This window comes from Patiria miniata, unplaced genomic scaffold, assembly GCF_015706575.1.
Source record: "Patiria miniata isolate m_02_andy unplaced genomic scaffold, ASM1570657v1 HiC_scaffold_9, whole genome shotgun sequence".
Classification (NCBI taxonomy): domain Eukaryota; kingdom Metazoa; phylum Echinodermata; class Asteroidea; order Valvatida; family Asterinidae; genus Patiria; species Patiria miniata.
In genome coordinates this window covers 3,646,285-3,750,524 of record NW_024037076.1, presented here as the reverse complement: position 1 = coordinate 3,750,524, position 104,240 = coordinate 3,646,285, and the positions used below count along the sequence as shown (strand labels likewise).

Sequence of the window (104,240 nt, the reverse complement as noted above, 5' to 3'; positions counted from 1 at the left end):
GTATACCGCTGGAGGCGACCAACAATAGTCGCCCGTAGCGGTATATACCGCTGGGGGCGACCAACAACAGTCGCCCGTAGCGGTATATACCGCTGGGGGCGACCAACACAATCGCCCCTAGAGGTATTCGTAGCGCTGGAGGCGATTAACAGTCGCCCCTAGAGGTACGTACCGCTGGGGGCGCTCAACAATATTCGCCCGTAGCGGTATACCGCTGGAGGCGACCAACAATAGTCGCCCGTAGCGGTATACCGCTGGAGGCGACCAACACAGTCGCCCCTAGAGGTATTCGTACCGCTGGAGGCGACCAACAGTCGCCCCTAGAGGTACGTACCGCTGGGGGCGCTCAACAATAGTCGCCCGTAGCGGTATACCGCTGGAGGCGACCAACAATAGTCGCCCGTAGCGGTATACCGCTGGAGGCGACCAACACAGTCGCCCCTAGAGGTATTCGTACCGCTGGAGGCGACCAACAGTCGCCCCTAGAGGTACGTACCGCTGGGGGCGACCAACAATAGTCGCCCATAGCGGTATATACCGCTGGGGGCGACCAACACAGTCGCCCCTAGAGGTATTCGTACCGCTGGAGGCGACCAACAGTCGCCCCTAGAGGTACGTACCGCTGGGGGCGCTCAACAATATTCGCCCGTAGCGGTATACCGCTGGAGGCGACCAACAATAGTCGCCCGTAGCGGTATACCGCTGGAGGCGACCAACACAGTCGCCCCTAGAGGTATTCGTACCGCTGGAGGCGACCAACAGTCGCCCCTAGAGGTACGTACCGCTGGGGGCGCTCAACAATAGTCGCCCGTAGCGGTATACCGCTGGAGGCGACTAACAATAGTCGCCCGTAGCGGTATATACCGCTGGGGGCGACCAACACAGTCGCCCCTAGAGGTATTCGTACCGCTGGAGGCGACCAACAGTCGCCCCTAGAGGTACGTACCGCTGGGGGCGCTCAACAATAGTCGCCCGTAGCGGTATACCGCTGGAGGCGACCAACAATAGTCGCCCGTAGCGGTATACCGCTGGAGGCGACCAACACAGTCGCCCCTAGAGGTATTCGTACCGCTGGAGGCGACCAACAGTCGCCCCTAGAGGTACGTACCGCTGGGGGCGCTCAACAATAGTCGCCCGTAGCGGTATACCGCTGGAGGCGACCAACAATAGTCGCCCGTAGAGGTATTCGTACCGCTGGAGGCGACCAACAGTCGCCCCTAGAGGTACGTACCGCTGGGGGCGCTCAACAACAGTTGCCCCTAGAGGTACGTACCGCTGGGGGCGACCAACAATAGTCGCCCGTAGCGGTATATACCGCTGGGGGCGACCAACACAGTCGCCCCTAGAGGTATTCGTACCGCTGGAGGCGACCAACAGTCGCCCCTAGAGGTACGTACCGCTGGGGGCGCTCAACAATAGTCGCCCGTAGCGGTATACCGCTGGAGGCGACCAACAATAGTCGCCCGTACTCCGTAGCGGTATACCGCTGGAGGCGACCATCAATAGTCGCCCGTAGCGGTATACCGCTGGAAGCGACCAACAATAGTCGCCCGTAGAGGTATTCGTACCGCTGGAAGCGACCAACAGTCGCCCCTAGAGGTACGTACCGCTGGAGGCGACCAACAATAGTCGCCCGTAGCGGTATATACCGCTGGGGGCGACCAACACAGTCGCCCCTACAGGTATTCGTACCGCTGGAGGCGACCAACAGTCGCCCCTAGAGGTACGTACCGCTGGGGGCGACCAACAATAGTCGCCCGTAGCGGTATATACCGCTGGGGGCGACCAAAACAGTCGCCCCTAAAGGTATTCGTACCGCTGGAGGCGACCAACAGTCGCCCCTAGAGGTACGTACCGCTGGGGGCGCTCAACAATAGTCGCCCGTAGCGGTATACCGCTGGAGGCGACCAACAATAGTCGCCCGTAGCGGTATACCGCTGGAGGCGACCAACACAGTCGCCCCTAGAGGTATTCGTACCGCTGGAGGCGACCAACAGTCGCCCCTACAGGTACGTACCGCTGGGGGCGACCAACAATAGTCGCCCTTAGCGGTATATACCGCTGGGGGCGACCAACACAGTCGCCCCTAGAGGTATTCATACCGCTGGAGGCGACCAACAGTCGCCCCTAGAGGTACGTACCGCTGGGGGCGCTTAACAATAGTCGCCCGTAGCGGTATACCGCTGGAGGCGACCAACAATAGTCGCCCGTAGCGGTATACCGCTGGAGGCGACCAACACAGTCGCCCCTAGAGGCATTTGTACCGCTGGAGGCGACCAACAGTCGCCCCTAGAGGTACGTACCGCTGGAGGCGACCAACACAGTCGCCCCTAGAGGCATTCGTACCGCTGGAGGCGACCAACAGTCGCCCCTAGAGGTACGTACCGCTGGGGGCGACCAACAATAGTCGCCCGTAGCGGTATACCGCTGGAGGCGACCAAAAATGGTCGCCCCCAGCGGTACGTACCTCTGGGGGCGACGTTGTTTGTCGCCCCTAGAGGTACAAATGACCACAGATACCTCTGGAGGCGACCCTTATTGATTATCCCCAGAGGTACGTACCGCTGGGGGCGACAAACAGCGGTCGCCCCCAGAGGTACGCGTAATTTTTTAATTCCAAGGAGGGTAGGGGCAATGTCATGAATAATTCATGTTTATCCATGAGAACGGACAATGACATCAACAGCATTGTCGTTAGTTACTCAACTAGTTACAATACATTAAAGCATTTTAAAGAACGATTGTCGTCGAGCTACCACACAGTAGCCTAGTGGATAGCGAGATGAGCTATGGATACAAAGATCCCTGGTTCGAATCCACGTCGTCGCTGCTCATTTTCATCAGCTATTTTTCTTCTCCAAATTTATCACTGAGATAATTTTAAATTAAGGGGAAAATATAACGAGAACCTAAGTCTTGCAATGATTCAAAGGAAAAACTGAATTATTCATGACATTGCCCCTAACCCTCCTAGGAAAAACAATTACGCCTCTTTTTAAAAAATAAATTACGACGAAAATTAGGGATAAATTCAGGCAAAAATGTTAATTGTTTTCTCCCCAAATCAACATTTTTCTACCCCAAATCTTCAAAAAATTAGGAGTGCGAATTTTAATTGATGCTCCACCAACCTCCAAAGAACTTTCTGCATTGTTTTGAGAAAAGTCCATTTTTTGCCAAATTTGATAAAAAATGAAAGGCTAACCTCTAGGGTTTTTTTGGTCAATTTTGACCAAAAAATGAAATTGCTTCAAACACCTTCCAATGTTATTTGTGGATAGGTTCAAAATACACTGTATTGGGTGTTTGAAAATTGATTGATGCTTACCTCAAAAGGAATGTCTGCACTGTTTTAAGAAAAGTCAAATTTTTGTCCAAATTGGTAACAAAAGTAAGGCTAACCCCTTGCTTCGTTCTCCTACCGATAACTTGAAAAAATGTCGATGTATGGAGTTGAAATTTAGTCTGGGTGTTTTGTGTTTGTGATATATAACACAAGTCTGTGGATTACATGTATTGAGAAAACTGTTCCTCAATATAAACTTATAGCTCGTTTACTGATAAACAATACACTCGTTTTCTGAACGATAACTTAAGTGAATGTTGATGTATTGAGTTAAAATTTGGTCCTGGTGTTTGTTTGTGATATATCGCAAGTCTGTTGATTGTTCAGAGAAATGTTTTAACCGCGAAAACTACAATCCCAGCGAAGGTCACTTTTTATGGGCAAAACAAAACCAACTTAGTCGTTTCGGTCATATTATGTTTGTCGTTCAGTGCTTTTGATTTTTGTTGTATATAATTAAGGGTCGATATACAAGGTGGCCCCTTAACAAAATGCAACCCTGAAACGCTTGCCTTTAAAAAATGTGATCAGTGAATTGCATGTTTTGAATATCAGATTCAAACTGACAGTTTTTCTTTTGAATACTGAAAAATCATGAAAGTAGCACGTTGGGTTTGCTGAGAAAATGCTAATGATGTATTAAAACAACTCCTTTTTGGTCCATTCCAATGGCACTACCGGAGTTAAGAGATTTACACTGTACCTATTCGTGCATAGCGCACTGTCTGCAAACAACACGGCACATAATAATAGAGTACAAATGAATTTGATGGAAATGCCTTCTATTTTGCACCTGAACAAGTACCTTATGGAACATTCCGTCTGTCACTGAATGATTCATTCTTTCCATTGCACGAATGTGAAACATGCACTATTTGTTTTATACAACACTTGAATAAATCCTGATCATCTGATTGGTCAGAGCCACCAATTATCGTGTGACCGTCTATATTTTTGCGGTAGGGCCGGGCCGTGGGTACGGTGGGTACTTGGGACGAATTATTCAATGACAAGTGATCAACGACCCTCCAATCAGATGACGGGGATTTATTCAGCCCTTGTATAATACTAAATATAGCTACACCGTGAGCCAATCATAAGGAGGTATTAAAAACAGGCTTGAAACTTAACGACAGCAATTTATATGTAAAACTAACAGTAACAGGAGGAAAAGAAACAAAACATTTCTGTTATTTTCCCTCGAAAAGGACTATTTGTAGTGAAGATGCTTTTAAAATTAAAACATTGTTTCAATTAACTGTTATTTCGGTTGTGTAAAAATCAGAAGGTTGTGTACTATATGAACCTAGCAACGTTGTGTAAACTGTTGTTCATACAACTTGTGTAAAAATAAATATTACACAACTTATTCAATTATTTTTACACAACTGCATGGTTCATATAGTACACAACCGAAATAACAGTGATGCATAGGCTTACTATCAGGCAATCTTGTAATGAGGTTTCATTATACACAACTGTCACACTCAAATGAATACAGTTGACGAAATCATCGGAGTTAGGGCCACTGGAATAGATATGTAATGAGATCCTACCGCAATTTCTCAAATAGTAGGCTATTAATGTTGTTAAAATCCACAACTTTAATTTAGCCAGGCTATATAGCCAGCTATATCGGTGTCACAAACGGTATTTCGCAACTGCAATTCCGTCTCCTTCCGTTTCCCCAGGCAATGGAATTAGTAAGCTAATCCCGTGTTCAAAACACATTTAAACGGGGATAATATGCCTCAGACTCGCCGTTAACGACGGACGAAAATAGAAAATAATGAGGAATTAGTCCAGTAACTGTTGTCGTCCCCGGTCCATGTCGATGTGTGGGTGGAAAGTGATTCCATAGCCTGGCAATTGGAACCACTGTAGACCCTACGTTATTTTTTTTATTTTTGTGTGTGTGGGGGTAGATGATGACATCATCTACAACAATTCAGATAGTGTTTGTTGGTCAAACGAAATTAAAAATTAAATTGGATGAAGAAAAAGGACTTTAAAAAAACCTGCACAGAAAAGATACAATTGGTGTTATTCACACCAGTTTGAGAGGTTTCTTTTTTAATCTTAGGCATTATAAGTATTTTTGCATGCATGCTACAGCCTTGTTTATTGCATCAACTATAAACTTCTGGCGACAGACCTGCGGTCAATATAACTTTTATTCCCTGCGATATATAATAACAGGTCCAGTCGGCTAAACACGACGTACGTACGCGTGCGGGCAGCTGGCAATATATCTGATCTGACGAATGCTGCTCTGACAAACATCGGTAAATATTTGCAGAGCAGGTTTCGCCTGCAAAACAACCCAAATCTGGTGACTAAAGGGCTAATTTCGACCGCAGTCTCTTTATATTAGTTCTAAATCCACGTACAGAAAGGTGTTTTCATTTTGTAAGCCCTCGAGCATTTGTATTCATTGGATTACACAATCAACGAAAATCAAAACAACTACAGTTCATAATAAAGACGATATTGAAAATAAACCTCTTGTATTTGTGATCACAGCCTACAGTGCCCCTGAATCATGAACTTCAGCAGGCGACTGAAACCCTATCACCATGGCAACAGTGATGTCATTAGATCTAGCTCTAAAAAGGAACAAGGAAAGGGGGCTATGCATGAGGGAGGGAGGGGGGGAGGGGGTGGCGTGGATTGTGATAAGAACCCTTCGTGTGCACAACAGCCCCCTCTGCATGCCTCAGTTCACACGAGAGGGGCAAATTGGGCCCAGGGGCTGAAATTAAACAATATGTGGCGTCTCTCAGTATAGAAGATCCCAGACTAGAACTGTAACAAATAACCTCAGCCAGGACTCAACTGAGATATGTTCCAGTGATCAAAATGATGTGCAGCAATCCTCAACTCTAATTTAGTTTTAAACCCCAACTGATGACATCACTGTTGCCATGGGGATTGTTTACCGATGAGCAAGGTTATGGGTTGTAGGATGGGACCAAAACAAAATGAACATCATCAATAGCCGTGGGGGACCAAGCTATTATGCACATGTAAATCAATGCATATGACGCAGAATTGAAGGCATTTGGCTGTTTTTTTTCCTCCAAACTTTGCTCTAGTTCAAATCAGAGTTGAGATCCCTATGTGCATGTACTTGTATAAGCTATTATTCAGAGTGCTCTATTTGAATAATTTCCTAAAGGGTTACAGTTAATACAGCCTGTTTGGCAAGCTACTTCCAGAGAACTTGTGAAGTGTGCAGTTTATTGGGATTTTTTCCCCAAGTATAATACACGTCTTCTCATCACACGTCAGCATAAGCTTCTCACGACGAAAGATATTAGGAACATGTGATGCCAAATTGAAAGGATAATAGTAAATCAAAAACGTTGAACAACTCAGAAGTGACAAGAAAAGCCTTTATTAATTCTTGAACAAAGAGGGCGCTGTAACGGAATTTTGAGTATAATCAATACTGAGTGATTCAAGGATATTTAAAGTAACAGATTCTTGTTACAGCTCATTTTTTTTATTTAGTTGTTGGCGCTGCCCTTAATTACAGCGCCCTCTTTCGCTAAAAAAAAAATGGCATTTGGTTGGATGCAATTTTTTCAGTTTCTTGAGGGCGCTAGAGACGATCAATGGTCTGCAGCGGAAACTGCCCAATTAACTGTACACAGGAAGCTAATACACAGCACGTTGCGACAGGGGCACCCCCCCCCCCCTAAAAAAAAACCCACCCCATATATTTCCCAATAGGCTATACACACCAAGACTATTACTACCTTGTCCCTTTAGATATTTCAAAGAATTCCTGAGATTCTGGCAACAAAATTACCAACACAAAAGTGGGTTCTATGTCAGCTACGTATGGAATAGCGCCCTTGTGCCAGTGCAAGCAGCGCCCCAATTCGACGTCAACACATTTCCATTCTTGCTTCAGACCGATTTCGTTAATACCCAAGCATCCAGAAAAATAGGGAAGGTACTTGTAGTTAGTTTTCTATTAGGCAGATTGGTTCCAAATAATGGAATGATTCAGTTTGATGATAAAAAGCATGAAATTAAGCATGGAAAAGATATTTGGACATGTAGAGCCATGACCGATTTGTCCTTTGGAGAAAAAAAAAACCAAATCATATGCAATGGCTGCCATTTTAAAAGTTTTGAAAATTGCTTATTCTGTTTTTTCCCCAAAGAAAAATATATGCGACGGTCCTATAGTCAAATATCTTTCCCATAATATTCTGTGTGCCAAATTTCATGCTTTTCTGTACTCGAGACAATTTCGACTTGTAGCCAAACACAAAACTGGTAGTATATGTAGTTAATTTCAACAATCGTCATGCCACACAATCTGTAGTCCACCTAAAAACTCGGGAACTAAAGAGAGGGAAAATTCATAATCTGACAAAAACAACAAGTCAGAAACTAACGAACAAGATTGAACTTCTATTACACTAATCTTTATTATATTGATTAAAAATACACAGTAAAATTAGTAATCAGGGAAAATAACTTTTATACAATAACTTGTGCTAAAATCCGAGGAATAAGCCCACACTCTTTCCTTGGATTAGTCTTAACACAATTCCTTTGAAAAATGAAGAAAATTGAAAAAAGTTTTTAACTAAAATAAATCACAGACTATAAACATACATATCATTGTGACCGTCCGATTTCACATAGTGGCCATTATTTAAATTTCAGCATAAAATACCCTGCAGTGTTTCATACATTCCTGCCCTATATTATATTTACATGTACTGAACAGTCAACGTGATTAGTGCCGCAACAGGATTGACAATTTTAAACATGTTGATAAGAGTGTTTATAAGACATCCTTTTGATTCAATTGGATCGCTGTTAATAAATTTTTGCATCACCGCTACATGACAATTTTAGTGTTTATGATTTGAACGACATAAGGGCCACAGACTGCAAAATCCAATAACTGGCAAAGGAGATATGCCCAAATGAATGTTTGGATAAAACTTTTAAATTAAACTGAACGTGTTCGACAAAAACACCAGTCAATGGACCGAACTTAGAACGTACATTGTCTTTTTTTCAATCGTTAAAACGTTCGAGTTGATTTAGCAACACGCCGGGGCTCTCAGATCCCACAGGGACCAGAATCAAGTGTTAATAGATACAACTTTTGACCAATTGGAACTGACACATGTACATGGTCAATAGAGTTTCGGAAGATATTCTGCGAGGGGCATTTTTTGAGTTAAAACGTCGCTTCCCAGTCATCGAGCACGGTTGTCCTGACCATGGCTTCGGTGACTCGGTATGGGTCGCAGTTGGACGACGGCCTGCGATCCTCCAGGTAACCCATCCCACGTTCTCCACACTTGAAAGTAAAAAAAAAAAAGCAAGAATATTTAGTCTTCGAATTGGAAATCAATTGCAACAATTATACTATGACATTTGTAACAAAATGTAATAGAGCTAAAATATCGGCTCAATGCATTCAAAGTAGAGAACCATGCCCGTCAAATGGAGACTACACTGTACAATGCTTTACAAGGTACGATTTTTACCCCAAACTTTGCAGTCCTTCAAATTTTGACGACCTTTATTAATTTTTTTATTTTTTTGTCTGTTACACCAAGATTTGTGACAATGCGCTAAGGTTGTGCACTTGACCTACGGGTTTATTAATTTTTTCTGATGCAAAGAGACAGATCAAAGTAGGTAGTTTGCCATTCATAATCATTTGTGGAGAACAATTGCATTTTCCCTCCTGCTATTTTAAACAGCTACAATCACACTTCACTTCCCTTCTATACTTTTTAACAAAGGCTAGTCACCAGCAGTCAGATCAAATGTCAAGCAAGCACTGTGACTAGTCAAACAAGGTCAACAGACAGCAGGTAAGTTGTGGTCACAGTGGTTTTATCACTCAACCGGAGTCAAAGCATTGCTGTGTCAAGTTACTCAAACAGTCCCAACCAGTCAATCCTGCTTTATGTAGGCTGGGAAATCACTTGATTGATTTTGACTGAAAGGGGTACTTGTATGTTTGCATAGGAGGATTGAGGAATGGCTTCAGAATTATAAAATCATTTCGATACCAGATGTGATGGAGATGGGGGAAAAAAAAAGTGGACCCAAATTTATCGAATGTCCCATAGTTATATGATTCGACTGTTGGTGACTAGCCTGGGTGAAAAACAATCAGAACTGTTTTAGATTTTTTTTTAACAAGTTACGTTTCAAGGAGTTTCAACCTACCTGACGGGGTATTCTGATGCTGCAGCCACGGTTGGCCACGCCAGAGGAGAAGTCATGAATGCTGGAGGTCTCGTGTTTGCCGGTTAACCGGCGCGCGTTGTCTTCGCCGTCCTTGGGGTCGTAGGCGCGGATGTGTTCCTTGTGGCGCTGGCCGAGCTTCACGATGGCCTTCTGGATATGGCTGAATGAGATTTAGATTCCCATTAACATGACGGGAACTCGTCCACGTACAATGAACAACTAAGCCCAGTGTTAATTACTCCTAACTCCCAGCCTAATTTACTAGGAACTGTACCCATTCTGGCAAATTCCAACACCCACATGGGAAATTGTACACACACACTGTTGGACTTCGTTTCTGGAGATATGCCAACCCCAGTGTAAAAGACCATCAGTTTAGGGGTACTGTACCTATCCAACAGATTTTAACAAAACCTGCTGTTAAACTGGTTAGGGTTAATGTGTCAAAACTTGAAAACTATTCAAGATCGTCAACTGATCAATTTTTTTTTTTTTAAAGTCTTCTGTGCTTAACCCTTCCAAGTTTTGCAAATCTCATTTTTGCCCATTTTTTCTGTGGAGTCCAGGGAATCTTTTATGCGCGTTGCGAACAAGCAATTTTGGTCACGCCTCACTGGTCTCCAACAGTGTTTTTGTTTAGCGTCTGTGTGACACAGTTGCTATACAAACTTTATAGCCGTTCAATTGAAACTTACTTTTAAGGCTTTAAAGGGTTTCACATATTGCTCTGAATACGAACTTCTCACCACGAGCGTTTAAACAGCTCTTACATATTTACCAAAATCTACTAAGCCTAGTGTTTATTTTTGAAAACATGAATTCTCTTCCAACAAATTCAGAACTTCTCAATTAAGTTAAATTATTATGGGGAAATAAAGACACAGATACCCCTACGTAACCTCCTAATGTTGGGATATCTTTTGCTCACAGATATGGATCGCACGACGATGTAACCGCACTTAAAAGGGGAGCAGAAACCAGACTGCACTGCACAAAGTGAAATCTAATCTGAACATAATTCTTAGTTTGTCGACACGTTCAATAATTTGGGAACTTTTTGTAGTTCCATGTGTCTCACTGTAAGGTGAATAACTTTTTAATTCTCTCAAATTTAAACTTCCTGCATTTAAAATGGTCTAGATCAATGTCAACTCACTCGATGCCACCAACTTCTCTCATGGCCTTGGTGCTGTAGTTACAGTGTGCGCCGGCCCCGTTCCAGTCACCTTCCATGGGTTTAGGATCCAGAGAGCAAATGACGCCAAAGTCTTCGCAGACACGGTGCATGATGAAGCGAGAAATCCACAGATGGTCACCCATGGAGATGCCCTCACACGGTCCGACTTGGTACTCCCACTGAGCGGGCATGACCTCGGCGTTGGTGCCGGCGATCTTCACGCCGGCGTACAGGCAAGCTTTGTAGTGGGCCTCCACGATGGCGCGGCCGAAGACCTTGTTGGCGCCTACACCGCAGTAGTACGGGCCTACAAGAAACAAGGGACCACGTGTAAATGAAACCGTTCAGAAGTATTTCCACTTTCATTTGGCTGGGATGTCGAATTGTTTTTGTCTGGAGAGCTGTGTAATATTCAATGAGCATAAACACTAAAACAAGTACCAAGTGGTACAACCCACTGTGGTTCCACGAACCGTACAACCGCAAATTTGGGGCGTGATCTAATGTGCAAATTAGACGCATGCGCATCAGTGCCATAAAACTGCAGGTATTCCATAGAAACTCGCTAGCAAAGTTGTGATACACAAGTGGCATGGAACAATGTAAATTGGAACGAGTAAATGTTCATCAACCAACCTACCCACCACCAACCAACATAAGCAGCTCAAGCCCACGGCGTGTTTCACACCGCCGTGGGGAAAAAAAGCCACCATAGCCAGCAAGTCAATGGACACAACTTGGACATATGGCACAAGACGTACATGCCAAACTGGTGAAATCCTTTCCCTTCTGGGTCACTGTCATAATATTCCCCCAGTTTCCCCCAATGTTTGGCATTTTTCCCAAATTGCTGGAGTTTTCCCCTCACTGGAAGATTGAGAGCTCATTTTGAGGACTGCCGCCATTATTTTCAGAGTGGCTAGGAACCCTGGCATGTTACATGTTCTGGACAAAACAACACCCTCTGTGGTTGGCGTTGCGTACTCTACTCACCCTGGGGTCCTGGGTAGCCCAGTTTGGGCCAGCCAAACGGATGTCCTGCCTGGGACAGCAGTGTGTACTCCTGCTCAATGCCAAACCACGGGGCTGCGTCCTTGGCCGCCTCCATCACTTTGTTGCAGGAATGTCTGAAGTTGGTTTCTGTAAAGAGAAAAATCAACAAGCCCATCAGGCCAAGCATGTATTGTTGCCTATTACCCCATCTATGGTAAAAGAAAATCTAACACAACTTAAATCTTTTTATTAAATGGTAGGGCCAACCCTTCAACGCTGGCCATCATGTTCCTCTTGTGACCTCCCTTAGCCATGGCCATAGCCAGTCAAAAACCCTTTTTGGACTGGCTCTTATTTTGAACAGTCATTTATTTAGTTTATTTTACCGTCAGTTGCAAAAAAGTAACAAAAGTTGGGCTGGATTTATGGCCTGTAAAGTCACAATGCACTCAACAAATAATTATGTTTTAGATTTCCAAGTCCACTTGAGCTTAACTGCTGTCCGGCTGCCCTACTTGTCCGTTTGTTAGAATGAAGAATGCATGCGTGCGACGTATTTCCACCAGTGGCGACACCACGAGCAGGGTCTGTGAGGTGGCTGACCCGTGTGAGCCCAGAGAATGGCGTCAGAGCTATCGAACGCACCCAGTATGTCTGAATTTCAGGTCAACTTCTTACCTGCTGGTGAATGGTCGTACTTGTTGACTTCGCACATGACAAGCTTGTTGTTACCCCGGCGAAAGGGATCTTTGAAGAGTGCTCTTGGGACAATGTACATGTCACTGTTGGAGCCTTCGGACTGCCATGTGCTGGATCCATCATAGTCCCAGATAGGGAGGTCTATCAAGGTAATAATGGGCAAAAGTTGAGTCAGAAAACTTCAATTGGTCCGAAGTCAAAAACAAAAGATCACAACGCCTTTTCTTCAACTGGAAAAAGCTGCCTATGTGCTGCGCATTCTCAAATAATTTAGTATTAAACTTGAATACTGATATTTTCAAATATGGATATCTTTGTAAAGCGACGTTAAAATGGACTAGCACAACATCTTGGCACAAATTTGAATCATCAATATTGCAGTATTCAGACGCCACTTCAGCGGTTGTGTACAAAGTCTATGATGAGTCCAGAACAGTTTCTAAGTATTTTGTAACAAAATTGGAAACATTTCTCAGCCCCAGATTCATGTTTTTTCCATTAGTTTTGCAATGACTAACCTTCATTGAGATGAAATATGATGAAAAAATTGGCGTCAGGATGCAACGCTCTTTTTAAAAAATTTTTAAAACAAATTACACACTAATTCAATTCATTTGGACTCGACAAGTTAAGGACATAAAACGGAGGGCGACACTTAGTTCGGTTTTGGCTTATACAAGAGTTTACCCGAGTCAAATAGTGCACCCTAATGTGTCCGTAAATAGATGTTGAAATCAAACACTTTCCCAAAATGTAAAGCTTTTCAAAATGTTCAACAAATTATAACTGTTAATAACGGAACATCTGTTTAGACAACGGGATTAACCCTAACCCCCTAGGCCCTTGTTGCTTACAACCATCCTCAATCCTCCAAAATTTTCCAAAATTTTGCAACTCCGCCTAAATTTTTCAAAATTTTCAGACAGTCCTGCCTCAAAATGCATTCATCCTCAATCCTCCAAAATCCTCTTGTGCTTCAATCACCATTCATCCTCAATCCTCCAGAATCCTCATTTGATTCAATCACCATTCATCCTCAATCCTCCAAAATCCTCATTTGATTCAATCACCATTCATCCTCAATCCTCTAGAATCCTCCAAAACCGCCAGGAGGATTTTGGAGGAGTGAGGTGGGTTAGGGTTAAATGACAAGGATGGATTTTTAAATTCCATTTGATGAGTTCTGAAAATATCTGTCCTACCTGATGGGTTTTGAGGTTCCTCCTCTACGGTTTTCGTCTTGCATCGTACGTTTTCACCAGTACCATCAATCCAGACGTATGTGCACTGCACTCGTCCATCGGAGGGCAGATCCAGGTAGTTCTGCAGGACCGTCCTGTCAAGTGCTGCTGAATACTCAGCCATTCTGTGAACGAAAAAATAAACAGTTATAAATCAACATTTTTAGACTTGTTGCTAGTAGGGCCTACATGTATGAACTTTTGTTCCCACAAAAGTGTGGACACAGGAGACACTTAAAAACAATTTGCTGTCGAAATGTTTTGAACTTAAAAGTACAGAGACGACGATCTTTAATTTTGCTGGTAGTGGTAGTCCTACCCGCTATGCTTTTGCATGCATCCTACGATGAAATGACAATATCCGGTGAAAGAAAAATTGGAAAGATTTCCATATACGAAGTTCACTCAACACCCTGTGTACAAACCCTATGAGATTGGACTGAAAAATTCTAAGTGTTTTCTAAGAAAATGCTTGTATTTTCTCACTGCTCAAATTGACTTTGATGACATGAAATTGCTATCTGGGGGCTTGTCAGTCAATACAGAGGAAAATTAGTGAACTTCGCATATGGTAATCTTGCCGGGCCTACATGTATGAACTTTTGTTCCCACAAAAGTGTGGACACAGGAGACACTTAAAAACAATTTGCTGTCGAAATGTTTTGAACTTAAAGTACAGAGACGACGATCTGTAATTTTGCTGGGGAAAGATTTCCATATACGAAGTTCACTCAACACCCTGTGTACAAACCCTATGAGATTGGACAGAAAATTTTAAGTGTTTTCTAAGAAAATGCTTGTATTTTCTCACTGCTCAAATTGACTTTGATGACATGAAATTACTATCTGGGGGCTTGTTAGTCAATACAGAGGAAAATTAGTGAGCTTCGTATATGGAAATCTTTCCGAAAAATTTTCAAATTGTGCTGTACACATGTCCTTATGCGTAGTTGAAATACCATACTGGCTTATTCTTACAAGTTATACAGTTCTTGAATGATTTGGTGGAAAAAATGTTGCAACCTGACTCCACCTTTTTCTTCATTATCATCTCAATTAAGGTCATTCATTGCAAAAATGATAATACATGGATCTGGCACTGAGAAATATTTCCTATTTTGTTAGGAAATACTTAGAAAATGTTCTTGACGGGAAGATTCCCATATCTGGCCATCAGTAATGTTTCCCTTAAATGATGTATCAGTCATCAGAAAGTGATATAGGCCCTATGTCCTAAAAAATCAAAATTAGCACGGACAAATTTTGACTTTTTACTGAGAAAACACTTAGAAATTTTCAGACCAGTCCCACAGGGTTCGTGATGGCCAGATATGAGAATCTTTCCTCTACATAGACTTTGTAAACAATAGTGGAAGTGGCGTCTGGTTGCAATATTTTTTTCCAATTTGGTTAGGCCTACATCTCCAAAATTTTAATCTACTTCTTGGAAAAAAAATAAAATATAGGGCCTAGCCCTAGGCCACTACACTCCGAGTGGGAATTAAAATTAAGTATTTCCTTTAACAAGTACTGAAGTACTAAGTAGACATGCAACTCAGAATTCAGAAACACGAGGAAATTCCAAACCACACAACCATGCCAATCTTTGTAAATTGTAGTTTTTTTCCTTCTATAATTACTATTTATGAGAACTAAAAACAAAAAATCGGCGGATGCCAGGAAAAGTTGCAACTGCATGTTTGTGTCATGACTCAGTTGACTACCATTCCATTGCACCGACATGACCGACAACGTTCATATCACTATTCATTTAATTAAAAACTAAAATGTACACAAAATGGCTCTAAAAAACTAGGGCCTAGGTCATCATCATACTCCCACAAACGCCCACTGTCACTGTTTATTTTCGTATCTACTGAATAAAATATATATTCCCTTGCATAACCGAAAAAAAAACACATTGTGCGACGAATAAATAGAAACGACCATGAACCATTGAAAAGGGTGGGCCTTGTTGTTCAGGCCCCCACATAAGTCACTAGACTTATGCATGACGTCACGTCACTGCCACGAGGGAAAACGTGCAATGCCATTCAGTGAATTCATCAACAAAACGAAATGACCGGCCTTTTGAAAACATGGTTTTATAAACGGAAGTATCGTATTTATAAACTAGGGATTAGCACGAGAAAGAACAATCTAAATGTCGAAATACTCGCGTCAAACAATAGAAAACTGGTCGAGAAAAACATGAATTTTTGTCCAGGAATACGCACCCACAATTTCGGCACAAAACTTCGGAGTTCAACATGTAGCCTACATGATGTACATGTACATGTATGTTGAACTTGATAAACTGACTGACCGAAATTCAAGGCAATTTCACGTCTAATAAAACGATGAAATATGTAATTCATGAGACTAAACTTTCAACATCAAGCACAAAAGTATGTATCCTCACCTGTTTTATGTTTTTGTAGTCGAAAAGCGACGAATTTACGGCAAGAAAAACTGATTCCACGATGTAAGCCCAGAGAGGTCGAACACGTTCTATAACACGGCGCGAAATATGGCCGGGATATATTGCACAGGAACGGTTCAGTGATCTCGTCGCTGATTGGCGAATCGCCCGATAACACGCGAGGCGCGCTCGCTGATTGGCTGCTTCTCGTGATTGAGGGATGACTAGATTCCGAGCAAGGACATAACGTCACGAAACACGTGCGTGTAAAGCATTGCGTATTATCATTTTCTACTTCAGAACAAAACATTGGCGCGTGTAAAAATGAGAAGCAGAAGAAATACCCGGTGACATTGTTACTAAATACATTCCCCAAGGTTCTTTTAATATAATAGGCATGTTAATATGCAATGACGCGTCTGTGCGCTGGGTAGTATTTTTCCACAGAGCAGAATAGTCTTTCAGCCGAGGAAGAAAAACACATCCTTCGCAGATATCTCAAAACAAAAACTGCATTCTTACTCCAAATTGCAATTAAGAAATTCATAGGAAAGCCTTTTTATTGGTGGAGGGGGCGATCAGATCTCATTTTAAGAGCGCAGCTGAGAAGTTTATAAGTGCTCCAGGCGCTCGAATTATACATATATAGTACATTTTTATTCAACTCAAAAGTTCTTAAAATTCCCAGCAGCCTGCTCTCGCTGTGCTCTGAGCCAGCCTATAAAAACGTGCAACGTACCCGGGCCATGACAGGTGCTATGTATTCAGAACGCACGCACGTGGGGCATGCACGGGGACATTGGATGGCACGAGTTTCATTCGTGATTCCTTTTACACTGAGCCCCACGATTATAATAACTGAAACAAAATAACTGAAACCCAATAAACTCACAAAAATTAATTACGACATACCCGAGTACTATTCTATAAGACAGTGTTTGTTTGAAGTATCTTGAATTCTTGAGTGCAATAAATTAATAATAGCCGTATATAAGAAAAAGATTATGCTCAAAAGGCTGGAGTTAGGTTTTTGCTGTTCATATTATACGGCAATTATGCGACGGGTGGAATTTCAGATAAAAATGGATTATGCCCAATTAATTTGTTAAATGTTAAGAACATCCCCCCTCACTTTTACTGTCAACCGCCCCCCCCCCCCTTCTAGAAAAACGACTTGGAAACATTTTGAGGTAAGCTTGGTTGGAAACAACAGAAACTTGTTTCTTTTGGGTAATCCTGCGGGAGCTTTTTGGGTGTTGTTTTCTGTTATGTTTTCTGTTATGTTTACTAGTCAGTGTTACTTGTACATGTAATTGTTTTGTCTATGATTCACTGTTTGTAATATCCCGGAAAATGAAATTAATAAATAAATAAATAGTACAATTGCCCAACCATCGTTGGAAAAACTGACTTTTTTTTCAAAGTCTTCGCCAAATTACACGTCCGCGCCTCGAAGGGGTGCAAGAACTAGTTTGCGGGAACCGACTTAATAATTCCCTGACGTCTATGCACTGCTGAATTTCGTTTGAAGCAAGGTCGGGGAATTAACCAGACTACAAGAACAACATTTTTTCTAGTTTTTCCAGCATCATACTGAAGAAAAAACTGTAAACAGGTCAGTGTAACAAAATTGACTATAAAATACTAATTCCCTTAATCTGTCCATTTCCGAAGATTACAGCAAAAGCAAATGTTGTGTATTGCCTTTCAAATTGCAAGAATTGCCCTCAGTGAGGTCGCACTGTGAAATGAGTCTATGGGCCAACTATAGATTAATGTCATCTAAATTAATTAAACTGTAGATAAGAAAAGAAACTGATGCACACATTATTACGTACTGTGTATGCCTATTCATGGTAATTGATTCAAAGTTTACAAATTGGACAATATTTATCAACCCAAGACGTAGGCCTACCTACATCAAGTTTAACATCATCCCCGAATGACGTCAGTGCTGCTAAATCCTGCCGAATTTAATTGAGATCAGTGAGCAAAAACAATATGGATTTAAAGGCGGTGGTGACGTAGATGCAGTGCGTGTGCATAGCGCCTTATCGAGTCAATGCAATTTACTGCATCTGCCCTAGGGAAACTGTTATACGGTAATTGAAGTCTCAAGTACGCTCAGTCAATTGGAGAAAAATAATGGGGTATAATGCACATTTAATTTGAATGTAGAAGAGATAACATCGTGCTGCAGGGAAGGGTTGGTGGTGGATACCCGGTGAAAGGAGGCTGTAAAAACATGGATGGGTAAATATCGAAGATGGGATGGACTCAGCTCCGACCGTGTTTCCAGAACAGACGTGGGCATGCATACAGAGGGAACTTGCATCTTGAGCTATTGAGGCGCCCACGCCAGTCCTCCGAAAATATACGCGACATTAGATGGATTATTGAAAATAACGCACCAATGCGCATTAACAACATTCGCAATGAGCTCCCGCCTTATTTGCTTTGAAAAAGTTATACATATCTTGGTCAGAACTTAGTAGGCCGACTGAATTTTTTATTTTATTTTATTATTATTATTTTTTTTTTTTTACATTAACTCGGCTTAAAGTCCAATTGTTTGTGCTCCAATAATTATGTTTCTGGAAACATAATTATTGGATTACTGAATTTTTTATTTTATTTTATTATTATTATTTTATTTTTTACATTAACTCGGCTTAAAGTCCAATTGTTTGTGCTCCAATAATTATGTTTCCAAAAATGTTTTTACGATGTACAATAATGCTGAGAAATGTTTAATGTTCCGGGAATGTTGACATTAAAAGTCAGTGTAATTAAAATTAACATTAACACTACAATGTATACAACACTATGCCGGAATGTTACACTCGAATAACAGTGCGAAGTGCTTGAATTAGTGAGGCCTTACCGAATCGCAAGTTCTGTTGCCCGAAATTATGCATTAACCCGCAATTTCAATAGAGTTGAACTCTTCAACTTTACATTTTGATTTGATTGTGATGATTTCATTTCAGCTGTGAATAGAACGCGTTTTGTGCCGCAGCATGGGACACGTATTTCATAGCAAACCTTGACCACTAAGTGACCAAGGATTCAATTTATTTTCAGAGCACTGATGTCGACCGGGCGGGATCAACAGCCATGAGACATTTAAGGACAGACAGACGATAAAATTGTCGACCTGGCGGGGTCAACAGCCAGTGAGACATTTAAGGACAGACAGACGATGAAATTGTCGACCATGCCTATTATTATGACTTCGTCCGGAAATCGATGTGCATGGCGGCATAAAAGCCTTTCACACAGTCTCTGAAACGAGGCGCTTTGTCGCTCTCTCACCTGATGAATGAACGATCAATTTTGGCAGATTTGGCGGGAAATGAAACTTCCGCGCGTGCTGCAATAGTGTGCAGCATGCATCACCTATAGGCCTATAACAAAGGAAACCGCATATATAACACGTGGAACCCACGAAGAAAAGCGTTATTTTACGACCGTGAAAGGTTATTGAACTCGACGACATCGGAACAAATTGCATTGAAATTTACTGACAATATTCGACGGTGCTATTATAGCTGCGTGATTACCAACGCATGTTTTGGGAGATGGAAATTTCTGAGATGACGAAATTGCTGCTTCATTGTCTGAACTGAAAAAAAACCCTCCTGCAGAGGGTCTGAACCAAAGATTGTGGAGTCAATTTCGCAACTTTCAAAAGTGGGGATTCCCCAGAAGTTGCTATCACGAGAAAACAAACCAGTATGAATGGCCGAGCACAAACATTTCAAATGGGTGTAACAATAAACCGTAAAATCGCCTGTGTTGTCAACGCACGTTTGGGGAACTGCAAATCGTACTGATATCGTGAAATTTCACCTATTGTCTGAAAAACCACCTCCCAGCGAGTATCTTCAGACCCAACGATAGACTCAATTGCGCAACCAAATTACAGCGGGAATTCCCCACAAATTTCTGGATTGCCAACAGCTATTAATTATTGTGTATGATAATTGAATATAACCTTTTGTAATGCCAGCAGGATCGATTCGATATTTTCAATGTTGTGGATATGCCTTTTTGGCACAATAAGCAGCTCACTTCCATTAGCTTTTACGCACGTTATTATAGTGTCGGGTTCAGGGTTTTTTCAATACTTGCGTTGATGCGATGTTGGCCTTAACAGAGAAATTTTTTTTTCTTCAGAATCAGCTGAAATAGGCTTATGGGACACGTTTACTGGTGATATTTACTCAACGGAATAGAACGAGTTTCAACTGTTTTTCAAACCAAGTTGTTGACAGTAATTGTTCACGTCTCGTCTCTATTTTCAGTGGGTGATTGAGTGCAATTTACGAATTGAAAATGAGCTCATAAAAAACATAATACTAAACGAAACCATGCAATATTGTTTGACGTTTAATATACCAGTGAGGAAATTGAGGATTTTGTTTTACCCCGGGTAATATCCACATTTTGGACTGCCGGGATCGTCTTACGAAACCAACATAATTATTTTGGGACTTGAGAAAGTGGTGACGTAAATATGGAGCGGCCTGACGTGAGAAGGTTAAAATCAGGACATGATGGAAGCTAAAAATAGCTCTTTGTCAGACCGCGTGGCCTGATTTCCGGTCACGTGATTTTGTTTGGTTCTCGCTTCCCTTTCAGCAGACGCAATGCTGTGAGAGCACGCTAGTAATAGTAGTATAGAGAGTCGTATCATTCAAAGCCTCTAAATAAAAAAAAATCAAATAAACGGCATATAGGATCATTTACATTTATCACAAAAGAAACCTAGCCAATTGTTATCAAAACTCGGCTTACTTTGATTAAAGATCATACACTGCAAATGTGTTTATCAATTAAACACTTTTTTGTTATCAGTTTGTAATCACGTTTAAATACTAAACATGTTTAGAGTAAGGATGGATAGTGTCAAGCAATTGAACACTGATGTTTAGCAATTGAACACATAATGTTTAGCTTCTAAACATGTTTACAAAATTATTGCTAAACACAGTTTACAGAGTGTACTGATGCTGCACTGAAGGCTGAACACGACCCTGTGTGAAATTATTCCGTCTCAGGGTTAGGTTTGCTGTCATTTTAGAAGAAATCCGGAAATATAGGTGATTTTCAACGATCAATTTATTGAATGAATTTTGAAACAAAAGTCGAAAATAGACGAAACTCTGTTTCGTGATCAAAAGGTTTTGTACGTTTTTTTCAAAATTTTCTCGATATGTGTAGGCCTAATTATCCACTGAGCTGAAACCTCAACAGATTTGATTTTGAACATTCTCATTTGGAACTTGATCGGGTGTTATTATTAGAAAAAAAGGCACGAAGAGCAAAATTCCTACATGCTTAAAATAGTTATAACTCACGCATCAAAATATTAAGACAGAACTTGGAGAAAAACAGGCAGGTGTTTCTACTGAAGTACACCAAAAAAAATGACACTTAGGTAGATCTTAATTTGCCACTGAAAGAGAAAACTCCTGAATTTCTTTAAGCAATATCAGAAGTGACATTGTTCACAATTCTTTACAACTTTTTTAGCAAAACAAAATATTCTCAGAGTTCTTACAAATCTGAGAAAATGTTGTACTGAATTACATCATCACAGCTGTTGCATTTCTGACAGGTTCAAAACAATATTGTGCAAACTGCACAATCGTGGCAAAACACATCCAAGCTGAATATTGATTATATTTCCACACCATATGTTCACATTTGTATTCTGCATTTGGAATAAAATCCATACAACAAACACGCAAGGAACACCAAGTCCTGAGCTAGGATTTCAGGCCAACTCTTCCAGTATTTGTGGTTATGATCGGAGGGATGATTTTTTATAATGTGACCTGTCATTTCATGTGGCCCGTCAACACAAATCAGCATTAAGTCTGATTTGTTAAGAATTGAGGTTTTATTTCTAGATTCTGCAAAACAAGAGCTTTCTAATCACATATAACATTCGGGGCGCTTAGTTCAGTACCAGAAATATAGAAATAGATGTTGTGAAAGTTATTTTTGAGAAAATGGCATTTAAAAAAACCAAAAAAAGAGAGTGGAATATCAATCAAATTGTAAGAAAAAGATTTCTAACATAATTTGACCGTCCAAAATGGAAGCTTTCGTACCCCCCAAAAATAGAAGCTTGTGCACCCCCCCCCAAAAAAAATAAGAATTAATGAAAGCTGGCATACCCCCCAAATGTTAACAACTGTCCTTCGGACTACAGCCCTAAAACTAAACCACCCCCCACCCCCACCCCCCCAAAAAATACTGGTTCAGAACCACATCTAATATGTAAATGATTAATATGCAAATGATTCCTTCTGCTGGGTCAGGTGTCATAACGTGGAGGTTGGCATGGCAACGGCTGTCGGATACTGGTGATCGAGGTGTCGGAACTGCAGTGCGCACTTGTTTCGCTCTGATGTGTAGCCTAGCTTGTCGTACAGATGGGCCTGTTTAAAAATAAAATAAAAAAATAATAAAAACATCTCAAAACGAAATGAAAAAATTATCACAAAATGCCTTACTGGATTGTTAGGGAATGACAGTCTAAAGCATTCTGTAAAATCGTGGCTCCTGGTGTGCTGACATTTTCAAGAAAAATGGTATTTATCCTATGATGGTCGCCCGACCAGCGTTGCAGAAAACTGGTTTTTTTTCAAAAACTGCTTGCAAACTCCTTGCTGCAAAAACTATTTGCAATTGATTACACACCTGTGAAGGGGTACAAGCCTGCTAGACTGATTCTCTGACCTTACAATTCCCCAAAGTCTATAAATTCTCTGTTTCATCTTAAGTGGGGTCAGGGAACCAGACTACATGAACATGAATGGTCTTCTTCATTTTTCCAGCACCTACAAGCCCAAAACGTGAAACAAGTCATTTTAACAATATTTGCTCTAACATACTAATCCTCCAAATCCATTTATTTCTGAAAATTGAAGCAAAAGCAAATGTTGTACATTCCCTTTACAAGATGTTCTTGAGTATATTAGAAACAAGTTCCAAGTGGTACAACCCATGGCGGCCGGGTAGCAGTGAGGCCGGGTAACGTGTGAAGACGGCTAATGGCTAAAGACGTGCACCCGGGCCATACCGGTACCTCGAGAGTACAGAAAACGAAAAGGAATGGGGCGTACAAAAAACGAAAAGGAATGGGGCGTGATCTAATATGCAAAAAGTATGCAAATTAGACGCATGCTCAACAACAGTGTCTGCAAAACCAGTCTTGGAATGTAAAGCTGTGATACTTGAGTTGTATGAATGCGATATATGGTCGAGTAAAGTGTCCACCTACCAACCAACCAACCCACCCACCCAACCACCAACCAACAACAGGCCCCCCCAAAAAGTCTCCGGTTTCTGGTTTGCGCGCGCGTCGCCGTAGCCATACGCGTCGGCAAAATGAAACAGTTTTTTTTTTCAATGAAAGATGATGTCTCAAAACCGCCAAACTCACTGGTTTGACTGGAATCCTGCTGCTGCACAATTTTAACGTGTTTTTAGATGGGGTTATGATTGAGAATAAGCTTGATGTGGCCTCTCTGGTCTCCCATAATAATTGCACTAAGTTTAGTCGGGCACCATTTGCAGCCATCAGCCGACATTTGAAGCAAAAAAAAACAGGTAAAAAAAAAAAGCCGCGTTGCCGCACCACTTCTTGGGCAAGCTCCATACCAGAAACCGGAGACTTTTTGGGGGGGGCCTAAGCAGCTCAAGCCCACGGTTTGTTTCACATCACCGTGGGGAAAACAACTGGTGCAGTGTTGATGAATCCAGTCACGTGAATTATTGAAAAAGTAACAATGCTGGGAATTTAAACAATCATTAATTATCATCAATTTCATTATCAGTGACAAGTAAAATGCCAACCCATTTCCTGGATTAAGATCATAAAACCATGATGCCTTAAATCACAAATTACATGTTGATATTTCAGTTTAATTCCACTGCATTAACTTGGCATTGCGACCATCTGCTTGTTTCTGGAATTATGCATAAATTCTCATCGGTGAAAAAAGTAAGAGAAAATTCCTGCTGCAATCATCAGAATTCTACCTGTCAAAAAGACACAGGAAAACAATGCAACGAACAAATTGTTCCTTTACATTAAGGACAAAAAGTACTACTGATTACTTCCGTAGAAAATCATAAAACAGTCCGCAGAATATTGAAAACTCAAAATCAACCAAAGTTTGATTTTGCATGGCTTGTTAACAGTAACAAAACTAGGTGACCCGAGTCAAGCTATTCCCTGAGAACACGAATTCATTTCATGCAGCTGGTCTACACGATGGGCCAGATTTAGCCGGTTCCTTGGCGTTACTGGGTAATCCTATACAACAGCACTGCCCAGCTGAACTATTGCGATATTTCTACTGTATGTTACCAGAATGCAGAGCCATTTCAGGGCCCTTGTTCGCTCACAAATATGGTCAATTCTAATTTTAAAAAAAAATCGCCTAACCTGGAGGTAGATGACGTCTTTAACACGATACTCTGCCTCCATTTTGTGGAAGCCGTCCGCCGTTTCTTGCAGGAGTTGGACTACTGACAGCAGAACTGCAGTGGGAAAAAATGTTTGAAACATCTTCATCTTGAAAAACAATGGAAACTTACTCTGTTATTTTCCAAAATACAAATACAGGGTTAGTAAAAAAACAACGAAACCCAAATGTCAGGACTATTGTTTTATTGAAGTTCTGCATGTAGCACTTTCAAAATCTAGGATTTGAAAGCCCAATTCATAAGCTTTCTTTTAGTACAAGAATCATTCAAATCACTCATGTACTTTTCAAATTACGGAATTTTAAACACAATCACCATTTTAAGGTTCTGTCCACGGATCCCACAAAAGGTGTGTGTTCTTTCAGCAAAACGAAAACAATTCACACACATCCCTATGTGACTTCTTTTTGTTTTGCTGAAAGAACACTGAACTTTTTTGTGATTCGTGGACAGAACCTTAAAACGGTGGTTGAGTTTAAAATTCCGTAACTTGAAAAGTACATGAGTGATTTGAATGATTCTTGTACTAATAAAAAGCTTATGAATCGGGCTTTCATATCCTAGAATTTGAAAGTGCTACATGCAGAACTTCACTAAAACAATGGTCCCAACATTTGGGTTTCATTTTTTTTAACTCACCCTGTACAAGGGTATTTTTGGAAGTTGCTTTTTTCTTGAGTAATAATAATATGGGTTTTTAAAGGGCCCGTGCACTTTTATTTATGAAGTCCTTGAAAATGCACCTTTTTGTCCAATTAAACCATATTTGCCATTTTGAAGGATATTTCGGTGCCTTTTGGATGTTTATGCTAATGTCAATATTCATGAGTAAATATGTGATGCCATTTCAGACAGAAACCTCAATGTTACAACTAATTTCAGCACCAGAAGTTGCCAAAATTTTGGATATTCTGCTGTCGTAAACTTTCTTTTCTTTAGTGATTCGTTGTTGTGTCAGTACATGGCAGTAAGCCAATGAGCAAACTTTTCTCACAAATGTTTTCAATGAACACATTTTTGGGTTCACAATTTAAACAGAAAACACCTAAAAAATAACCGAATCTTCCTGAACTGACATCTTAGCAACAGTGCACTCAATTGTCCGAAAAGCATGGACAATTTGTTTGTATGTTTAAAGCTATAGTCCATCATTTGCAGCCGACCAAAAAAGTAACTGGTGTATTATTGTTGAAAAACATACTTGGTTGAAAGATAGTAAGTGGGCTAAACTCCCTGTGAAATTAATCTTTCTGGCAAGCTATCATGTTGAGGTAATCAACGAAAGAAGGCCTTTCCAACGGTGCATCTTAATACGCACCGTAGGAAAATTTAAATTAGTAGTTCGTTTTGTTATTCGGCGCAGCGCGCGCAAGCATTGGCACGACGCACGCGGTTGCTATAATTCGTCGGATCAGTGCGCGACATCGCGTATAGCTGCAATTCACAACAATTCAAAACATGATTCAGCAACTTTTGATTTGAAATTGAGATCCTAGAATGCTGTTTTTCTCGGAATATACAGCTGAAGCTGAGCTGAAACTTCATCAGGTTAGTTGTTCAGTATCCTTCATTAGATTTTGAGCACTTTTGTTGCTTCAAACAAACAAAATGCACAAATTACAAATGATGGACTATATCTTTAAAGAAGTATGCTTTTCAATCAAACTAACCAAAAAAGGGATGTCAAATAGTTTTCATACATTGGAGAGGTTTAGAAAGTTGCACAAAATATGTTCCTAAGTGTTCACTTCATGGGCCCTTTAAGGTGCACATTTCCACCAAATACATGAATGTGCTCATGACACAGTACATGTACATTATATTATAATGCCTTAGCACGATCAGGCCATGCAAAACACCTCACAGAAAAATATTTCACAGACCATGGAGCTATAAAACAGATGCACAGACCATCTCACATGATCTCAGCTCCCTGGGGAGTAAACAGCTGGATGCTGCCTTATAAACAGCAGGGGATGCCAGTAGGTTTTTGGCTCCAGGGTCTATAAAATGTGAAAGACGGCACGCAATACCACTCATGTATGTGTACATAATACATGTGTGTCTACTTTGACCTTAGAATTCATACATGTTGAGTTAGCATGGCGATTGGGCGTTGCATGCAATTTTTTTTTTCTCTGTGTGTGTTGCATGAGGATTTATTTTTTAGGCCTGCGAAGAGGTGGAGTGCCTGAATTTGTTTGTTCCAAAATATCAAAAGACTGAATTCTGGCTATAGCCTGAAAACTTGCGTCCCTGCTTATAAGTTACAAGCTGATTTACCCGATCATAGATCGGGTAGGGCGTATTTGTGTTGGGGTTGAAAGTGTGGGGAGTTAAATGTAAATGGGGGATTTAGTTGAGAAGACATGTAGCTATAGAAAAGCAATTTACGGTGACGCGATCTGAGGCAATTTCTGACCACGTACGATAGTAAAACAAAAGATCATCTTTTAAACATCATTTTCGAGTTTGGAGTCATTGAATCAGCTGTTCTGAGCAAAAGAATATTATAGTAGGCAACAATTTTTATTCGGGGAAGAAAAAGTGGGGGTAGGGAACCAAACGATATTGCCCGCTTTAAAATGTTGGGGTGGGGGTCCCCCATCCCCCACCGATTGACGCTGCGCCCATGATAATTATGTACCATGGCATGTATAACTGTCTGTAAATTTTCCTGTTGGTCTGTTAAATTGCATTTTGTGAGGCAGTCGCGTTTGTTAATGTGGGAAAACTGAGTTGAAAGACTTACCCTATAGTACACAGGCGAAGGCTGATTGTACTGTTTTGACAATAAATCATAATGGAATAAAACGTGAAGGTGGCATTTGCAATAAAAATGTTGAGTGTGTTACCATAAAATTACATAGTCTGAATCATGGAGGAAGGTCATTATGAAGGTACAGTATTGGACTCTCCAACAAACGTAAACTTGAACTTCTTACAATTTGCGAGACCTGCGAGGAAAAAGTCGATTTAACTATTTTATTCAGGTTGGCATGGTTCAACCATAATATAAGCAAGGCCAAACAGCCAACAACCGCCAATATTATTATTTATGCACTCTTCGTTATTCCAACCCAACATAGTTCAAAGATCACAATATTTGAAGCAATGCATCGATCCCTCGTTGATTTACCCGATCATACTATCGGGTAGGGCGTAGAGTTGGGGATGAAAATTTGGGGAGATGAATGTAATTGGGGGATTTAGTTGAGAAGACGTGCAGTTATAGAAAAGCAATTTCTGTGGTGCGATCTGAGGCAATTTCTGACCACTAAAACAATTTTTTTTAGCAAAAGATCATCTTTTAAACATCATTTTTGAGTTTGGTGTCCTTAAAATGAGCTATTCTGAGTAATAGAACCATTATACATGTAGTAGCTACAATTTTTATTCGGGGAAGAAAAGTGGGGGGGGGGGGGGGGGAGGGGACCCAAAAAGTCTCCACCGCTTTAAAATGGGGGGGGGGGGGGGGGTGACACGATCATTCAATCACACACAACCACACAGGTACCCATTAACTCCTTTGTGGGGAAAAGTAAATAGTGATAAGTGCCTTGCCCAAGGGCACACGCACCCCAGGCTGGACTCGAATCCGCAATCTGTAAAATTATCCATGAGATTCTGACTTCTGACCCTCTCAAAAACAGAATCAATTAATAAAAGTTAAAGAGGACATTAGTTTTTCACTTTCTTGGATTTCAAATACTACAAATGCATTGATTGAAGAAAACATATTGAAAAATCCTGCAGCAAAATGGAAAAAGTTTAGGTAAGAATATAAATCGTTGGGTGCTCTACGAAGTGACGTATCATCTATAGACTTCGTGCAGACGATACGTGACTTCGTGGTGCGACCGACGAAATGAAGCATATCAATACCGCAGCATAAGGATGTGACGTTTACACGTTTCAACTATTTAAATGAAAAAAAAAATATATATATTTTTACACATTCTCCAAAACGTTTCAACGAATCCCGTTTTTACTCTGCCCTCAAAGTAAAACATGCATTTCACCAAAAACAAAAACCAAAAAAAAAAAGGATGCCTTAAAATTCATTTTGTTTCTAAAGCAAAAGGAAATCTATTATAAATGATCTTTATTTTTTTGTAAATCGGGGTCGATGATGCCCTTCATTGGTTGTACATTGTACACTGACATGCTCGAGTGCTGGGGCAGGCAGCAGTCTTTGTGAAGCGGCAAAATTAAACGCAAGGCCCCATCCTTACGGCAGCACTTTTTGACAAAACGTTGGCCTGACTGTTGTTGCATGGAATTTCAAGCAACATGGCCACGCCAAACCAAACACAAATCTTCAGAACCCATGTGATAGTGTTTTGATAGTTCACAGGAATTTGACAATGGAGTCAGAACTTATGGGTGAGGTTTACTTTACGTCACAACAACAGAATGATTGTTGGGCTAACCTTGGTGTCTGCATGACAGACCCTTTACAAAAAAAACAACAATGAAAAGCCTTGGAAATATACAGACACAAAAATATTGTCAAACTGGCCCCAATAGAGTTTGACATTGGCAGGCAACAATTCCAGTGAACCAGCCTATTTTTCTATAGCTCATGCCATAAGAAAAAATAAATAAATAAATTTTAAAAAACCCACCAAAATACACATAAGATTCACTAGTGATATCCCCAACCCAAAACCTTGATACACTCTTCAATGTTTTTGTAAAACGCAGCAGAAAACTTTGCTTAACTCTTTCAGTGCCAAAGTAGTACATGTACGAGGTAAAATTTTTAGTTCGAAATTGCCAACATGTACGAGGTAATGTTCGTACTTAAAATCGCCAAACCTTGTACATGTACGAGGTAGAGTAAGCATGTTATCACAAGGGGGTGCTCTCGCTCTTTCTAATAATATCATTTGTATATCGACCTGTATTTATTGATTCATTCGAGTTCTTGCGAGATGGCGCAGCACTAAAACTTGTATCTTCTGCAAAAAGTGTGGAATTCCCCTGTGTGCAGGACAGTGTTTCAGGGTGTATCACTATGTATGTGACTACTATCGACTTTCCAATGTATCAAAGATATACCAGAGAGCAACAACAACAAATTTAGTGAGTAAAACTTATTTACATTTTTTTTTTACAGAATTTTGAACAATTACAAAAAACGCTTACAATTACAAAAAAGCTCGACTCGATTTTTGGGTTAAACTTTTCAACTTTCGTGGGCACTGAAAGAGTTAATGGTACAGTCTATCATTTGTAGTTTGTAACCTGATGAACTTTCAGCTCAGCTTCAGCTGTGTATTTTGAGAAAAACAACATTCTAGGATCTCGATTTCAAATCTAAAGTTGCTGAATCATGTTTTGAATTCGGCCCGAATTTAGCTTCCGAGACAAATTCTCACTGAACTGATTGCAGCTACACGAAGTCGTGTACTGATCCGACAAAAAATAGCAACCGCGGGCGCGTGTGCGTCGTGTCAACACTTGCGTGTGCTTTGCCGTATAAAAACACGAACTACTAACGGAAATTAACAACGATCTGGAAAGGCCTTCTTTCGTTGATTTCTTCAAAATGACAGCATGCCAGAAAGAATCATTTCACAGGGAGGTTAGTCCCCTTACTATCTTTCAACCAAGTATGTTTTTCAACAATAATTACGTCAGTTACTTTTTGGATAGCTGCAAATCATGGACTGTAGCTTTAATGATATATGTATCCACATTTACCTGCTTTTCTGCCGTCGCTGTCTAACTGTCCTGAACAGGCGACTTTACATTTGGCATACAGGAACTTCACACAGCACTGCTCATACAGGGAGCCTGGAAAGAATGAGGTAAACAAAATTAAAACATTTACCATAATTGAGCATAAAATCCTTTGAGAAGGAACAAAACAAATTATGAATATACTCAGTTTTCAATTAAGAACAAGTGCTGAAAATGTAGGTACAATTAGACAATTTTGGTACAATGACAAAATAAGGGTTGGGGATAGGGTGGGGACAGGGGCGGGAAAAAGCAGGCATGCAACTGGGAATTTAGGGGGAAAAAACGAGGAAGTTCCAAACCACACAAGACTCTGTACAGTATTTTTCAATTTGTAATGACATTCATGAGAAGTAAAAAACGAGGAAATCAGTGGATCCGAGGAAAAGTTGCATGCCTGGAAAAGGGGTGGGACTGGGGTGTTGTAGGGGTAGGGGCATTGTAGGGGTAGGGGCGAGGCAGGGGTGTGGGTAGGGGTATGGCCAGGGGTGTGGGTAGGGGTAAGGGTGTGGGTGGGGATAGGAGTTGGCAAAGGGGTGGTATATGGTAGGGTAGAGGTGGGGTGTGTAGCGTATACATTAGGCTGGAGGTAGGGTGGGTGGAAGGGTTGGGCTGGGTAAAGTAAGGCTGGAGGTAGGGGTGGGGTACCATACAAGTGAGGTTGGGGTGGGGGAAGGGTAGGGTAGGGGTGCATGAGGGTGGATAGGGATGGGTTGAAAGTTGTTAAATTTGATTTAACGAGCATTTAACAATTTATTTGCATGTTACATTGAACATTTGGAAAGTGTTAAGTTGAAAAAAAAACCTTCAGAGAAAAAAAAACCAGAACATGCTTCCATCAAAGGTTAAGTCTAATACCATTAGGATATGCCATTAGAATATTAAATTGTATTCTTGAGTAATTTCTGGTTATTTTCTTAATATCTTTTTGCTCCTTGGACCTTCAAAATGGTCCACATGAATGAACAGCCTTCATCTAGGCTACATATTACAATAACCTGAACAAGTTTTTATCAACATTTCATATGACACAACAGCATTGTTTATTGTAAGAGTACATTCAACCCTCTTGCTATCTGAACTGTCACTGACAGTCAAAATATCAATCTTCTTCCCATGCCATGCCTTTTACACAGGCTAGTCACTAACAGTCAGATCAGATAAGCAAGCACTGTGACTAGTCAAATTCAGTCAACAGACAAACGCAGGTGAAGTGCTAGGCACAGCTGGCTTATTAATCACCTGCTGTACAGTCAATTGCATAGCTGTATCATAACAGTCACAGCCAGTCAATCCAGCTTTATGTAGCTCTTAACTGTTGAAAACAGTCACTTGATTGATTTGGACTGAAAGGACAACTTGGCACAGAATGTATGTTAGCATAGGAGGGTCTTCATATTAAAAAAAACCACACACATTACTTTTTTTCTTGATAAAATTGATGCAATCACACACCACATATGACTTTCGTTCTGCAGTACATAAAACTGTTCCCAATACTCAGGCATGCAACTGGGAAATCACAAAAAAAAGAGGAAATTCAAATTTTCCCCAGACTTTGTACAGTGTTTTTCTATTTTCAATGGCATACATGGGAAGTAAAAAAAAGAGGAAATCAGCTGATCCGAGGAAAAGTTGCATGCCTGAATACTGGTATTTGACAGAAGCATATGTATTCTAGAACACTTGAGAGTTTTAGGGCTTAATTCTGCCCAATCCTCAAATATAATCTGACATAGTTTGCCCGTATAGGGGGAAAACTTGTGACATCCCGTTCCCAGATTGGGAAAACTTGTGACACTACCGATAGACCTTCATCCCAGTCCCACTCAACATACAATGGGTAGTAAACCACAGAGCAACGAACACCCATTGTTTTACGATTCCATTGTGTCTGGGTCCAAAGTACCTATCGGCTGATATGGGAAAATAATGACAGTTGATTTGATGGCAAACTCCAGGGCAGCAGAACAAACACTGTAAGATACAGACCCGATCACAATTGAAGTAAACAATCCCACATATGGATTTATGGTTATTGGCAGTATCGGATGATTGAGGTCCCTTGGGGTATTACAATAGGCAATGTAGGGAGCCTGGGTGTAAAGTCGGCCGAGTTCGATTACATCGGGGCGATGAAATCTAGTTCAGTGACTGGGTTCAAATTGTGTTGCAACATGTTGACCTGTTTGTCAAGTTGAAGGTGATCTGTTTTTTTTTTTGGTCAATCTGTATCACCTATGATTTTTTCTCCCCAACTTGCGGCCATTGTTTTTTCAAGTTTTGTGACTGATTTGTAGAACAAAGAAAAATTGATTGATGTGGTGTTCCATTTTGAGATATCCGTAACAAAAATACTGGCTACGTACTGTATCAATTAACTGAGCCATTCAGGTGTACAGTACACTTGCAGTCTAAAAAAATGTCAACTATTATTGTGAAGCATACATACACGTGGTGCTGGGGGAGGGGGGGGGGCAATTTTTATGTATCTACTACCTGTATTAAGCACAGAAATATGCTAAACACACAAAATACTTGCTTATCAAAACAGGTTACTGGCAAAACACATCCTGAAATTGCGGGAGCCTGTTTGCTGTACATGTTTTGAGCGGCAACTGAGCTCTAGTGCCTCATTAGTATTATTGTGGCATGGCCCCTACAAATTTACACACCACTTGCTTTTGCTGTAATTTTCAGAAATGGATGGATTTGGGGGCTTGCATTTTATAGCAAATATTGTTACACTGGCCTATGAAAAATTTCGTTATCCTAGGTGCTGGAAAAAAACAAATAAAAAAATGCTTGTAGTCTGGTTCCCAGATCCTAGTTTTGAAACGGAACGGAATTGTCAGGTCAGGGAACCAGACTAGCTGGCTTGCGGTCCATTAACGGGTGTGTAAACCGATTGCAAACAAAATGTGGACTACAAAATGTTGGCAGTAAATTTACAAGTTAGTTTTTTCGGCCGGCCATCGTTGGAAATTGATCTAAGTTCCACCTTTCTTGAAAATGACAGCACACCCTGTGCCATGATTGCACAGGATGTTTGAGACTATTCACTTACAGTCAAGTAAGGTATTTCATAATAATTTGGTAGCTTAAGTTTTCATGTTTGTAAATGTTGTATAAATAATACATGCATAAAGGATTATCTTGTTTGCTTGCAAACATGGCCTTATCATGAATGGGATGGCATAATCATATTTAAGTGATTAAAAGAAAATAAGAAAAACATAAACAAAAATATGATTACCGTAATTCATTGCATAATTTTTGCAGACGTATTATAGGTTGCAGACCAGTAAAAAATAAACAGTAAGTAAACTGCCACAGACCCCAGTGACAAATACGCACTCACTTCCGAAACCCAGGAGAAAAATACTTTCAACTCTCCTTGAAGTTCATGGCCCACAAAATGCTCTATTAGCAAAAATATTGAGGGCATGCAAATTGTGATTCTGCTGGCATAGGCAATTTGGGCCTACCGGGTGAGTAAAAAAAAAAGCTGAACCCAAATGTCTGGACTATTGTTTTAGTGAAGTTCTGCATGTAGCCCTTTCAAAATCTAGGATACGAAAGCCCAATTCATCAGCTTTCTTTTAGTACAAGAATCATTCAAATCACTTGTTTACTTTTTAAGTTATGGAATTTTAAACACAACCACCGTTTTAAAGTTCTAAATGTTTTAAACGTTGACATAATGACACAGGCAAACAATTAAGGGGATAGTTTGAAGTCAAGTAGTACAATACATGTAGCGTTTGTTTATTGTGTAAATCGAGGACACACACGTGCAACACCATCAATAAATCGAGGATAGGAACCAAATTGAGGACAACATCGCTTTTACAACGTGTATAAAACCAATGATAGCTGTTGCAAAAAAGATAGATCATAAACGAAGGAAAAGGGAAGAGGAACAATAGAATCCTTGATTTACACAATAACAAACATGCTAGTACATTATATGACGTACTTTTATACATTTATCATCATCAATTGGATTTTTATATAGGACCCCACCAGAGTTTATGCAAATAAGATAAGACCAACTGATAGTTGGTTACCACATCTGGCTAAAGGTCACATGTCGGTCAATGTGACCTGTTGGGAAATAGTGGTTGCATCTGGGAAAATGTATGTATCTTAATGACACGTAGGATCATTTGCAATTATGGTCCCTGGAAATACCAACCGTTTTAAAGACAGAAAACTCAAAGTGAAGAACATAAGGGCTGACAAATACCCTGTGAAATTATTCCGCATGAAGTGATATCGATCGTTTGGGAGAAAACTAACATTGAAGGTGGTTTTACAACAGGGTGCCAACAGGCGTATTCTTTAAAAAATTGTGTAGGTATTGGTTCAGCTATAGGATTAGGCCAAAAAAAACAAAAAAACAAATAGTCGGTTTCTGGTCAGACCAAAGTTCCAGAATTGGTGCGGCGATGAATTTAAAAAAAATTGGCTTTTTTTTCAAGCTTGGATTGTACTGACAAGGTGGGTACTATTTTGCTTTTTTTGTGTCCTCATATACCTTGGTGTCCTCCCATAATTTGCCTTGGTGCCCTCCATCATTTGAGGAGGTGCGGCAATAGAGGGCGCTGTTAGCTACCATGGAAAATTTGAAAGGAAAAAAAAAGATTGACGCATATGATCAAAATCGACCCACGCGGTGACCAGAGATCGATAACTATTTTTCATTACATCTTATTTGCATTTTGTGCTTTTTTATTTGTTTGAAGCAATAACCTTGCTCAAAATCTTAAGTAGGGGGCAAACAACTGAACCTAATGTACGGTAGATGTAGATACTCTACAGTACAGTTTGAAAAAACAGACAAAATAGATGCAAATTTTGTTTTGGTCCTTTAAAGGGAATATACAACATTTGCTTTTGCTGTTATTTTCAGAAATCGATGGATTTTTTTGGGGGGGGTTAGTATTTTTTAGCAAATATTGTTACATTGGCTTGTTTGAAGTTTTGGGTTTGAAAATGCTTGAAAAATCAAGAAAAACAATCATGTTCTTGTAGTCTGGTTCCCTGACCCCACTTCAGATTAAACGGAGCAATTAATAGACGTTGAGGAATTGTAAGGTCAGGGAATCTGTCTAGCTGCCTTGTACCCGTTCATAGGTGTGTAATCGATTGCAAACAAAATACTGACTAACTATCGCTAAATATGACAACTTGGGAGCAGTATTAAAAAAAGCAAGTTTTTTACAATAATGGTCGGCCGACCAGCATTGGAAATTGATACGAAAATACCACATTTTTTTGAAAATGACAGCCCACCAGGTGCCATGATTTTACAGGATGCTTTAGACTGTCATTCGCTAGCAGTACAGTAAGGTATTTTGGGATAACTTGGAGTTTTGGTTTTGATGTTTGCAAATATTCCCTTGAAATGGATTCTATTGCTAGCACTTCAACATTTGCTGTGTCCAATTCTGAAAAGCAACTGCTCGTGTACAATCCCTGAATCCGCACTCGGAACATGATCTCATTTAACCTTTTAGTGTACGTGACGTCTAGGTCACAGTCAAAGGGTAATTTTCACAGTATTTAATGAATCTTCAGAATTTTATTAAAATTAGTAACATAAAAGTTATCAATAATCCACAAACAGTACTTCTATACAAAGCAACTACACCAAACTACAAACATTAAGAGAGGCTTTGAATCACCCCACTGAAATTAAGAAGAGCTCAGCAAACGTCTAAAAGTGTTCCCGCATTTCCCGCCATATTCAGGCCACCTGTGTGGTGCACTAAGGCCACGCGGTGTGCTAAACTTTCCTTACAATACAGGGTGCATAAACAAAAACAATACTCAAAATGGCAGGGCCAATTTTCGAATGAAGGTTTGTCTGCAGATAGCACTTTTAAAATCTAGGATATACAAGCCCAATCAATAAGCTTTCTTTTTAGTACAAGAATCATTCAAATCACTCATGTACTTTTCAAGTTACGGAATTTTGAACACAAACACCATTTTAAAGTTCTGTCCATGGATCACACAAAAAATAAGCGTTCTTTCAGCAAAACGAAATAGAAATTTATATTGACTTTAAATGGCGGTTATGACCACCCACATGACAGGCTCTCGACCAATAGGAATGGGTAAACTGTCTCAGGTACGGTATTTTTGGTTATTTAAAAGCGGGTTTGCCCAAAAAAATGATGAAAAGGAATTTTGTGATAGCTTAGCCCCCAAAAAAGGGCTCCGGTTTCTGGTATGCGTGCGGGTCGCCATAGCCATGCGCGTCGGCAAAATTAAACAGTTTTTTTTTTTATGTAAGAATATGTCTCTAAACAGCCAAACTCACTGGTTTGACTGGAATCCTGCTGCTGCACAATTTTAACGTGTTTTTAGATGGGGTTACGATCAAGTATCAGCTTTATGTGGCCTCTCTGGGCTCCCATTTATTTTGCACTAAATTTAGTCGGGCACCATTTGCAGTCATCAGCCGACATTTGAAGATAAAAAAAAGGAAAAAAAAAGGAAAAAAAAGAAGCTGCGTCGCCGCACCACTTTGGGGGCAAGCTCCATGCCAGAAACCGAAGACTTTTTTTTGGCCTTAGGAAAACAAAAAACTGATAACTATGACTTACCGTTAGCAAGAACTTGCGGCATAATTCTGTCCACTAGGCTCAAAGCATGGTGGGGCATCTTAAGCATTAACTGTGGGAAAGACAAATAAGTAAAAGGACAAAATGAGAAAAAAAGAAAGAAAAACAAAGCCCCCCCCCCCAGGTTTTCAATTTCTATTTATTTATTGTTCGTGTTTGTCAGTTTTTATTTGTGATATGTATATGTGGCCTATGGCGCCACCAACGTCAAAATAGTCCATCACCCCCCCCCACCTAAATATTGTCTGCAGCCAAAATTTGAAGAAAAAAAATCACAGTTCTAAAACCAATTTGAAAAAAAAGGGGAACCCCACCCCAACAAGCCAAATCTTGGTTGCGCCACTGAGGGCCAAAGATATGCTTTTATGCATACATGTTAGACATCTTTGTATTATAATTAACATCTGTTAACATCTGTTCCTTTCAACAGAAAATAAAGGAATACAAATCTCCCCTAAACCCTAAAACTCTCTGAAAATGTGATTCGATGAGATCACCTGGGTTTGGGCTAATCGTGCCGTCGCCTCCGTGTACAGTGAAGACAGGTGGTGGGTTTGGCACAGTGCCAAGGCTTCCAACAGGTGGGGGATAGCTGACGTGTGATTGGACGATACCGAGTGTAGCTCCGATAACTCCAAAAGGGCCCTGGAGAGAGATTGGTAATACAGAAGTAACGTAAATAGGTGCCAGGTTGGCATGGCAACAGCAATGCAAACAAAAGGTTAAACAAAAATTAAATTGGAAAAATCAATGTTGAGAGTGAGAATTACTGATGCAATTCATACTTGTGCTGTGCAGGGTGAGTAAAAAAAAAAAGCGAAACCCAAATGTCGGGACTATTGTTTTAGTGAAGTTCTGCATGTAGCACTTTGAAAATCTAGGATATGAAAGCCCAATTCATAATTTTTCTTTTAGTACAAGAATCATTCAAATCACTCATGTACTTTCAAGTTACGGAATTTTTAACACAACCTCCATTTTAAAGTTCTGTCCACGGATCACAAAAAAGGTGTTCCTCCTTTCAGCAAAACGAAAACAATCCACACACATCCCTATGTGATTTGTTTTCGTTTTACTGAAAGAACACTCACTTTCTTGTGATCAGCACAATCTAGTCTCTACCCTCACAGGTACCCATTTATACACCTGGGTGGAAAGAGGCAGTTGTAGTAAAGTGTCTTGCCCAAGAACACAGCAGCATGTTCCCTGTCAGGGTTCGAAACCCACGCATCGCCGACATGAGTCGAATACTGTTACCACGGTGCTCCACATTAAAGTTCCCATCTCCACGACGACAACTTTTATCAAAGTTACAAAATAAATGATGCTTTTGCTGTGCTGCGTACCTGACGAGGAGCTCGGTGGTGAAACCCTGGAGATTCTCTTTGCAGCTGCTGACGATTTTATTGACAGCACCGAAAGCGGCCGTCGTTTCACCGCGCTTCTTTAAGAGGATTACTTTCCTGAAACATACGAAAGTCAGAGCATGTTACTTCACTGGCCAAGCAAATGAAAAATCTGTTAGCAATTAGTGTCCCTTCACTCAGTGTCCTTACAAGTCAGCCAGTTGAATAAAGTCAAGTTATAAGCCATTCAAGTGAACTGTGAATGTTAACCCTAACAGGACTCAACCCATCAAACCCCAACGGCATGTTTTGTTGGAATCTGTCAGGATGGGTACAGTACCCCTAAACTGACAGTCTTTTACAATCGGTTGGCACACCTCCAGAATCAAAGTCCAGATGTGTGTGCCGTTTCCCATATGGTGTTGGAATTTGCCAGGATGGGTATGGTTCCTAGTAAATCATGCTAGGGAGTTAGGGTTTTAAAGAGCCCACTTTGTCATTGTTCATGCTGCTATACTTGTGATCTTATTTGTGACTTGATGAACTTGTGACTTACAACGTGACTTAAATGTTATGGGTTTGGGATTTGACTTGTGATGGGCTTGTGATGGATTTGTGATGGACTTGTGATGGACTTGTGATGGACTTGTGATGGACTTAGGATGGACTTGTGATGGACTTAGGATTGACTTGTGATAGATTTAGGATGGACTTGTGATGGACTTAGGATGGATTTGTGATTGACTTGTGATGCACTTGTGGTGCACTTCGGATTTGACTTGTATGTACCCATGATTTGACTTGTGATGGACGTGTGATGGACTTGTGATTGACTTGTAATTGCCTTGCGATTGCCTCGCAACTGACTTGCTATGGAATTGTGATTGAAATGTGAAACAGATGTAATCGACTTGGTTGTGACGTATATGCGATTTGACTTGTGATTTGACTTGTGACTGAATTGTGATTGGGTTGTGATTGACTTGCATAGCTGCCAACTTTTCAAAATCCCAATTAGTAATCAACCCGTGCGGTCATTTTCAACTGCTCATATTATCAAAAGTGTATGTACCAGCCTTACCAACATCGAGTACAGGTACATGGTTTACATATACACGTTCATGTGCATACCCTTCTTGTTGTAAATAATAATGTACTGTAGGCCAAAAGATAATTAAAAAAAAAAAAAAATAATAATTAATTTGTTTTTTTAATAATTCTGTTTTAAAATTAATTTTGTTTTACTGTCTGTATTTGTTTGTTGAAGTCAAATAAATAATAACAATAATAACATGTGCGCATATTTTTTATGAGATGCATGCTGTCGATGTTGAGTTTCGAGTTTGTATCATGTTTTTACACACAATGATTTAGGGCCACCGTATGCCGCCAACATACCTTGCAAATGCATGCTGATTTATCTTTTCTGGACGTTGTGATAAACTCAAACTCTTATTACCAATCCTTCCAACCATACTCTAATCAAATTCCATGATTAAAATCTCGCACTGATGGGTCTCATCCCGGCAATAAGCGACCAAATGTGCTCACGATCGTCACGACCGTCACATACAGTCAGTACACACAACCAAACATCCACGAGATGCACACAAATGACACACCATTGAAAAATATTTTTAGTCTGGTCCTCAAGTACTCCACTGCGCACACTGCATTGATGTCTATCAGGTGCTTGACCGCATTGCTTATTAGACTTGTCACCAGTCCATCCATTATCGCAACATTTCGCCAAAAGTTTTCGGTCATAAACGCTACTTTACAATTTTTTATTTTTCGTTAGGTAGAAAATGGGAAATTCGTAATGTTTTAGTGGCAAATCGTATTTTCGTAATTTAACAAACAATTCGTAATAATTACGAAAAATTCGTAATAGTTGGCAGCTATGGACTTGTGATGGACGTGTGGTAAGACTTACGACTGAGTTAACCCCTTGCTCAACCGTTTGAAAAAAAAAAGTTTCAGAATCACCAGGGGTGTTTGTTTGGGTTTTTTTTTGGGGGGGGGAGGGGGAAGTGTTGTAATTGACATTTGCTCACCTGTAGAGGGCACCAGACTCATTGATGGATGCCAGGTTTAGGACAGCCTGTTCTGCCTGTTGCCATTTGCCTTGCAAGATGGCCCTGGAAAAGGACAGCTCCTGCTCGCATTCCATCCATATCTACCACATCAAGAAAAAAAGCAACAAGGTCACTAATTTTTTTCTTGAAAACTGTTTGGGCTGAGATTTTCCAGCAGTACCGTAGTAGTCAGGGTACGTGCGTTGGATCACAAGTAATTCACACGTCTAGTCACAAGTAAATCACAAGTTCAATTCACGAGTCAAGGGGGTGGAATGAAAAACAAAGGAAAACCTGTGTCACGTTTTATTTGTATAGCTTGTGAGTTTACATGGGACTGGAGGACTTGTGATTAGCTCGTAAGGCCAACAAAAAAAAGTCTCCGGTTTCTGGTATGCGCGCGCGTCGCCGTAGCCATGCGCGTCGGCAAAATGGAAAAGTTTTTTTTTCAATGAAAGATGATGTCTCAAAACCGCCAAACTCACTGGTTTGACTTGAATCCTGCTGCTGCCCAATTTTAACGTGTTTTTAGATTGGGTTATGGTCGAGAATAAGCTTTATGTGGCCTCTCTGGACTCCCATATATTTGCACCAAGTTTAGTCGGGCACCATTTGCAGTCATCAGCCGACATTTGAAGCAAAAAAATCAGGTAAAAAAAAAAAAAAAGCCGCGTCGCTGCACCACTTTTTGGGCAAGCTCCATACCAGAAACTGGAGACTTTTTTTTGTTGGCCTAATGGCTTGGGATGCATCGGATGAAGACAATGAAGAAATATTCAGTTTTAGAGGTGGGGGAAAACCTCAGGATATTCCAATGAAACACTCAAAATCAGGTCGGGACTGTCGGTCTGGGTGGCATTCGAACTTGGGTGGCAGAGGTGGGCGGCAAGTTAAGTACGACTGCGCAAACCTCGCTACCACTTTCTGAAAAAATGAATGCAGGGTTCAACCTTAACTTTTTTTTCAATAGCCAGCCGGGCTACTGAAACAGAAACTATAGCTCACAGGCATTTTCTCTGGCCCGCATGTTTTTCTTTTATACAGTGTCTCATAAACAACAATGTGCATAATAAATGCGTATCCTGAGGCAATCTTGTCAGTGTTTTTAATATTAAAACAGATCTTATAATTTAACCATCAACAGTTAAAAAAGAATTAAACACAAATTGATACAGGTTTGCTTTATGAATTTAATTATTTATTTCTTCCTGTCCTTTCATCTTTGCCGCCCATTAATTTTTGACTCGCCAGCCGGGCTACTTTAGGAATAGTTTGACTAGCCCGCCACTGATTTGATAAGCATTTGGCTAGCAGGCTACCTCTAAAGTCGAACCTATGAATGCGAAGCAAATTTTACGTCAAGAATCATTCGCTGTGAAATTTGCCAGAGTTGGAAAGTTTAGATGTTGGAACTTTTGCGAATTTGCAACGCATATGCTTGTCGTGATGTCACATATTAACGTTTGATTTCGTTTTTCGTGCCGGGTGTACACAGGCGTTTACACTGCCCCCTTGCAGTGTTGTAGTACTCGTACTCGGTACTCGTACTCGACTACTACTCGAGTACTTTTTTGGAGTACTCGTACTCGAATGTCAAAGTATTTGTACTGGAAATGACGGTACTCGTACTCGGGCAGCAACGTACTCGTACTAGACATGTCAAAACTGTACTCGCTCATTAAAGTACTCGTACTCGAATAGCAGTACTCGGGGGAATTTTTTTTATAGCTTCACTTACCATGGCCTTATTTTATCGATACTTTCAGTTTGAAATGGTTGATTGGCTTGTTGAGAAATCGAGATTTCCTGATTTTCTTCTGTGCAAGTCCGGACAAACACATTTCACAGCTAGCCGTGAGTGGGTCTGTTTATCGGTCTGACTGGGCTTGGGCCAATTATACGCACAATGAACCATTTGCCGTATGGCCGTATTCGGAAATGCGAGTGCGAGTACTCGTACTCGGAAGTACTAGTACTCGTACTCGTTCTCGTACTCGGAAGTATAAGTACTCGTACTCGGAGACCCGTTCTTGTACTCGGAGGTATAAGTACTCGTACTCCTATTCGTACCCGGCAACCTAAGGACTCGGCAGTGCTCGGTACTCGGAAAAAAGTACTCGACTACAACATTGCCCCCTTGTTCACCTTTGCGTGTTTAGAGGGTGCTGGGAACCGGTCTCTGGCCAGTTGAATCAGGTCCTTGGCCGCGGCGTACATTCCCTGGTCCCCGTGCAGTCTGGCCTGGTTGCAGATGGCCAAACACAATACCTCGCTGTCCATGGTGATCAAGGAGGTGTTGGCTGACCCCCCAGGCAGGTCCAGAGATCCCGAGTGGAGTAGAACTTGGTCACAGAGCGAGGACATAGTCCTACATGGGGGGGGGGGGGAGGGGGGGGGAGGGGGGGCGAATCAGAAGGAAAGACATTAAAGGGAATATACAACATTTGCAAACATCGAAAAATAAAACTACCAAGTTTTTACGAAATACTTTACTAGGATGTTTGTAAATGACAGTATAAAGCATCCTGTACAATTATGGCACCTGGTGTGAAGTCATTTTCAAGAAAATAGTATTTTTTGTATACATTTCCAACGGTGGTCGGCCGACCACCATTGAAAAAACCTAACTATTTTTCAACCACTGATTCAAATTTACCATTTTTTTCAGTCCAAATTTAGTTTGCTATTGGTTACATGTTCATGAAAGGGTGCAGGCAGGCTAGACAGGTTCCCTTACCTTACAATTTTCTGGCATCTATAAATATTGATCTATTTCATCTTTAGTGGAGTCAGGGAACCAGAATGCTTGAACATTTTTGTTTTTCTTGGTTTTTCCGGCATTTTCGAACACAAAACCTCAAACATGTCAGTGTAACAATATTTGATCTATTATACTAACCCCTCAAATAGTTCATTTCTGAAAATTACAACAAAAGGGTTTGATAAACAATCCCTTTAAAGGCATATACATGTAGAATTGTTGCTTTTGATGCAGTTTGTTCGTTTTCAATAATAACACCACTGAAATTCCAATGAAGAACGTTCAAAACCTGACCTGTTGAAGTTTGAGCTCAGTGAACACGAGTATAACACTTTTTTTCAAAAACACAGTGAACGTGAAGCATTTACATGTAGGATTATTGCTTTTGATTCCTGTTTGTTTGTTTTCAATAATAACACTGGTCACTGAAATTCCAAAGAAGAACGTTCAAAACCTGACCTGTTGAAGTTTTGAGCTCAGTGTACACGAGTATAACACTTTTTTCAAAAACACAGTGAAAGTGATTTCGTCAATAGACAAATCAGGCAGCAGCCATTAGAAGCCTTTGAAAGCTGTTATGTCTAAAGCTTGGCCTACGTGACCCAGCCGACAGCCGGGTACCAGAATGTCAGTGTCGCCATTGTAGTAGGCAAAGATTGCATAGTGCCATGGGTAGAAGTTAGCAGGCAAGCTGTTGGATGGCAAAAACTGTGTTTAAAGGGAATATGCATCATTTGCTTTTGCTGTAATTTTCAGAAATGAATGGAATTGGGGGGTTGGAAATATATAGCAAATATAGTTACACTTACTTTTTTGAGGTTTTGGGTTCGAAAATGCTATAAAAACCAAGAAAAACAATCATTTTCCGGTAGTCTAGTTCCTTGACTCCATATAAGAAGAAACAGGGCAGTTTACATACATTGGGGATTTGTAAGGTCAGGCAACCAGTCTAGCTGGCTTGTACCCGTTCATAGGTGTGTAATCGAGTGCAAACAAGTGCGATGGTCAATTGGGGCCAGTATTTGGAAAAAAAGCCAGTTTGTTTCCAACGCTGGTCGGCCGATCAGCGTTGGAAATTGATACAAAAATACCACTTTTCTTGAAAATGACAGTATACCAGGTGCCATGATTTTACAGGATGCTTTACACTGTCATTCACTAACAGTCCAGCAAGGTATTTCAAAATGATTTGGTAGTTTTATTTTTTGATGTTTGCAAATGTTGTATTTTCCCTTTAAATTGCAGAGCCAACACCCAGTGCTGGGTCGTCATGATTATGACAAGCGTACACGGCACAGGTTGCTGCCATTATGCCATTTGATAAAGAAGCCCTACTAAAGAAGCCCTACTAAAGAAGCCCTACTGTCTAGTTTACAACGCACGCCATGGTTGCTAACCTAAGGCTTGTCTCCTGCAATGGTGACTGATCAAGGGGAAACCGGAGGCACAATTGCAGAATACCCCGCCACTCGATCTATCCACCTCGTAGCCGGCTACGAGGTCACGGTTGGTTGACCTCAATAAACATTCTCTGCGCTACTTGTATGTACTATGCGTCATGCTCCATTGCACTCCCACTTCATAACCGCGTAGCCGGCAACAGGGTAGTTGGTTTGGACTTAGAATGTTTTCAGCAACTCCCATTCCTTTTGTGTTGCTTCGTTCTCAAGCATATTCAAGGGGACTCCCACTCCGTATCCGCGTAGCCGCCAACAGGGTGGTTGGTTTGGACTTAGAATTTTTTTTCAGCAACTCCCATTCCTTTTGTGTTGCTTCTTTCTCAAATAATGGACCCCCACTCAGTATCCGCGTAGCTGGCATGGACTTGAATTGTTTCTTTTCCAGTGATTCCAACCTCGTAGCCAGAGAATTTAGGGGTGTATTTCCGAGTGGCGGGGTATTTTGCAATTACTCCAAACCGGATGGCCATGTGGTACTCTGACGTCACACAATTAGACCCTATTTTTAATACAGGATAACATATTGCTAATGCAGAAAGTGGACCAATATTGCGCTAGATTCTTGAAGTTGGGGACGCACAAATATGAGCCTGAGCCACAGCTGCAGACAGAACCCAAGTTTGGCAAGTGTGCCTCACCTGTGACCATACATCTGCCAGAGGGCGCTCTGCTGGGCCAAACTGGTTTGAACCAGTTGGGGCTGGTTGTGTTTGCAGTTGAGCATGTCACTCTTGGCCAGGTACTCGAACACACTGGAAAAAATAAAACACAAGGTTCAGATTATGAACTCCATCTCTACTCTCACAGGTGCCCATTTCTACACCTGAGTGGTAAGAGGCAAACGTAGTAAAGCACCTTGCCCAAGAACACAACAACCTTGTTCCCACAGAGCTATATTAAATTACTAGAGCGCTAACTCGCCATTCTGCGCGCGGAGACGCTTTGAAGCCGTCCTGGGCGCAGACATTTTGGATTCATGTGCGTGTTTGTAGAACATAATGAAATTAGATGGATTGAATTTTGAAAGGTTACTCTACATGCAACGTCCAAGTAGAACATATGCAAACAACCTAAGCGCGTCATTGACGGTTAAAAAAAAAGTGATGGCAAAAAGCATCTGCAGCGAATACGCGCAGGCCTTGCGCAGTTTGTGTAGAGCAAAATGACACGCTCATTTGCTGATCGTGCGTTTCGGTTTTGGGCGTATTGGCTTCGATAACGCACCGGTATGGAATACAAACGCAGATATGCAAATAGCCGTACAAAAGCCGTACACAATTTCTAGGTCTCCATAGGTTTGTGCACAAACATGGATGCGCCCAGCAGGCATTACTTTGTACACGAAGTTAGCGCTCTAGTAATTTAATATAGCTCTATGATTGTTCCCCATCAGGGTTTGAACCCACGTACCATGGCACAAGTCGAACACCATAACCACTGGATCACAGTTGTTCTGAAAGACAGCACGCAACAGTCGATCTTACAGTGTATCGCTTTTCGAATATTAAGTTTTCATGTAGTTATAAATCAAATTTGTGGAATCATTTTGTTTGGCAACTCAGCTCCCGATTTCATGAAACTCATCGTAACTTATAATGCATCGCAATGCTGCGACGCGTCCTATCCCTACGATGCGCCGCAGCTGCGACGTGTCCTGCGATCCATTTCACAAAACATGTCGCAAGAGCGACGCGTTGTAGGTGTATTTATAGCACAACTCGGTGACTGTTATATGTATTTATTCAGAGTACAGTAAATAGTCGTCTGATATTCAACAAATTGTCGTCGGATCTCATCTTGATAAGTTTTTAAAACGAAAAACAAAATGGCGGACATGTGATGCAGCTTTAAAGGAAAACAAGCTCTCGGTGGACTGTATAGCTACTTTGAAATTTCAACTGCAATATTCCAGGCAAGTTCATAATTCTTCAAGGCATTTTCTGTTTTTTGTCTCAGTATTATAGTCTCATTTATGTAATTTTTGTCGCATGAAACTGGCTAAAAAAAAGGACGCTTCTTATTTTGCGATGACCACTAGACACGGCCTAACTTGTGACATGTTGTAAGCCGTTGACAAGAAACTTACGACGTGTTCACCACATCGCAAGTTTTGTTAAATGGAGCATACGACGTGTTACGAGCTGCGACGTGTAACTCGCGACGTGTTGTAAGCCGTTGTCAAGGAACTTACGACGTATTCACCACATCGCAAGTTTTGTTAAATGGAACATACGACGCGTTACGAGCTGCGACGTGTAACTCGCGACGTGTTATAAGCCGTTGTCAAGGAACTTACGATGTAGTCACGACATCACAAGTTTTGTTAAATGGAGCATACGACGTGTTACGAGCTGCGACGTGTAACTCGTGACGTGTTATAAGCCGTTGTCAAGGAACTTACGACGTATTCACCACATAGCAAGTTTTGTTAAATGGAGCATACGACGCGTTACGAGCTGCGACGTGTAACTCGCGACGTGTTGTAAGCCGCTGTCAAGGAACTTACGACGTGTTCACCACATCGCTAGTTTTGTTAAATGGAGCATGTGACGTGTTACGAGCTGCGACGTGTAACTTGCGACGTGTTGTAAGCCGTTGTCAAGGAACTTACGACGTATTCACCACATCGCAAGTTTTGTTAAATGGAACATACGACGCGTTACGAGCTGCGACGTGTAACTCGCGACGTGTTATAAGCCGTTGTCAAGGAACTTACGATGTAGTCACGACATCACAAGTTTTGTTAAATGGAGCATACGACGTGTTACGAGCTGCGACGTGTAACTCGTGACGTGTTATAAGCCGTTGTCAAGAAACTTACGACGTATTCACCACATAGCAAGTTTTGTTAAATGGAGCATACGACGCGTTACGAGCTGCGACGTGTAACTCGCGACGTGTTGTAAGCCGCTGTCAAGGAACTTACGACGTGTTCACCACATCGCTAGTTTTGTTAAATGGAGCATGCGACGTGTTACGAGCTGCGACGTGTAACTTGCGACGTGTTGTAAGCCGTTGTCAAGGAACTTACGACATGTTCACCACATCGCAAGTTTTGTTAAATGGAGCATACGACGTGTTGCGAGCTGCGACGTGTAACTTGCAACATGTTGTAAGCCGTTGTCATTGAACTTAGGACGCGTTCACCACATCACAAGTATTGTGAAATGGAACATACGACGCGTTCCGAGCTGTGACGTGTAACTCGCGACGTGTTGTAAGCCGTTGTCAAGGAACTTATGACGTATTCACCACATCGCAAGTTTTGTTAAATGGAGCATACGACGCGTTACGAGCTGCGACGTGTAACTCGCGACGTGTTGTAAGCCGTTGACAAGGAACTTACGACGTATGCACCACATCGCAAGTTTTGTTAAATGGACCATACGACGCCTTACGAGCTGCGACATGTTACACGTCGTAACTCGGGCTGCGATGCTTCAAAGCGCTTGTTTAGGGGGCAGCACCCGATTACACGAAGCGCTACGAGGCGTTGCAACCCGAGTTACGACGTGTAACATGTATAAAAATGTTTGTTATTGTGTGCCATTTGAGTGAATATCCCAGATTTGCCTTGAGCATCGCCACAACAGCACCGCCACAACATAAACTAATTCTAGCATTTCAAAGAGTAAAATTATTGGGTTTTTTTAATTGATATTTTATCTTACCTTGCAGGATCAGTGGAACTGAGAGCCTTGTGCTGGGCAAAATTTTGAATTCCCAGAGAAGTCAGATACTGAAGTAAAAAAACAAAGTTGGAAAAGTGAAAATTTAAAAAAAATATATATCTGTCCAAATTTCAGTAGATATTTTTCTTATGATACAAAAGCGTTTCCAAGGCTTCGAAAATCTTAATCCTTAATTTTGCTTCTACAAAACCAAAAAGAACCACATATGTGATGCGATCAAGCTAAATGAGTCGTTGTTCGGAAATTTTTATGTGGAGAAACAGGCCAAAATAGGGCCAGTTCATCACATTTCTTGGTGTTCCGACTTCCATAATTTTTTAAACTAAAGATGGCATCAGCATGCAGTTTTCACAGCAGCAATGCTGAGATTGTGCTCTTTTGAAATCTGTAATAATTTTTTTTGACCAGGGTCGACAAACGACTGAATGTAGCTTGATGGCATCACATCTTTAACACTTGATTGAGCTTGTTTCATTTTGTCAGAACACATTTTATCTTAGTTTAGAGTTCAGGTTGGCGTAGCGGTACTTTCCTCGCCTTCCACTGCTGTGACCCGGGTTCGAATCTCGCCTGGGCCAATATGTGGATTGGGTTTTCAGTCCCTGCCTGGTTCCGTGGGTTTTTCCCAGAATATTTTTCTGGGCTTTTCCTCCCACCTCTAAAACTGTAATTTCTTCTCATTGTCTTCTCTCCACAGGTTTCTTCAGGCTTGCGAGCTACAGTGCCTAGGGCGCTTTTGATGAATCCTTGGTTTCATTACCAGAAATGATTAATAATAATAATAATAATAATAATAACTCCATCCTTCAACGATGTGTCTAGAATGTTACAAAATAAAATAATTTCCTCCGTTTCGTGTTGCGAGGAAGTCAAATCAGCTACCGGTACTTTCATCGTACTACCTCTCAAACCACATTGTATTTGTATATTACTCACTGGCAGGTTCAAGGCATCTGAGCGAGTAATGGAACGATCGAGAAGGTACGAGACATCCTCCCCGTTCATCTTTTCTAGACGATACAACCAACCCTGCAAAGAAGCAACCACACTGCAAACCGTAACTGTCCCAAAACCTATCCACATTTTATAACAATTATAAAGTTGAGCAAAGAAATTGACTGGGGCGGGGTTTGAACCTGCGACCTCCGGACTGCCGTTCCGGTGCTCTACCAACTGAGCTATCAAGCCCTATGTTGGTGGTTTCCAAATGTATCCTACCGGAGTGATCCCCGTTTGCTTTCTCCCAGCTTTGTAGCATTTCTAAATGTTGCTGGTATTGCGGGTTTGATAGGGTGTGATCCCTGGCTCATAGCATGTGGAAGGCTTCTGACTAGCACCCCTTGAACAAAGACATTGATAAATTGGGGTACAGCTACCGTGGGTCTCGATAGCTCAGTTAGTAGAGCACCGGAGCAACAAACCGGAGGTCGCAGGTTCAAACCTGGTATAGAAGGTAAGTGCACAACAGAAAATCAGCTGATCTAAGGAAATATTGCACGCCTGCAAATTATAAATGAGTAAATGACACCTACCAGGGCGTGTTGAAGGCAAACGTTATCGTTCCTCTCATGCGCTATCCGGATCGCTTCCTTCAATGCCAACAGTGCTTCGTCCCTGAAAAAAAACGTGAACTAGCGATTTCAAAATTTTACAAAATACTGCAAGTAAAACTTGCGCGATCCCCCTGGCGTCCTGCCAGTTTGTATACATGTAGGGGCAGTCAGTAAGGACAATTTTGAGTGACAGCATTGATTGTCCAACCAGCAGGTCCCAATTTCGGTAACACACCGGACTAACATATGTTAGAGTCATTAGTATCTCTCCAGAGACCTCGTAAATATCCATATTGGAAAGGATTTTTTCGGCATCGACTTTCTCTCCACAGACCACCTTTCAACTTACAGTGAACTGGAACACACACACGGACATACAGAAGAAATAGGCAATCGCAATATCCCCCTGTCTAGCTTAAAAGCCTGGAGGATAAAAACTACCTCCAATCAACTATTTCGGCGTTCCAGAGTCACAAGGAATAAAAAATGTATTTAGGGCAACAGCATTGTCCAGTATGAGTGAATGTCAGTGCCAGAGGATGGCGACATGTCAAAGTGTGCGTTCAACCTATGAGTGTTTGTCAACCTGTGAATCGTGTGCGTTGTTTGCATGACCAGTTCTCAATTGCCCCTTCTGAATAGGCACAATTTCAACGGCCACTGCACTAGTATAGGTAATAAAAACACAGGACTTGTGATTGCTTGTGATCCATCACAAGCGCCTCAACAACAGTCACAACATTTGTAAATTTCAAGGTGAAATTGGTTTAGTTGGTAACCAGCCTTTACCTGTGGCCAAATGTACAGTGCATGGCGGCCAGATTGAGCGCAGCGTAGCGGAAACTCTTGCTGGTCCCCTCATCCCGGTTGTTGTTACTCTCGTTTACCCTGGGCAAGAGGTGGTCAAAGTAGCTGTGAAGACTGTCGGTGGCGCCGCAGAAATCACTCAGTCGAAGGCCGTTCAGATAGGACAGAAAATGCTGTAATTCCAAAGCAATTTTTTGAGACACTTCTTAGCACAGACACTCTTGTTTTACTATACTCTCGAGGACAATGCATTGTGTTTCCCTTTGTCCCTGTAATATAACACTCTCCCATAGACTAAGCACACGAACCTACTACAGAGGACCGTTTTGAACAAAAGACCCAACGCCCGATGACTGAAAGGATCTGTTGTTCTCCCCTTTGTGTATCGGTCCTCGAAGGTTGTGTAGAACACAAGCAGCTTTTCATGCTAAGGCCGGAAAAAAATTGTGTGTTTAACGTTAACCTAGCCCACCTGGAGTTTTAGCCGCCAACTTGCCCACCAAATTTTTTTTATTACCACATTTAGCCAAAACTTTAAAGCTGGAGTCCATCATTTGCAGCTATCCAAAAAGTAACTGGCGTAATTCTTGTTGAAAAATGTACTTGGTTGAGAGATAATAAGGGGACTAAACTCCCTGTGAAATTCTTATTTCTGGAAAGCTGTCATTTTGAAGAAATCAACAAAAGAAGGCCTTTCCAACGGTGCTTCTTAAGATGCACCGTAGGAAACTTAAATTAGTAGCTCGTTTTGTTTTGCGGCGAAGCGCGCGCAAGCATTGGCATGACGTACATGCGCACAATTGCTATAATTCGTCGGATCAGTGTGCGACATCACTTAGCTGCAATCGGCTCATTGAGAACATGTCTCGGACGCTGAATTCAGGCCCAATTCAAAACATGATTCAGCAACTTTGGATTTGAAATCGAGATCCTAGAATGCTGTTTTTCTGGGAATATACAGCTGAAGCTGCTCTGAAACTTCATCAGGTTAGTTGTTCAATACCCTTCTTTAGATTTTGAGCAAGTTTGTTGCTTCAAACGAACAAAATGCACAAATTACAAACGATGGACTGTACCTTTAAAGTTACGTATATTTGCAAAAGGGTACCTCTTTTAACAAGTGACTTTCCTTTTCTCTCTTAGACTTTAGTATGTCCTTTTAGAGTATATGATTTGCAGCTATCCGAAAAGTAACCGACAAAATTATTGTTTAAATGTATACTTGGTTTAAAGATAGTATTGGCACTACACTCCCTGTGAAATTATTCTTTCTGGCATGCTGTCATTTTGAAGAAAACAATCAAAGAAGGTAATTTCCAAAAATGCGTAGTACACTACATGTAGTACATGGTACAGTAAGCCAATGAGCAAGTCTTTCTCACAAATGTCTTCAATTAGCAAATTTTGGGTTCACAACTTGAACACAAACCACCCTAACTGAACAGTGTCTTCCTGAAATGACATCACAGAAACTGCATCCTCAGTTGTCCAGAAAGGTTTAAAGAAGTGCACTTTTCAGTAAAAATAATGATGGCTGAAGCGAAGTTAGCTTTGTGAAGTGGACTTGATAAGAAGTAAAAATAACCAAAAATGGATGTCAAATAATGTTCATACATTTAAGAGGAACAAAAAGTTGCACAAAATGTGTTCCTGAGAAAAATTCACTTTACGGGCCCTTTAACCCTAAAAGGGCTGGGGAGGGGGGCGGAATCCGCCCCTCCCCCTCCACTTTTTCCGCGATAGCCTTAAAAAAAAAATAATTTCGTGACCTGAGCTATTATGACTTTTTAGCCTCAAGCCTTGCGCATCTTTTGACACCCAAAAAATAAAAATCAGACCACGGGTTGCCGCAAGGCGAAAAATTTTCCGGAAAACTGAATTTTCCCATATACGTCGTGTACAAAGAGCAGGATTACCATTTGCATATATGAATAATTAATTAGCCATAATTCCAAAACCCTATAGTCATGAAAATTCTTGGGTAAGTTTATGATGAGATGCTCTATGCATGTACCGAGTTTCAAAATTTTTCGTCACTCGATGGCCGAGATCTTGGGGGGGGGGGTGCCCCCCCCCCCCCCCCCCCCACCGGCTGAGAGATGGTCAAACTAACCCGGCCCTTTTAGGGTTAAGTTTAACAAGACTGTAGGAGTGGACAGCGCAAGAAACAAAGAAGATTTTCAAATTTACCGTTTCAGCCAGGTCAGGATTAGAGTCTCTGAGGGCCGCGATTTGCTCTTGTAGCGTGCTTGGGTCGAGGGCCCTAGCGTCGTCGTTCTGCAGCAGGCGGGCCTGTTGTGCAATGAATGACTCGGCCTGCTGACGATTGAAGACTCGCTGGGATGGAAGGTGCAAAGTGCCTGCCCTGGAATACATAATACGCCAATGATATACCTGAATAATAATTCGGGAGGCTACTCATCCTTACTTGCAGCTGAGAAGTTGAATTGCGAAGGACGCGGCTACAACGTGGTCGAGCCGCAGGCTTCTAAAGGTGCCTTGGGCTGCTGCCATTGGACCCATGTCTGGCACGGACACAGCCAGAGATCGAAAGTGTTGATTTTTACGGAGGGAGGAAAACCGGAGGGCCCTGAGAAAAACCCTTGTGGCACAGGAGAGAACCAACGCACAACTCTACTCACATATGGTCCGAGCCGGGAATCGAACCCGGGCCACAGTGGTGAGAGGCAAGCATTTTACGCACTAGCCACCCATGCCAAAGAATTACATGTAAGTCAGAGAACCATTAGGTTGATAGTCTGGTTCCGAGACCAAGAGATCCTGATATCAAATATTGTCAGGTCAGGGAGCCAGATGGTTGACTGCCGTAACTACAGCCGCGGCGTTTTTCGTTTTGATTTTGACCCTCACCTTTGTACTTGTCCATTTTCGGGTTTTGAGCCGTCCAGTTCGTCTTTGGTCATTGTCCCCCCGTCGTCAACTGTGCTGACGTCCATCATGGCCTGGCTGCGTTCCCCCTCGGTCAGATGACCGTCTAGTCCACTGAGGTAGACCTTGAGATTCTTGTACAACGATGAAACTTGGTCAAACGACAGCTTGTCGTATGACAGGACCATGCGCCGAATGAAAATACCTGTTAAATGATAAAAAAATAATGTACTGTGCTGAAAATATGGTACATATTTTCAGACTAGCTTATGGCAGGATTGTGCAACTAACAGACTTTTTTCTTCTGCAATTTTCTGTAACGAAAATACCCCTCCCCTAAAAAATGAACACTATCATTACATTTTTAGTACCTTCTGATTTGAAAAATAGGCGTGTGGGAAAAAGCACACCTGGATTTTTCTATAGGCGTGTGATTTTACTAGGCGTGTGATTTTTGTAGGCGTGGATTCTGTGGTCCAAACTGGGACTGAACAATCTGGTATTTTTTTAATGATATTCATCTTGGTTTACAGTAAATCCATTGCAAGAGCTCATAGAAATATAATTATGCCACAAATGTATGTCGAGGTGTGCAGTACAGAGGGATTCAGTCGGAAAGCTTTAGACATTTGATGAGGTTTGGGTGCGATCGGGGTCAGGTTTGCATTGTGACGTTCAACAAATGGGAAATCCTTTATCCTATGCCAGTGAAAGAGTGCCATCTACACTCAACCAAAAAAAGAAAGTCCCCCCCCCTTAATACTTTTTGTCTAACTCGAAAACTACTGGGCACATCTTGCTCAAATTACAACTGATCGGTACAGAAATTTCTTAGCAATCCAGCCATATTCTTTGTTTGGCCCAAAACAGTGATAATGTGTACAAAATTATGCAATTGATGACAAATCGTACCAAAAAAAAGTTGCATTTTCGGATACGTGCAAGGTGAGTGTGAACCGCAACTTGCACGTAAACAAAAGTGCAACTGTTTTTGGACCAAACAAAGAGTATGGCTGGATTGCTAAGGAATTTCTGTACTGATTGGTTGTTATTTGAGCGAGAGGTGCTCAGTAGGTTTTGAGTTAGACAAAACAATATTGGAAGGGGGGACTTTCTTTTTTGGTTGAGTGCTTCTCATACATACTAGGCAGAAGGTACACACGAACACAAAATCATTGGCCCGTAGCTTCCGAGATAATTTCAAACTTGTGTTTTTGTTTTTTTAGAATACTCACCGAGGATGCTATGTCTGTGGACGGGTGATTGGCCGTTGTTACTGTCCAATAGCTTGTGTAGTGACAGAACAAAGTCTGCAAGCGCTGAGAGTCCCGACGTATTGATGGAACTCAAGCTTCAGAACAATAGGAATGACAAAAAAATTAAATAACAAAATATTTAATCCAAGCTGCCATCTCTGCGGCCAGTCCTTTTCGCTGTTAAAGAAATAACCTACATAAGTAAAGACAAGTTTGCGGTAGCACCATGTGAATAAATCTCTTTTGTGAGTATGTGTGGTTCTGAAAAGAACCAGAGTCCCTCCGGTTCTTTTCAGAACCACACATACTCACAAAAGAGATCTATTCACATGGTGCTACCGCAAACTTGTCTTAGTATCTTTCCACCATGCAAACCTTAAAATCTCAACCTACATGTACATATGGTTTTGGCAATAATATTCACAAAAATATCTAGAAATAGTTTGTCAATGTAGGCCTGGGCGGGCAGTTGATTTTTCAACCCGAGAACTCAAAGAGAAATACCTGCGAGTAGTAAATGACATTTACACATTATTCATAAATACCTCAGACAGTTTAGCTATTCCTATTGGTCGAGAGCCCGTCACGTGGCCGGTATTAAACGGATGATAAAGACATGGCTAGCTGGTCTTAAACACTTTTCCAGTGTCACAATAAAATGTGGACTCCTAAAAATCCAGTGCCTCTTACCATTTCATTGGTTGAACGTTCACAATCCTCACGTAGGCATGCGCAACACTACAAGCGAGTCAGAATTTTATAGTTCTAAATTCAAAACGCAACGCCCCAGGTGCGTTCTGCGTGACATCGCGCAGAACATCTTACGCGCGCGTCAATCTCCATAAAAGGGTTGTTTACATCTTACTCGCCAGCTGAACACTCCATTATTTTGCTAGAGGGATGTTTCAAAAAGCATGAAGTGAACTTGTTGAAGAAAATCGGGATTTTTTGAACGAATTATTTGATATTTTTTTACCGATAAGGTATTTATGAATGGGAATAAATATGTGCTCGGTCGGTATTTATCACTCTGTTTAATACCGCTTAGAGTCTGGGTGCTGATAATTACCCTCGCCTCCGGCTCGGGTAATTATCAGCACCCAGACTCTAAGCGGTATTAAACGAGTGATAAAAACCTCCGGAGCACACATTTATTCCCTCATTAATAACAAGCAAAATGCATGCAAGCCACAGCACATTCTCCACCAAGCCATTTCTTGTTGACTATAGGCCAGTCATAGATTGCGCGAATGCGAATGGGTGACATCGTAAAAGTTGAAAACATTTCAACTTCAGCGTCAAATTCGCGTCAAATTCGTATCGAATTCGCATTCGCATGAAGTATGAACTGGCATTAAGTCAATGCTCCTAAAATAAATTTGTTATTCATGAGTACATTCAACTCCGGCTAAACCAACATCGTACAGGTACAACTCGTCAAATCGCTCAAGTCGGCCGTCTGACTGAAGTCCTGATTGTCGGTAATGCATTTCCACTGAATTTTTTATTTCTAAGTCGGCTTTTATAAGTCGCCATTTCACTCAAGTCATCGTGTTACTCTCAGGTGCTTACCATTAGATTTTGTTTACTGAGATTGTAAAGTGAAGGAAAATATAATAATTTTATGAAATAATAAGGAACTCACGTCTCAACTAAATCTTTGCTTAATTCCTCATCGATTTCCTTCACTTTTATCATCAGGTCTTGGAACTCCATATCAGAACTCTGTGGAGAAAAATTGGAATTAAAGGGAATATGCATCATTGGCTTTTGCTGAAATTTCCAGAAATGAACTATTTCAGGGGTTAATATAATAGATACATGTTTGAAGTTTTGTGTTCAAAAATGCTGGGAAAAAACCAAGAAACACTCAAATGGTGGAGTAGTCTGGTTCCCTGACTCCACTAAAGATAAAATGGATCAATTTATAGAAGCCGGAAAATATAGGTAAGGGAACCCGTCTAGCTGGCCTGCACTCGCAGGTGAACATGTAACCAATAGCAAACAAAATTTGGAGTGAAAAAAAAAGAAGGTGGATTTGGAGCAGTAGTTGAAAAAATAGTAAGGTTTTTCCAAAAGTGGTCGGCCGACCACCGTTGGAAATTTTTACAAAAATACCATTTTCTTGAAAATGACTTCACACCAGGTGCCATAATTTTACAGGGTGCTTTAGACTGTCATTTACCAACATCCTAGTGAGGTATTTTGTTAAAACTTGGTAGTTGTATTTTTCCATGTTTGCCAATGTTGTATGTTCCCTTTAAAACATTGCTTTTCTTGCTTTGAGAGTGCAATAAACCGTACTCAAGACAGTTTACCCATTCCTATTGGTCGAGAGCCCATCTTGTGACAAGGTCTTAAACGATTGACAAAAGACATGGCTGGCTGGTCACATGAAATTTGGATCCTATGCAATCCGGTGCCAGCACCGTTTTATTGGTTGAACATTCACGATCCTCACATACATGTATGTGCAACTGACCTATCTCCGTTTTGCAAGTTAGCCACGCCCCTTAGACAACCCTATGGAGTTTTTGTACACTAAGGTTTGTTTGTCCCGGATTTTGCGCGTTTCACTTCCATTTATATATTATTGGACAATATTTCACAAGCTGCGTTGACGTGATCCTAAGGCCATTCCACCGCGATAGGTCAATACTACTCCGTGAGTCCGTATTTCATGGTCCTAAATTCAAACTACACTGGTACATCTGCGTTGTGCGCCACATCACGCAATACACGCGACACGTACGTCAATCTCCATTATAAGGATTGTTTACCAGAGGGCCTTATTGTTGTATAACTAGAGCTATTTTGTTGATCGAAATCGTTGACCCAGTCGGCTGACTAAATGACACTCAAAAGTGACATTCTGATATTTTTTGACACATTTGAACAGTTGGCAATGACACCTTCTTGAATATCAGTGGTTTAATTTTGTGGAAAGAGGGCAGGGCTTTGATTTATGAGGGGTTAAAGATGACGATGACAAACAGAAAATATATTAAAAAGCAAGATAGCGAACTGCAAAAAAAGGTAGGAAAGTCATATTTTCTTTGAAAGTGCTTTCAAAATTACAACTAAGTTTATCTGAAGGAAAAAGACTGTTTTAGCCTGCAACTTTGGTACTTTACAGTCATCTGCAAAGTGCAAAAGTCAGTTTTGAACAGAACTCGTAAAAATAGAGGTGTCCTAAAGATAAGGATTACCATGTTTTCAGTCCCAGATTCATGTGTTTTCAACATTTGAGAAGAATTTTGCCACCTGACGCTGCTTCTTTTCTTCATAGATATTATCTCAAAGAAGCCTAGGTCAGTCATTGCAACACTGATAAAAAGAGTCTTCATCATGTCCATACTTTGGGCGATTGTGTAGTGTAGGGCCTGGTTCCTATAAGGGAACACAATCCACTTTAAAATTATTGTACAGGTAAACCAAACTAGTTGGCGACATTCTCAATACACAGGTAGGGGGCCTAGGCCTGTGTCATAGATAGAGGGCAGGGTTTTGATTTTTTGATGGAAATGTGGAGGTAAAATGACGATGACAGCGCGGCAACAACACATCACCCGAAAATAAAGATAGCGATCACATTTCCCAACATTTTTGCAATGACTGACCTTAGCTTCGTTGATCATGTTGATTGAGATATGACAACGTATCCTAATGAAGAAATAGAAAGTGGCGTCAGGATGCAAATTGCAATATTCTGTCAATAATAATTTGAATAAAACACTTTGAAATGTTTACTTCTTACTTGTATCCATTTCAGCATGGACCTAGCAAAGTTTCGTTTGACCGCAACACTCCAGCCGACCGTGACATCCAGCCCCCCTGTACCAGGATTTCTCCCTGGACCTGCCGGTCCCTCGCCTCCAATCGCCGGCCACGCTACGGTCGGTGTCACGCTGCCTTTCTCCTCGTCTCCGGTTATTCCCGTGACAAGAATCGGTGAAGCCGGCTGACATTTCTCCGGCAATTCTTTCTCGGCGTACACAGTCACAAGGACAGCGAGGGATACCTTGTGCGGCGTCACCCATTCCATCGGCCTGGGAAGATTTCCAGAACCAAAATTCATCCCTCCGATGATCAGATGATGATTTTATTGAGTTTTATTTTCAATCAGAATGTGATATTATTGAAATCCTCCCGCTTTGTACATGATGTACAGAAGACAGGTTCCCTGAACCATGCATAGCTCCATTGATAAAAAACGGAGCGATTTTACAGCACCAGTCTAGTAGTATTACGCCAGCTTGAAATCGCGCCCTCATTATAGGTGGGAAGGGGAGGGGGCCGGGGCGGGTCTTTCATTTTACAAGCTGAAGTCTGCGCCTAGATCGAGAGAACAGGGTCGTCAATCGCTTCTCAAAAGTGGGGGAAAAACCTTGATCAGAACTAATGCGAGCGCGAAGTACGAAGCCCTTACGGCGTCGGGTTCGGGGCCCGCTTAAGGGCCCTGAAAAAAAAAATAGATTCTAGATGCTCTGTAGTGTGGTGTATGTGATCTGAAGCAATTTCTTACCACTTTTCTCCAAGCTTTAACTAATATTTTCGTAGTAAAAAAAATGGATTCTAAATGCTCTGTGGTGCTATCTGAGGCAATTTCTGACCACTTTAACCAATATTTTTTTAAGCAAAAGATACATTGAAGTACATAGGGCCTGTAAATGGGACACCAGTTCAAAAATCTAGGGGGGGGGGGGACATTTGATATTGTGTCCCCCACCCTTCAAAAAGTCCCCCCCCCCCCCAGGATTGACGCCCATGTCCCAGGTGGCGCTATTGAACGTTGTGATGATATAAGTGGACCAGATCTTGGCTGAACGCGTTTTGACTAAAAATGCAGTGTTCAACATAATTTTGGCGAGGGAAAATCAGTGTTTTATTCAGTTTTTCTTTCATTTTCTGAAAGAATATTGAAGGGTCATACTGTAGGAACTAAGGTAAACTCTGTCGAATAATGTAGTGGCAGCGATAGATAAGAAAAAGGGCCTGTTTTCGCCGTGTTCTCTCAAAGAGGTTGCAAATGAAAACCTGCCCGTTGGGTTAGTTCCCCAAAGGAATCCATATGTAAACGAAAACACCTGAAGCCGAATTGTCGGTAATCTCAAGCAACAGCGATCATAATTTAGTTTTCAACGTTTGAACGATCATAATTTAGATCATTATAATGATCTAAACTATGATCTAAATTAATGCATTAATAGTTTTATTACCAGTACTAGCTAGTTGCTGGTCGGAGTAATCCCAAAGTACTAATACTCAATGTTTTCAAGGTCTTTGCGGGGTTGCAAAAATCTGCACGCTATTTTGAAAGTGTTTGTTCGGAGTTGGCTAATACTAGGTTAACAATTAATGTGGTCAATATCACTGAAACAATCATTTCAAGACGAACAAAATGTTCTATACCTTCAGCATGAAAACCTATGAAATTTCCCAAAATATCATATTTCATGATGTATTGCCAATAAACATTTCCGGAAAGACATGATAACCTATCGGGGGGAAAAATCAATTTCTCTTCAAATTACAGGAACAAATAGCGCTTTCAAGGACCAACAACTGCACATCGATCACTTGAATTTACAACTCACATCTAGCAACTTCGCACTTTGTTAAAACCTAGTCTTGCCGTGAAATATATTTTTCAAAAAACAGCAACGACCTGACACGACTTATTTTCGGGAGGTTGTCGGACAATTGTTCTCCATAATGAGCATGAATAGGACAGTCTGCGTGAAAATTTGCTTTCCGAAAATTACCAATGCATCTTCACTGTCAGATTTTCCGCCGTCACCGCAAAATCTACTTTAGTCAGAAAGAAATCGTCGTCTCAACTATCCATTTTGACGTATGTGGCGATACACATGCTAAACACGCCAAGAAACAATGTTGCAACCTGACGCCACTTCGGCACTTGTGTACAACGTTTATGGAGAGTCATTTCAAGTATTTCCTAACAATTTTGGAAACATTTATCAGTCCCAGATCCGTGTCTTATTATCAATTTTGCAACAAATGGCCTTCATAGAGATGATATATGAAGAAAAAAGTGGCGTCAGGTTGCAGCATTCCTTCTTATTCTTCTGTTGACGCAATGGTTAAGTCGAAGAATACACTCGCAAGTGTGGATTCTTAATTTACGAATTCACTCGGCGCTTCGCACCTCGTGAATTCTTAAATTACGAATGACACTTTCTCGTGTATTCTCCTTAACCGAATCCACACTTTGTGACCAGTGTAAGAGATTCGTAGATCCGAATCCACACATTTAACAATAGTGTGACGTCATAGCAATGGTTTAATAACTAAAAAGTCGGCGACGATCATCGTGTTCAAAGGCCACTTGTAAGTTGAATGGTCCAGGCGTTTGGTCACAGTGCTGTAGCTATGGACATTCCTGATGGATTGAAATGGGTCAAAATGTAAATCACCCAAGAGTTCTGATCCCTTCCGTTCATATCTGCATGATCAGACGTTTGACCAGAGATTAGGGCTCCGTGGACAACGGGTGATGCTAGCTAGGACTAGTCGGGGAGCGGAATCCGTGCAGATAACGCGTGTATCAAAAATTTGGTTTCTTTATGCTGAATATTCTGCTCGCGAGAAATAAAAAACAAAGCAAGGACGCTCATTGCATTACTAAACAGGTATATTTTAAAATCAAAATGGGGCGAGGTTCGTGAATTATGTAACATAGTTGAAAGGTAACTCAGATATGCAAATTAGGTGCGCGGGAATTTCTTTGTTCGGGTTCGCTTATGTTTTGCATCATAACGGCCTTCAATTTCGGTGTCCTTTTACAAAAATCAAAACGAGCTGTAACAGGTAAATGATGTGGCCATGAGTAGTTTTATTCCTTTGTGTAAATTATCTTTCGATTACAAAAATTTCGGTAAAGGGCCCATAAAATGTATTTTTTTAACGCAATTCTTCAAAATGCACCTTTGTGTCACATTTAACCTTATTTTCAATTTTCATTTTGCCGTTTGAATGGGTATTTGGTGCTTTTTGAATTTTATGCTAATGCAAATTTCCATATTCATGAGCAAAAGTGTGATGTCATATCAGGCAGAAACCTGAATGTTGCGTGCACAAAAAGTTGCCACAATGTTGGGTATTTCGCTGTCGTGTTAAAGTTTCTTTTCTTTGGTGATTCGTTGTTGTGTCAGTTCATGGCAGTAAGCCAATGAGCAAACTTTTCTCACAAATGTTTTCAATGAGCAATGTTTTGGGTTCACAATTTCAACAGAAAAAACACCTTATTATGAACACTGTCTTTAACACTGAAATGACATCACGGCAACAGCGCCTTCGGTTGTCTGTAAAAGCATGGGAAATTTGAAATGATTAAAAAAGTGCACTCTTCAGTAAAATTAACAAAAAACAGATGTCAATTAGTTTTTTTATAGAGGATTAGAAAGTAGCACAAAATTATTTCCTAAGAAATATTCACTTCATGGGCCCTTTATACACTCATGCAGAAGCAGTACATTTACACAAAATCAAGCCGCATTTTACCTATAGCGCAAAAAGTGCATTAAACTACATTCATAAATACCTCAGACAGTTTAGCCATTCCTATTGGTCGAGAGCCCGTCACGTGACCGGTCTTAAACGGATGATAAAGACATGGCTAGCTGGTCTTAAACACTTTTCCAGTGTCACAATAAAATGTGGACTCCTAAAAATCCAGTGCCTCTTACCGTTTCATTGGTTGAACGTTCACAATCCTCACGTAGGCATGCGCAACACTACAAGCGAGTCAGAATTTTATAGTTCTAAATTCAAAACGCAACGCCCCAGGTGCGTTCTGCACGACATCGCGCAGAACATGTTACGCGCGCGTCAATCTCCATAAAAGGGTTGTTTACATCTTACTCGCCAGCTGAACACTCCATTATTTTGCTAGAGGGATGTTTCAAAAAGCATGAAGTGAACTTGTTGAACAAAATCGGGATTTTTTGAACGAATTATTTGATATTTTTTTACGGATAAGGTATTTATGAATGGGAATAAATATGTGCTCGGTCGGTATTTATCACTCTGTTTAATACCGCTTAGAGTCTGGGTGCTGATAATTACCCTCGCCTCCGGCTCGGGTAATTATCAGCACCCAGACTCTAAGCGGTATTAAACAGAGTGATAAAAACCTCTCGAGCACACATTTATTCCCTTAATAATTGTATATACCTTAAGTGCACAGAGCCAGTATTAAGACAAAGTAACATAAGACAAATTAAGCATTTTACCCATTATGGAGTTGCTAATATCCATGTAGGCCCCTATAATTAACAAAACAAAATGTATTTCAATGTTTCATTTAACATCCATTCTTCCATTGTTAAACTGGTATAAAGAAAATCGTCTTGCAAGGGTCTGGTAGTGTAATATTTATCATATATAAGATGATATTGATAGAGTGTTTCTTTACCACTGACAGGGTTTTTGTTCAGTGTAATTTGGGCCTTTCGTTTAAAAGTAACGGTAAAGCCTGTAAAGACAGTCCAAAATTGTTTGGGCCACATTTTAGATTATCTGGTAGCTCAATAAAACTACAAGGCATTCACATACCTTCTTGGTATAAGTGAATGCCTTTCATTAGATAACAGACAATCTGAAAAGTGGCCCAACTTGGAATTCAAGTCCTTTCAATTGATAAGTTGTATCTCTCGACTCGGGTGTCCAAACGAGATGGGATTAACACCACTGTGTAGAGTTTTTACTATACCTTTAGACTCTACAGGGAAAGTCAATAAAGACGAAACCCATATGTCGGGACTATTGTTTTATTGAAGTTCTGCATGTAGCACTCTCAAAATCTAGGATATGAAAGCCCAATTTATAAGCTTTCTTTCAGTACAAAAATCATTCAAATCACTCACGTACTTTTCAATTTACGGAATTGTAAACACAACCTCCATTTTAAAGTTCTGTCCACGGATCACAAAAAAAGCGTGCGTTTTTTTTCAGCAAAACGAAAAACTATTCACACACATCCCTGTAATGATTTGTTTTCGTTTTGCTGAAAGAACACTTCCCTTTTGGTGATCCGTGGATAGAACTTTAAAACAGTGTTTGTGTTTAAAAGTCCGTAACTTAAAAAAGTACAAAAGTGATTTGAATGATTCTACTAAAAAAGCTCATGAATTGAGCTTTCGTATCTCAGATTTTGAAAGTGCTACGTGCAGAACTTTACTAAAACAATGGTCCCGACATTTGGGTTTGTTTTTGGTTTCGTTCGTTTGCTAATTTTTTGTTTTAATATTTATGGATTGACTGTTATAGTTGTATTGACACACGCTGTATAAAAAATGCAGTCAAAATAATGTTCAGATATTTAATTACAACACTAAAAAAGACCATTAACTCCACTCAAATTAAGACAAATATAAAAAACCTAACACCTAGATAGCTATGTGCTTCTATTATTTACAAATGGCACTTAAAAATGGCGAGTTGTATTGAAGCGCTAAAATCTATTGTGTTAATTCATTTCAGCTATTAACACTCCTTATATTGCTCAAACTCCATGTTCAGTTTGCCGTCTAGATAAACAAAAGTTATACATGTACATGTATATTGGATTTAACATTCTGCCTTTATAGGGAAGATACAACATTTGCAAACATCAAAAAACGAAACGATCTCATTATCACAAAATACCTTACCTGATCATTAGGTAATGACAGTCAAAAGCATCCTGTAAAATCGTTGCTTCTGGTGTGCTGACATTTTCAAGAAAAATTGTAGACCTTGTGTGTTTCCAACGCTGCTCGGCCGACCAGCATTGGAGGAGAAAACTGGCTTTTTTTCAAAAATTTCTAGTTTTTTTTCAAATTGAGTTATTTCGCATTTTCTTAGCAATTGATCACAAAGCTGTAAAGCCTGCTAGACTGACTATCTAACCTTATACAATTCCCCAAAGTCTATAAATTGCTATGTTTCATCGTAAGTGGGGTAGGGGAACCAGACTACAAGAACGTGATTGTTTTTTTTTTCCAGCATCTACTAGCCCAAAACGTGAAACAAGTCAGTTTAACAATATTTGCTATGGCATAATAATCATTCAAATCCATCATATTTCTGAAAAATGCAGCAAAAGCAAATGTTGTACTTTCCCTTTAACAAGAGTCTTACACTGCAATATTGATTTTCACAATTAATATATAGGCTAGATAGTATAAAAAAATCAAGCTGCATTTTACCTTAGTGCATTCCGCTGTAAAAAATGTATTAAACTTCAACATTAACCTTAAAATTAATACAGATTATTAAATTGTGTATACACCTTGAATGCACAGAGCCAGTTTATTAAAAAGTAACATAAGAAAAACAAGGCATTTTACCCATAATTTATAATAAGGTGGTAATATACAGGGCGAGTCAAAAAGCAAGTTACCGAAATTAATTTTTTTTTTATATTCAGAAGCAATTAAATTTGAAACATCAATTTCCACTAATCTAAAAAAAAAAAGACTTACTGAAATTTATCCATGCTATCAAAAGTAATGCACGTTTTACTAAAAGAACCAATTTGTATAGCTGTCCATGGAATGTCATTAGAAGCTATTGAGCTGGGCGAATATTACGGATTACAAGCTTACGTTTCATTGTAGTCAATATATGCATTCATCGGTTCGTAGAATGGTAAATGATCAGTGGTGGACAGCCGAGTTTTGTGGTCTTTTTCTTGACATAGACATTAGCTGGAAATTGAGTACGTAAACTACGTAAAATGTTTACAGTTAAAAAGTCAATAAGATGGACTTTATCCCCATTTTTTTTAAAATGTGAAATGGAGCTAGCCAAATATTTGTAAAATATTGTTCAAATTGGGCAATTTTCTTTTTGACTCACCCTGCACATTTATAATTAACAAAATAAAATGTACTTCAATGTTTACTAAACATCCCTTCATCCATGATTAAACTGTTACAAAGAATATCGTCTTGTTGAGTAGGCGCCGGCACAGGGTCTAGTAGTGGCCGTAACTTGCAGGATTGCGCCAATCTTGATCTCCGAAGTGTTCCATTGGCTGAAATGAAATTCAGATATTAGGTATAATTTGGTTTGTGACTTGATTAATTAATTTGGTTCATGAGGTTTCAGGCTTTTTACCAAATATTAAGACAGTTAAAGGCATGGGTGTTGCCAGGTTTTTTTTCAAGGGGGGAGGGAGCAAATTTTACCCCCAAAATTCCTGAACTTTTTCAGTATATTCTCAATTTATCATTTTTCTGAGCCTGTGCAGGGGAGCATTTGCCTTTCCCCATCAAATTAACAGAAATATGGCTTTGCACCTCATTTTATTATATTTTTTCTTTTTTCCTTTTCCCCCTGTTTTCCAGGGTGGAGGGGGCAAGCGCCCCCCCCCTCCCCCGCAACATCCATGTTAAACGGTTCGAGGTACTAGTTGTAAAGGGCCGGCAAACAGCCCTTATTTTGACCTGTTAAAATTCCTTAAAACTCTAGGTACGGTATAGCTTATTTGAGGTTAAATGAATATAGTGGGGCAGTACCTTTGATGATACAATTCGGCAAATAGATATTTGGCTATAGGGCCGATGCAGATTTGTCCTTTTTGAATAACAAGTATTATGGCAGCCATTTTGAAAATTTTGAAAATTGCTTGTCATTCTACCAACAAATAAGCGATGGCCTTAGCTTGTAGCCAAATATCTTTTTAAGACATTCTTTGACTTTGTGCCAAATTCCATGCTTGTATCATCAAAGCTACAATCCCATCACCTATCTGCCGTACTGACGTGAGGTGCTGTTGTCCAATGGTTACGATGTTCGACTCATGTACCGTGGTACATGGGTTCGAATCCTGACCATGGGAACAGGGTGCTTGTACTCTTGAGCAAGGCACTTTACCATTATTGCTTCATCCTTCGGATGGGACGTAAAGCCGCAGGTCCTGCGAGTTGTCACATGCACGTTAAAGAACACAGTAACACTTATCACTAAGAAAAGGGGTTTGCCCCGGTGTTTCTGGCAGTGCCAGCAATATGCGCTGCAGCACCTTGAAACCATTATAAGATGCAACATAACAGGTCTTATATTTCTAAAAACAACTTCATTTACCTTTCTTTAATAATATACATAATCTCCAGCAGCTTGAGTACCTAATTGTTAGTATACGTGCCCTGTAAGACTTTGATATTATTACAATTATTATTAACAGTGGAATTCAATTTCAACGGGAAAAAAATGTGGCTCAGTGTTTAATGTGTGCCATTGGGGTGAACGTAAAGATTCGAAATTGTTCAAATTTGACGCTCCGTCAAATCGAAAGAATGTTATTGAGTTAATCTGAGAGACAGGTGCAGCGATTTCTAATTACTCGAATCTCATGTCGTAGTGGTTATACTGCACCGCACAGTGGATACTGAATGGCTGCAAAAAGTGCGAAAGGCTGATGCGAACGCTTGCAGATAAAATGTATCACTGAGAAATGCGTTTGTCTCTCACCCCTTGGAATTCACGCAGCTGCATCTCCTCAAAGCCTAATACCACGTATGGTGTCATGAAGTGACTGCGTCGTTCGGGTGGAATCTGTATGGAGAGAGATTTCAAGCTGTCAACTTCTGTCATGGAGTAATATTGATTCACTCACTGATCACGACTTTCACTTTACCGTGTCACCTTTAAAATGAAAACAAATATTTTAAAGCAAGTCGGTTTCGAAGAGATAATCCGGCAATTTTCGAACAATCGATCTTTCCAAAGAAGCCTGAAAAATGATCAGACAACTTTCCATAATCTGACATACTCATGTCCTCCTAAACCAACAAACATTGGTTGGTTACCTAAATAAAAAGAGAAACAAACATGGTGACCATGCAGTGACAAACCACGTTTGATCATCATGACGTCACATGTTATTGCCCTTATTATTTTAATAGGTGCATCAGACGATGAAAACATCTACTCATTTGCGCAAAAGTATTCCTCGGTTATGTGCTATACTATTCCGCACTCTGTATTCAAGAACTGTTGAATTTCAATATGAATCTAGGAGCCAGATTTTGAAAGTTCCTGGATGTTCGCGTCATCTATACCCGGATATTTGATGTGACAAAATATAACAAAATAAAGAAGATGTCGGTTCTGTCTCCACCTATGGCGACTGTTAAGAGTAGGGCCCCTACTATCCTCAGGCTACTTTGACAAATAACGGATGGCGGCTGTATAGAAGTTAAGACAAAAGGCCGCATCATAAGTGGACAGTGCCGAACTGTAGTTTGTGAGGTAATGCTACTTCAAATGGTAGATACGAAATGCAACGGGCATCGGACCCGGCTAGATTAAACAGAAACATTACCTAACAAAGTATCAAAAGTAATGATTTCTAATATTACCTGCTGCAGTTGGGGCACGTAGCTGCTTGCTTCATGCCTAGCCCTAGCAGAAAATCTTGTGCTCTGGTCACGTTGCGACGCGGTGGGGAAGACGGCAATAACGGTACCGTCCTCATCCCTCCAGACCCGCCGATTGAAATCTGGTCTCACATCAGCAGAGTGACGGTAGGGCGACTTGAATGCGGCATTACGACGCCTCAGTAGAACACACGGGAATACCAGGATGAGCAAGCCGACCACTGGTACCACCACCAAAACTACGATGATCAAGATGGCTGGTAAGACACCTGAAACAGAATGTAGTAAGTGAAAGATAGGGTGAAGTATTGTTTTACGCTGATTAACAGAATATGTTCACCGTCCAAACAAAACGGGTTACCAGCCCAAATGCTCAGTGATGTTGCGGCCTATTGCACCCTCCACTGACCAATAGTGCCCTTAAATAAAGTCCGGTTTGCCTTATTTTTTTAATTACTCCGATATTTATCTGCCCCCTCCAATCAAAGGAAGTCATATTTCGGAAGTTTCTCATTCAAACAGAGAAAATTACGTGGTGAGTACTGCTTTAGCCTGCGTTGAACTATTGACCCTGGAAATCCTAACCAAACACAAGCTACCCTGACAAGAACCACTTGTTTGTGGAGCGCTGTGGTCATTTGTATTATTTGTGATAAGATCATTATAGTGAGTCTAGCCGGCGTCGCCGCAGAGCATGGATAATCAATCATCCTGTCAAAAAGACCAATCAGCAAGCTCAAATGACGGCTGCTGTCTAGTTGTGACTAAACGAGTTGTCTCACCACTATCACACACCAAATTGATAGACAACACACGGTAGCGTGGGTTTGGACCCTATTCCCTATACATTCAAACGTGTACGTAGTTTACAGTATCCGCTCCGTTCACAAGGACCCCCTCATCGGCAACGAGAGTACAGTTGGGGGTGACCGACTGACGTCATCTTGCCTGACTGCAATTCAGTTGCTGCGAAGTGCGACCCCTGCGTGTACATAGAACAAATCCCCTGGTGTACGCGCGTCACACACAAGGAACAGTGCGCGTCAACCAGTGAAATGTCCAGCCCATGGGACGTCGTTGCTAGGTAAAAGGGCGCCCTCCTTTCGTAGCGCATGGAGCTCATACCAGAATCGGGTGTAAAACAGGTGATAGCAATTAAGGCTCAAATTTCTCATCGTATTTTAATTTTGCATGTAAATTGCTCGGCAATAAGTATGTTTTTGCACGTAGGTATATGAACTTGGGCCCTGCATGGTCAATTTGAGAGGTTTTTTTTTGAAGAATCACCACCAAACTGATACCCACCTTGACCAGGCGTTTCGGTTGGTGCGTCCGTGCGGGGAGCTGTTGGTACGACTCCCATGATGCTGTCATTACAGCGCTCACCAGTGAAGGAAGTACTGCATCTGTACTCAATTGAAACGTACAAACGCAAAACTTACATTACATCTATGATAATGGTAAGAAAAGAACATCGCTTCAAAAGGCTAGTAAATGTGTAGGTCTGATTTATCAGTCCACCCCTACGAGCCACACCCATGATCCCGGTATACTGATGATACTTTATGATAGATATACGCACCTGCAGGTAAGGGTAAACATTGGGTAGAGTCCAACTACGTCACACGTTCCACCGTTTGCACAGTAATTCATGGGGCAGGTTGAGGTTGTTTCTGTAAACAGAAATCATAAATTAAGACTCGTTTAGACATTATCGTGAACACGTTTTCTTTGCATTAACATCATACATCGATAGTTTTTCTTAAGAAAAATATTTTCTTAAGAGGAATATTTGCATACATGCTCTCATTGCACAAACACCACCCTCAACAGTTACGAGTAATGCAAAACCTTTCCGTCCATGAAAGAAACTTCCCTGGTATGTAATGACTCTGAACCGAAAATGACTATGGCACCCATGTACCAGCGAGGTGAGAGATATCTTTTCTAGACTTAATTATTTCCTCCTTTCAAATCCCGGGAACCCGTTTTATTCTTTCATTTAAGCTCCGCAGTGTAAGTCCGTAGATAAATTCAATCTCATTGCAGGTTTAACGTACGTTCTGTGGTGACATATTGTGTGTCCACTGCCAGCGAGGCCGATTCCCCCTGAAGTGTACTTTGAGACTGCAGAACGCTCTGTATGGTCTGCACAGATGGCACGACCAGTGCCGTGTCGGTGTTATCGTACAAAGCCACAAACTCGACAATGATGCTTCCTCCGCTGAGGATACTGATGCCAGTAACATCACGGACGGCAGAGGTCAGTGGATTTCGTTTCAGAATAAAGAGCAGCTAAACGAAGTAGGATAGAACGATAAAATTGAGGAAATATATGGCGGAAAACTTTCAGGAAAGCTTTTCTTAGAAGTGATTTTTGGTCTAAGTGTTTCCAACATTCACTCGTTTGTAATCATCATAACCATTTTCGCAAATCATGCGAATAAATAAGGAAATCAAGCAGACAAAAGAAACTGAAATCTAACTATATTTTGCTAGACTATTTAGGAGATGTCAGTGAAAACAATATCTTGTCAGTGCTGAGACAAGTAAAAACTAATTTTTAGAATAAATTCAGTTGGAAAGAATCACTTACTATTTCAAGGATGATACGAAGGGCTTCTTTACTGGCAGACGAGGTGGGATTACTGAACACAGGCAGAAAGATGACGGCGACTCCGTTGATACCCAAAACCCTGAGTCTGAACACGAGTGCAATATATCCTACGAAAGACAATGAGGATATCACACTATTTCACTGCTTTGATAAAATGGCATGAATTAGTTAAGTACACACTAACGCTCAATGAAAATGATCTCATTGGACCGTCGTACACAAACAATTACGTGCAACTCTCTTTGAGTGAGTCGGACTTATATTCGATGAAGTTCTCACTTGTACAGGATCCACCATCTTCCGCGAGATATCCAAGTAAGGCATCGCAAACACAGTCATAGCCAACGGGGTTGAAGATGTTTGCCACGCAGTACATCCCCTCCGCAGGGCAGAGGGTTAGATCAAAACATGGGTTGGGAACTGAAAGAAATGAAAAACTACATGATTACATAATACAAAAGAATCGTATTAAATTCAACCGGCATTTTGATGACAAAACGGTCTTAATCAAAACATTCAGGTTTGAATTTGAGGTTAAAAGTCTGTTCATTTTCGAAAGTTTCAAAGTCGCAGCTAGAGTATGTGGTTTGAAGATAGCATGTCCCATCTCATTCTCCATATTTAAAATATACCCTTGTCTTTGATGACAATTGCATAGTATCTTTAAGACATATTGACCCATGTCTAAATCTTGCTTTGCTAAAATAGACTCACTCTCAGATTGTTAACTCTCAAATCGTAAAGGAGACATGTGGCAACAAAAATAAAAATTCACAAACACTGATATTAATATAATTCCAAAAACTTCAATCTGTTTTTAAAACGAAGTTGAAGAAATGTATAACAAAACATTCTTTAGTTTAAGTTTCCAACTAACTCTTATAGCACAAAAAGGTAAACATTCAAACTTTAATGTTATTTTTTCAAACTCTCATTGTTCGAAGTAGGGAGTTCTGCCATCCAAGAGCTGCAATGCAGACTACTAGACACCAGCCATTCACTCCATGAAATTGATCGATGTCAATTACTGACATGGACTGTGACTTCATCTTACCTTGACAGGTTCTCCCAGATACAGACATCGGGCATACGCACTCACAGTGATCTTCATCAAATGTTCCTTGCTGACAACTTGATTCTGTCAACTCACAGACTGAAAACAAAATAAACGTTTCGGATTACGATTCGTGAGAGTGTTTTTGGTGCCTCCGTTTTGACGCAATATAACCTGGTTGTGGAAACACTAGCGCGTAACAGGTGAAATTATGTCTTGTGGTACAGACCGCGTTTTTTTTTTCTGCAGCATACATCGTTTTTTAATCAATCACATCACACACCCTAACATGAATATTTGTCACAATGTGTGGATGGAGGGACACTTAGGTTCTCGTAGTGTTTTCCCTTCAATGAAACTTATCCCAACCAACAAAAAATATTGATGGAAATGGCCACGGCTTCGAACCACAGATCTTGCAATCTATAGTTCATTCCACTATCCACTAGGCCACTGTGCTCGACGAAAGCCGTTCTTTGAAATGCTTTATTGTACATGCATGACTGACTGATAGCCATGGTGTGACGTCATTGGGTTTTTTATGAATTAACATCGAACTTTAGCTGAATGATCATGATCCATTGACGATGTGTGCTGCAAATATAAACACTGTACTGACACACGTTTACCCAATGGGAAGTTACTTAAACATATAGGCTCCGTCGATATATTGATACTACTCGAATACTGGACATATCGATTTTACAACAAGCAAAAGGACACGTTTTTGTTTGAATAACAAGAGGATATAGGCCACTAAACAGCCGCTAATCAAATACTTACATGTCGTGACAAGTTAGTTGATTAGCGGCTGTTAAAAACAAATGTGCAGCTCTCTGCATTTGTATTTTCATACAGCATGTACCTTTTGCAATTACCCTATGTTTAATTTGATCTGTGCAGTATACTATTAGTTTGTGATTCCCATATAGATTGGCCTATTCTTACAAATAATAAAAGAATATTAAAATCAACCAAAAACATGTAAAGACCCGTAAAGAACACCTGTACAAAGTAAAGGTTAACTTTTATTGTTGACATATAATATCACTCACATTCTGTTTCTGAAGTGGTGGTTGGTTCTGAAGTGGTGGTTGGTCCTGGAGTGGTGGTTGGTTCTGGAGTGGAGGTTGGATCTGGAGCGGTGGTTGGTTCTCGAGTGGTGGTTGGTTCTGGAGTGGAGGTTGGTTCTGGAGTGGCGGTTGGTTCTGGAGTGGAGGTTGGTTCTGAATTGGTGGTTGGTTCTGAATTGGTGGTTGGTTCTGGAGTGGTGGTTAGTTCTGGAGTGGAGGTTGGTTCTGGAGTGGAGGTTGGTTCTGGAGTGGAGGTTGGTTCTGGAGTGGAGGTTGGTTCTGGAGTGGTGGTTGGTTCTGGAGTGATGATTGGTTCTGGAGTGGAGTTTGGTTCTGGCTTGGAGGTTGGTTCTGGAGTGGTGGTTGGTTCTGGAGTGGTGGTTGGTTCTGGAGTGATGGTTGGTTCTGGAGTGGAGTTTGGTTCTGGAGTGGAGGTTGGTTCTGGCGAGGAGGTTGGTTCTTGAGTGGTTGGTTCTGGAGCGGTAGTTGGTTCTGGAGTGATGGTTGGTTCTGGAGTGGTGGTTGGTTCTGGAGTGGAGGTTGGTTCTGGAGTGGAGGTTGGTTCTGGAGTGGAGGTTGGTTCTTGAGTTGTGGTTGGTTCCGGAGAGGTGGTTGGTTCTGAAGTGGTGGTTGGTTCTGGAGTGGAGTTTAGTTCTGGAGTGGAGGTTGGTTCTGGCGTGGAGGTTGGTTCTGGAGTGGAGTTTGGTTCTGGAGTGGAGGTTGGTTCTGGAGTGGAGGTTGGTTCTGGAGCGGTGGTTGGTTCTAGAGTGGTGGTGGCAGTTATAAAAAGAAAAAGGTGCTGGAAAGTATGTGATAGCGATTGTTATTTTGATCATGTCCTTTAATAGGTTTTTAAAAATGCATTGTATCTTTGTCATCTAGGATGATTCCTCCTTTTCAAAAAAAATGTTTAACTACTGTACAGTGTCAAGAGGTCATTTCCTTATGTGTACCCAGCGAACACAGAACTCCCCTCGACAAAAAAATAATTATAATATAAATTATACACTTTTATGGAACGACATCATTGGAAATATAAATTTATTCTGTTATTGGGCTGATTCCCGATCACTTTTTGTTTTTGAATGTATGATTTCTTCTTCTTTTTTTTGGACAAAAACTCTCAGCAAGGCCTTTCATCTATTAAAATGGTAAGTTAAAGGGAATGTACATCATTGGCTATCGCTGTAATTTTCAGAAATGAACTAGTTGAGGGGTTAGTATAATAGAACAAAATATTGTTACACTGACATGTTTGAAGTGTTGTGTCCGAAAATGCTGGAAAAACCAAGAAAAACAAAACAATTCAAGTAGTCTGGTTCCCTGACTCCACTAAAGATTAAATTGATCAATTTTCATCTATTAAAATGGTAAGTTGAAGGGAATGTACATCATTGGCTATCGCTGTAATTTTCAGAAATGAACTAGTTGAGGGGTTAGTATAATAGAACAAAATATTGTTACACTGACATGTTTGAAGTGTTGTGTCCGAAAATGCTGGAAAAACCAAGAAAAACAAAACAATTCAAGTAGTCTGGTTCCCTGACTCCACTAAAGATTAAATTGATCAATTTTTAGATGCCAGAAATTGTAAGGTAAAGGAACCAATCTAGCTGGCCTGCACCCGTTCATGAACATGTAATCAATAGCAACTTACACAATTTGGACTGAAACAAATGGTAAATTTGGAGCAGTAGTTGAAATATAGTCAGGTTTTTCCAACGGTGGTCGGCCGACCACCGTTGGAAATTTATACAAAAATACCATTTTCTCGAAAATGTCTTCACACCAGGTACCGTAGTTTTACACGATGCTTTAGACTGTCATTTACCAACATACTAGTAAGGTTTTTCGTAAAAACTTGGTAGTTTTATTTGTCGATGTTTGCAAATGTTGTATTTTCCCTTTAAAACAAACACAACTTCTGCTTCCAATTACATGCATTTCAAAACATCTTAAGGTCGATAAGTCCACGGAGGAGTACGAGGGCAAATTATTTTGTTATTTTGCATTTTTTTGGTGCTGATTGAATGGACTATATTCACTTCATGTGTATACATATTTTCGGCCAAATTTATTTTCTTTTGCACTATGAAAGCTATCGATATCAAAACCGGCCCTCAAACGTGATAAACACTTGCCTAAATTAAAGTTTTAAAAATATGTAAGGTTGACCATACACAAAACGAAATTATGCGCACACATGTAGTCACAAAGGGATAACGTATCCGTATATTATTATATATTGTGACAAAAATCAGCTTTCCCTTTTAAATAATCTTTCCGTACTAGAGAATAGTCTGGTTTCCTGAACATGAATCTCGTACGATAGAATGGAAATGAAACTTGTTGATTTTAGGCCATTTTCAGACCTCAAAACCAACTTAAATCACCTACTAAACTTACCAAATATTCGTAGTATTTATAGAATAATTCCATAATGATGTGAAGAAGCCATTAACCTTGCTTTACACTATTGTTTCTTTCCGGTACTTATGCAAGTTTGATAACGTTCAAGGCAATTGACGTATGTGCACAGTGTTATTGAATGCACCCATTGTTTGTGTGTTATTGACTTCTGCACACAGGTTAATGATGTACTTTACTAATAGTCTAGCGGATATGTGACAAAATATCGATGAATTGTGCACTTTTGAATAAAAGCGTGAAACTTGGCACAGATGTTTATATTCATGCGAGAAAATGTTTTAGATGTGGAGCCATCGCAAATTTACCCTTTTAGGGGCGTGGCATCCATTTAAAAAAAGGGGGCGGGACTTGTCGTGCCCGCAGTGAAAATGTTTTTTCCCACTTGTTACAAAAGCAGGAAACTTCACAAAGACATGTGGGCACCTTTTTTTCCATGTTGGGCATAATGAGAACCCTGCCCCCCTTTTTTTCAATATGGCTGCCACGCCCCTAAAAGGGTGTGTTCGAGATGGCTCCACATCTGGAATTTTTTTTCTCATGAATGTCAATGTTTGTGGAAAGTTCCATTTTCTCTATGAGTGTGGGAACAATATTTCCAGGGTGGGCATAATGAAAACCCCGCCCCCTTTTTTCTTATATGGTTGCCACGCCCCTAAAGGGTGTGTTCGAGATGGCTCCACATCTGGAATTTTTTTTCTCATGAATATAAACGTCTGTGGGACGTTTTATTCGTTCATGAAATATGGGCACAATGTTTTCCAAAGTGGGCATAATAATTAAAAAACCCCTTTTCTTTTAATGGCTGCCACGCCCCCCAAAAGGTACTATTGTGGTGGCTCCGAATCTGGAAAACACTAATAATCTATATAATTATGTCTTTGTGAAGTTTCCTGCTTTTGTAACAAGTGTGAAAACCGTTTTCACTGCGGGCACGACAAGTCCCGCCCCCTTTTTTTAAATGGATGCCATGCCCCTGAAAGGGTAAATTTGCGATGGCTCCACATCTAAAACATTTGCTCGCATGAATATAAACATCTGTGCCAAGTTTCACACTTTTATGCAAAAGTGCACAATTTTTTCACATATCTGCTGGACTATAGTGCGGAGATTTCATCATCAGGTTTGATGACTCGTTTTGCATACGCGATACGCGCTACGCGCACTTTTAACCTATTGGAACGCGCGCGCTCACTGCGACCCAGATTCAGCCCAGCCAAAAGTGCATAAAAGGCGAGCTGGAACAGCAATCGAGCGCTCTGGTCGCCTCCAGAACAAGCCCTGTGGGAAGAACCAAGCGGATGCCAGGAATCGGAAGAAGAAGAGGAATAAGAAAAAGGGACAAACAAGAGGGAACAAGCAAGAAGATGAAGAAACAAGAGGAATTGAAGAAGTAGCCAGAGGAAGAAGATAAGAAGAGACAAAGCATGAAGAATAATAATACCGATGTCCACACTGAAAAGGAAGCAACGCACAACGGCCAACGACAGCCCATGCATTATGCGCCGTGTACTGTGTGTACATATCCGCGCACAAAGAATGCTTAATTATTAGACTTGCTATCAGTCCAATTTGCGCAATGTGTTTAAGCGGCAGCAATTGGAATGTGCGTATGCAAACTAAAGTGACCCAATCTGATGAAGTGTTTAGTTATTATTATTTGATGGTGATTGATTAAAACAAACAAGAAGTTTGATTGTGAATTATAGCCACTTGTCTTTGCTGCCTGACTGATTTATGTCAGTTATTTATGTCTTTTTAAGTTATCTGCCTCAGAATAAAGGTTTAGGGCAAGACTTTAGGCCAGACTTTGGGGCCAGACTTTTAGGGTCAGACTTTATAGGGAAACTAGAGCCAGACTTTAGGACAAACTCAAATTATATTGCCTTCTCCTCCCCAGCCTTCCCTTTTCTATTGCGTTTGCGCGCCAAGTTATAGTCCAACCCCTCCCCTTACCCTTCCCCTATCCATAAAGTCATCGAGGCCTTGAAGAAAGCTACGCTACCAGGCGAACTCCACTTGGGTCAGGTTGACGTCCTGAGGTTGCGACGGCGCCCTCAACGCTGGTCCCGGCCAAGCACTAGCTCAGCCATACATCACCGATTTCTCCTGGTTATTAATCCCGGCGGGTTTTTAGGGATTCGTTGTACCCCTGGGTACATCGAGCCCCGGATTCCCGTTACAATATTCACAGTAATTAGTGATTTAGTAATTAGAGAAAGATCCAAGCACCTCACTTATTTCAGAGCTCAACTTAAGTATTTAAAGCAATCCCGCTGCACTTCTCACACCTGAGCCTTCTAAAAACGGTCTGACGAGAATCTGATCAAGCAGAGCACTGTTCATCGAGCAAGGGAAAAACCTTTGATGAAACCTGACCGCAATGTCGGAAAAATCTTGGACGGCCTACAGCAAGCATTTTGAACTGTGGCTGGAACTAGCGAGACAAGTTGCAATATTTGGCAGTTTTGCTTAATGGACAGCAGTGGCACGGTTCAGTGACTTTATTCATGAATAAGCATACTACACTCCTCCCCGATATATATATATTTTTCTTTTCTTCTTTTTTTTTAAAGGGGGAGGAAAGAGACAAATATCATATTATTTTTTAAGTACACATAATTTACATTTAGTTTTCTTTATTCTACTTTTTTCACCTTTTACCTTTTTTTTCCTTCTTTTTTTTTCTGAATGAAGTACATGTACATTTTTTTTTGACGTGTACATGTATATTGTACATCACTTTTTTTAAATTTTTATTTTGTGTGGCATACATAGGCCCTATTATCTATTTCTGAGTCATAATAAGATTGTTTATAGTCAAACTTGAAAAAGTCATTCAAAAGGTTTTTACTCAAAGAGTCGACCTTGCACACATAACTTTAGGTTAAATTAAGCAATTAATAGTAAATAATTTCCTTCTCTTATCTGGTTCTAATCGTGCACATTAAAGCATTTAATATTACATAAATTTCGTTCTCTTTTTTGGCTCCTAAGACATAGCGTTTTATACGATAAGCTTTCTTAAGACTGGTTAATAAATTGAGATATAAAATAAAAGCATGTGCAGCGCACGTACTGTATTTAACATGAATCAATATTTACGGAAATTCGATGTTATAGACCGCCTTTGTGTTCCTAAGGGAGTGGGCGAGTACTACTTGAATGGGAATGTTTCTAATTTTCGAGATTTCTAGCGCAACGACTCTCGCTATTGCTGGGTTGCTGAAGGAGTTTCCCCAGGCTGTTTGGGTGGAAAATACGGGGCATCCGTCTCAAACAGGAGCCGGCTGAGGGGCATCCTTTTAGCGACACTTCTCAGGCCCGGATTTTGTCCAGAGACGAGAAGGGTTAGACCTATGTACAACTTGGGAAAATATGCCAACCATTTCTGGGCTCTTTCCCAATCTTGGAAGTAACAGTGCAAATGGATCTTCCAATTTCTGGGAAGGGATTCTACGACAATTTGGAGACAGTCGTCTTCAGCATCCCGACAATGCAATATTACCGGTTTATCTAGTTCAACGGCAATTAAGCTTCAGCCCCAGGAGACGTTTGAAGACAGTCTGCTGGACTAGTTTGTGCCGACGATGTGCAGCCGAGTAGTCTAAACCTATTTCCCCTAATGCACACGTTTTTGGGTGGTTCATCAGTTGTCGGATCGTCTGTTCTGACCTGGGTGTGAAGTTGGCCGCCTGTTTTGGGTGGTATCCACTGCTGCGTAGATCAAGTCATCGGACACAAGTTCCAACCATCTGTTGTAGTCGCTGAAGACTGCGACACAACCACGAAGGTCTTGACACTCGATGGCTTCCGTTTTCATGAACTGACTGAGGGTCCCTTTGTTGTGTGTGACATTCAACAAACGATCTACGTGGCAATGGGCATCTACAAAATCCTCTGTTGGTTGTGGATTTGGGGTTTTGGGTAGCAACATGAAAAGCCGCTGTAGTGTTCTCCAGTGCAGAAGTGACGATACGCGTGATGGGGTCAGCAGATTTCTCTCCGTCTCCGTGGGCAGTCTCATGAACATATCATAGTTATCCCACAACTCATGTTCCTCAAGACTAAATGTTGAATTTGCATCGCCCAACGATCGCCGGGCAACAAAATCCAACAATTCGTCGGAGGATTCTAAACCAAGCCCAGAAGACAGTTAACGAGACCCAGTTAACGAGTCCCATGAACCTCTCTACATCTTTAATAGATGTTGGCTGTACTCAAACAAGCCGTATTTGGTGATAAATGCTGTTTTATGCTTATCCTCCTCCCGTACTTCTACCCGTACTTCTATTTGGTAGTAACCACTACTCATATCGAGCGTTTTAAAAAAATTAGTTACATCTAGTACGTCTAGACATTCTTCTTGGGCAGAGGGACAGCATCCTTAATCGTCACGTTATTTAGGGCCCTATAATCGATGCAGTAGCGTACCTTCCCATCTTTTTCCCTGACAAGTACCGGTGCCAGTAAAGCATCTAGGTGGGTTTTTTCCCTCACATTCAAAGCCTAAAGGTGTTCTCCGCATTTTTTGTTTAATCGTAGTGGCACCATCGGTAATAATTGGATGTTGAACGGCCGAGAATGTGACCAAGTCTATGTCATCTTTAGAGAAAACATCTGCATAGTTCGTGAGTATTTTGGCTAGTTCTTCAGATTGCCCGGGGATAAGGTGTTAACATGATTTTCCCCATAATTCACGGACATGCAAAGGGATGTTTTGAACAACGACGTCATTAACCGAGAGTGGTTGTTGGGAACTGTCCAGCGAACGCCGGTCTAGTTCCTCGATTACTGACGCATGAGGGTCTGGTTCCGTAATGACTTCACTAACCTCTTCTGCCCTGCCTATTAAGTGGCCCTTGTTAAGGTGTATATGACCTATTGCTATCATTACGTAGACAAATGATTACCTTGCAGGTTTGGGAACTGGTTGCGGTGGGATCCTTTTCTGACTGAACTAGTGTATACGGTATGAAAAGTCCCTTGTGATTTTTTTCTGGTGCATGGCATATGAATTTGTTACCCCCACTTTTGTTCACTTAATTTTACAGTTTAAATCTGGCGCGCAGAGTACCACACAGAGGTCCAGGGCTACATAATCGGATTAACGCTGGCCCTGTGTGGCTGTGCGTTCAACCCTAAAATGTGGCCCGGCACATTCCATTCATAAAATGGTTAAAACAAACCTATACATGACAATGTACATATAGGATTTGTGCACATATCGATGTGAAGGTATGCTTAATAGTACAACTTCTTGTCCGATTTTGTCAAACTTGATATAAACATCTTATTTCATTTTTGCATTCTTCAAGAAATCTGACGTATACACTAACGTGTATATGCATATAGATATCCTCCCCACAAACAAAATGGTACAGCCCAATAAACAAGTGCACGTTCTTACCATCACAAATTTCTATAACTGCCTTGAAGTGAACAGTATTCAGATCCAAAATTACATTATTTTAAAATGAAATTAACTCCTAAAAAGACCACAGTTTTGATGCCAGATAACTGATTTACAAATGGATAGTTTTTAAATGTCTTATCTAAAGTAGAATTGGAGAAAACGTGTCTTGAAAAACAGGTGATGAGCAGAGTCCAAGATCACGAAACACGTGGTAAGCAATGGTACATCGATGTAGGTCTCGAACGATGCCTTATCGATCGAAAGTTGTCATTGGCCACTTTTTTTCTTTGTGAAAAGTACGGTGGTTTTTTTCAACCAATCATAACAAGTTTTACATGTAAGGAAAGAGGAGGAGCTAAGCTATTCGATTCCGTTTACCCCCACACTATTCGATACTCTAGTCAGGAGTTACAGTCAAAAGAGTCGACGCGAGGGCGCTCAATCGGTGCGTTTACACAGGAAAATGATGAAAAGTTCACATTTTCAAAGCCGAAATTACGGTGATTTTTTTCAAGATAAAAAAAAATAACATATACCATTAGAAAGAGAAAGAGTTAAATTGTACAGAACCGTTAACCCCCATTGAAAAAGACCGCATGGTTATCAAACTATGACTCGAAACATCGAAAAAAGGGGCCTTTTTACCGGGATTCTCGCCCGGAAACGGGCCCGCACAGAGGTTTGAGCTTAAGTGAACACAACAAATTCATATGTCAGGTATAACTTTCCAGAAGAAGATTCGAGCGTAACTTTCGTTTGAACCAAGGTATTTGGGGGAACCACAACTTTCTTTTCCAGTGTAATTCGTTGTATAAGGTATTTTTCATCTTGATTCTTTCGCATTTCGGCATTTATTTTGTTCCCTTTAAGGATCACAACATCATCGACCAGATCTATCATTCCACCTTGTGCCTTCAAAAAGTCTAGGCCTAGTATAAAACTAACTGCAATTGGTGCCACCAGAAGGTCACAATAATACCTACGACCACCTATTTCTAATGGAACGTTAGGAACCGTTTTAGCGATGATACTGCTCGACTTTCCTGCCCCGCTAAGGAGTACCCTTTCTACCCTCTCTACAAACGTGAGTGGTGGACTAATAAGCTTAGCTAGGTCTGCACTAATTATGGACACTTGAGCTGCTGTATCTATTATAGCATGGGTTTTAATCCCTTGTATCTTTAGTTGTATTACTAAGCTTATGCCATTATAGTTGGATGTAAATTGCACCTCTCTCAACCGGATCCCTATCCCTGTCCTTTCTGTGTTTTCTTTGTCAAATACCGGCGGTTGATTTGGTATTAGTGTAGGTTGATAACCAATGTGTTTGGGTGAAGCCGGTCGTTGGTCAAGACGACCGGCTCCTATGAGTTTCAAAAGATCGGGTAACACTTGAGGGTGAAGGGGATCGTGATCGAGCATTATCAGTCGGGCAGTTCCTAGCAAAATGGTGGTTTTACGTAGACCCTATGAACACTTGGGGTATCTTCATCGAATGACACGTCTCACCCTTTGTCTACCCGTTCGGGACAATAGCTTATGGTAAATCCGCATTACCATAATGCTCGTACTAATCTCATGGATACAAAATGAACTGAAATCCGGAACGTGTGAGAGGCTTATTTGTTTAATATTGCAAGGTGTGCCGCCTCACGTACACATGACTGTCAAGAAAAGCTTCGCAAAGGCAACGATACAGAAAGTGATGACAACTGTGCGATGGGTATACAGACGGGACAAGGAGTCCATTTTGAAAAAAAAGGAAGAATAATCTTAGGTTCACCGGTCTATACGTATACAAAAGTGTACTTTTACAATTTGTGCAATCTTCAATCCATGGTAGCTTTTTGATAACAATTTGCTAGGGCACTTTTGGGGAAATGCAAGTGAATCTATAATGCCACTTCAATGCACAAACGTGATATCTCTCCTCATGATTCCGAGAAAAGAAAACAGAAAAAAGTGTTTTTTTTTCACAAAATGAAAAAAAAAAACACTTACCGCAGCCCACCTCGTCTTCTCCACCAGAGCAATCGGGTTGGCCGTCACATATCCAAGCAAATGAGATGCACGTCGTTCCATCTGCACAGAGGAAGGTTTCGCAACCTTATCACGAAAGAAGAACAAAGTAAATCCGCATTACCATAATGGTCGTGCTAATCTCGTGGATACAAAATGAACCGAAATCCGGAACGTGTGAGAGGCTTATTTGTTTAATATTGCAAAGTGTGCCGCCTCACGTACACATGACCGTCAAGAAAAGCTTCGCAAAGGCAAAGATACAGAAAGTGATGACAACTGTGCGATGGGTCTATAGACGGGACAAGGAGTCCATTTTGAAAAAAAAGGAAGAATAATCTTAGGTTCACCGGTCTATACGTAAACAAAAGTGTACTTTTACAATTTGTGCAGTCTTCAATCCATGGTAGCTTTTTGATAACAATTTGCTAGGGCAGTTTTGGAAAAAATGCAAGTGAATCTATAATGCCACTTCAATGCACAAACGTGATATCTCTCCTCATGATTCCGAGAAAAGAAAACAGACAAAAGTGTTTTTTTCACAAAATGAAAAAAAAAACACTTACCGCAGCCCACCTCTTCTGTTCCACCAGGGCAATCGGGTTGGCCGTCACATATCCAAGCAAATGAGATGCACGTCGTTTCATCTGCACAGAGGTAGGCGTTGCAAACTTATCACGAAAGAAGAACAAAGTAAATCCGCATTACCATAATGCTCGTACTAATCTCATGGATACAAAATGAACTGAAATCCGGCACGTGTGAGAGGCTTAGAAAATATTTGTTTAGGCCTACTATTGCAAGGTGTGCGGCTTCACGTACACATGCCAAGAAAAGCTTAGCAAAGGCACAGTAAAGGCTTCTTAGTGATAACAGCTGTGCAATGGATACGGACGTCGTTGAGCTACAACAGCAGCCTTGTGGATAGCGGGCTGAGCTATACAAAGATCCCAGATTCAAATCCACGTCGTCACTGCTCATATTCATTTACTATTTTTCCTCTCTGAATTTATCGTTGAGACAAATTTCTTTAAAGGGTAAAAAAGAGAATGAAAACACATCAGCCACTTAGGCCTAAAAAAAAGAAGTTATGTTGGCGTAACAGGCCAGAAAAAATAGGGTAGGTAGGTCGTTTTTTTTTTTTTTTTTTTTTTTTTTTTATCCCAGCAACGAGAATGACATTAAGCCGGTAGTAGTACACGATAACAAAAGAAAACAAGGCTACACACAATATTTGTATACTTTTAAACTCATCATCAACCTTTCCAAAGGTACATATCAAAAAGCGGAATCCAAAATCAGACAAAATGTTAGCCGTTTCATCTGCATCGACATCTTTATATGGACCCGATTCTTCCTTTGAAGTTTGTATTTTTAGCACGGTGTAACCCGCTTTTACACCATCGGCACAGCTCTGGACGATTACCCCCAGCTCTAGACTCAAATTTATCCGCATTAAACGGTCGAAAATGACCGAAGATCCCCATTTGCCCTTGATGGAAACACTGTCATGACTGTACGATTCGGTACCGGGCGCCATGATGCGACGGCGTACGCGCGTACGTAACCGATCCACGGGCCGGGGGCCGGCCGGCGGGTCGCATCGGCCGGGGTTACAGAATAGTTTACCATTTTTAGAATAAATATATATCAATTGTTATCGTGTAAAAAAGTGGAATATTAATTAAAATAATTAATATTATAATGACCTATTTTTTTTTAACATGGAATAAATAGCGAAGTATTTTCAATAGTATATGTAGCAGTTCGCGCCGTGCAACAGTCTATGACGAGGCTATACATGTACTGTACATGTACATGTGCATCTATCATGCATGCATGGTGCATCGATCTCCGCACGCGCACTGCCTGTAGGCCTGCGCGATCTTCTGCATGTTCGTTGTGTCATGGAGAGGAAGGTGCAAAACATTGTGCACTCCAAAGTTCCACGCGCGCTATCGTCATACAATTGAGGAGAAACGGTCAGAAATGGTTTCAAAACGTATTTAAAATTCATTTCTATAGATTTTAATTATATTTCTTCCCTTGAAAAAAAAAAAAAATATCCAGGGTCGGCCGCATTTTTAGGGTCGGTCGGGTTACGCCAACATAACACTTTTTTTTTTTAGGCCTTACTTCATCGATTTTCAAACCTCTGACTTCGACACTTTTACCGCTAGACCGCGCGCGATCGCTTGTTCCAATGATCAATCTTCGGACGTTTTTAAAGTATTCATCAAAATTAACTAAATTCATGAGAAAGTTAATATTCATAATGACGTGTTGCACTGTCATTGGCCGGCTGAAGCGCTGTCATGGTTGTCGATGTCATGCGTATAACGTACCGCTGTCTTCCAGACACTTCGATCAATAGGACTGGCTACCTCGAATTTATAGTTCTGCACGACATGTGCATCCAAAATGTGCTCTAGAATCACTGGATCTGGATTCATCTTGGGTGCAATCACAAGGTGAGGTGAAATTGATGTGTTAGGCGGCAGGTAAGTGGTGGTCCAGTACGCAATTCTTTCCCCTAAGTGTCTTCCCTTACCGAACATGACTGCAGTCCAATAGCAGTTTTCATAGCATATATTAAAAGCGAAATTTTTGTAAAAAGTGGACCTAAAATACAATACTTAAATGTTTTTATAGGTGGTCACTTATTGAGTACTAGTAATGTAAAGTGATTGCCCATAAATTATTTTGGTTTCAGATCTACGATAGGCTGTGTTGTCATTATTTGCAGCAATCAGTGGGCTGGTTCCAAATAGTCGACTAGCGTAGTCAACCATCGTCGACTAGACAGAGTTTGGGCAAACTTTAGTCGAACAATGGTTAATAACCAATGGTCAACAATAGTTCTTGCGCGAACTTGACCAGTGATCACTTCCATCAGTGGATGAAATAAATCAGTCAATGTTACTCGTTACCCAGGTGGCATATGGTATACCTATAGCGATCAATCGGCCATAACTACTTGGGTTGACCAACGCAAGGAAGTTTTAAAAGTATGTGCGTTGGGGAGAGCTGTCTTTTCAGAATAGATGTTTTCTGTCCGAGTTTAATAGAAAAAAACCGGATTCGCTGAAAAGTGAGAAATTCGTGCTTGAATGCAGTGTTGTAGGTCTCGAAACCGGTGTTGGTCTCGAGACCGGTCTCGAGACCACTTTTTGCTGGTCTCGGTCTCGGGAGCTGTGGTCTCGGTCTTGGTCTCGGTCCCCTTTGGCCTCGATATTTTGGCTAGTCTGGAGTCGAGACCGGCAATATGTACCATTTACAGCTCATTTGATTACTTTGTGTTCACTTCGTTCAGTACCGTTAATAGTTAAAACATTTGCTAGCCCGTAGATTATGTTTTCAATCTTGTTCAGGCCAAAAAAAATAAGTCTCCGGTTTCTGGTATGCGCGCGCGTCGCCGTAGCCATGCGCGTCGGCAAAATGAAAAAAAAAAAAAAAAATTCAATGAAAGATGACGTCGCAAAACCGCCAAACTCACTGGTTTGACTGGAATCCTGCTGCCGCACAATTTTAACGTGTTTTTAGATAGGGTTATGATCGAGAATAAGCTTTATGTGGCCTCTCTGGACTCCCATATATTTGCACTAAGTTTAGTCGGGCACCATTTTGCAGTCATCAGCCGACATTAAAAGCAAAAAAACAGGTAAAAAAAAAAAAAAGCCGCGTCGCCCCACCACTTTTTGGGCAAGCTCCATACCAGAAACCGGAGAATTTTTTTGGCCTAACGAATAGTTATATATCGTGGTTGGTTCGGACTGCACGTTGGAAAGTCCCCAAGTACATGTAAAGCTGCGGCTAGCTGCAATAAGGGCCCACAATTTTCGGGGATTGTGTAGTTTAGCCCAAACTTGTGGGTGTATTCATTTTTTTATTCTTAAAATAAATGAGCTGCTCCTGTTTAGTGACATTTTCGACCCCACACAATCTTCTCTTTAATTTGGGACAGTATTTTGGATAAAAAGTAAATTTTTCTACCAAATTTTCCAGCATTGAATTCACACACTCCTACCTGTTACCACTCACTGTTGCCATGAAAGTATCATATTATGATAAGACTCCATTTTCTGGCTGCTAATTTGAAGTACCCCATCGTTTCAGTTTGCGGTAACACCATGTGGTCATAACTACTGCTTAGAAGATATTAATTCTGAAAAGAACTTGTCCTGCTTATTATCAACTTTGCTAAGTAGTTTTTTGTTCTGATAAGAACAGTCTGTTCTGATAAGTTTCCCCCATTTTTTTTTTTGGGGGGGGGGGGGGGGGGAGGAATTTAAGCAAGTACCCTAGACGTTGTTCTGACAGGTTCGTGGGTGATATTGGTTGGTCGTGATAGCGCCCTCTCGCGGTGGCCGGTTATAGCGGTGGCCGGTTTTCGGCGTAGCAAACAAGAACAACGTCTAGTCCCTAGACTAGCCTCCTAGGCGACCCTTGAGGCGCAAGGGAGGCAGAAGCATCGCCCAGATTGACGGTACAATTTTCAACAGAACGGATCTATTACATGTATTACGTGGCGACCATTGGCCAACCATTGTGCATCCTTTTTGCAACCACGGCAATGCTTGTGCCTCCCTTCTGCCTTACCGGCTTGAGCCACCTTTGAGCAACGAACCTCCCCGGTGACCTTTGTGCGACTGTTTTGAACATGTTCAAAAATTAACGGCGACCATAGCGTCCATGGCGATGTCTGAACATCTTGTGTACCACCTTTGAACAACCTGGACAACCATTCGCCCTCCGTTGAGCTTCGAACGGCGACCTCGCCCGTTTTATGGTCGCACAAGGGAGGCCCAAAGGTCGCAGCCCTGTGTAAAGAGGATCTAACTTGTTTGGAACTTTGGTGCAGCTGAACTTCATGGGAGAACCTTTTGTTGCTAATTTCTTTTCACTATAAATATTTAACAACCCGTAAAAAAAGGCTAAAAACCTTTTCCTGTTCGTAATCTGTTAATTCGACAAGTCAGCCGAAACACACATCCCCAACCAAATAGGAGTGGGCCGGCATTCATTTAAACTAGTCATGCTTTACGCCACGTCCTGTGTATTTTCGCTTAAATGATATAATTGTCCTTGGTAATAACTTGCGTAATTATTGTGGCGCCAGTGGAGTGAAGTAAGCCATGATGGATGCTTGACTCAAAAGCAATGAACCTCAGACATAACAATAATTGGGTCAAAGTTGTTTACGCTAACCAGGAATTGTAGGCAGCGGCGTAGCTACCGGGGGTGCACCCCCATAAAAAGCTCGGCTAAATAAAAGTAAAGCTATTCATGCTTATACCTTCTGCATGTTTTTTCCTCATAAAAAACTAAACCAAACTTGACATCTACCGATCGTTAAGATGAATTAGGTCCTTTACTCTTTTATATTTGCCATTCCCTGCATCAAACAAATAAACTAGAGCAACATCGTTTGTTGAGATAGAATTATTTTAGTGGTCAGTTAAGTTCTGAATTGTTTTTTGAACAGAAATTCATCAGTTTTGAGTGGAACCATTTGTTTTAACTTGAACAAAAAACATCCTTTCGGGTTTTGAAAATATGGAAATTATAATCAATAATTAAGTGTGTGTATCAATAACACTGAACTTCCGGTTCCAATTTGAATTTAAAGGAAAGAAAACTCATCATTTAGAAATTCTCTCTATAATAACTTCCGGTCCCATGATGTCATCATTCTGAAACCTTACAGTCCTTTATTGAACGAAGAATGTTTAGGGGTAAAACTGTGACGAATGGTTTTCAAATTCAAGGTTCATCTATCTTTGCCGTCCTTTCAAGTAACGATGTTATCATGCCAATTTTTAGTGTTTGAAGTTCCTCACTGTTTTTCTTTTTTAAATATAATTAGTAAACTGCTTCCAAATTTAAGTTATATTCAATGTTCACTTCCGACTAAGTGCCCGGGAGATCAAAAATATTGTTCTATACAGACACTGTCTAACTGATCACATAAAAGGGAGAACGGTACTCCATTCTTGTAAAAAGTATTTTTTTTTTAAATGTTAACATTAAATCTCTTAATTGTAATTTAATACCTGAAGATGGCATGATGACGTAACAATATTTTTTTTGAGGTTCAAATACTAGGTTTTATCATCATCCCGCAAACCGTTTCGGAGAAATGTCTACGTTTGAATTCACTTAACTTTGACCTTGCGGTAGCCCCGGAAGTATAAAGACTGAGCGACTTCACATACACGACAAAAAAACCCCTTTTATCAATTCATTAATGGTCTATCTGATTAAAAAATACAAAACTAATTGATTATTTCGCTCAAAAGTTAAAAATGAAAGACATTGGTAACTTTTTCAACTAAAATCGCTTGTCATTTGATACCCGATGACGTCAACATAACGTCAGAGCTTTTGCACCACTCGGGGTCAGGGACGACCGATCAAATTTACAAGTTCATGCCATAAACCATTGAGGAGAAACACTTGCGGAGAATTACAGTCCAGAGAAATAGAAACAAAGAAGATTCATTCCAACATTATTCTAAAAAGTGATCCAGTTGTGCCCGATCACTCAATAAATAATCGATATAAAAAATTGCTCAATCTTGAGAAGATGTCGTCATGCAAATTCTTTAAAATATACGTAAAAACATTATGTATCCAACAAAACAAGGTTCACCCCGCTGGCTGCCCTGGACTACCTCATTTTCATCACAGTGCATCCAGAATCCAAAAGTGTCCGGGGCCCTTACAGCCATGTGGTTGCGAAGGCCGATTTCTAATGGTTACATAATACTTTATTTTGACTGAAACAACGTGCACACAGACATGTTTCGCGGGCGAAATCTTTGGAAATCAATTTTTCCCGTTCGGAAGACTGTATCTTCTTGCAACGTTCGGGTTTATTTCCCTTATAATGATCCAACTATGTGCTAAAGATCGTTTTGATATGTTCAGTACTTTTCCTTGAAATCGGGAACAATAGGCCTGGTTTAATACGAGCATTTTTAAGAGTCGTAACACTGGTTTTTGCAATATCTGTCAATCTTTTCAAGCCTCACGAATTAATAAGGTTTCTATCCATTATGGTGTGCAGTAAAAATTTGCAGTATCGCCTCCTTCACGAATTATTAGGAATTAATAAATATCACCCTTTTTGCCGGCTTCCATAAGTCGATACCGAGACCCACGCAAATTCACACCAAGTCACGCTAAATGTGCTTCGTCAGCATTGTTGCCCCCAAATTGGCCAACCTGAAAACCATGCACATGAGTTTGGTCGTCTGAAATTCCGAATATACTTAGATGTTAAAACTGTTCAACTACTCGTAAAATAACATCTTCAAGGCATTCACATAGATTTGGGGACATTTTTGAACGATTTCTTCCCGACTTCAAGGTCAGCTTGACCAGTAACAGTATTGACGTTTCGGCATCGATGACGGCGATTTTGTCATTGACACAAAGTTAACAGTTCTTGCTTACGTTATAATTTAACATTTCAATCACACTGAGCATATTATCTGAGAAACACAACGTCAAAAAAGCCATGTTTTTTGGGGTGCTTGAATTTCACTGCTCTGTTATAGCGTCCAAGTACGTCGGATTAACTTTGTTTAACAACGGCGACGCTTAGGCCTTCGCAGCCACATGGCTGCTCAGTTCAGCAGGCCCCGGACCCCACGTCGTTAAGCATGTAAAGGCTCGGAGAATAAAGAGTTCAACTTTGATAGAACATGCAGGAAGGAATTTACTAAATGTAAGAAAGCAGCCTCGCAACAATGATCTTTACAAATGATATCATACATATCTAGGCCTAATGATACAATTCTTTTTCCAGAACTGCATGGAACAAAAAAATGGAAATAAAAATACTGGGCTCTCGACTTTTTAGTACAGTAGAAACGTAATACGAGCAACAGTATATTCTATTCCCAAAATAATGAAATTGTCCTTATAAGCTGAAACAACTTTTGCTAAAAAAGTCACATGAAAGTGGTCAGGAATCGCCTCAGATTGCACCACAGAACATTGAGAATCGAAAATTGTTTTAATAGAGCCCTTAAGCGGGCACTGGAACCCACGCAGTTACCCGTAATGGCTTCGCGCTCCGTGCTCGCGGAATTTTGTCCTTGTTTAGAAATTTCAGCACCCCCTGGCAAACGTTTGTTTGGACGTCAGATATGGGGACAGGTAGCTATAGCAGTGAACCTGACTACATCAGGAGGATTTCCTTCTGATGTATGCAAATTATATGCATGACGTGTATAGGTGTGAATCCCGCCTCATGAATTCACAATCACAACGGTAATGGTTGGCGCAACCAGCCTATTGCAAAATGGCAAGACGCCGTGCGACAAATGTGTAGTTTCCGAGGTGTTGAGCTTCGATTTTTTTACTGAATTCGAAAGGGTCTCTGTCAAATATCAATTAAGAGAGGGAACTCACTGTTCAGTATTTTAAAACCTAGTGCAGATGAAACGATTGAAGATTTCTCTCATGGAGACACTGACGATTTCCGTACTTTTTGTGATATTAAGGCAAGAATGAGGTTTTGACAATCGTGTGTTCAATCACCGTTCATGCACAAAGCTAAGCAGCGATTCAAAAATAAACTTATCGTGATGCGCTCGCGCAGAGGTGACCCAATCAATGGCTTAAAATGGGAGCTAGGTACCGGTCCTCATATTTTAGGGACCGAGATACAGTTTAATTTTAGTACGGCCGACTCGTGAATAAAGTCTATTGAACGAGGGGAAGGAACGCTTATTACGTTGTGCGCATTCCTGTGCTTTCTATTCAAGCCTACGTACACAATGGGAAGGTTTAGAAATCATGGTCCATGAACTATCCGTGAACCTGCCAATTTATGAACCGTGGAGGTTGACACAGTTTGCTCACGATCACAGTTGAATCGTACCAGGCACCGTGAAGCGTCAGGAATAACAATCTAAAACGGGTACTTCAGTATCAGGCATCGTGGTTGAAAATGTCAATACATTTGAATTAAAACAGTCACTTGGAAGGTTATCAACTAATAAACCTTTACACGAATATTAATCGATACATGAATATAACCCATATATGAATATCCACATATAACAGGCGCGGATCCAGGATTTTTTTAGACGGGGGGCACACTGTTGGAGCAAAATTATTTGCTCCGAGATCTAGGCCTAATGCGAGCGCGGAGCGCGAAGCCCTTACGGCGTGGGGTCCGGGGCCCGCTTAAGGGCCCCGGGAAATTTTGGATTCTAGATGCTCTGTGGTGCAATCTGAGGCGATTCCTGGCTCCTTTCCCCTGAATTAGTTAAGCAAAAGTGTTTAAGATTTTAAGGATTTTTGTAAAACATACTCTTACTTTTACAATTTTTAAGTTACTGTGTGCTTGAAAGTCGAAAACCATTTTACGTCTTTATATTTTCTTGCTTTTTATTTTGGAAATGGAATTGTATTGACTTCGTTTTGTAAACTGTTGCAACGATGTGTTGTGGCATTTGCTCCGAGGACTAATGCGAGGGCGGATCACGCCTGTCTTACGGCGTGGGGTCCGGGGCCCGCTGAAGGGCCCCTGAAAATTTAGAATTCTAGATGCTCTGGGGTGTATTCTGAGGGGATTCCTTGTCCCTTTTACCCTGAGTTATTTGAGCAAAACGTTTTAAGATTATAAGGATGTTTTTCATTGGTTTATAATATACTCTTGCGTTTACAAGCCTTTTCAGTTTCTTCTGTTCTTCACTTGTATAACCAAACAAAGAATTGTATCTTGCAAGGATGAGTATAGGGCATCTTTCCGAAGACCAATGCGGAGCGCGATCATCTTTCGGCGTGGGGTCCGGGGCCCGCTTAAGGGCCCCGGGAAATTTTGGATTCTAGATGCTCTGTGGTGCAATCTGAGGCAATTCCTGGCCCCTCTTCTCCGGAGTTATTTGAGTAAATTGTTTTAAGATTATAAGATTTTTTCATTGATTAAAATACGATCTTGCTTTTACAAGCCTTCTCAGTTTCTTCTGTTTCTTCACTTCATACCATGTGTTTTCGTCTGCATGTCTTCGTGCATTATATTTTTTGAAAAAGGAATTGTAAAAACTTAGTTTGTAAACTGGTGTAAGGATGCTTTCTAATGTTTTATTTCAAGTTGAAATTTTCAGTTTATCAACAAGAAGAAACCGCCTGAACATATTAATTGAATTCAAGTTTAAAATTAGTGTAATTTAATCAAACTAAAACAGAGGAGCAATTAGCCTGCATTGTAACTTCACAGCTCAGTTTTATCTCATGACAACAGAAATTAATCATACGGTCATCCAAGTTTCTCCCTCTTTTTTTTGCATGATGTAAAATGCCCAAACATTTTAAAGAAATGTTCTTTTAATTCAGTCCAGTTTCAATTTCAAGAACAGGGCCTATTACACGTGCATGTATTTGTAAATAAACGATCGGCAGATCGGCGGTGCAGCAAGACAAATTGTGTGAGACACTGCGTCTGGTCTTTACATTATAATAGACATCGGGTCTTTCGGTGCCATGATTGCAATTTCCACATGGTACAATTTTGAAGGTGGATTCGTCATTTAGTTATGTAAAAAAAAAATTACAGTAAATAATTGTTGATGATAACATTGAGAAATAGACATCGGGAATAGGTGTATACCTCCCGGTCCGGCACGGATGCCGGCCCTCGTCGCCACCGGCGAACTACGATCAAATTTATCTCGCTTGCCATTCAAAAAGCAACACACTTGCGTTCTGTCTAGCTTGCAAGAGCGTGTCTCGAGTGCTAAAACTTGCCTTTGGGCAATAACTGCTGATTGTTTTTGTCCTCAGACAAACAAATCTCTTTTATGTACCAAACTTATCAGATTTATATTTTCTGCAACGCGTAGTATTGTCAAAACCCAACTTTTGGATCTCAACTTTCTTCGTTAAAAAAACGTTTTATGGACGGATCCATGACCTTCAGGGGTGTTTCAATTTGTTCAGGGTTTTACATCGTTTCTCGAATAAAGTCTTTATGAAAATTATATGATGACGTGACGTTGAAGAAGTCAATTTAAAACAAGGACATGTTTTGGACTCCGTGAAAAAAAGTATAATTTGTAATTCAAAAGCGCGTGGAACTGCTGGCAAATTGTTTTTACTAAAACACACCCTTGACCAATGGTGTGGTCCAAAGAGCACTGCGCAACGTGTGTTTGTCGCGCACATAAAGCTGCATGTTCGTAGAGAATAAATCGTGTATACGTTCGTATGAATCGCATTTAATAACGGCATATGCAGGGTAATACGTACATACGTACGTACGTACGGGGTACGTACGATGGGATCGCGGTTTATTTCGAAGCTTCTCGAGTCGAGTACGCAATGTTTGCAGACTCATGTTTAATATCGGCGCCGGTATTTTTGTAAGGAAGTTTCCTCCTCCTTCCCTCACCTCCCTTCTTTTTCCCCCTTCTATTCCTTTTTTTTTTTTTTGACTCAAATTTGACGGGGGGCACGTGCCCCCGCGGCCCTCCCCTGGATCCGCGCCTGTATAATATAGGACTATCCCAGGTTGAACTTGCGGTGGGAAGAAATAAAGTCAGTGATGTATTTTGCCCTTCACTGATGTATTTTGTGTAAACACTGTGAGAAAGTTTCCATCCGTCCAGCTGTTACAGGGTTTCCAGCTACCCAAGGGAAAACCTTGAGACCAGTTTGGCGTATAGGCCTATCTGCGTCTAGTGCCATTTACTGTAATTATATTTTGAACAAGCAACAGTCCTTGACGTCTGTCCATGCATACCTTTAACTAAATTGCATGCCTTCAGTTGAATTAATCAATTGATTTTCCTCTGAGTTGTACTCTATGTGCATCACCACTTTGATCGGGTTCCAGAGTCCGGGTTAAGGACTTGGGGGAGAGATTCGATCGTCTACCCGTGTTTACGAGTTACACGCTTGAGTATACTCTCACTCGGATCAGACCAAAAGTATTCTCGAGCGGAAGAGGTTTTGTCACCTGATTCAAATCAAAAGAAAGTATGTGAAGTTAACCCGTGCAGTGTCGTCTGCTGACGTTTATATGACTTTGGATGCTGGATATCTTGAGCAGACAACAGAGAACATTACAGAATCTTTGGTAAAATGCTAAGGGGCCATTCAGAATTTTCAATGTTTTAAAATTTCGATATTTTTTCCAAATTGTGGGTGGGTGGGTCAAGCTAAATAATTGAAAATCGAAATTCACTTTCCATGGAAAAAAGAAAAAAAAGGAAAAAAAAAAGGATAGATCTTTTGACTTGTCTGAACTACGCGCAAGCGTTCCGATATCGCGATGCGTGTTTCTTTTCCAACTTCGTCCCCTGTATGTACTGTCAGTGGCGTAGCCAGGAATTTTTCAGTTGGGGGGGGGGGGGGCTGGAACATTTCATGGGGGCGTCATGTAGATCAATGATAATTTTTTCAGAAACTCAAAATCTCAGTGGGGGAGGCGACTGGGGGGGGGGGGGGCTGTCGCCCCCCACGCCCCCCCCCCCGTGGCTACGCCACTGCAGGTCATACAGTTAAAGTTTATGTTAACTTGTATGAAAAGTCAAAGAAAAGTAACTCCCATGATTTATTTGACACCAAGTTTGTGTTAACTTGCCGGTAACGCCCTAAAAAAAATTCCAGACAAATATGTTAATTTTGTAACATTTTCGGTTCGTCTGTCGGTCTTCTATGCTGTTATGTTTACTTTTAGGTACCTTCAATGGTGCTATGTTTAATTAACCTGTTCATTTGTGTAATTAAACTAATAACGCACATATACTTGCCAAATATGGCACTAACAAGTTTGAGGTCGGCAATTTCCTCTTTAAAAATCTGGGTACGTCGGGTTACCGTACACACAATTGTCCTGGAAACAACAGTACCAAAGTACAGAAAGTCGTACGCAAGAGCTCCCCAGCAAGTATCGTTGACGCCATTATGATTCCAAAATTTCTCACTGTGTCACACAGCTCCAAAGGTGTCGAATGTTTGGCTGTTCTCATTATGCACCCTCCCGCTGATGTTTATGGCATGTTGACGCGATCCGGCGGGAGGAAGCACGCGAGATGGTTCTGAATAGATCAGGTGTTTGTGCCGTCTGGGTCTGCCGGGTTCAACCTTTAATTATAATATCAATGCCGTTGCCCTGGGGATGAACCCACTTTATGATTACGTGAACTTGGGCTTTTGTTCGTCATAAATATTGCCAACTTGTATGCCTATTGCTCATCGAGGGTAGTTTCCCTAACTTTTTTGGCTGCTATTTTGAACCACATCACGCCAGCCCATGAGTAAACAGACCTCTTTGTTCCCAGACCAAAAGATTCCGACTATTCCTGATGAATCTTAGGTCAGGTAGACTCCGGTAATACAATGTATTACAATTTACATCACGTGACTAAAACGGGAGGAATTCCTCCTTTTTCCAAAACTGTCCGAAGTTTGCCGAATTCATTTCGTCGACAATCGGATAGTGTCAGAGTATTTCCGAGTATAATATATGTTTTATTAACTGCTAATTGCTTATTAAAAACTTAAAAAAAAAAACTAGTTGATAATTAATATCCATTGCTTTTATTTAGAAAACTTGAAATTCAACGACGATTTTGCACTCGGATCGTATACGAGGGGCGAACTTTTTGCTGCGTCATGCACTAGTTTGAATTTGACGACCGTTACCGGCATTTTCCAAAACGCGGCGTGGTCTCAATTCGGCTCCGCCTGCTAACAGTGCTGTTTGGGTGTCCAACTTTGAAGATTCCAGGTTAAAATTAGTCAATGTTTTTTTACAGAAGTATTAAACTGTATGATATATGAAGCAAATGATTTATTTTTAAAAAAATTATCGGAACATTAAAAGCTTTATGTGATAAAGCGAACTCGGAAACGAAGTCGAGCTTTGAAAAAGGGCCGTCAATGTCGTCATGTTTATTTTTAGCCACGGAGGCTGCCTGACCTACAATTTTGACGTGTAGACGTCGGGGGAAATTGTCAGGTTGGGGAACCAGACTACGTTTTGCGCAATTCGGCGCGTTCAATCTTTTTTAGTTTTTTTTTTAAATTTGCGTCAGTTTTGGCATTTAAACAGTAAATGTCGAAAACAGCAACTTCAATGCAGTCAAGTATTGTGAGTTTACGTGAAAAGTGTTTTTAAGAAATTGAAATTGTTTCCGTTTTTGCATGAGACAAATCTGTGTCTTTAATGCTGTATCAATGTCGGATTCAGATTATTTATTTCTTCAAAGGCAAAGTGTGTTAGCATAGATTTTTTATTATACCCCAAATTCTAGGTATCTAAGTAATTCTTTTGCTCTTTTTTGGAATAAAGATGATAATTTTTTTGATATGTGGTTGCGAGAACCATTATTTTGTTTGGCGCCAAATGCATGATTTATTTCTCCGGAGTTCAAGTGCGCAGTGGCGCCATATACTTGGCGTTCGCTGATCGGACGAAAGGCATGAGCTCAGCGCGTGATACCAACGTGATACAAGCAATAGTAGACAAAAACCACGCCATAAATCAACTGGGGAAAAAATGTTTCCGCAAAGATGGCACAAAAAGGACCTTTGTTTTGTTGGAATGCTAACTGCCAGGGAATTTCCAGATGTGAGAAATTCCGAGGCTGAGAAAATTCTAGAAAGATATGGATTGCGGAACACATCCGGGGGAAAACCGGCATTTTTTAAGCTTTCGCAACAGGTTGACGTGGACAGAAATTGGATATTTTTTTGCTGCCAGTAAAACTGAACCGAAGGCTGAGTCATTGTAGCCAAAATCAATATATCGTCAACGAAATAATAACCTTCCATATGGATACTGAACTATACATCTGAACCATTTTTGTTTTAAAGAGCATTAGACTGAAAAAAAAAGAGATACCTCTATCCAGATTCATGCAGTGTTATAGGGGATACAATATGACGATTCTTTTTTTTAAGAAATTTATAAAAAAGTCACTCTTTTTACCTTTTTTGTGTTTTTGTTTTTGGTAAACATTTACTATTATGGCCTCGAAATTAAAATGGTATTTCTATTCAGATGAAAGCCATGGGTACAAGACTGATAAATATGACAGATCTTTTAATGCAACTAACTTCAGAACAAACACTTCTTATACGGTGGATTATGGTGAAAATGCCACAAATTTGTGGCTATTTTGCAAATTACGAAATAACGCGGATAATTACTTACTGGAAAGGGATAAAAAAAAGTCACATAAAAAGTTATGTCCGTCTCCTACTTCAGTATTTCCTTCCTTGAACGAATGTTATATTTTGGAGTCTTAATATTGCAATTTCTTTGCTGGATTGCTAATTATTTCCGCATAAAATGGACAAAATAAATAAATAAAAGTTACATTTAAAACGTTTGTATATTAATAACCAATGATCTATATTAAAAAAAATTCCATCTTATAAAAAAAAGTTGATTCAGTAAAACCGTAAAGATGGAAAAATGTACTTTAAAGTTCTTATTATTATTAAAACGAAACTACACTGGAATTGCATTCCTTTGGATCCCATCAGCAAAGCAGAGAGGGGGATTCTGAAGCATGGCCAACCCAGGATCTCTGTACTTCATGCCCAGGCTTGCGCCCTGGAGAGGCCACTCCAGCCTCACCCTAGAGTGAGGAAACAACAAGACAGCTGGCACATACGGGTTATAAGTCCCATCCAACTGGCGTAGGAAATGGGGCGCCATGGGCCAGCTTCGACGGTAGGAGGAACCATTGCGTTCCATTGGTCGGCTACCGCCCGCCTCAAGCCGGGCAGCCCCCGGCCAGTAAGGTATCGACCCGCCAACGTCCGTCTGCCTCATTGGGTGCATGGGGCTTAGTGTAAAGCACGACAAGCGGACGTTAACACCGCACCAGACAAACAAGGAAAGATTAAAATGAAGATGTCAGCTCTTCGCATATCAAGCTGGAATGTCGGAACCATGACGACTCTCGCAAGACCGCCATCATCGACCATGAGCTCGGCCGACTCGATGTCGACATTGCTGTACTCCAAGAGACACGGCTTGCTGACTGTGGTTCCCTTAAGGAGAAAAATTACACTTTCTTCTGGCATGGCAAGAGCGCAGAAAAGACCCGAGAACACGGCGTTGGCTTTGCAGTGAAAAAAAAAAACCCTGATTGCCACAACTGTACCACCGACAGGAAGCCCCGAACGCATCCTTGCCATCCGTATATCCACCAGCAGTGGACCAGCCAAGCTGCTGAGCGTTCACGCCCCAACCCTCTGCTCTCCCCCTGAGTCAAAAGACAAGTTCTATGAGGAGCTTGACACGGCCATCAGCACCATCCCAACTGTTCCTCCTGGGGTACTTCAATGCTAGGGTTGGCGCCGATCGCGAATCCTGGCCAGACTGCCTTGGACACTTCGGAGTGGGGAGTATTTTCTCAAATATCTTTCCCAAAAGTGATAGGGCATATTCTGAAGTGTCTAGAAATAAATAAACCGTTGTTCTCGGCCAATTATCTTTTAAGTTACAATACTTCGAAGTTGACGCTCTACTTATGCCAAAAATCCTACGTATTAAGAACACAAAAGTTATTTCTTTTGGTATTTTCATTAATCTAATAATCTTCAAGGTTAGTTATTTATATGTGAGAATATTCACTCTCAGAGTCTATTTTTTGGAAAAGTACTTATATGTACATGAAATTAATGTTACATACCAAGGATGTACCGTTACAATAACCCTTAGGCAGAGTGTAATGTCAGTCACAAAAAAACGATGATTTTTTCCATAAAAGCATACACGATAGCAATTAAAACCTGCATTTCACTTGTTATTTACAGATTTGGTCAATTGAACAAAAGTGTAATGTCAGTCACGCGTAATGCGTTTGTATGTATTTAGTGTACTTTATATACTTTATGACATTACTTTTAGTGTACTTTATATACTTTATGTTCCAGCTTTTAAACATCTTAAAGTTACAATTATTCCTTAAAATATATATTATGAACAGTTAGTTGACACTTCTCTTGTTGACAGAAAAGGTATTATTTTGGAGATAATTTGTTGTTAATTAACAGGTATAATGAATCTAATGTGTAATGTCAGTCACGGTAATGTTAGTCACGGAGGTTAATTTGCATATTTGTTCAAAAATTCATGAAGAGTTTTTCCCATCTAACTACATGCCTTAGTAACCATATCAGCTATAATGTTCCTGTGGATTTTGATCTGTAGCACTTTTAACTTGAAGAGAAATTTTAAAAACATGTCTGACATTTTGGGGTTGCGTCGCTTTTTGTAATGTCAGTCACGATACTAAACAACCCCCTAGTCAAAAAAGCTGAACATGAAATTTCAAAGTTTCAATACTGTATTGTGTATTCAGTTCCTAGTAAAACTCATGCCAAACATGGTTCAGTTGGCTGTAATTGTTTAGACATTAGAGCTGATTTGATATTCAACATTAGTAAAACTCTATTGTCAGTCATGGTGGAATTGCTTGATTTTTTTTAATGGTAATGCTATGCAAGTGCGACACGAGAGTTAAAATTTCAGAATGTTTTTTTCTCAAATATCTTTTTGCAAAATTGATAGGGTATAGTCTGAGTTGTCTAGAAATCAATCAACCGTTGTTCTAGACCAATTATATTGTACGCTACAGCTCTGTAACGTTGACACAACATTTTGTGTCACAAATCGAAAATAAGAACACAAAACTTATTTGATTGGGTATTCTTCATTAATCTAATGATATTCAATTTATGTTTATGTTAAAATAACAAATCTCAGTGAATATTTTTAGGAAAATATATTTTGTTTATAAGAAAACAATTCTTAACACCAGATGGTCTAGATACCATTTCAGTTTGTCCGTTCATTAAGTTATGATCAAAATGAAGCTTTTCCTCCACAATTCTTATCAAGTCTTAGCTAAGTCTTTTCAAACAACCTATATAAACCTTTCAGTGTGCTCAAACATACTAATTGCAATGAAAAAAGTATTGTAAGTTACAGGGGGGGGGGGGGAAAGCTGTCATTCGCATTTCCGTCACTCGCATTTCAGTTTGTCAATTAATTAAGTTTTGAACAAAATGAAGCTTTTCCTCCAAAATTCTTGTGAAATCTGGGCTTTGTCTTTTCAAACAACCTATACAAAGTTGTTTAAAAGATTCAAAACATTAATTACAATGAAAAAAAATAATGTTTTCTGAAATATTTACAAATGTACTGTAATTTAATAATCCACAGCCGCAAAGGCATTAGCTCTCTAGTTTCTGCAGTCTCATGCTTTAGTTGTCAAAAATGAATTGTTTTCATCCATTCATGTACTATTTGAATGAACTCACAACCTTAGCAGCAGGAGCATGAATTATTTCACCAAAATAGATTTTCAACAGTTTACTTACAAGTTTTATTCGTGTTGGGTCAGACTGTTCATTTGGAAATAAAACTTGGAACTGTTCCTATGGAGATACACTCCATCATGGGTACCATAAATGATGCCTGCCTTCTATAGGTCTAAGACAATATGCATACTTAGTGCATGTACTATGCACTTCCCTCAATATTACTATCTCAGAGCTTCTCTGTCTGCATTCTTATAATAGAAAGTGATACCGTCAGTTGCATTTCATTATTTTGTCACTAGCATTTCAAATATCAAGGGCTCTCTATTATTATTTGCTGGGTTTTGGTTTTTTTTTTAATACTTGTTGCTTTTTTACTTGGTATTGGTGGGAGAAGCAAATTATCAATTGTCAACAATAGGATAATCACTACCAGTTTAAAATAATGTTGCGTTCCCTAATAGCAGTTCATGAAACATTTATTAGAGTCAACAATAATTCAATAAGTTGGAGGGAAACAGAGCTTTGGGGTGACAGTCACACATGTCAATACACTGATTTATTCATCTCTTCACTTTACATAACTTTGTTAGATTTCATCAACCTATAGGGTTTCTCCTTTTGGTAGTCTTTGGTAGCGTTATAGAGATAACAGGTTGGCGTCTACAAAGTCTATACATGTACTATGTACTATGGCAAAACCATGTCAACCAATACGAACTGAGTGGGCACCGGCACGGTACGGGTTATCGACGGCCAGACCGAAGCGGGAGCGGTCCGCTATGGTGGCCCTGAAGGGACATCGCATATCGCAAACGTGTGCGCATACGTATGCGATGTCGCGAAATTTATTGCAAATGTGTGCGCACACGTATGCGATGTCGCAAAATTTATCGCGAATATGTGCGCACACGTATGCCATGTCGCGAAATTTATCGCGAATATATGCGCACACGTATGCGATGTCGTGAAATTAATCGCGAATATGTGCGCACACGTATGCGATGTCGCAAAATTTATCGCGAATATGTGCGCACACGTATGCGATGTCGCGAAATTTATCGCGAATATATGCGCACACGTATGCGATGTCGTGAAATTAATCGCGAATATGTGCGCACACGTATGCGATGTCGTGAAACAATTCGCGAATATGTGCGCACACGTATGCGAATTTGTTTGCAATGTCGTGAATTTTATTGCATACCTTGTCGCATACCTTTCAGTAAAATTCCTAATGAACTGGGGAGTTGTAGCAGCTAGTCTGGAATCTAGACGTACTGTTAGATATAAATAGGGTCTGACTAATAAACCTTCGCGCGCACGCTGTTCCTCGTGCAATCGTTACTACTAGTACTGTCGAGCGCAAACTTGCTACTTGCGCAACTTTGAAATTTGCGCGCGCAAGTTTCAAACTTGTGCGCGCAAATTTGGTGATTCTTACAACTTTAATCGTTTCATGATCAAGACCTATCATAGTCCAACTTAATTTATTTTCAAGTAGCAGACAATAAAACTTACCTTGTTGTAGCGAGAGCTTCGACAGACACAACATGGAGACAAGAAGAAACGTGCAGATAGCTGGCGCGCCCATTGCGCTTTCCAAAGAAATAGTCTTCCTGGCTCTTGGAAGGGGTACTACTCGACCAAACCTCTCTCAACAATCCTGCTTTATAGGTGATCCGAAAAGCTGTCGGACAATTATATGTACAAAACCGACCATGCATCAGACTGGGGTAGACAGTTTCTCACCAATTTGATTGATGTCTGCCTGCACTTTGCGTTTCTAATAATGCTTTTCAAAGCGATGCCCTCATGCACGACATGCTTTCGCAAGTAGTCAGATCTGCGTAGCGATTAATAATTGTCAACATTCCTTTGATATTTACCGGCATGTATCAATTTTTATAAGAGTCACTGCGGGTTGAAGCAAAAGGGGATAAAGCGGACGCCTCCACTGAGTTCAACGTTGATACCAGAGTGACACGGTCAATGTGGGTTTTTTTTATATTGAAAACAAGAACAGCAATATGGAGGATGATATCACTCTGTATAGTTCAGTTTAGTTTACATGTACTTTTTTTTTCATTTTCGCAGTGCCAACAAGAAATCCTCGCTGGATTAATGAATAATATGGATCATAATAAATGACATATCATTCAGATATCATGGAAATGGCTGTAGTTACATGTTCACAAAATATTGCGACTTTTATGATGATGAAGGGCTACCAAGAACATTTTCGAATTGAATCCCAAATAGCCAAATGTACAAATTTCAAAGATGTTCTAAAACAAGCTACATGTACAATGAAATCCAACTCCGAAAACTCAAAAAAACTATTTGGTCAAACAAAGAATCTATTGCCTTTAGTAGTGTACCAATGATATACCACCCTGCTTAACTCAAAAATCTGCTTAAGTCAAACTTTGAATCTGTTCCCTTGAGGTTTAACTGTAAGGTTTCACAGTAATTATAATTATTTTGAACAAGCAACAGTCCTTGACGTCTGTCCATGCATACCTTTAACTAAATTGCATGCCTTGAGTTGAATTAATCAATTGATTTTCCTCTGAGTTGTAATCTATGTGCATCACCACTTTGATCGGGTTCCAGAGTCCGGGTTAAGGACTTGGGAGAGAGATTCGATCGTCTACCCGTGTTTACGAGTTACACGCTTGAGTATACTCTCACTCAGATCAGACCAAAAGTATTCTCGAGCGGAAGAGGTTTTGTCACCTGATTCAAATCAAAAGAAAGTATGTGAAGTTAACCCGTGCAGTGTCGTCTGCTGACGTTTATATGACTTTGGTTGCTGGATATCTTGAGCAGACAACAGAGAAATTACAGTATCAGAAGATTGCTTGAGCAGTGCGAAAGTGTGCAGTCATGGAAAAGTATTGCTAATGAAATGAAATGAAAGGCCGGTTGTAAATGTTACAGGTGAGCCAAGTTTTAATACATGGAAAGCCATTAAGCGCGCATATAAAGATACAATAGATCATATTAAGATGACTGGTGCAGACAGGAAGAGCTGTAAATTATATGAGGAGTTAGATGCTCTTTAAGGAAGCCGTCCCGGTACATCTACT

At 40.6% G+C, this 104,240-nt stretch overlaps 3 protein-coding genes across 3 annotated transcripts; all 3 read right to left on the bottom strand.

Annotated features, from left to right (window-relative positions):
• Positions 1–7,766: 7,766 nt before the first annotated feature.
• Positions 7,767–16,270, bottom strand: LOC119720199 (glutamine synthetase, mitochondrial-like). Its single transcript, XM_038189784.1, has 7 exons — positions 16,119–16,270; positions 13,658–13,821; positions 12,435–12,596; positions 11,757–11,903; positions 10,743–11,070; positions 9,566–9,746; positions 7,767–8,681 (listed from the first exon to the last, which is right to left on the bottom strand). The coding sequence occupies exons 2-7, from the start codon at positions 13,818–13,820 to the stop codon at positions 8,559–8,561; spliced, it is 1,104 nt and encodes a 367-aa protein (XP_038045712.1). The 5' UTR covers position 13,821; positions 16,119–16,270; the 3' UTR covers positions 7,767–8,558.
• A 6,092-nt stretch (positions 16,271–22,362) lies between these two features.
• LOC119720508 (anaphase-promoting complex subunit 5-like) lies at positions 22,363–59,062 on the bottom strand. Its single transcript, XM_038190193.1, has 18 exons — positions 58,609–59,062; positions 56,497–56,576; positions 54,831–54,946; positions 53,578–53,800; positions 52,897–53,071; positions 50,689–50,879; positions 49,879–49,960; positions 49,283–49,375; positions 48,326–48,393; positions 45,293–45,406; positions 42,579–42,801; positions 40,413–40,534; positions 38,356–38,472; positions 37,507–37,654; positions 36,992–37,061; positions 30,336–30,428; positions 24,586–24,680; positions 22,363–22,570 (listed from the first exon to the last, which is right to left on the bottom strand). The coding sequence occupies exons 1-18, from the start codon at positions 58,927–58,929 to the stop codon at positions 22,454–22,456; spliced, it is 2,448 nt and encodes an 815-aa protein (XP_038046121.1). The 5' UTR covers positions 58,930–59,062; the 3' UTR covers positions 22,363–22,453.
• A 6,334-nt stretch (positions 59,063–65,396) lies between these two features.
• LOC119719956 lies at positions 65,397–72,993 on the bottom strand. The gene is made up of 10 exons (XM_038189442.1): positions 72,966–72,993; positions 71,911–72,009; positions 71,136–71,276; positions 70,836–70,963; positions 70,300–70,534; positions 69,822–69,912; positions 69,545–69,645; positions 68,222–68,508; positions 67,332–67,415; positions 65,397–65,892 (listed from the first exon to the last, which is right to left on the bottom strand). The coding sequence occupies exons 2-10, from the start codon at positions 71,936–71,938 to the stop codon at positions 65,833–65,835; spliced, it is 1,155 nt and encodes a 384-aa protein (XP_038045370.1). The 5' UTR covers positions 71,939–72,009; positions 72,966–72,993; the 3' UTR covers positions 65,397–65,832.
• Between the last annotated feature and the right edge of the window lie 31,247 nt (positions 72,994–104,240).

Excerpts from the sequence above, each read along its gene's own strand:
- LOC119719956 (XM_038189442.1), bottom strand. The coding sequence starts at position 71,938 with ATGTCTGTATCTGGGAGAACCTGTCAAG. Across the intron at positions 70,535-70,835 it reads TTCGTATCATCCTTGAAATA|CTGCTCTTTATTCTGAAACG; the intron begins GTAAGTGATTCT and ends TACTTCGTTTAG. Across the intron at positions 67,416-68,221 it reads ACGTGCCCCAACTGCAGCAG|ATTCCACCCGAACGACGCAG; the intron begins GTAATATTAGAA and ends CTCTCCATACAG.
- LOC119720199 (XM_038189784.1), bottom strand. The coding sequence starts at position 13,820 with ATGGCTGAGTATTCAGCAGCACTTGACAGGACGGTCCTGCAGAACTAC. Across the intron at positions 9,747-10,742 it reads AGAGAAGTTGGTGGCATCGA|CCATATCCAGAAGGCCATCG; the intron begins GTGAGTTGACAT and ends AATCTCATTCAG. Across the intron at positions 8,682-9,565 it reads GCATCAGAATACCCCGTCAG|TGTGGAGAACGTGGGATGGG; the intron begins GTAGGTTGAAAC and ends TTTACTTTCAAG.
- LOC119720508 (XM_038190193.1), bottom strand. The coding sequence starts at position 58,929 with ATGAATTTTGGTTCTGGAAATCTTCCCAGGCCGATGGAATGGGTGACG. Across the intron at positions 37,062-37,506 it reads CACGATTAGCCCAAACCCAG|TTAATGCTTAAGATGCCCCA; the intron begins GTGATCTCATCG and ends TCTTTCCCACAG. Across the intron at positions 24,681-30,335 it reads CAGCGACGGCAGAAAAGCAG|TTCTGCTGTCAGTAGTCCAA; the intron begins GTAAATGTGGAT and ends TTCCCACTGCAG.